Source organism: Lycorma delicatula, chromosome 2 (assembly GCF_047948215.1).
Source record: "Lycorma delicatula isolate Av1 chromosome 2, ASM4794821v1, whole genome shotgun sequence".
NCBI classification, from domain to species: domain Eukaryota; kingdom Metazoa; phylum Arthropoda; class Insecta; order Hemiptera; family Fulgoridae; genus Lycorma; species Lycorma delicatula.
Window position 1 is genome coordinate 209,189,552 of NC_134456.1, and position 144,179 is coordinate 209,333,730.

General features: G+C 30.7%; 1 protein-coding gene across 5 annotated transcripts; it reads right to left on the bottom strand.

Annotated features, from left to right (window-relative positions):
- Positions 1 to 15,527: 15,527 nt before the first annotated feature.
- Atg17 (autophagy-related 17) lies at positions 15,528 to 115,514 on the bottom strand. Of its 5 annotated transcripts, none has more exons than XM_075357102.1 (22): positions 115,387 to 115,514; positions 114,846 to 114,975; positions 90,722 to 90,930; positions 86,676 to 86,837; positions 80,336 to 80,462; positions 79,378 to 79,588; positions 73,587 to 73,757; positions 64,255 to 64,439; positions 57,598 to 57,967; positions 55,485 to 55,652; positions 51,763 to 51,878; positions 49,889 to 49,928; positions 44,444 to 44,659; positions 42,322 to 42,615; positions 36,898 to 37,053; positions 36,427 to 36,578; positions 33,832 to 33,978; positions 32,465 to 32,534; positions 27,463 to 27,512; positions 25,451 to 25,584; positions 19,775 to 19,842; positions 15,528 to 15,994 (listed from the first exon to the last, which is right to left on the bottom strand). In XM_075357102.1, exons 2-22 carry the CDS (start codon positions 114,911 to 114,913, stop codon positions 15,863 to 15,865), a joined length of 3,246 nt encoding a protein of 1,081 aa, XP_075213217.1. In that variant the 5' UTR covers positions 114,914 to 114,975; positions 115,387 to 115,514; the 3' UTR covers positions 15,528 to 15,862. The 5 variants fall into 5 exon arrangements, with proteins under 5 accessions (XP_075213217.1, XP_075213216.1, XP_075213214.1 ...); XM_075357101.1 differs by having other exon boundaries at positions 36,439 to 36,578; positions 49,832 to 49,928; XM_075357099.1 differs by having other exon boundaries at positions 49,832 to 49,928.
- Positions 115,515 to 144,179: the final 28,665 nt, after the last annotated feature.

The window sequence follows — 144,179 nt, forward strand, 5'->3', positions numbered from 1 at the left end:
GTTTAATTTTGTCCCTCTATGTAACTGTTTCTTGTTCTAGTCAGTATGAATAACATCAGTGAAAAACATTACTATTCACGGTTTAATAACATCAGTCTTTTGATATATAGCTCACCAAACATAAATGATCAACCATATTTTACTCCAACAACATGCATTACTCTTGTCATTTATAGTATTGTTGCTTTAACTTGGAAACTCACACAACGTTTATAAAATGTTAATGGAAAAAGGAAGAATCATATTTTACCTCATCCATTTGGTCAAAAAAGCTTGGGAAATATTTATTGAGCAGATTTAAAATGGACATTTACTAGATTTTTATCCATTAAGTATTTTACAAAATTTTTGTGATAGCTCATTTCATATGGAGCTATTTTATGAAAAGTTGCCATTTAGGCACCTGGTAAAGATACTAAAAAAAAACTTAAATATGTATTTTCACAATGCATACATAGTTTCATAATTTCAGTTAATAACTGGAAAAATAAACAGGTTATGAAAAAAAGAATAATTTGCCTTTACTGCTAGAAATCTAGACATCTATTAGATAAGAATAGAGTTGCTTAATATCCTGACCCCTAAAGAGACAATACATTGTGATGATTCCAGTTGCCACACCACCCTTCTATTCGTAGCCCTGATGGGCTTTAGCACCTTATTGATCCTCAGATACTGATTATATATTAGCTAGGCCTGAGTCAGGACCCCACCAATCGTTATAATATCATAGTGCTGTTGTACTGTAGTATTGTATTTAATACTTATTGTTGTTATTGATTAACTTTATATAATGAGATTATTGTTATATTGTATTAGTTATATTACTGGTGTTTGATTATCAGGTTTAATTAGGTAATCTGCAGAATGCCTATTAGAAAAAGACAGCGGTGCATTACGCCCTCAGGGTCGGATACGGAAGGGTCAACACAGCACCCGTACTCACATCAAGATGTTATAGACCTTAATATACTCTAGAATACTCTATGGCGACTAGTACAGGAGAGTACAAATGTTAAGCGAGAGATCCGAGAAACAGCTAGCCAACTCATGGCTAAGGTGGCAGCGGTTACCTTTTTGGTTGAGGATCTGGCTCCACCCATTATGGTGGACAAGGAAATGCAGACGGATAAACCAGTTAGGGCTATAGTGACAAATACGGAAATGAAACAGAAATTAGAGCAAGGTGTGGATCGGGATAGTATCTCCGAGCTAATCTCGCAGAAATGGCCAGAGGAATTTTTTCAACATGTCGAGACCAAGATGGGTACTCCCGAATTGGATAAAGGCAGTGAGGTTATAATGGTCCTGGATTTTAACGGTAATAAGAAGGGTCCATTTGCTAGAAAAGTCTGCGATTTTCCCCCGAGAGTGTGCAGAATGCTCAACGAGGGATCGGTAGTACCGGGTAGTGTACTTCATGATGCACCGATGGCGGAGGTGGTATTGGGGGCTTCTGCTGCCGAACAAGTGTCGGTAGGTACTTATGTGTTATTCATAGACACAAAATTAGAAGAATCAGCTGTTAACAGCCATCTAGTAGAAGGAATTACAAGGATTGAGAGCGTAGCACAGTCTACCCTGCCTGTAGGTGTTGTTCTTGACAGAACTTCAAACAAGCTTAGGCGTATACTAGAATACAATTCAAGGAGGGACGGTGTCAACTGAGTCCTCTACCAATTGATGGAAGAAAAGACACCTAGAAGCAGGTCCAAGTCAACAGAACCTATAAAAACAGTAGTTATTAAGAAGGAAGGGCTAAGTTATGCCCAACTCCTGCGCGAAGTAAAGGCAGGAACTGGAGAGACAGCATCTGGTGTGGTTATTGCAGCTAGGAAAGGCAGAGGCGAGGCACTTGAACTTCGCCTTCGAGATGGTGCTGGGAATGCCAAGGCTGTTGTTGACAAGGTGCAGCAGAATGTAGAAGGTGCACAGATCACTACTGGAGGTAGATCAGCTAGGCCTGTAGTAGTTCATATCAGAGGAATGGATTAGGAAACTAAGGAGGCAGACATACTGAGGGCGGTTCGAGAGGCACTTCCGGATGAGGAGAGACACAATATTCGTATCTCCTCTGTTAGACCGGCCTATGGACGGACACAAAACGCTACTGTCATACTGCCAAAGAAAGCTGCGGACACCCTGGTAGCTAAGGACAGGATTAATATAGGATGGCTATCTTGTAAGGTCGTCCTTAGGGAAGATGTCCCTCATTGTTTTAGGTGTTGGGAACCGGGGCACCTTGCTGGAAGTTGCAGGGGACCTGATAGGAGGAACTCCTGTTATAATTGCGGGATGGCTGGGCATTTTAGTCGTAACTGCCGTGAGGCATCCAAATGCGTCAAATGTGGGCAGGATGGGCATAGATTCGGGAGTCCTACTTGTAGGCAAGGTAAGGAACGTCATAGAGAATGAAGATTCAATATATAAATGCAAACAGGAGTGGACTTGTTCATGATCTCCTGTGGGAGTCTTCTTCCGCAGGGGGCATGGATTATGTTCTCATCACGGAGCCTAACAGATCTAGGGTTACAGCTGAACATTGGTGGACCGATCTCAGGGGAGACGTTGCTATTAGAGATCTATCTGGGAGATTTGCCCATACAGACCTGAAGAGAGGTGAGGGGTATGTCCGTATTAAAGTCGGAGGACGGCTCCTATATTGCTGCTATATCTCCCCCAACTGTATCTGGGAGGATTATATAGAGTTTCTAGACGGACTGGGTGAAGATGTCAGGCGGTCCAATTGCCCAGTGATAATTTTTGGTAACTTTAACGCTAAGATTGCGGAGGTTGGTGGTGAAGTAACCGATCGCCGAGGCGTAGCTTTGGCTGAAATGACGGCCTCATTACGACTTATTAGTCTAAACGACGGGACACCAACTTTCTGGCGGGGTGACAGGGGATCTGTTATAGATCATGTATATGTTTCCGACTCATCGATGATGCCGACTGAATTTGAGGTCTTGGGCGATGAACTTTGTAGTGATCATCGAGGAATAAGGGTGGCGCTGGAAGGATTTAGACCCTTGGAGAGACCGGTGCAACTGAGAGTTAACCAGAATAGTATGAGGCAGTTTAAAAAAGGTTATTCTGCAGGTTCAACCAGCTATGTCCTAGGAATGCGGAGGGCCTAGCGTTAGCTATTAATAGAATGTGTCAGGACACGTTGAGAGTGGATAGACAACCTAAGAGGCCTGTATACTGGTGGACTACAGAGATAGGCAATAAAAGGGCTGAAGTACTGAGGTTGAATCGCCAATTACAGCGGCGGCGTGCCAGAGGTAGAGATGGGATGGAAGAGCTCAGTGATAGACTCAAAGTAGCAAAGTCTGATTTGAAAAAGGCTATCAAACGGGAGAAGAAGGAAGCCTGGAATAGATTGACGGAGTTGCAGGATGATCCTTGGGGTCAAGCCTTTAAGATTGTTAACAAGCGGTTAGGCAGGTGACTCCCGGTCATTCCATCAGATAGAATTTCCGGTATTGTAGATCATTTGTTTCCAAGTCAGCCAAATTTCGAGTGGCAGATAGAACCAGTACTGGATGTCAGGGCTATTACTTTGACTGAGCTCCGGGGAGCCATTGCACGTTTAAACGTGAAGAAGAGCCCGGGTCCGGATGAGGTTCCGGGCGAGATTGTACGGCTTGTGGTCCAGACATTTCCGTGGACTGTCTTGGAATGCTTCAATGAATGGAATGCTTCATTTACGAGGGGTGTTTTTCCAAGATGCTGGAAGGTGGCTAAGTAGGTCTTATTACCGAAACCTGGTAAGAATATTGAAGATCCTGGGTCATACAGACCATTATGTTTGTTGAATACGATGGCCAAAATTTATGAACGCGTAATTGAGCGTAGACTAGAGGAGCAGATCAACAGTCTAGGAGGTCTTTCACCCCAGCAGTACGGGTTTAGGAAGGGCAAATCGGCAATACATGCAGCTCTCAGGGTGATTAATTTTGCAGATAGTGCAGCAATGGGGACGCGGCGGACTAGGAAGATTCCAGTTTGGTTTGTCCGTGGCTCCTGAAAAGTCTGCAGTTCTGGTTTTTTTGGGTAGGAGACCTCTTCGTCAAGTTAAGCTCGAATATGGTCTTTCTCCAATTCCTCTTGTGGATAGAATTAAATACTTGGGTGTATGGATGGATAAGAACCGGAGTTTTGGTCCACATATAGAGGAAGCTTGTAATAAGGCTGAGAAGGTACTATCGGCAGTTTCTCGGCTGATGTACAACACGTTGGGTCCTAAGGAGCGAAAGAGGAAGGCAATTGCAGCAACGGTAGCTTCGGTGCTATTGTATGGTGCACCGGTGTGGAAAAGAGGATTGGATATCCAAAGGTACAACAGGAAGATGGCATCGTTACATAGGAGACTGCTCCTGCGTGTATCATGCGCATATAGGACAGTCTCCTATGATGCTGTGTGTGTCATTGCCGGCTCACCGCCTATCGATCTGTTGGCGAAAGAGAGGGTTTTGAGATTTAAGGGGACACCTAAAATAGAGGCGAGGGTGAAAATAATGAACGACTGGCAGGAAAGGTGGGCAGCGTCTTTAAAAGGCGGTTGGACGAGGAGACTTATCCCAGATATAGGATGCTGGGTGGGACGGCGCCATGGCGAGATTAGTTACAGTCTCACTCAGTTCTTATCAGGACATGGTGATTTCGGTGAGTACTTACATCGGTTTAAGCTCCGAAGATCTGCTGTTTGCACGGATTGCCAAGAGACTGATGGTGTTGAACACACTGTGTTTAGATGCCATAAGTGGGATGATATAAGAGACAGGTATACAGCAACAACACCAGAGACTGTAATCAATAGCATGTTGACGAATGAAGATATGTGAATGGAAGTAGCAAATATGGTTGGTGAGATTTTGAAGGAAAAATTTGAACAGGGAACCCCTTAAAAAAAGGGGGTTACGAATTATGGCGGCGTCTAGGGACAGGGAGGCAGCTCCCATGACTAGGATGCCTGGGCATGCTCACCCACAAGAATGGGCATGTCTATGTATTTACGATGATGTTAAGGGAGACCCTCAAGGTATGAGCGGGAGGGCGTGCTGTGAAAGCCATATGGAATATATGTCCGGAACATCAGGATAGGGCCGGGAAGGGCAGCTCCTACATTGAGGGGTATCTGGGCTTTCCCGAATGGGAGGTTCGGTTATCTCAGAGATATGTAGGAGACCCCGATGGGTGAGTTCCACAGTGGACGAAGACAGGATGGGTGGGAGTAATCATCCGCCATTACATGCGGGGCCGACTAACGAGATGCCTAACGGCGATTCCTGGTTGCCCCTGTATGTTAAAAGATGGAAAAAAAAAAAAAAGGAGTCAGGACCCCACCGATGTAAATATCTCTGTAGACATTTCCATCAGTGAGCTTAGTTAGCTAACCTTTAACAAATAAACTTTTAATAAACTTCTTCAGACATATTCGCTCTTCTGCCCTACTTCATAGTCCTAGCAACTGTCAGACTGAACTTGCAGAAGCACGATCCCACACCTCAATCTAGCTGAAGAATACTAATCACAATCAAAGAAGCTTTAACAAAGCTAAACTGTAATAATCAACTATTAATTAATTTGAACCAATATAATTTTGTATTTTAAGGTCCACAGGACCTTAGAAAATTGTGGATCACAACAGTGATAATTTTGATCTGCAAAATTACACAAGGTGCAGTCATTCCAAGGAGATCCCACTGACTTTAACTAAACTTCTAAACTGGTCTGCTCTCAGAAGCAAGAGGAATAAACATCAAAACTAATCAGGGCTCAATGACAAAACACCTATCTTGGCAAAGTCAACACTCAAGCAGGTCCCTGCCTACTCACTCTACTATTTTAAGTATTTGAACTCCTTCAGCAGGGTCAGAAACCTTAGGAAGCCATTAACTATGCAACATTGTCTACAAGTTTTCTATCAAATCCAGAAAAGAACTTACCCTCTCAAGTTCTCTAACAATCCTACATTTCTTTATACTTGGGGCAAATATAAAGAACATGGTCTGCAGTGTCATCAACTCTACCGTCCAGGCACAGCCCGAACCAACCAAACCAAACCTAGAGAACTTGTCCCTAAATACATAACGTTCCATATTAAAAATCTTTAACATCCTGGAAAATGCCATCCGTGCAATGACCATCACAAGATTCATTTCATTTAACCTACCAAGAACCTCAATTTCCTTCATGCGTCTGCATGAACTTTCTTAACATTAAAGGACAATTGACACTCAGTAGCAAGGATATCAAATGGTTTCACACCGGTGATAACAAATATTGCCTCTCGCAAGAAAGTCCTGCAAACACCATTGACCAACAATAGAAGATACTGGGCTTACAAAAAAATATTCCTATAATCTTTATGCTGCATATGATGAGCCCAGACAAGATCACCGTACAATTAATATTGTACGGTGCTCTTGTCTGGGCTATCTCCAGACAAGAGCTGGGTTGTTTTTACAGCCTAACAAACAACTTCATAAAGAACACACATGGTTGTAAAATTCAACCCCTGACTGGGATGGATATCTCTACAGACAACAAAGAAAGCAACACATGCCTTCTTGGCAACATATTGATTGCGCTTCTTGAATCAAAGAGTCTCATCAAGGATAACATCCAGCCTGTCATCGACACACAAGATTGTCACATATTCCCTACAGTCTTAATGGAAATTCTTTTTTCTTTAACAACTATTTTTCAAAGCCACTGTTAATTCAAATGATGTAACAACATATGAAATGCTTCTTAAAATATAAAAATTTTCATTAAAAAATGTTTATAAAATATTAAGAATCAAAGTAGCAACATTTTTAATTCCTTGTATGAAGTAAAGAAAGTACTGTGATCCCAAAAAATTTGGTTTTCAGATCTCAATGTAAATATCTATTTTAACTAGTTTCAGCATGACATCTGTGCACAGGTTGCACAGATTATGACATCTTGCATAACCCAATAATGATTAACCACACAATGTTGAAACTTTTAGAACTTAGGACTGTTGTAACATCTAGTTGTGGAGCTCCCCTTTTAATTGCAATAGACTGACACAAAAAGTGTCCAAAAAAAGCCAAAAATCAAAAAAAATTTTATTTTGACTTTAATAAACCCCCATTGAGAGCTTTTAACAATATTATAGGTTGTACTTATGTACATTGGTTCCAGAGTTATAGCCAATAAAATTTTAATTAATGAAATATTTGGATCTTACAAGGGGAAGGCACATTTGTTTGAATCGAACTTCATCTACTTTTTCTTTTTTAACTTTTTTTTTTAATTTAAATATATTGATTTATTAATAATTATTATTAACCTCCAATTGTAAAAAAAAGTAAAAAAAAGTTTACGATAAATAATATTTCAATAATAAAAAAAATTATGAAAAAATATCATAAGTTATTAATGAAATAAAATTTTATGTACTTCTAGTTTTTAAAAAAAAATGTGTGTATGTAATTTATCAGGCTTACGAGGAAGTCATATGGTGTCCACATCATTTTTACATTGCATTGCCTACAATGTAAAAACTCTTATCAAAAAAAAAAAGTTAAATAAACATACTTAAACTATTTGTTCAAGAATTAAATGACAGTGAGATTATGTTCTAATACATTTAAAACAATTTACTACTCTTGAGTTTCATCAATTTATTATATTTTTACTATCACCAAAACAGGGAAAAATGATTAAGTTTTATTAATTTTGTGTAATTCCTTTAAATTGTCTTCCAAGAAATTCTAATTCACAGCAGCATACAGAAAAAAGTATAAAACTTAATTTGATGAGAGAATATATATGACTACTAGAAGGCTTGGTGTAGTCTAACTGGACTACTCAGGTGAAGCGAAATTTGTATTTGAGTGTCCTCTAGGCTTCTCATAATAAAAATAAATACCCAACTCTCTTATACTTGAAGGTAATTCACTGAAAGGCAACAAAAATTTATGGAGCATAGAAATAATAAAGCAACAGGTTTTGATGAATATGACAGGCCATATCATGACAAAGTATTGATAGAGATCAGTCTGAGGTCTCACACAGTGAGACCACAGTTCTATCACCATAACGCAGTTCTAGTAGTAACCATGAGTAGTGGTGAGTGATCCTACAAGATCCTATAAGATCACTCACCGCTGCGCATGGTTAATAACCTACATCAAAACTTCTTTGTTAACTTTCATTCTAAAATATAAAAAACAAAAAATAAATAAAAATATTTATTTCAAATCATACTTTATTTCACAGTTTATAAATGAAGACAGACAAAATAATAAACCAAAAATAACTACACTTAACTACTAACTTTTATTAATTATGAATAATGAATAATTAGAGTACAATCTCAGTTATCTGCTTTCATTAAAACTAGTCTACGTTTTAAAAATTACTTAATTACATTTTTTCCTAGAAACATTAAAAAGTGACTCCGATCCACAATTTCTTAAAAGTAGCAAACACTAACCATAATCTCAATAGTGGTAACTGCATGTTACCAACATTAGAACAATAGGTTTTTTCAATTCATGTTCGGGGATGAAGGAAAATCCTTCGAAAAAATTCCTTTACTAATGCAAAATAAAAAACAAATTTAATGGAAAAGTCAACAGCTAATTTATATATATACCAAAGCAATCAATTTTAATACAAAAATTAGAACCTTCAACTAAAAAGGAATGTCATATTTGTTTGATTGTTTGAATCTTAAGAAATTATTTTCTACAAAACAATAGACTAATTTACTGGTAGAAAACTGGACAATAATGATAATGTAGAAGATGAAACAATCAATAACAAAAAGTGAGGCATTTGAATGAACTAACATAACATAACTGTAACATTTGGCATTAAAAAAACTACACAAGAAAACTGTAACTAGAAATTAAATACACCCTGGGGTTATTTTTTTTTTTTTTTTTGTAAACTATAGTCATTTTCTAACTACTATAAATTGTTTAGGAAAAATTTAGGCACAAATTAATATAAATACACTAATTTACACTTCTTCTGCAAATGTAATAATTTAGGAGAAATGAAAAATACCACTTTTACATATATCAAATATTCCAAAATTACTTTAATTTTCCATCATTAAAAACAAAAAATATTATTATAAAATTAAAAATATTTTCAAATATTCACATGTATCTAATCACCTTATTTACTGCCTAAAAATTAATGAGTTTAAGTTAAATTTAATATAAATGAATACTGAAAATTCACACTTAACAAAACAGCAACATTTTCGTGAAAAGGAGGAAATCAAAAATTCTGAATTTTACGTTATGCTTTAACACGAAAAACAAATTTACACGGATAATTCATGAAATTACTAATTTGTAGTAAAGTTCATATATTATATGCCACTTGGCTAATAGATCAACCAAGCTAATAAGTTATTCATAATACTTAAAAATAAACTATTGTTACTACTTTATTTTTAAAAAATGTGCTAAACATTCACTAATTACTAAGCACTCAAAAAAAGAGCTATTTATTAATTAAAGAAATTAGGATATATAAACACATACCACCACATATAATAAAACAGATTTGTATGAATAATTATGCCATATTTAAAAATGCATATTAATTGCTGTTTTGTTTTCACATCGGCTAAATAGATTGTGATTCATGTAGTTTCATGACCAGTCACTGGGCAGTGTTTCCTGTATTCCTATCAGCCGAATAAAATATATAAGCAGGAGTTTCTATCTGTGTAGTAAATTACAACTGGAATATTTTTAATAATTATTTATGTTTATTTTTCAAATCAACTTGCATTTTCATAATTATTTCTCAACGCTAAACTATTTTAAGTTAAACACAATAATATTTTTCTAATATAAATACTGAAATATTCATTACAATTACATTACTCCTAAATATATGCGCTATCTATAAGTGAAATGTTTTTTAATTAACCAGCTCATTAACTTTAGTTTTATTGGATACATGTAAAGTAGTAAAATGATGTAACTGTATAAATTAACAACAATCCAATTTTTCATTAATCCAAAAGTGTTTTATAACTAAATATTTGAATACATCAGACTGCAAGAAATACAGGGAGTTCCGCTTTTTCTAAACAGCAACCTTAGTCATCAGTCAGATTCCTTGTGTAATCCCTGTAGAGAAAAGGCCACACATACCATAGCATAGCAAAGCAGCCACTTCACCGACATGATCCTCAACACCACAAAAACAGAAACTAGTGTTGCATCTGAACAGTTCTACAGAACTCCATCCAGGGAATGATAATTCAAAGACAAGAAGAAAACAAATGGAAGAGATGATCAATTAACAGAGAGAAATTGATTATGAATCCTCCAATACTATCAAGATAATTTAACTATCTCGCCTAAGTCAGACCACTGAAACTGTACTACATAAAGTGCATTATCCATATACTGTATTAATTTGTAATCAATAATTTAATTAAAAGTAATACAATTAAATTTTGACAGAGTTTTATTATACTTCTTCCTCATGAATAGCATCATTGAATTTATTTACTCTAAAATCTCGGTTAAAAAAGTATTCAGTATAATAAGTGATAAACGCTACAATATGTAATATAATTTTTGCTTAAATTTGAATATGAACAATATAATAACAAAGCATACAATAAATGTTCGCAACACTGAACCGAAATATTCAAGTTATAATACAGTAAAACCCCCATACAGTTGTAATGTCTGTTATGCAACATAGCTTTTATGAATAACATATAATTATCAATAATTTTTTAATTTCTGTACAAAATAGTTACTACTAAAGCTTCAAACCCCTTACCATACGATATAACATATAAGCAAGGCATACAAAGCATCCAAAATGATTACAAAATCTTGTATAGTGAACATAAATTTTAATTTTTCATCTTAAAAAATTATTTTTTATCAGCATTATCAATCTAAAACAATTATATTTAGTGCATGATCACAGTGATAAGATGAAGTAATGGTGTTCAAGCATATAACTACTTTTTTTAATAATTGTATTTAAATTCATGAAAAAGTTTGCAATAAAAATTAATTAAGAGCTTATTGAAGAGACTGAAAGAGTCATTGTATTAAATTACTGTAAAAGTATTTTTTTGGAAGCCTGATACCCTGATATTTGATGTCTTTTGACAAAATCAACTTTAAAAACTGCAACCTTTCACAGATTGTGACCTTCACTGGTTTTCCATTACTAGTTTAATGATGAAACAATACAAAGTGCTGAAATTCCACACTCAGATCGTTATAATAATGTACAAGTTATCAATGTGTACTATCTATATTATTAATATCAAAATTATATATATTTTAAGTACTCGTTTTTTTCTGATTTAATGTGTATTTATATTTTGACTTAACAAAACTACAAAATAAATATTTAAAAATTTATTTATTCCCTATATATTAATGATTCTATTTTTACAGCTAACAATTTTTTATACATTTCATTTTTCACAGATTTTCCACAGATTCTAAAAATTGCTTTGGCAGTTCATCATTGTTAGAATTCCTGATACTTAACAATGTTGCATAACATTAAATTTATATAACATTAACATTTATATAACATAACATTTACAATATTGCATAACACTGAATTATCCCTGTGGCTCAGCATTATTGCATACCTTTTTTCTTTACACTTTGACATGTTATTTTACTGTAAATCAAGAGGAATTTTACTGTATATTTTTTATACTTAAAATATAAAAAAACAGGCTATAACAATATATCACTCTTTCTCACTAATAACTGCATAATTACACATGATAATCAAAATAAAAATACAATTGATTATTGCATTGTACAACTTTTAATTAACCATTCGCAGAAATTTCACACAAAACAACACAACGTAAGCGAATTACTGGCAAATTCAGTCATTTTAACAGATAATTAATGTTAGAAAAAGGATACATAAAACTTATAAAAAGCTATAAACTTTATAATAATCAACAAGAAATAAAAACGTAATTGAAATCTATATAAAAAATAATAATAATGATAGACTTCAACAAAATAAAACACAGATATAATTATAGTACAAAAGCAAAAGAAAAACAACTTTTACAAGAAATGAACATACAGCTAATTAATAAATGTAATTTTGATTCTTTCTTTTTAAACAAATGAATACTTAAATACTAAATCTTAACATACACTGAAAATACATTCATTACATATTTAAAACCTCAAAAAAAATTTAAGAAAAAGAATAAATTATTCGTACTTATTTTTCTTGATTACGAAAGCAGTAGAGAAGTGTATGTACAGCATTTAAATTCATTAGGATCTGAAAAATTCATAAGTTTCACAGGTAACTGTTTACTTTTTGGTACCATCAATATGGAACTTATTTTATAAAAAACATCTAGATAAAAAAGGGCTACCATAGCAAGCAAACCGATTATAAATTAACCAAATAAGAATCAGATCTGTTAATAATAATAAGAGTAACACTGCTCAATACCATAAATCAATGATGTTCAATATAGGACAGACATGTTTATTTATAACAAATAAAATTAAAGATTAATTACCTAATAAAATTGTGACTTTTATAAATGTTTTTTACATCCTGAAACTACTACTGAAAATTGAACCAGACCTATAAACAAGCAGATCTGTTTTATTCCTGATATCATAAAATAATGCTTATCAATGACGGCCTGTAAAATTATTTTTATAAAGTTTGGCTGATCCCTGTTATTGCAAGCAGAAGTAATTGTTTTCACCTGAAAATGAACTCTTCTTTATTTTAAAAACTGCCATAATATTAATAAAAATCTGTCAGTGTGACTTCATTCTTCGGAATATCTTAACTACTATAATCTGCATATTTTGAGTGGAAATAGCAAAGAATATTTATAAATAAGTCAAATTACTGACTGCTGATTAATTAAAATAATTTTAAAAACTTACTTTTTTTAATTTTGTTACAGAACAATTTTTTTTGACAGAGTTAATTTTTTTTACCTATAAGACTATAATTAAGACACAATTTGCCATTGATAATTTTATCATGAACCATATGGACTCATGATTTAATTTATAAATTTTAAAATTTACATAAGAGAGTAATAATAAATAAATTTTAATGAAGTATTTTCATATTTTGAACGGTCAAATAAAAAGCCAATTACAGTTCAGCAGAAGGGAAACGACACTTATCACCTTGCCGACTGACAATTAACACAATTTTTCATTTGGTTATTTATAGTTACATTTAACTACTTTGAGCTTGTTTCCCTGAGACAACATTAATGAAACTTTACACCAATATAGAACAAACTGAACCACTGGATAATATACTGGTTTGAAAAAAAATTGAGTAAGCTTATGAAAATGTAAACCAAACAATAATTGAAAATAATGGCTCCCCTATATATCACTGTATACTATGATAATTTTCTTCTAATCATTAGTAAATGTAAATCATTTCTAAGAGGATTATCCTTTATTTTCAACTTTGTAGGATTCTCACTGAGGAACGTAGAAACAATACTTATACTCTCTGCATAGTCAAAATCTTAAAAAATGATTATTCTCCTAACTGAATACAATGCATTCAGAAAAAATTTAATAACTGTGGGTTTTGTTTTTAGAAGATCTAAAAGATAAAAATTAAATCAACACCCAACGAAAACAGCAACCATTTAGTCAATATACAAGATGCTCCAAAACTGAAGGAATGTAAATCTATTAGTATCCTTTATTTCAGTACCGGTTCTGATTTGGTTAAGATAATATCTTGCTACAGGCATAAAGCTGAGGTAGAACTAAGAGTGTACAAAAAGAGCCTTTCAGGCTGCGGTGCATAGGGCTAAAGCTTCTCTTTAAATATTATTAAATTTAATCCCTGACTTCCTCTGTCAGAGAATGAAAAAGCTAAATAATTATGTAAAAATTACAGATGAACTTCCATCTTATGAACTTTTGCATCGTAAATTCTTTTATTTAACAATTTTTTTTTGAGAATTCTGAAATTATACTGTAATTTCAAAACAAACTGTACCTAAAATTAAATCTCCACTTAGAATATTAAATTCTGTTTATTCAATAAATATATAAATTCATTTTTTAACTTTAAAAATAGAAGTGAAAAAGGAGTGCATAAAATATCTTCGATAAGAAATAATGATTATTTGACGTACTTTTATGTAAATTGTGTGTTTTTAAACTTTTACTGATATACTTATCCAGTCAAGTATTTATGCAAATGGAAAGAGTAAACATTTAAAAGTAAGTGAATTAACAATCATTTTGAGACAGATTAATTATGAAATATAACATAGTTGCAAGAGATGAAGTTAAAAAAGTGCCTGTTGCTTGATAAAGTAATAACACCAGGTAAATATGCTAATAATGGAAAAAAATCAGGAAGTAATTTTTAAAAAAAATGAAAGATGTAGATATTAAAAATAATTAGGGCTAAGAGAAGATGAGTTAACAATCTTTTGGCCTAACTTTATGAGCGATAGATGAATTACTATAAAAATCTGATGTGATATAAAGCGGTTTTGTCATTCAATATGAAGCATATTTTTTAAAATTCTCATTAACTTGAAAAATTTAGAATTGTTTTATAAAAATAAAACTATGCTCAACAAAAAATACTGAAAAACAAGCATTGGATTTTTTTTAATGCAAATTAATCTTTTAAATTACAATTATGTTCTTATTTAATTAAAATAAAAAATTCAATTTTTTATTTTAATTATAAAATAAAGAAAAATATTACATTTCATGTAATATTTGTTTATGCTTTGAGTAAATAAAATTTAAATTCAAAATGAGAACACACACAGGTATATAGCGGGTCCAATAGTCCTCCATTAGACAGAAGCTCAACTGTAGTACGATAAATAATACTTTTTCAGTAAGTATTTAAATATTAATGAACATTAATTAGCAATTCATTAGTACAAATAATAACAATATTAAGTATTTATTGGAAAGCATAATATTTAATTAATTTCGAGTTCAACCTGTCGGACAAATAAACAAGAAATACATTACCATACCTGCCAAATTTTTATAACTACAATTCAGATTTATTATGAGTAGAATAAATAAGTGAAAAATCAAAAAAGTATTTTTAAGACCAAATTTCTAAGTTTAATAATAATTTTAAAAAAAAGTAAATGTTGATAGACATTACCTTTTTGGAACTTATAATTATAAACTTGGTACTGGTGAACAGCATATTACAGATGAAAAATAATATTCCACCTTAGACCAACCAGGAAGGACTGGCTTGTGGGGGCAATAGCCCCTACCAAATGTTTTATAAATACAATTTTTCACATAACTAATAACAAATGTTTTCTTTTAAATATTGGTACAATTATTATATAGAATCCTGAGTAAAAATAAGTAAAATTATTATAAAACTGATACCAGAACAATAAAGATTAACCCGACATATCCGGCAAAAACTGGTAAAATGGACAAGTACACATCATGCACTAATGATATTAACAAGAAGAGTAAAAGTTAAATAAGAACAGCTGGTAAATTTTTATGCATATTTTTCTAACATTTGTATACAATTCACCAAAGGATTCATGCATCACTTAAATTACTCTATTTCAAACCACTTATTTTCTCATATCACTGATTATTAATAAAAATTTGCACGATACATCATTTCAAAGTAATTAATCTCTATCATACATATCTATGTGGTAGAAATAAAATAATTATAAAAATTAAAACTTATTCATAAATGTAACTTAACTGACTCTGTAATAATGATAAGAATAGCATCAATATCAATAAATCGACAAATTGATATTTACAACATTAATATAATTCAATAAAATGTTTATAATATATCACAGTTTAATTTAATTACTACCAACTGATGAAGTAGATTGCGACTGAGACTGAGAATGCTGACTTCTGGATAAAGAATGCAATGGTTTCACTTTCACTCTATAGAACTTTGTACCCTTTGGAACATGATACCGATTCTCTGGCTAAATTAAAAAAAAAAAAAAAACAAAATTCACCTACACATACATAATTTACAAAACAATAACAATAACAAAATTTATAAATAAATAATTTCAATGAATGAGACTACAGTTCTATAAAATTTGATTACACATTATTAATAGATCAGATATAAAAAAAGGCCAATTTGGAGAAACAGATCTAAATGAAAATAGTTGACATGGACATAAAAGAAAAAAGTAACTTAAAATAAAATTTTTAATAAAAAATTAATAACATTTTTAATTAATTATAAAAGTAAATATATTCTACTGCTATGATGCAATTTGTTAAAATATTCTTTAACATTTCAAAGTTACAACATTTACAAGGACTACCCATTCTGAGCAATTTCCTTACTATATGACATATCAATAATATCTTAGGAGGTAATAGTTGGAAAAAAAGGACAAAATGATAAAAGATTTCAACAAAAAACTAATTTATATTTAGAAAATGATTAATGAACATCAGTATACCATAGTACATGTTACATTCTACATCAATAATATTTGCCTAACTCCGTGGTGAGGTGGTAGTATCTCCGAGACGTCCCGGGTTCAAATCCCAGTCAGGCATATCATTTTTCATAAGCTACAAAATTCTGTTTCCATAAAATTCAAGCTTGTGTGGCAATAACATTAAGCAAACAACAAAAAAAAAGTTGGCATAGTTTTAAAAAACTCTATCCAGTAAGTTTGTCAGAAGGGTGCATTTCCAGTTCTAGTTAACCTTGAAAAAGTACCCAAAAACCAGTTTTTGACTGTAACTCCAGTTCTTGTGAACCAATTCACTTGAAAATTAATAGGGTTCTATGTCTACTAAGTTTTCATCTTCCTACCAAGTCTCATCAAAATCGGTTAAAAATTGTGCCAAGCATAACAAAAATAGCTGAAGTTTACCCAAAACCTGTTTTTTGGCTCTTAACAAGTGTTCCAGTGAACCTTAGTTCCAGTGAACCAATTTCCTTGAAAATAAAAAAAAATTGTTTGAAATGTTTAAATAGGGCTCTAATCCTGATAGGTTTACATCGCCCCATAAAGTTTTAAAACTGGTTAAGGTTTGCTCTGGTAGAGCGGATGAAAAACTCTTGTAAATATATATACGCGTACATTCACATATGTAGTATATAAACATTGCAAAATCGTGTTCAGGAGACTCCAAAACGTAAAGAAATTTCAGTACCTCTTCTCCTGCTAACCCCTTATAAAATGTGAGCAGATAAGTATCAATTTCTACAAATTCTTTAGAAATCCCCTAAAAAAAATTTTTATTGCATTATTATTTAAGTATTTAAGTTTCTAGATTAGAATACCAAATCTTAAAAAAAAAATACTTCTAAAGGCATATAATTAAACAATTAATTCTATACATGTCATTTTTTTAAATATTACCAATGACAGTATAAATAAAATTAATTTCTATGCATGCTTTATATAAAACATAGGCTTTGCATAAAACAGTTGATAAGCATCAAACCAGTCTTATCTCTTAAAATAGTTTATTAAGATAAAAGGAAATGTAAAAAATTGCACTTGCTAGAATATTCATTCTAGCGAGTGCAATTTTTTGGCAAATACCAATTTTGGCCCTAAACTTCAGTTCCTGCAAACTGATCACTTGAAAATCAATAGAGTGCTATTCCCAACAGGTTTACATCACTTCACAAAGTTTTGTCAAAATCAGTTAAGATTTGCATCTAACAGAGCAGATTAAAAAAATCTTATACATATGTATATAAATATGACAGGGCACAATACCAATCTCCAAATTCTCTGAAAATCCACTAAAAATAAGTAGTCTAAGAATAAAAAAAAATTGTTTGAAACGTGTATGAAGGGCATTTTTACTAAGGTTAAAACTGTTCATTTATGTAGAAATGGGAACAGACATAAAGAACATATTCTTCAAAAAAATGTTTCAATCAAATTTTTAACTCTCTAATAAAAACAGTATAATAATAATCTTCTTTAGCAGTTCTATATATCAACTCCTAGCTCAAGGTAACCTCCATCCATCAGGCGCAGTCAATATGTATCTCTACCTTTCCCTCTGCAGAAACCACTGCTCTTTCAAAATGATCACTTCTTCCTCAAATAACACAACCAGAATTTCTGTTTGTTCTCTTGTTTAACCACTAGTTTTCTTCAGTTCCCATTATTTCTACAGTGTTTATTTTCAAACTAGTTAACACCAGATGCTCAAACCACGTTAGCTTTTGTGTTAGCCACTCCTTCTGGTAAACTAAACATACCCAAATAATTTCCAACCTCGTTATTTCTTGCTCTATTTCTTTTTACTTTCATGATTGCACTTCTCAAACAATTTACTTAAAATAATATTGAACTAAAGAAATTATTTCCCATTCTGAGCTGAAGCAGTGTATATAACAGTTTCATATTACAGATTTGTTAATTTACAGGATCAGTTTCAATCTTTCTTAAACCTATCACATTGCCAAGCATCTGAAATATATGAGCCGCTACCCACAACTGCTGCCTCTGTCAGCAATAATGACAACTAAAAATCCAACCCCTGTAGTGTAAAAAATGAAGTAGTGATCTAAGGCTGAATATCACCTGTGTTTTGGTGGACTTGACAAGCTAGTATATATATATTTGGCTCGGTGACGAAGAAAATGGCACTTCAATCTTTACATTTTAACAAGCCTGGCATTGGATGTTGTTACTCTTGAAAATGGCTACCCAATTTTCAAAAATGATTTCTAAATTGTGTCAATATCTACAACCATTACAGTTTTGGCATTAAACTACTTACATAAGAGATTAGGAAACAAACAAACGTCATAAAAACTGAGATTTATAACTAAAATAGGAGGCTGTATTCCTACTTTCTATTTTGTCTGGTAATGAGGTACAGTTTTATCTCCACATCTATTATAAAATATTATCTCATACTTTACCGTTAAATCTTATCAAATTATCAGATCTATAGATTAAACTAACATCATACTATAGATTAAATTAATATCACTCATTTCAAACAAGTTACAAAATATTTCTCTGTCTTTATCAGTGTGACACTCTAAAGATAAGTTCTGTTTGAGCGGTTGATCCATGCAAAGGCTACAGGCAGTAGATTCTATGATATGCTACTTTCAACAATAGTTTGATTTATGCAACCTTCATATACTACAGAATTTTCGACTTAAAAGAGGCCCTTTCACTCAGTAGTTTACACTAAATGGATATTTTTGTTAAACTGCATATATTGGTGTGAGATGGGCAAAATAACATGGAAGTTGATGGTACGACTGGAGCTGCAGGAGGACTACTGTTTATTGGTTGCACACTTGAGTAACTTCAGTTGTACAGAAAGTTGAAAGAACTTCTGGCTGGAAAAACTATTCATGATTATGATGATGATGATAAGAGCAGCAAAAAAGCAAGTGTGTTTGTATGATGTAAGACACTTGTTTCACGGTTTACCATGTGTATTGACATCCAGTCATTTCTTTTTAAGTATCCCTCATATTACTAGTAATTATATATTATGGTATCATGGAATAAAATTAATAAGGCTCCATCTTAATTTTAAGTTTTTTACTACAAACAATGCTTCTTTAATGTACCAAGGATTAAAAAGTAAATTAAATTAACATAAGGATACAAAAACATAAAGAATAAACAGATTAACCATCCTAGAATAACTCATTTCTTTAGAAGATCCTTTTTAGTATTTTAATAAATACGAATATTAACACAGAATATGATCATTTAAAAATTACAGGTAAGTAGACATACCTTCTTTGCATGGCAATATTCCTTTTCTAATACCTCACCGATGCAATATGTTCTTCTAAGAGAACCATCTAAAAAAAAACATTTATGTGCAATTAATTGTTTTTTAAAGAACTAAAGTCGAATATCAAAATAAACTATAAATTATAAATGTAATACTCACCCCGAAGACCTTATTAAACTAGTTTTCACAAAAACCTTCATAATGGTCAGAAAATGAAATATACTAGTTTTCTTAAAAGAAACAAATTTACATCAGATTATAGAGATAAAAAGAAGAAAATGAAGAAGACGAAGAAGATGGAAATTTTTTTGCATTAATAATGTAGTACATTATAATTGAAAATCGAGATTGAAGATAATCTAAGACCTAAAAGACATTTCTCATTTGGTGAATTCTGTTCAATTCATTTGTTTATGATTATTGATAGAATTGATATTTACTACATAAATATAACTTTAAATATAAAATAGTTGTTATGGATAATACTACTTATAATTAAATAATAAATAAATAATATAAATGGTAAAAAAAAATAATATAAAGTAAATAATAATAAAACAAGTTAATTACAGGTTATTTACTTTATTTTAGAGTGTAGTATAGACAGTACTGCTTTTTCTTCAATAACAAAACCTCTCTCTTTTACTTTATTCTTTATACTACTCTCTTTGTTTAACATTAAATTTTTTTAATAGAAAGAAATAATAACTGGTCCCCAATTAAATCTCATTACGTGTTTTTATGTTCACATTAAATATTTTCTACTGTATTTTTATACTGAAGCAAAATAAAATTAAATGAAAACAAAGTTCATACCACTGTGGATTTATAAAAAACATGGGATGTTTATCATTTTTTTGTGAATTTAACAAACTGAGCATAAAACAGTGAATAAAATTAAAATAAATATAAAAAGTAGAATTGTAATTATTAAGGAAAGTTTAGCCAATGCCAAAAATTACTGTATTGTATTAACAACCACACACACTTTTCTAGGGTTTCTAAGGACACTAGGCAGCACTAAACACTAAATGATAGATGACTGCTGACAAGAAGACATTACTTCCATACATTTTAATGTAGTTCTTAAAATTTGTTGCTTTTTTTTAGTTTAATGTGTATATATATATATATATATATATATATATATATAATTAATATTTACAAAGTAATATGTACAAAGTGCCCCAGTGGGCAGACACGATGATCAAGCACTAACAGTTTCTGGCTGCAAATGACCAGAAATCAAATTAAAAAATCTGATGAAAGATCATTAAATATGATTTTCACCAAACAGCAAAGAACATGATGCAAAACTGCATAATCGGAAATATATTTCATATAATTGCATAATAAACAGATGAAATGTCAAAAGACAGAAATAAAGAAGAGAACCTCAAATCACACTAGTCAATGAATGGGTTTTGCTAAAAAAAAATTAGTAAAATTTAAAAAAGTAAATAAATGAACGATACGAGTAATATGCTGAATATTCTTAGTGTAATTTTAATAAATTTATACCATCGATTTATACATATACCACTCCCCATAGACTGTAGGGATCAATCAGGGGCAAAATTTCTTAAATTCCATATGAATTGCACGATTTGAAATGAATAAGTTAAATAAAACCAGAGTATACACAGAGATTAAAAAGTGTAATTTTCTAATTTTTAACATCTATTACAAACATTAAAACAGATAATGAATATTTTTAGATGTACAATGACAAAAACATATAAAAATGATTAATTATTTTTTATGAATTTAAACATAAATCAGACAAACAAAAAAAAACAAATTATTTTATATGGTTATAAATTTATAAACAAACACATTTTTTAAATCATAAACTATAAGTGAAATAATATTACTTTATTAGATAATTTGTGATATATGTATGATTCACATGGCAATCAGTATAGGCCAGTAAAAATTCAAAATTGGCTTAAGTACTGAAAAAGAATGAGAACTATTACTTGTCAAAGTTTAAATGCACAGTAGTTCTACCCGGGGTGTCTAAAGAAGTGTTGGCACTACAACAGTAAAAACAGTAAACTACAATAGACAATAATCCTACTGTATAATATACAGTAGGAGATAGCATACCACACAACTGAAGATAGCAAGAAGTTAATTGCTTTGTAGCAATTGTATTTTTAATTTTATTTTCTTTGTTTCTTCATTTTATGATCTTTCATTTCCATGTATTATAAGAAGTATTTTTCAATACTAATTCTTCATTTTTGCATTCTATTAACAGTAGTAGTCACCACAAACAGTTTAAAACATCCACCCTAGAAAATTCAAGTTACCAAATAGGGATGGCTATGAAAATCAAAACAAATTTTTGTCAGGTGATTCTACAATTCACTATCTGATGGATTGTTTATTTGTAAATAAATAAACCACTCATAAATGGTGGAACATTCGTCAGACCACTTCACAATTCCAGAGCTATTTCATGATCCATGATCTCTTCCTGTGGAATTATTGAGCCTTGTGTTTTTTGAAGAGCGTAGAGAAAGGGCTGTCGCTATCACTAGAGCATCTTACTTTTGCTTGTTGGATATTACAATTCCTGAACTATCTTGTCAACATTATCATTTTTTTAACAAGAAACCGCATGAATGTCCAAGACTACTTTGCAGAATTTCTTTTTGTAATCATGTTAGCTTCTGAAACGGAAATACATTGGAAGCAGCTAAGCCATAATACCTTTCTACATATATTTTCTTTACATAGAGGTATTTGTAAACTCGAACATTCAGGATATGAGATGTTAAATTCAACTAGAATTAATCTAATTCCTGTTGGGATCCTGTAGAGTGATGTGTGAAATATGCAACAGACAACACACATATAGCAAACTGTCATGTTAATGATATTATTTTTATGAAATTGTATGTTGCAAACATAATGCAGATGCTTTAATGTATAAACATTTGTTTATATTCTGAAAAATTAAATTAATCCATTAATATAATGTTCTAATATAGTCATTAGTAATATTACTAATATTCTGCTAATTTTTATTTATACACTAAGGTGAAGCGCTTGTTGCTTCCACTATGTTCTCAACTTTATTCACAGTTGTTAGTTGACATTTTGTTTTCAGCTACCAAAACAAATGGATATATGTCAGATTTTATATGTTTTTGTTTAATATCTGTTCATGAGTTTTGTAAGCAACATTAGACATCTTTTGGGTCATTTAACCCGGTTTAATGCTATTTTTATCTCTGTTTATATTAATTTTTTATCTCATTATATATACTATAAGGGCTGTTCTTTTTTCAACCTTCAATCTTGCACCTAAGTAAACCTTGCTTCAACCTTGCATCTAAGTAAAGAAATAGGCAGGAGCAAGGTCTGCACATCATGCAACTGCACCGATCCCCACCATAACCTCTACAATTGCCAGCTCCATTGCATCAGTAAGAGCTGAGCTACGGGCAATTGAACATGGCCGCTACAATCAATGCTCCCGCTAAGTGTGAGTTGCAAAGTACGATACATTTTCTGTAAGCAGAAGGATGTATGCTGCTGAAATCCACTGAAAAATGGGCCTAGTACATGAACCTAGTATATGGTGAAAACTTTATGAGTGATGGTATTGTATGGGAATGGTGTAGGAAATTTAAAGAAGGGGAACGGACGTCCATGACGAAGATAGGCAAAGATGCAAGTCTGTTGCTACTTTACACCTGGTTGAGCATGCTGATTTTATCCATGAAAAATGGAGGTTTATGGTAAATGAACTTTCTGCAGAAATCTCAGAAATTTTAAGGTCTTCTCTGTATACAATTATGACTAACAAAGTCAAAAATTTGTAAATATTTTTAAAAATATAAATACATTTTCTACTTGCATTCATTCTTGAATCAAAATATTCAAGCAAAAATATTCATTCTTGAATCATTTCAAGTCAAGTGAAACTAGGATTTATAAATCCCGCAGTGAGAATTGATACTACACCTGTAGTCAACGGTAGAGGCAATAAAAGTTAAGGAAATAATCTAGACATTTCAGTTATTAACTCATTCCTATTATAAACACTGCAGTACTATGGCTGACGTCCAAGCTGAAGGCATTCCACTCAAAATTTAGAAGATGTATGCTCAGTATGTTTAAAAGCATACAAAAGAAAAATGAACTGTGTAAATTAAAAAGTATATCACTGGTATATCACCAAGTACTTTTAAAGAGTTTCTTATTTACAATTTAAATAACCTACAAAAGATCTGTGCCAATATGATATACTAAAAAATAAATAACATTTTTATAGCTGGAATAAATAATATAAATTATAAAAGGTATTGTTGAAATGGAGATTCATTTGCAAAAGCTAGGGTTTAGCTCTAAATCCAATGAACAAAGATAAAATTCAAAATGATAAAAACTTGTATGTTTTTACATTGATTCAAAAATACACTAGTTTCTTAAGTTGCATTGTTCTTGCTTTGTTTTAAAAAAAAACATGAGCATTTAAAATTCTGGGTTTCAAAATTTTAATACTACTAATATACATGTTGGATAAAACACAAGGCTCACAAATATCCTAAAGATTAGATTCCTAAGTCATATTTCATATGATACAAAATGCAGCAAATCACAGTTCAATAGTTATGTACTCCAGTTACTGCACTGACCAAATTAGAAATATAAAGATAAACCTGCTTATGTTACAGAGATCAGAGACAAAACAATAACTGCTAAACCATAATCATAGATTCTTTCTTTCAGGCCAGAGTTATTTGTCTGATGACAATAACATGGTGATTACAGAAACTAAAATGTTAAAATACATTTTTGAACCTGAAGAGCAGTTTAAAATTTTGGGAATGACAAAGAATAATAAGCCATTGAACTAATAGCTTACTTCAAATTGATTTTTTTTTTTTACTGACCAAATCTGTGATTATTAACATGAAAATTGATACAGATTAGCACCGATGAACAAACTGTTATAATACTGTAGAATGCAAAGTTAAAAATGCATAATTATAAAAGGCAACCTGACGAAATTCATTTTCAGTACAGTTCACAGTTTTCATTTTCAGTACAGTACAGTTCAGTGCTGTTTTCTATAACTATAAATAGATTTTCATTAAATCATAACCAGTTCAGTTTTTAAATAAACCCAAACAAAGATTATAATATGAAGTCAGGCCTGAGATACAGAAAAAGAACATATTAGATTAATTGAAGTTTATTTCTCCACTGTTCCTCAGTATTATTGTTCAATTAAAGTCATTCTGAATATTCTAACGCCCAGGCAAATGCAAGCAGAATAACATTTCGTCAACCAATAACAAAGTGATGAATAGTAAATAAACAATGATGATGATAGTCAATAAATTCATTTTATTTTAATAATAATTTAAGTTATAGTGATATAAAAAAAAAAAATAAATAACATGTCAGGACAGAAAATGTAAGCCACAATTTTCTTATAAGTTTAATAATTTTATGTTTTGATTTTCTTTGTGTAAGATTATAAGTAAGATTCTATAACACTTTTTCTTATATACAAATTTTGTTTAGATTAGTTGATATGCACCTAGGCTGATAATGTAAATAATTATATACTTTCTGTGAATAATTCTTAATTAATAATCAGACTACAAAACTTAGAAGTAACTGTTCTCTATTAATTTAAATATTTTTATTACCAGCTGAAGGACGTAATTGTAATGTATCGATACAATCTGAATGAAGAAAATACAATGTCGTAGAATCTTGTAAAATAGTATAATTTCCCAATGACTCATCCCAAACAACTAAAACTGCATCACCAATATTGCATCTAAAACAAAAACATAATTCGATAAAAAAATCTATTTTTAACAAATCAACAGATTAAAAGATATAATTTTAATTTTAATTTTAATTTTTAAAAGCATAATTTTATAACTTGCTTACAATTAAACTATCAACCAATGTTCAACGGTATTATTTTCTAAATTAACCTTTCAAATGTAATATTGTTACAACCGTACCCCTACCGTGCAGCTACAACCATGTTTATTTCCCCATTTCATCATGGTTCCCATTAAACATATTCGGTTGCGATTCATGTAAAACTTTTTTAATAAAAACTTTTAAATAACATTATAACTTTTTAAATAAAATTTCTGAAAAGGTCTGTAAAGATTATGCTGTTTTTTTTTTATTTTTAGAAGCCAATTTTGTCTAATATTTAAATTAGCAAGATTTTATGTCATTGTAACATTTTATAAAATTATATAAATTACTTATACAAAGAGCAATACATCAAAATAAATGTGCTTGAATGCCGCTTTGGTATATTCAGTCACAAACCGAGTTACAGTATACATGTATTAAAAAACAACATACTATATAAATATTATCTATATAAATTCTATTTTATTTTAATTGTTTTATTAATTTTAGAACCCGCAAATCCACCAACCCATTTTTAAGCAACTTTCCGTTGATCAAATTGAATATTACTCATGAGGTTTTTTTTTAAGACGTATTAAATTTTTAATTTCCTTTTTCTTATGACAAAACATTCAAACAGGTTGTTATTGCCACAATAAAGGAAAAGAAAAAGATTACATAAAAGGACACATCCAAACTAAATTTCAGTTTGCCAGTTAAATAGCAAAAGACGGATATAAAACAAAGGAATAGTAGAGGAGAAATGTTTATACACATTTGAAGTACAGTAAAGATGAGAGAATTTATCATTTTTTTACAGAATATGTACAAAGATGTCACATCTCTAAAATCATTATACAATACCACTTAAAACTTATCAGAACATCTTTGTGCACAGCTAGTAATTGGGCAAAGTTATTCCAGATCTATAATAGTTTCTAATAAACACATAAAAACCGCCTGTTTAAAAGAGGAGTACACCTTTTAAATCATAGAACATTATTATTAATGATGATAATAACCATCCTTTCTCTGCAGTCAATAAAACAGCAGAAAAATAAACATTATGAATTCTAAAATAACCCTTTTAACAACCTAACAAACGCTATTTTTAAGACGACCCCACAGATGAAATAAAATAGCAATATATATATATAGGAAACAATTCTCATACAAAAACTTAAGATTTCTTGAATAAAAACTCTAATAAGAAGCAATCATGGTTTTATGAAAAAATAATTTAGATTTTGCACATACAACGGGTCACTGATGTTTTCTCATACCAACAAGGTATGGTTAAAATTATACTATTAACGAGAAATCATTAAATTAGGAAAAAGCATTGAAATCCTTAATAAAGTTCAATAGTAATTTTGTAAACAGATTAATCTTAAAAAAATAAAACATTACTTTTTAAGGAGCAAATGCTAAATTAGAAAGTTCTATTCTGTTAGATTTTTAAAGTTTAAATTACAGAAACTCAGCTTAAAAGTGTGAATCTAAAAATTTAAGTAAGTATGCCAAATCAAAAAATGTCACTATCAATATGCAAATTTGTAATAAATATTAAGTAATGTAATACAAAAATAATCACTACAATCATGACAAAATAGGAAACAAAAAACAGGACTTTTAATTTAAAATAACAAAACTAATTTAACTTGAGATACGCATAAAAAGTCAGAAAACAGTAAAAATTCCAGTTTCTGGACTCATACTAAAAGTGATCAAGACAATAATGAAATAAAAGGGAAATAAATAACCAGTACAAAAAACTTACGATCCTATGCTTAATTTTCCTTGAAGAATCAACGTTGTTGTACTTCTTGTCTGAAACAAAAATGGTTTTATACAATTCATAAAGATTATTAGAACTTTGATAAGAATTTACGTCACAATTTGTATGATCAAAATAACTTCTATTTTTACTATGAATCTGAAACTCGATTTCATAAATAATGCTCTGGAAAGCACATTTCCCTAACTATAACATTGGGAACTAAAATTATCAATAATAAGTAAAAATCATCAATGAAAATCAATAAATACATGAGAAAAGACAAAGAAACATAAGTACAATGAAATAAAATTAAAATAACTGCTACCACTCAAATAATGTAAAAACTTCAAACAATTAAAAGAATGAAACATTTTTTAAGTTCAGCTTAAATTTCTTACATCACAATTATGGCAAAAGATACCAAAATAATTAATAATCACAATATTTATCTATTTCCCTATTTACTATCCTAAGTAAATATAGGCTCACATCATTGATAACGAAAACAGTACTTTTTTTTGTTTTTTTTTTTATGAAAAGAATGAGTAAATATTTTATAGCGTATGAAAATTACCAAAGCTTGATATGGAAATGAAATCATTGCAACGATCTAGAATTTGCAAATCAGATTATTGAAGTCTTAATTCTTTAGTACTGTGTAAAAAAAACCGAAGACCATAGATTATTAAAAACTAAACTAAAAAAAATCAGGTAAACAAAAATTTTCATACATAAAGATTAAGATAGTGTAAAATTACAGGAACAAATGCAAATAAAATGTGCTTTTCACAATATATATATATACTGATGAAAATAAGATGGTTACCACCCTCCACACTTTTCCACTTATTTAGAAAAAAAATTTTTTTCTAATAGAAAGCATTTTTTTAAAGCTTTAAAAATTCAGTGATTCACTGATTCAATTCAATGATAAAATTATGTTAACACAGTTGATTTATTTTTTTTTTTTTTAGAAATTTAAATAACATTAAATATATTCCCCTAAACAAATATTTTAATTGCAAAAATGTTTGAATTTGTACATTTTAACAAAAAAAAATACAACACAGTTACCAATGACCTAAAATCTAATTTTTATTCTGTGTATTTACTCCAGGAGTAGGAAAAGACCACCTTACACACATACACATACACACACTCACTCACACACTAAAAAGAGATAAAGAAATGTCACAATTACACACAGTATGATGATTATGTCCCCTGACAAATAATAATAGATCAAATCACTGCTATTAGGGATCAACAATACTGAGAGATTTTTTTGTAGGTCAAATGCAAGTTTGAACCTGTTCAGGTAACTAAGTCAAAGTAGAACTGTTATAGTGAGATTCATTTTTGGTTCCTGTTTATCTAAATGAGCTGAAGAGGTCATTTAAGAGGTAATTTGGTATAAAATTACAGAAACTAGATACCAAAACATTTGAAATATTTAAAATTGTATATGGTGAAGAAAGTTTATTAACAACTATGTTTGAATAGTACACACAATTCACAGAAGAGCGAGTCAGTGAAGCGTTATGAATGGATATTCATCAGACTTCCCTAACACAAAAATCAACATACCAATTTAAAACTTTTAGACCAAAGATCAAACTCTTGAGTTTGTTTTTAATTAATATAACTAATAATTTGAATTAAGAGCGGTTGTGAGAAGGGAAGGGGATTGATAAAGAGGGGGGAAGGGGAGGGAGATGGATGATGAAAGTGTAAGATCTTCATGTAAGATCAAAAAACCAAATGTGAAGGTGTAATTTAGAATCTAAAGAAACCAAAATCTCAGAAAATGAGGCTGCAAAAATCATTCGTTAAACAAAGTTGATCGCATTATTTATGTCAAAGGTATCATTCACTATGTTTTGTGCCATAAAATCAGATAATAAATTTTATAAAGAAAAGATGATATATTAGACTATTTGAATTCATCACATTAGGCCTGAGTTTGTAGAAAATGAGTTCACATTTCTTCTGTTCGATAGAGCAGCATATTTTCTTTGACCAATGTTTCCTAGTTTTTGGCACAACAAGGGATACCCGTATCCCCATGTTATCCTATCCATAATACTCACCATAAATAGAAACAGATGATTTTTTTTTATTTTCTAACAAAAAAAAAAAAAAATAGCAATAAAAGATTCACAGATACTTTTCAAACAATAATACTGTGATAAGCAACTTGAAGAAAATTCCAAAGGAAACTTTTTCTCGGGCAATTTAAACATAATTCATCCACTCATAATTCACTTGATCAATTTAAAAAATAAGCTGAAACAGAAAATTAATAGATGTCCCTTTCACCAAGAAAACTCAAATTTTGAAAGTGACAATTTTTTATGAAAAGAGACATTATGAATAATGAATTTTTAATCCAGAAACAAAGTAACAGAAGTACGCAAGTCGGTTATCAAACTAAAATAAATATGAAGAGGACTTTCTATACAGGATTTAGGTATGATAGTAAACTACCCCAAGAAAGGGTAAAGAAATAGTAAACTACCACAAATGTGTAAGTAAACTATCCTCTTACTCTACCTTATCCTTAATTTCTTCTTCCTGCCATGATATTATAAAAATAAAAAAAAATGTTCTCTTGTCAAAAGCAAAATACTCTAATGTACACACAGCAGTAGTGTAATCATGACTAGCTCTGGCCAAATCAATTTTTGTTACTTTTGAGTAAACAAAGCTATATAGAGATATATCTAAGAGATTTTTTTTACATTATTTAATGTGATAACCATACAATGAAATTTTTTTACATAGTTTCATGTAATCAAAAACACCAATAAATTCAAAATTCCAGGATTGATTCCTAGCAAGGATCTGGATTTTCAGACAGAATATTTCACTTATTGTGTAGTTAATTATTCTAATATTTCTATTTAATTTTTCTTTCATTGTTGCATTAATAGATTTTTTAATATTTTACTTTTTTATAATTTTAGAATGTCTGAAAACAAAAACAGGATGAATAAAAACTGAATTCCTTCACTCATCATCAAACAAAAAAAAATTGAGCAGACTAAATTTTACTGTTTTCTTCACAACTACTACTCTGAAAAAACCAATTTTATAATCGTCTATATAACCAACCTGCACTAAATTCACTAGAGACTGTTTTGGTGTATATTTAACCGATTCTATTTAGAGCAAATTCAATCAAGCAAAATTTTTTTTTTCAAAGTAAAGCCAATAAATCAGTTCTCTTTGTTAAATTAGTATAACTAGAATAATTTCAAATGAAATGAAAAATCATTTTATTTTTTAATATATAAATCTATCAATTAAATCATTTAAAATTTTAAAAATAAAACAAATGACAACAATCAGTTTACAGTGGAAGAATACACAGATGATAGTGTTGTGAAAGAATACACAGATGAATACATAGATGAAAGAAAGCTAAAAATTTCATTCACGTTTGTCCTCAAACCTTGCATCCTTAATTTAACATACTTTCTGACATTGCCTATTGATGAAATTTTGTACAGTTACTAAGGTCGGGTGACAATAAATTATTCCACCATTACGTTTACAAACATCCCGTATGGAAGTAAATTAAGAGAGGAAATTATGAGTGCGGGTGTAAAGAATCTTTTGAAATCCAAATTAAGCTACTAATTAAACTCATGCAATGTATGATAATAATTTTATTAAAGTATGACTAAAAAGTATAAAGCAAGCTTTTAAAAATTATTGTAATATTGTTAATTTTGTATACTTCAATTTTACATTTCATCAGAAATAGAAAATGTATCTAACATCTTAATAATAAACAAATATTGAAAACTTAAGGGATTTACTTTTGCCACTCATTCATATTAATTTTCCATTTTTAAAAAGAAAATTTTCTTCCTTAAACTGAAAAGTCCCCCAGATGGCCAAAAATGAGTGACAAAGCAGTCGAGTGTATATGCCAAAGTTGCCTTTCTGTTTCTGTTTAGCCCCTGGAACCACTGCAAGGTATTACTTCAGAGGATGAATGAGGATGATGTGTATGAATATGTAAATGAAGTGTAGTTTTGTACAGTGTCAGGTCAACCATTCCACATAAGATGTGTGGTTAATTGAAACCCAACCACCAAATAACACTGGTATTCACAATCTAGTACTCAAATCCATATAAAAGTAAGTACTTTTAGGATTTGACCCTTAGAATTCTCAACTTCAAAATTAACTGATTTGCAATGATGAGTTAACCACTACACCAGCCTGGTCGGCTGGTCTAAATTACATACGCCAAAGTTGACATGCTACAACTGCTACAACTCCTGAAGTTGACCAAACCGAACAAGAAAATAATGTCGTTGTAATGTTTCAACAAGATGGTGTACCTCTACACTTTAGTCTAGGTGCTTGACAAGCTCTCAATGAAAGATTCCCTAGTAGTTAGATTGCTAATCCCCTAGACTTTTTTCTATGGAGATTTGTTAAAATTCTGTCTACAGTGATAAAATCAGGGATGTATAAAATTAAAGACAACAGATCACTGCTGCTATCACCACAGTTACACCTGCGATGATTCAGTGGACCTGAACAGAAATAGATTATCAGCTGGATGTTTGCAGTGACCAACAGAGCTCATATTGAAACATTTTAAGGTACGTAACATTTTTCTTTGAAAGGCGAATTTTAAAAAAAATACTTGTTTCTGATACGGTTATTTTAAATTACTGCAACCTTTTTCAATGACTCTGTAAAGTAAAAAGCTTTTAAAAGTACCTTCCATAAATAGCAATGTAGTATATACACTTAATGTAGCAATATATTACACACAACAAAATAAAGATTCACAAATGCACACATGCATGTATGTAGGACACTGGGTATGTAGCACATATTTTACATGAAAACACAGGTATATGTATTGTAAAACAAAATTAATAAAATGCATGAACACACTTGGAGCTGTAATAATCACTTCCCCATATTTAAACATTTGATGTCATGTATTAGATCCAAAAACTAATAATATTCATACCAATTTTTCCTTAAGGTGAGACCGCCTTACAGAATCTGGACTGGTTGCTGCATCTCTGTTGCCAGAATCCCTGAAATAAATACCCCAAAAAATTAGTTAATTACAGGTAAGTAAAAATATTATAATTATATAAAAATACTTCCCTTTTACTTGATTTAATAAAAATGTATTTTAATGAATATTAAAATTTAATTAAGGCATTTGTGCCTTAATAGTTTTCAAGTGGTATATTTTAAGGCGGTAGACCAAGATAAACTAAGACCCATGCTTTTTATTTATATTTTTCCTCAGCTAAATTGAAGTTAAATCGATGACTTAATTCACCACAAAAAATGAGTATCATTAAAATTGTAAATAAAACAAGTAGCAAAACACTTCTTTTTTTTAATTTTATGATACTACCAATGCTCATCTTATTTATACCATGTTTCTGGTACTACAATATCAGGACACAATTTTATCAAACAAATAAATCAGGAAATATAAAAGATGATATACTCCCTTTATTCCTTCCTTTTATTACATCATTCAGAAAAAAATACAATCATAAAAAAAGTTATATTATTACAATCCACAGATGAAGAAAAGATACTGTTTAAACATTCTGTTCATTAGCAGAATCCCTCAGCTGTCTCAGAATGATACATGACACCATTTCAAGTTTAAAGGTGGGTATGATATTTTTTACAATAGATGTTCAGATTTTTTTTAATCTGAATGCTATAACAAAAGTAATTTAATCATTGGCTTTCAATTACTCACAGGACTGAAAGAATTCTAAAACTTAACTGATGTTATCTTCCCTTAAAAGGCATAAGAGTTTGAAACAATTAAATTTCCATTAACAAATTTAGAATGTAAAGGAAAACCAATGCATCGTAAGAAAGAAATCTTACATTTGTCTCTACATATAATTAGTAAATAAATTATGTGATAAAATAAACAAACCTTTTTGTATATGGTTCACATTTGATTAAAATGTGTTAACTTTCAAAAACTCTAAAATAAATATTTGAAAATGTTATCAAAATTTCTAATTATTAAAATTTTTGTAAACCTTTTGATTTGATAAGCACCAGTTCTTTATCTTTGATTCTATAATTTACACAACACCCAAAAATTAGTAACTACATCTAACTAATAGGCAGAAGGTTTTTCTGAATAAATTTATGAATTACAACCCATGTAAGTTGTTTAACAGAAAAAATACCAGATAAATACTAAATTTGTTTGATAAAGATTATTAAAACAGGCAGCATTACAACTTTTCCTTAGGGTAGTAACAGGGTAACAGAGCAAAATTTAAAAAATTTAAACATCTCATGAGCATAAAAGACAGTTGATTAAATAAAAGAATAGACGCTTACGCGTTGACCAGAGCAACAGATGTGCTCATATCCTGACGAGCACGAGGTGTTTGTTTCCTGGCTTCAATAAGTTCCTTTTCTAATTGAACTTTTGCAATTTCTAGAGCTTCAACTCTTTCATACAGAGAGCAGCTTTCACTTCCACTTCTTAAAAAAAAAAAAAAACAAATCTTTATCAAAATGCGACATAATCTATTACGATAATATTCTACATCATAAAATGTAAAGATTTTATTATCTGACCACCAATTAACAAAGATTCTTATTTTAAATGATACTCACACAGCACTTGCTGACCTGTTTTATCTACTATCTTTAAAAAACAAAAAGGTTTGTCAGCGAATAAAACTTATCTTTACAAAATTATTTCTTTGTTTTATGTTTATTCTTATTTATGAACAATATTATCTAATTAATAAATTTGAGGCAATCTGTTTCAACAGTTAAAAACAAGAAGTACATTTTTTTTAAAGGATTGTAAAAAAAGAGTAATGGCAAAATACTCAGCATAAAATTAACCTTAAAAAGAAATAACTTGTTAAAATTAGGTAGGTAGTAGGTAGGTAGGCTCTATTGAATGAAAAATTGTTTTTTATATGTTTATTATTTTGTTTTCCATGATTCCAGCTGCCAGGCAAAATATTATAAAATTTCACGAAGAAGTTTAAAAAATAATAGTCAACATGCTTTTTGTTTGTTTTTTCTTACATACACATACAGAATCACACTGACATTGTCAGATTTTTTTTTAACTGAATATATCTAAATGCAAATATATTTTTAAGCATTACTTTGTTAACACATACATATACAATGTGTTTCAAGATTGATCAAACTGATTTTCTTCAAATTTGGCTCAAACATTTTTATGTATGGGGCATTGATCATTACTTTTTATTTCAAAATTAAATGGGGCATTGATCATTAGTTTTTATTTCAAAATTAAATTATTAGTATTATTTTTTTCAAAATTCATTAAGGAGTGGGGCACTGCAAAAAACCAACTTTGATTTTCTTCAGCATTATAGAGAAAATTTTATTAAAGCAAATTTGTAATGAACAATACATGCATAAATAATTTAAAAACGTTTTCTCTAAAAATCAAACCCCACCTCTTAAAATTAAAATATATATCTTTTTTTCTCTCTTAAAAAATTAAAATTTTTTCAAACATTTTTTGAAAGATTATACTTTATATATACAGTTATCAAGAAATATTTACTAATTTTTTTAAATTATAAACACCAAACCAAAAATGGAGAAAAGTTCTTTGAAAATTTTATTTTTCTTATTTTAGCCTTTATTGAAGGTGGTGTTAGATTTAGAGAAAACTACTAAAGCAAATTTGTCAAGCTTAACCTATATTTGGATATTTTTATAAAAAGATTCTTAAAATGTATTCCTCATCTCTAGAAAATATACATAGCTTTTTTTGCTCTAATTCTTTTAGCTTTTATAATTAATAGCTGGGAAAGTCATACGATACTTTGCCATCTCTTTTTTAAACTGCTAGTTTAGGATTAGAAGATATTGTATGGTGAAGTTGATTGTAAAAGAATCTATATGACATTATACTTCAGTAAATAATTTATTTTTCTATAATTGTGATTTTCTTTTTTCTAACATATCAGACAAATTTTGTTTTTCTTGTATGAGCATTTGAAATTTTCATCAAGAACTGTATTTTTTAATATGTCGTCAACTGCCATAAAATTTTAGCAAGAAGAGGGAAAGATGGTGGGAAAACCGATGGATCCAATACATCTAAGCAGGCCAAAAGCAGTGCAGCACATGTACATATTTTTTTTTTTTTGGTCTTGATGAACTTAATTGGACCCTAAAATGTATAGATTTACAAAAAAAAAACAATACCCCATTATTTACAAGATCACTTTATAGAATGTTCAAAAAGGCAGTAAAAGAAATATTTTTAGTAGGTCAATCTAGGTTTGCAGCCACTGACTACAGAAATACACTTCAGTTATGGTGTTCAAGATATCTCAAATACTATCTGTGAACTGGCATTGCCATCCTTAAATTATTCAATGCCTGTTCAAACCACTGGTTTACATAAATATATAAAAATAAATGAGCAAGTTAACAGTATTTTTTAAGACGAAAAACCATTATAGTTTAAATAAAGGAGCATTATAAAAGCTAAAATTCCAAAATTTTGATAGTTCTAAGAGATTGTGTAACAATCAATTTTAACTGGATTATAGAAGACTCACATAAATTACAGCAGGAAAATATAATAGTCTGAGAAAGAAACATAGAAACATCATATAATTTACATCAGCACAATCAAGATTTTTACATAGAGCTAGTAGAATTAATGTATCTTTTACAAAATCTAAGAATTTAAATCAAACTGCAATAAATTTACACAATATTTTTTAATCAAATTATCTGAAACTTTTTAGTGACATCAAACAGTTCATAGTTAAGAAAAATATGTTATTTTAGACCACATAAGAAAACCTTTTATTTATTTTTAAAAAAATTAAATAATCCAAAATAAAAAATACTACTTGCCCATCACAGCAACGAGCAACATTAGTAACTATCATTAATAAACAAAACAAGAAAAATTACTTATTAACAAACCCTGTGTTATCCGTAAGACGATTAATTGTATCCTTGTATTTCTGACAATCAGCCTCTAAAGTTAACACCTGTAATCTCATATTTTCAATTTGACGCTCCTTTTCACCAACAACTCTTCTCATTGCTTCATTTATTGATATCTATAAATGCAATAAAGAAATAGAATAGAAAAATCAGCCAAGTTGAGCCAATTATTCAATATAACATTAGAAAAAATAAATAAGATGAAAAAATATTTAGATTCAAGTAAATAATGAAAAATTATATTAAACGTATTTACTAAAAGATTAATAGTAACAGAAAAAAAAAGTAATTTAAAAATCTCAAAACCCAAAATGAATTGATTTCATCTTTTACATTCAAAATAACAAATGGTAAGTTTTTTAAACACTGATAAAATTTAATGATAAAGTTAGGCAATACCTTAAAATTTGAAAAATAACACTTCACAATAATTACCTGTTTATCTGCTTCAAATTTTAGTCGGGTCTGATGTAATATTTTTTCCCAATATTCTCTTTCCTTATTAACAGCTCTTTCCTTTTCTAGCTGCAATGTTTCTTTTAATTGTGTAATTATAGCTTCATGATTACCAAGTTCAATTAAATCTGATCTCTGGAAAAAAAAATCACTTTTACAGAAAGTTTGTTATTCTCATAATTAACAGTAGGTGCATCATATGAAACTGTCAGCATTGCAAAACTCAAGTAACTTAATAGTGATATTTCTACATGAATAAACTACTAAATGATGCAAAAAGAAAGAGAAATACAGTAGGGTTAATCCATTTCAAGTGACCCAAGGGTGGTTGTTGCTTGACCAATTCAAAAAAAATTGAAACTTACCCACTTGTTTCCTAAATGTCTCAGGCCCTTAAAACTATTTTTTTAAGCAATTTACCTGTGGTGGCCATTTTTGTTATGGTCCGCATACCTATTTTTGTGCTTATAAGGATTTATGGAAAAAATCATAACTAAAAAACTACTGATCCTGGAAGGATAAAACAAAAAGCAATTTGTTGATATTTTCTCAAGTTAAAAGACTGTTCCAGTGGTTTATTTACCTACCTCTCTTCATGAGATAAAATTCATATGAGAAAATTACCAAGAAAGTTAAACATGAAAAACTGTAAAATTTCATTTTTGTTAATTTTTTCCTAGAGACAGGGATATGTTAGTAGGTATATGTTAGTAGTTTTACCATAAATAATATTAATGGTGATATACTTACCCCCTAAATATTTATGAATTTTTGAAAACTAACTTTTTTTTATAATTCAAATTTTGACTTCAAATAATTCTGATGGGGTTGATGGTAAAAATCTCAAATTTGCACAACTCACAGTGTTTTTTTAAATATTTATGGCAAACAAAGTATCTTGTGTATTACACTAATAAAAAAGTTATAGCCATGATTTTTATTATGAAAAACCTGTTAAAAGCAATACCATTTTGACTCGCTAAATAAGTGTTCCAAGAGAGTTCCTTGTCTTCTTGGCACTTCACTTTTATACTTATTACTATAGTTGAAATAGACTTGTTTGAACCATTCAACTGTTAATGCTGTAACAGGCACTTGAAGTCACTTCCAGTAGTCAGGAAAATTGATGTTGCAACATGATCATTTATGCTTGTTGGATCATTTAGCTTTGCAGTAACAGACTGGTCAGTCTGACATTAGTCAGTGACCTGTTCACATCTTTACAGAGTCTCAAATTTCATCCTGTGTTTGGAAGTGTTTGTTAAATAAATACGTTTTACTTACTACTGTATTTGCAAATTTTAAAATCAGTTAAATTTTAACTTATTTTCAAGTAATTTCACATAAAACAATAGAAGAACAATGTTCCATAGGAATTTATCTGAATGAAGAGTGTTAAAAACCAGTGTATGGTACAGGCCAAAAGAACTCATTAAAATTTGTGAATTTAGTGATGAAAACCAGAACTTATTTTTTTACGTGTTAATTCAGATGTCACAAGTGTTTGTAAATATCATGAAAAAAATTTTTGTCAAAATTCAGGAATCTCTATGGACAGTTCTACTGTGACTCTTTGAAAACTAATAAAAAACAGTTAAGAAAAACTTAAGACAAATAACATTACAGCAAGCTCTTCAAGAAAACATCACATTTTTCCATATTTAAATTCAGTTCTGGAATGTCTCTTGGTGTTAACTGTTTCAAAAGTATTTTTCTCAGCAGAACAAAGAACTACATGAATTCGAAGACCAGGAGCAATACATTGCCCCACATCGCAATATTGAACAACTGGATGCTGCTTGTAGCATTTGGGTGTATCACCTCCATCAAAATTGAAAAAATTTACCATGGATCAAAAGCAATTAGCATTAAAATTTAAAATAAATAAGGTATTTGAAAAATTAAAAAAAAATCTTGAATTGTGTTATGACTCAAAAGTTTCTGAAAATGAAAATCCACTCAATCTTCTTCACATGAATATGATAATCTTATTTTAAAACCAAAAGAAAAATATGTTATTGCTTCTGAAGAAGATAAGATTAAAATTATCATTTACTTCCCTAAACTTCGACCAGATCTAAAATAATATCAGAGTTTAATGTTCTGACCATTTCGTTAGAATTACTAGAGAATTAATGAGCAAGGCATTCTACCGGAGTTAGGTAAAAGACAAAAAACAGGAATTAGTAACAAACAATTAAAAAAGTTGTGTTATTTTATGAAGATGACATAATAGCAGGCTGTGTCCTGGTAAAAAGGATTGTGTTAGCAGGTGTGTTGATGGTGTCAAAGTGCACAAGCAAAAGTGCCTTGTTCTGATAAACTTAAATGAACTGTATGTCTCCTTTAAAAGTGAAAACCCTGAGGAAAAGATTGGAAGATCAAAGTTCTACAAGCTCCATCCAAAATGGTTCATCCTGACTGGTTCATCCAGGACTCATACAGTTTGTCTGCCACCACTACCAGAACACCAAACTCATGATTGATGGTCCCAAACTTAATGTCCTTAACGTAATGTTTTTGTCCTTACTTGGACAAAAAGTCCAAGCAAGCAGGCAGTGTTCGACATGCTCAACTTTTCCGAAGAGTATTACGTGTTACAGATACAATAATGTACAAACAGTGGGTAACAGCTGATATGGCAGAGATGATTACTGTTCCTCAGACCAAAGATGAGTTTTTCAAATCATTAGTGGAAAAATTGGAAAAGCTGAAAACTCACCATTTCGTATCAAAATCTCAAGCTCAGTTTTTCAAGAAGAAAAATCAGAATAAGTGAAAAAGAATGTTTGGTGGTATTGGCAAACTTTGCAGAAAACATTTCATTTCTTGTTCAAGATGAGATACAAAGCTTCCATTGGATCAACACAGCGAAGCCACAGTTCACCCTTTTGTGTTTTATTTCAAGGAAAATTATGTATTACAATAGAAAAGTCTCTACATTTTAAGTGATCACTTGAAGTGCAATACAACAACATCCTATTGCTTTCAAAAACTTTTAACAGACCATATCAAGGAAGTACATCAGAACATTAAAAAACTCATTTATTTTACCGATGGTACTTCAAGTCAGTATAAAAATAAAGAAAATTTTGATAATTTGTACAGTTCGAAAAAGACTTCGACCTTAAAGCCGAACATCACCTCTTTGGATCATCCCATGGGAAAAACACCTGTGATGGTGTGGGAGGAACAACAAAACAAGAGGTTGCAAAGGCAAGTCTGCAAAGGCCATTAAACAGTTGGATACCAAACGTTGATGAAATGTACTAATTTTGTAATCACAAGCTGAAAAACATAAAATATTTTTTGATTAAATCAGATAAGATAGCTAAGATTTCAGAAACTCTAAAAACCATTTTTACTGCTGTGAAAGAGTTGTAGGTACTAGAAGCTACTAAAAGTATATTCCTGTATCAGAAGATATTGTAAGATTTTACTTTACTTCAGACTCCAAGGACTATGAAGACCATCCTGTGTCAAGTATTGTACCACTTTCACTTAAGAAAAAGAACTCTACTGCTTGTATGTACGATGATCAGTGGTGGATAGAAGTGGTAGATATTAGCCTCGAAAATGACGATGTGCAGGTTCATCTTTTCCACCCAGCTGAACCACATACATCATTTCAAAAGTCTCAACAAGATAAGGTGTGGATACCAATCTGCAAAGTCTTGAGAAAGTTGACATCACTTGAACTAACTACAGTGATAGTTCATTCTTGTACAACTTCAAGAGAATTATCAGAAGAGATATCACAGCTGTTGGTTACCCACACTAAATAATAAACTTTCATTATTACAAAAACAGGCTATTTCATTGAAGAATAATTAAAATTTTGCTAATTTATTTTTTCTTTGATAGTGTTTATAAAAAATAAACCAATATAAAAATTAAAATGAATTCTTGAAAAAAGGTGTAGGATTCTCGTTGAAATCTCAGTTTGGGTTAAGTTTTACAAGTGTTTATGAATCAAAATTGTATCAGGTTACTAGTATTGTATGGTAAGTGTTAGTAATAAAATCAAATTTCTTGTACCAAAGAAACATGTATTTGCTTTTTATTGGGCTATTTTGTCAATTTTTTTCAGAATTAATTTTTCTATGTTTTGATAATAAATTTTACAGATTTATTATTCATTTAAAAACGTTTTTGTATTGCAAACTTGTGTTTTTAGATAACAAATTTTTCTGTTTTACATTGGCTATTAGAAAACTACTGATGATATGGTTTTGGAATACAGATTTGGGTTCCTAGAATTTCAGTAAGGTTTTATTTCACTCTTTGGTCAGGAATCAGGGCAAAATCTTTCACTAGTCATAACCCACTTACAGAACATTTCCACACCCAGGTTTATGTAAACCTTTTTCATTATTTTTGCTAGTAGAATCACTGCTAACACTAAATCAGATCACAAACACTACACTTTAGTAATGCTCACTGCTAACATTATATGAATCATTCTGTATCTGGGAATACAAGGTCTAAACAAAAAATCCAGCTTCTTATACTTTTCCATTAACACCATAACAGTTTGATTTACTTAACATTATTAACAAAGTAAAATGCTCTGAAAGACAGTGTAGGAGAAAGGAAGAGAAATAAATTATACAAGGTGCAAAGATGACAAGAACCCTAAATAGGAAATGAACCACAGGAGATATTCAATAAATAATTAAAAAAATAGAGGATATTAAAAGAGAAATCATATAAAAATGAATTTTAAGAAAATAAAAGAAATGAGGATAGGAAGCAATAAGTCAATGGTTATTATCACAAAAGAAGGAAGAATTGAATTAGTAAAACAAAAAGCTACTTAGGTAACATAAAAACAAAACGATTATAAATTTGGTTAATTTGTAGAAAGATGAAGTTAGATAAGCTACTTGTGGAGTGTTATGTTTGGAGTGTACTTCTATATAGATAAGGGAGGCAGGACACTAAGAACAAAGAATAAACAAAGGTAGAAGGCATTTGAAATGTAGATAAGGAAATATTGAAAAACAATTGGTCTGTCTTATTGACAGACTAATTATAAGATGATGAGTACTAAGTAATGAGTAAAACAAGTAAAAAATAAATTTCTCATTTCAGAAACCGCTTTAAATTTCACATAACTTGTGCCGGCCTCCGTGGCATGAGTGGTAGTGTCACGACCTTTCATCCAGAGGTCCTGGGTTTGAATCCTGGTCAGGCGTGGCATTTTTCATACACTACAAAAATCGCATTTCACATTCCTATATACAAGCTTCCAGTTTCTATAGAGAATTTCATCAAGCAAAAAAAAAAAATATATATATATATAAGGCATTATGTTGTATAAAATGAGCTTTACACATTCTTCTTTATACTTGCTAAACTATAACACAAAAAAAACTTTTAAAAAATACATTAAATACATACTTCAATTTTTTCTAAACTAGTATCTGAAGGACTACGCTCCATTGAAGTACAAGCCATAAGACGGAAACGAGATCTGACTGCCTCCATTTCCTTCTTATGCGCATGAGTTAGCTGTTCAGTTACTTCCTTAACAATTCGATCTTGTTCCTCCTGAGCAAACCGTAAAGACTGTTCAATATCATGACGACCTTGTCTTTCCTTTTCTTCTTCTTCTAAGCTTTTTTTAAGTCTCGTTTCCAAATCCATGGTCACACTATGCAATCTACATAATTCTTCTCCTTTTTTGCCTATGTTCTGAAATGTATGTAATCAAAAAAAAAAAAAACATAAAATTCTATTTTGCACATAATACAACCTAAATGTTCAGGAAAAAAAAGTCTTTACTGAATTTATATGAAAAAGTGTCAACTCCCTCCTACTTGCAGACCACTATTTATTTTGCACAAAACTGTTGGTAAATTACTATTATTCTAGCCTCAAAATGTAATTTTACATAAAGATAATATATAGTAATTACATGTTATGTAATTTTACAATTCTAAAACTTGCGGTTTATTTTTTTTTTTTAGAATAATTAGTTTTAACAGTAAAAATATAATTGAAACCAACATTAAATATAAAAATAAAATCTATTGTAATTTATAATTCTTCTTAAATCATAATTATAAACTTCAATTTTAATCAATGCTTTATTGAACCTAATGTTAGGAGCTTAAATATCCTGTTGTAAACAAATTTCTGTACCACACATAAAGAACTTCACAAAATGTGCTCCTTTTTGGTAATAACTGCAGCTTAAACATAAAACTGCAATCAGAATATATATGTCCTACATCAATGAGTCGAAGTACTGTGAATAAACTTAACTTACTCATTCTGTATATATGTTTATAGTACAGAGAAATTACATGAATGTATATAATTGGAAAAGATCCTAAAAACTAAATAGAAATACAAAATGCAATGGCAGCAAAATTATTCAAGGATCTGGCAGGCAGCAATATCACACAACAAATTAAAAATTGATACACAATAGGTCCAATCTTTTTTATAACTTTCTTCTGCCTTGCAAGTAGACTTCTTTATAATTTTCAGCACTCCCTAAAATGTATCGTGCATGCTCAAAATTATGCCTGTTTAATTCCAAGTATACTTAAAAATATTTCATATTTTTTAATGATTTTAATAATATGAAATACTGATTTTTAATAATATTAAAAAAATGAAATATTTTTTAGTTTTATTTTGTTTTTTATTAAAAATTTTGATAGCATTATTCTCATTCACTATATATACTGATGCATTATACTACAATACTAAAATACTATAGTGACAGCTACATTTACACAATCATTTTTATTCTTTAAAACCAGATACTTTGAAAAGTCCAGTTAATTAATATAACATGTGAATCCTACTACATAACAAACTATAGGGAAGTAACTTTACAATTGAGTGTTTCTGTTGATACTGCTAAATCAAAACAAACTGTTTGTTGAAAAAAAAAACTATTTGAACTAACTGTCGGAAAAAAGTATAAAGCTGTTAATGTTCATGACTCATTTTTCAATTACATTGCTAAACTGGTTTTTATAGCATTTACAAACAACAGTTTCATTTAATACTTTTCTGAATGCATTGGCTACAGGCTGCAGGATATTTCAGTTCACGCCAACTAATACATCATTTTATCACAAGATTTGACAGGTTTACGACTCTCTTTAATCTGTACTTTAATAATACAACATTTTCAAGAAAAAGATCTATTTAGTGTTTGAAACCGTTCGAAACCTTAGCAGTTAGCTTACAGTGTATTTAATATTGATAAACAACAGTGTGCTGGGCAAATTTCTATTCTCAGCAAACAGCAACAGTTTAATCAAACTGTTTAGTCTTGGAAAATGGTAAACAGTTCAGTCAAACTGTTAAGTCTCAGCAAATAACAATTTAGTCAAACTGTATGATATTTTCAAACACATCGCTAATAAACTCTCTAAACAAACAAGAGGTGCAGCTGTCCTGATTCTAGTAAGCTGCACAAGAAACCTGGAGGCTACCAAATATTACATGTATCGATCACACATGTATCTTAAACTTTACCAAAACATAGTTAAATACTTACCGCATTAAGCACTTGAATTTTTTCATTTCTTTCTTCTAAACATCTATTGTAACATGTCATGAGATCATTTAAAATTGCACATAGTTGACTTCTTTCTAATGTAAGCCATTCTTTAAGAGAATTAATATCTAATTTTAAAGCTGCAATGGTAGTACCTATCGGTCCTCCTAACCTTTGTATGCATTCTCTCAATGCCGCAACTTCCTCTTCTGGTCTCTGAAACAAACGAAAAATAACATAGCTAAAGTATAAAATAAAACAATCATTGATTAAAACATTATATTTTAATTCTTGAAATACGAGTCCAACCACAATGTTTCAGTTGTTCCACTTGCATTTAACATGTATAAATGTGAATAAATTAGTTTACCTTAGCGGCCAAATGCCTTGCATTTCACTGCTTTATGGTATTTTAGTCGATCTACAAGGCCTACAGTCTTTAGGCTTTCTTATTAACTATTTCAAATTATCTGTCTAACTAAAAAGAATATAATATAGAAGATTTTTGCAGATACTAATTCTGCAAATATGTAGTGTTATACATAACAGCGTAATGCTTACCGTAATCATAGTTTCATGTCTTTTTATTTAAGCTTCAAGTTACGCATCTTTTTTTATAATACATCATAATTTCTAAAAGTATACTTAGTGTTTTGTTACTTTTTTATACACAAAAATATAGTAGCAGTTGGTTTTTTATGCTACAACGTCTTCGATCACAATTAACAATATGATCAACCTGTTAAATAGATGCTCATTCATTAATATTTTGAATATAAACTCAACTATAATTCTGTTCATAAAATGAAAACCACATTTCACTTATACTAATAAAAAATAAAATTCTAAACACTGTGCTATATACAGTGAAGGAAAGTGTAAGGTGGAAGGAAAGAACTATTTTACTATAAAATAAGCCCATGCCAATCTGGTTTACATCCTGATTTGAAAAAAATCATACATTTAAAAAATATATATATATCATTGTGTAAATAATATAAGTCTTCTATAAACAATGTAAATAAACTAAAAAAATAATTGGCTAACATATCATGTTTGTAAAGCACTAAATTATTTGATATATGTTTTTAAGTAAATAAAATTACAAGTATATAATGAGCAATAAAACAGCAGTGTTAATAATGTATACATATATACTACATCAGTACTACCTTAGTACTTACAGCTATATAACTGCATTCATTACCTATTAAAGATATGTTCTATCAAAATAATTTATTGATTGGAATTGGGGTAATCAATAACTTAAAAAAATGAATAAAATGTAACTGGAACTTTCATTTATTACTTTAAAAACCATTAACTAAATTGAATTCAAAGACAATGAAACAAATGATTATAATTAAAATAATGAATAAATATCTAGATACCTTTTAGGCAATTTTAATTTCTCCCTGCATTACACTTGCATTATACTGATTAATTGTTTGCTGGTGCTACTTTTGTTTGCTTTTTCTGATTTTACAAAATAAAATTATAAAAGTTGACTAAATTTAAAGTAAATAACTATTTTACTTTACTTTTTTAATGTGCCTTTACATGATACTTAAAGCACTTTATAAAAATAATAAGTGATTTCGATAAGTAAATTTAGGGAATGTTTAATTTTTCATTCCCTAGCATATCAAACTGTACCGTGGAACACATTCATTAATTTTATGTCATTACAACTTTCAGAGAAACATATGGCAGTTTTTTTATGACACAGAAAAAGAATCCCTTGGTAACTTGCGTAAACAAAATTAAGAGACAAAATTAAACAAATATCTAAATCTTAAAGCAAAATAAATGACAACATAAAGTTTTTTTCTGAGTAGTGTGCTGAGTAAAAGTGAAATAACAAATAAAACTAAATTAAAGAATGAATCTTGAATCTATTAACTTATTTTAACATGTGCAGAATACAAATATTCCAATGCAGTTCAATTTATAATGGCAACTGAAACGGCAAGGCACACACTACTGATATTATACATTATGATTCCATTCACAACAATGATGCCCGTGCAGTGGAGAAGCAAAATCGATGAGGTTATTTTGTATCATCCTTAATACTTCATTCCTTACTCGGTTATTTTTTATGTAATTAGGAAAATTTATGTAATGGCAAGATATGATCTAATATTCTTCTGAAAGAGAGAAAAATTAAAGATACTAAAAGCTTCTACAATGTAAACCACTAAATCTTATAGAATTGGTGAATTTCTCATTCTTTCGCTGCAAATCTGATGGAAGAATTTCACTGAATTTCAAAATTCAAATTATATGTTTGGACAAAAGGAAGTAACCCAACTTTAAAACTATCCCATTGTCAATTTTACAGTTCAAGAGGATTAAAAATATAGCTTCATATGTATGAAGATCAAGTATTTGATGTGCAAGATAAATTCTTTGCAACTTTGATCAATAACTTAACAAATGTGACCATAGCATACTATTACTTGTTACAGTGAATTGAAAATTCCAAGTTAGAATATTTGAACATATTCTACTTTAAATCCAGTAACAGTGGTAATTGAATTTTCAATATGATTGATCATTTTGGAAATTAAACTTCACTGTAAAACAATATTTCAATACATACAAATGAAGCCAAACAGAATGGCAGGTCAGATCAAATGAAGCTGTTATTTGCCAATCCTTTTTCATCAAAATGACTTGTGTTCATCATGAAACACTGCACTGCTAGCAAAAGGATGTTTTTATAAAATCTCTACCTGTCAATTAACAACTTTTTCAACTTTGAGATGATTATGTAGTATAAGACGTTACAACTTCACAAAACTCCAATATGTGTTCCAAGAAAATGTTTTCCACATTTTTCAAGCTTCACAATGAAAAGCACTTTTTTAACTACCATAAGTTTTATCCTTCTCCATGACAAGACAAAATTCGTTACTACAACCTTTAAAAGAGCCGATTTTTTTTTTTGAAAACATAATAAATCCAATAATGTTTACCACTGAGAAATGAAAGTAATAATAATAAATAATAATAATGTTCTAAATTGAAAACAGAATGAGAGTGATTTAAAAAAGCCTTTCCTATGACAAAACCTAATTATAGGGAAAAGCTACAAATAAGTTCCATTAAAATTTAGTTGTAACTGGATTCATTATTGTGAAAAAATGAGAAAGATGACTGGAAATTTTGATTTCATTAGAAATCAAATAACTACCAAACTCTATTAATTTTTCTTTAGTCATTATGTCACACAATAGATGAATGCAATGACTGGATTCCTGATGATTAACAAGAACTTGGAAATGTGTGATGTTTCTTTGTTAAATAAGGAAAATCTAATCAAGGCGATATTGAATTAAGTTTTACACTATTATATAAAAGAGAAACCTACTTTAATAACTACTGCAATGAGATGTTTATAGCCGTTTAAAAATATAAGCATACTAGCTGACCTGGCAATGCTTCACTACTGCTAGATTTGAGTACATATAGATAAATGAATATAATTGAAAATTTGATAAGACATTAAAAAACTGAACGTTATGGAACTTCACAAAATTTAACCTTTCACTTTTACCCTATTTCCCAATTTTATTTGTTTCGTAAATATCTTGACACTAGCACCACCTAGTGGGTATAGTTTTTACAAAAATTTTTCTTTTCAAGTAACTAATATATATTCTGACCATGAGCCAGATCGGACCATAATGCAGTTTTCCCAAACATCTCAACCCCAGCACCACCCAGCGGGTCCATTTTTTGCAGAGGTATTTTTTTCCATGTAACACATATTCTGAATATGAGCCAAATCAAATTATAAAAACAATTTTACAAAATATCTCAACCCTAACAACACCACCTAGCAGGTCCATTTTCTGCAAAAATATTTATTTTCAAGTAACTAATATATATTTTGAATATGATCCAAATCAGACATAAATACAATTTTTCAAAATATCTCAACCCTAGCACAATAAAATATGAACCTAGTAGGTTCATTTTTTCCAAAAATATTTCTTTTCACGTAACTAATATATATTCTGAATATGAGCCAAATTGTACCGTATATACCCATCTTTTGAAATATCTCCAGTGCCACCTAGCGGATTCAAACTATTTCAGAAACCTTTGTGAGCGTGCCTACAACTCACCAAAATTTCATTGCAATCAGATGAATGGCATAGGAACGCATACAGGACAAACAAACAAATATTCATTTTATCATTTTATCATATATATGAAAAAATGATATTATTATTTATCATTAACATTATATATATATATATAATAAAGTGGGTATTTATCATTAACGATCATCAAAATAAGTTAGTAGTTGAAAACAAAATTTCTGCCAGGTAAAATAGTCCTTAATATTAAAAAACAAGAAAGAGAAAGGTTATCTATTCATTCCATTTGTAAAGGTACTTTCTCAGTTTTAATGGATTTTTTAAACAGATTTTTTTTAATATAATGAATTTTTCATTCACACGACCAGGCTGCATTAACTGTGTGAAAACGTTTATACTGTTTCCCACAAAAAGGACTTAAACACGTTTTATTATTATATTATCTATCCTGGAACTTGATACACAACTCATTTGAGATACAAGCAGCACCAGTACAGTCGTTTTATCTGAAAGTAATGATGTTTATAATTCAGTCAGATCTTGAAGGTGACAGTTGCAGATCTGAAAATCATCTGCATTTTAACGCATATTTTTATGCATTTGTATATTCAGTTCAGTAAAAGAGACACAGGAAACCACTTTGCTCCTCATTTAAAATGCTTGTTATTCCTGAGAATGGCTTTTATATTTTTAGTGTCTTCTCATATCTTGTTTTACATCGCATACAACCTGATAAATACATAGACCTCTAACAGTACGGATCGGTTATGGCACCTAATACATAAACATAATTAACTGAAATGTGGTTTTTATTAACAGGACATACTCTTAATATCTATGACATAAGATACATAGTACATATTTTAGCAAAATATTTCCAACTGTTATCTGAAGAACAAAGGTTTGGGAACCACTGGCTTAGATAATTAAAATCTACATTCATTAATAATACAGTTAATGAACTATCACTCATAAAATATGAGAAAATTGACAAAAAATACAATTAAAAATCTACACTTTTTATAATTTTTATAATGCAATAAGATTCAAAGGATCATCATGCATAAAACAATTTTCTTAATTAAAAGATCTACAAAACATAAACTAAAAACGATATTCATGTACTAAAAAAAATAGACTACCAACTACAAGAAAAAAATCTAGAAATTTATTTGCAACAACTTATTTATTAAAAAAAAAAGGAAAAAGGGCTTTAGGGCTTCAGGGCAGGGCTGTTTTAACATCTTTTATTCACCAGTGGGAGTTAACATCTTACTTGATGGGGGGGCCTGTCTTGCTTATCAAAAGCCAGCTCAGTTGGACTCTGGCCTACCTTCTCAAATTCCTCTGTATCTGTCTCGGATTCAAATCCTCTGCAACAATAAAAAAAAAAAAATGTATGCAGTAGTTATGCTATTTTTATTAACATTGATACATATATTCAAAATTGTCTCAAAAGAAATTTTTTTAAAATAAAATATTAATCGAACAGTATTTTATATTAATAGAGAAATAAAAAATAATAATTAATGTATAGCATGTGCGTTTTAATTAAGTATATTAGTTAAACTCTTCAGTGCAGTAGCATTTACACAGATTAATGCACTCCAACATAGAATAATCTAGGGGTAAAGAACCTTCATAAATTTCTCTTTATACATAGTCAAATAATAACATACTAATAGATAATTAATAATCTCTTAAAATACTCCTTATTTTTACAAATTATTTATTATATTTCTATAGATCTCTGCTTTTAAAAATAGCCATAGTTTTTATGCAGAATCTCGCACGTATATTATAAAGAATATTTATTTATGTTTTACTTCAACACATTCATTTTAATATTCAATTTATTATTAAGAAAATATATTTCAGTATTAAAAATACATAACGACCAAAATTGTGTGGATGAATGATTGAACGTATAAATGTGAGGTTGACTGCAATGTAATATTATTCCATAGAAAACTATCACAATAAAGTTTCATAAATTACCAAAAGTTATTTTTATATAAGAGTCATTATCTCATTTGTTTTAAAAACAAATATATCAGGACTAATTTTTTTTAAATACAGCTAGCAACTGTCAAAAATACATAGTAGATTCTTCAAGGAATCTGTTATCAATAAACATCAGCAATTCAGTAATTGATATCAATAGAATGCTTATTACTTATTTACATCACATATACAATCACACACAGAAAGGTGATGATGTCTTTAGTAAGAAATTTATGTTTCAAAAACATTTTTTGTCACATATTTTATTAAATGAATTATTCTTAAGTATGTTTCTTCAGCATTATCTTCTAGTCTATTATTCACTGTTAATGGGGCTAAACTCAAACAAATATCATGGAAATAGGCATTTTGAAGATTAGCAGCCCTAACCTCTCGTGACTGAAAATAAAGTAGCTGCCGTAATATCAAATTTGTTAATCGTATTGGATTTACTATACATTAAATTAAAAAATATCATACATAAAATATCTACTTAAATTAAACAAATTCTGCAAATGTAATTAGGAAGCACAAAAAAAATTAAAAACCATTTACATGAGAATTATAATTAAACAGCTGATACTATGTTCTCATCATTGACCATCTCATGAGTTCCATAATGAAAAAATTAATTTTTAGTCGATCAGCGTAAACGTTTTTAAGGATATATACATAATCTTGCTAACTAGCTAATTAGCTGATATAGAAGGCTAAATGAACCTAAGTACACGATGCAGCTTACACAAAATTTGAATCTGTTTGAATCATAATCAACAATTCTGTAATGTAACAAAATGGTTGATGTCTTCAGTTGGTGGGTAACAGCAGCTGGAGAGTAAGCTCTTACCTATTTTGATGGCATTTAGTAGTTTTTAACCAAATTAGTTAATTTCTTGCAAGTTAGTTTGACTGTTATATGATGCATTAACAGACAATGTCATAAGAACCATGAACAGTGAAGGCTGAACATGAAAATAATTCAATCTAGGACCATAATATGATGAAAAATGTTATGTTATGTTTCTCATTCTGATGAAAGATGTTATAACAATTTTTCAACTTAACGCTAGCTGCAATATATGTAAATGACTACACTGAATGAATGAAACCTATCGGATAAACAGTATTATTGATGCCTAATCGATAAACAAAATTTCTTAAGTACAATAATAATAATAATAATTAGCTAGAATAAAACAATACCTGTCACTAGTGGGCTGTGTATTATAACTTGGCCCAGCAGAGGTTTGACTATCAGCTGGCTGTAAAAGTGCTGGATCTAAATTACTTCCAAGCCCAACTGCAGTTACTACTTCCACCTGCACAAATATCAAAAAAGAAATTTTAAATCAAAATCATTAACTTCTGATAAATAAATATAATTTAATGAAGGTAAACATAAGAATACAATCAGTGATAAAATGAACAACCACATAATTTGGTAATTTTTTTCAATAACTGGAGCTATAACTTAATCTGCTTCAAGAATTTGGGCTACACAAGGATAATTGCAAAAATAACTAAAGATCAATATTATTTTGTTTTTCAAATTCATTAACAACAAATAAGATTTTCATTTTTTTCATTTTCATACAAAATCTATGGAAATCACAAATAAAAAAATTTGCATAAAAATTACTTCCACTTTTCTTTTTGTATATTCATTTAAAATAAATTATACGAGGGATATCTCTAAAGTAAAGACTGCTGGGAAATTTCTCTCCTTCAGGTTGGTAAACTTGTGTCATTCATAGCCACTCTAATAATGTATACACTGCATTGTTGTCTGTAAGTTATTGGATTGTAATATCTTTGATTACGTGTAATTACATTATAAAATGAATAGAAAAATCGATGTTGCAGCTGACTGTGAAATATGTGGAGTCATATTATTTAAACCATCAAAAACATTAAGCCGGCTGAAATTCATAGAGGCAGCTGGTTGCTGTGTACAGTGATAATGTAGTGAATGAAAGAAACATCTGAAAATGGTGTGAACGGTTTAGAAATAACAGAATTAATGAGCATGATGAACATTCATGGAGTCCCTCGACAATCACAAAGGACTTATTGAAATACATCTATGATGAAATCAGAAAAGATCATCACTCAAAGATTTCGAACCTGGCCCTTCTTTTTCCTGATGTTTTAAGACCTGTTATTGATCACATTGTTCATAACCATTAGGGCTTCAGAAAGTTTGTGTTTGTTGGGTGCCACACATCTAACAGAATGTCACAAAAAAATCCAAATGGGATCTGCTTTGGAATTTTTGATGCACTACACAGAAAAAGGTGATGAGTTCCTTAATTCAATTGTTACCGGCGATTAAACATGGATTTCATGTTACACACCAGAGAGAAAATAGCAGTCAAGTGAATGGCGTCATCCTCAATCACCAACCAAACCAAAAAAGGTCAAGCCACAGCCATTTGGACACAAACTGATGGCCAGTCTTTTGGGATCAGTTTGACATACTGCTGAATGATTTCAGGAAAGACTATAAATGCAGAAGCCTACTGAAAAACTCTACAAAAGTTACAGCAAACTATACAAAACCGACAATATGGGCAACTGACAGACGGCTTCAACCTGCTGCATGATAAGATAATGCATGTCCACATGTTGCGGGTCCACAAGTGATTTACTGAGAACATTTGGATGGGAAATCTACTATCACCCACCATACAGTCTGAACTTACCTCCTTCTGATTACCATTTGTTTGGGAAATTGAACGAATTTTTGAGTGGTAAGCAATTCACAGGTTATTATGAACTTAAAAATGCTGTTAATCAGTGTAAATGGACTGGCGGCAGAATAATAAGACACTGGTATATTGAAACTGGTGTTTTGCTACAATAAATATCTTAATTCATGTGGCGATTATATAGAGAAGTATAGGATTATGTAGAGAAGTAATAGTTTAAGAGAAACAAAAAATATTTATAAAGTTTTCAGAATAAATGTTTTTACAGTGAAACGGTCTTTACTTTAGAGATAACCTCTCTTCCATCCTTGAAATCTCACATGAACATTATTTTATGTAGAATTATTGCTCACACTGTAGTGTTGTTTTCATTATACTTAAAGTATCATATTAAATAAAAAAAACCGTAATAAACTCAATACCAATGTTTTACATGAAGGTCAGCATGGAAATAATACTAAAAGACTTCTTTTATTGAAAACGTGTTTAATTTTCTTCTTTTCAGAAGATTTCAGGCGTGACTGAAGATGTTGTAACATAAAAGATCGTAAAAATAATGGCTAAAAAAAAAATGCAAAAAAACAATGCGTTTAATCTCTTCTGTCTACAACTGATGTAAGAAATAAGTAAAATTTAAATAAATAAATTTTCAGTATACAATTTCAGTTTTTATACCAAAACTCTTGACAAACATCGAATATTATCTCTCACTTAAAAATGTAAAAACAAAATACAGTATAGATATATTTACACTATCAAAACACTATTTTTTTTATGTATTTGCACTTATACAAAACAAAAAAACCAGTAAGATAAATAAAATAACCAAACTAGACAAATCAAACAAATCTGTATCAAAATTTCAGAGTTCCCAATTACAAACAATGCCATAAAATGAGATGATTTTGAAATAGTAGAATCTTTCCAGTATTTCTGTCAATTTTTCCCAGGATTGAAACCTCGTGAACTCAATAATCTGTTCCTTCCAACCTAGTACTGAACACTCACCAAACAGTATTCTTTATTAATCTACAACTTCCTGAATTATACAGAAACTCAAACCACCAACTGCCGAAAACAAATTTTTCTTTCTACATTAAGACTATATGTATTACAAAGAATTGTAACCTGTGAATTTTACGGTTTAAAAGAAGATCTTTCTATCTAATAAATATAAAATGATAAGAGCTGATCGATCAAAATTAACCTAAAGCATGAGAATAAATTTAGTAACTGAACTTTACATCAATTTTCATCTAATTTTATTTTCAATATTTGGTCTTTGTACAAAAAAAAGTTACAATAATGCAAGAAATCCAGTTAAAGTAAGTTTTATTGGAACAGTGTATACGCATTGAAAGTACTATTTAATTTGGCCCTATGCTTGTTGTAAGAAATACGTATTGTCTTAAATTTATTGCATTATTTGTTTCTAATGAACTAAAAAAAAAGAAGGTTAATATTTTTATTAGGACTAGGAAAGAATTATCTTAGTGTTTTATTAGCACTTGAAGGAGATAAGAGATCTGATAAGAAGGTGCTCTGAATTTTAGATATTGTTACAGATAAATACTAAAGGTTCCTCCTATACTCCTGGTTTCATCAAGTGACAGCAGCATTTGCACACCAAATGTAGAAACACTCTACCCATGGAAAGAATTTTTAGGTTACGACTGGTAATAAATGCATGGACTCGTAGCTGGATTGAAGTTTAGGAAGAATGTGTTTAAGAAATATCCTTCATACCTTACACAACATGTGATCATACGTTGTCATGAAAAATCTGTGAACTCACAGATTTGGACCAACAATGGTAAAGGGTTTCACTTAATCTAGAAAATTTTCAGTCATGACTTCAAACAAAAATTATAAAATGTAGTTTCTAAATGCTGTTACATTTATAGTAAATAAATTCATTAGATATCCAATACTTATTTTTCTTACAGCTGTCATCAGTAACATTTTGAGAAATGTATGAGAATGAATGTATTTAATAACCTGGCAGTGGCTTTTAACTTCTATTCAAGTTGATTGTACTCAACCTATGTTTAACCAACAGCGAGAAAATAGGTTTTTTAATGAGTCTGCTAAAATACAATGATTTGAAAGAGAAGTAAAGCATATGTAATGACATTAAAAATAAAGATTATATGTAATATTTCATAAAACCTTTTAATAATTCCTTAAAATAATTATTGCGGTAGAAATAATACTCACAAGTCTATCTTCTATAGATGCTGCAGTATCCTTGGGTTCAGTCTTAAGAGTAGCAGTGATCGACTTAGCTAGGAAGAACTGGGTGATCTGACTCAAATCAGGTACAGATAATGACAGAGCCAAATCTGGCAGTTCAGACCGTAGTCTATCAATATCTTCCAATGAAAGCTGTAATTCAAAAAGTAACTGAGCTACAGTAAACAAATTATCATTATCCAATGAAAGATTATAATATTCATCAACACTTTTATTTATCTTTTTAATAGGAATTAAAATATATTTTTGTCATATAATGATCAAATACATAGAATAAAATTACTACATTCAAATAAATAACTTTTTATTTAACGGTAGGTAGATGTCGATGACAAACAAAAAATGCTGAATTCAAATAAGACATTTAATGCTAGAATTTTTAGTACATGTCAACTAGCTATTAATTGAATGGGAGAAGCAGTAACCTTTACATAAAATAAAACTTTTTAATAATATAAACATAGCATTTACTTCCACTTCAATTATTTTTAATACATGAAAATGTTAGTAATGCACAATTCGTACACACTGTTTAAATTGAAAATTTTATTATCTAAAAATTTGAAATTTTGCATACTTGCCTCAATCGACAGGTAAGATTCACAAACAGTGAAAATAATAAAATATTTTTCTGTTTCCATACAGAAAATGCAGCATGAGAATTTCAACCGTACTTCACCAGCCGCAAACAAATTTATAATCAAAAAAGATGTCTAAAAATTACCTGTTTCTTGCATATTACTTAATAGTAAATAAAATTGTGATAATTTTATGAATAAAATGACATTTTGCTAATCCTTTATAATCCATATTCCTTCAACAAATTCTGCGTTTATAATTGTCAATTTAAAGAAACTATTTTTAATAAAACAGTTTTCAATTTTAATTGTAATTTATGTAAATTAATACTGCAATAATAATATTACTTGCATAACAATAACAAATAAATAACCAACATAAATAAAAAAATATGCCTACATATATATAAAATAATCATTAATAAGTACTAAAGACATCAAAAGTACTATAGCTGATACCAACATTAATATGCATAAACTGAAAGTACAAGATAAAAACATAAAACGAATGAAATTGCAAATAATATAATGAAAAAGATCAGAAACATGAAACACATTACAACTGGTAGAAAAAATCAAAAAATAAACCAAGAATCACAAACTAGAGAAGAAGTCTGTGCAACGCCTAACTAGCCAGTTTGGTCTCTAAGTTGGTAGTGCCCACATGGCATTGTGCAAGTGTTTAAAGATGCACCCATACAGAATTCATGTTGTTCACAAATTATTATCTGCAGACACTGGAAAACGCGTAGATTTCTGTCAGTGGTTCATGTCATCTATAATGCCAGTTGGGGAAGAACTCAATGATTGGTTTTGATCTATGAGGCACGGTTCCACAATAAAAGATACATGAATGCACAGAATTCATGCATTTGGTGTACAGAAAATCCACATCAGCTGCACAAGTCTCCTCTGCATGGACAAAAAGTGAGTGTTTGGTATGCAATGTCACATAGGCGAATCTTCATTACATTCTTTCTTGGCACACTGAATAGTGAGCATTAGATACAGATGGTGTAACAATTTGTAAACACTATACCTGTAAACAGCTAGAGTATATGTGGTTTCAGCAGAACACTGTTATGGCTCATACAGATAATAATATTATGACTTTCTTGTATCAGTGTTTTCATGGACAAGTGATTTCAAAGGGGTTGTGACCCCCTTGGTCTCCTGATTTACCCCCTCCTGTCTCTTTCTTGTAGGGATATCTTAAGGATGCTGCTTACAAAACTTATCCACACACCATTCCTGAATACAGAATGAAGTTGAATGATGTGACACTGAAATTCCTCAACAAATGTTATGTATTTAAGAACATGCAACATCATATTCAATTATGTGAATTGCATAATGCAGGCCATTTTCAGCAATTACTGTAACATATTCATTTTCCCATAAGATTGTGTCACTTTTTGAACACCCAATATATTAATTCATATTTTACAAAGTAATCCAAATATTAACTGATCAAACTTGAAAAAACATAAAATTCTTACCTTAGGTAACTTAGAATCAAATAATGCAGGAGCCTGAGTAGCAAATGGAGGTGGTGTGTCTTCAAGGCCTGGAAATAGATCCTTTAAGAAGGAACTGCCTTCAAACTGTTCCTGAAAGGTTTTTCTTCGAGCAACTTCTTCTGAATGTATCACTCCTAACTGACAAGCTAAATCACCAGCCCAAAGTAAAAATGCCTGAGAGAAAGTACGCCTGCGCACAACCTCAGCAACTGCTGATAAATAAACACGGGGTGCAATATGCAGCTGTTGAATAAGCTGAAAATGTTCTCGCAACCTCTTTATATTTTCTTGATGCATTAATAATTTTGCATCCATTTCACATATTCTATTTTCCACATACATAACCCATCTGAAAAAATATACATAGATAATTCAGGTAAATTAACTTTTAATGAATTAAGACCATAAAGTTTAAGCTTAGTGAATGTTGATCACAAAAAAAATACAAAAAATATACATAGATAATTCAGGTAAATTAACTTTTAATGAATTAAGACCATAAAGTTTAAGCTTAGTGAATGTTGATCACAAAAAAAATACAAAAAATAAACATAGATAATTCAGGTAAATTAACTTTTAATGAATTAAGACCATAAAGTTTAAGCTTAGTGAATGTTGATCACGATACAACTTTTCAAAACAAAGGCAATTTAGATTTTAAGAAGTAAATGTAGCCAGTCCCAGAGTCCCATAGACAGATTTACTTAATAGAGCTCAATAAAAACATGGACCCCTGTCACTTGCAAAATAGTTGCACAATACCTCAAAAATGAAACTAAAGCAGCTGAATTCCAAGATAATCTTTCCAGGGAAGGGATGAAAAATAATAAAATAGAAGAGAAGAAGAAGGAACCAACCATTACACAGACAGAAGGTCTGTGATCAAAGAATAATCAAAGTAAACTGTTTTGAAAAGTTTGATATGCTAACTTCAAAATTTGAAATCATACAATTTCACATTTTTAAGAGAAAGAACTTAAAGTGCAAAGTATCCGATACTCAAAAACAATAAAAAATATATGATAAAAAAAAATGATTCAAGTATAAAGCAAATTTACTGAATGACTAGGATAGATACCACAAAAAAAAGCACTTGTATATAAATGCTTTTTTTGAAATAAAAACAAAACAGAAAAACATGAATAAGTTTTATTACTTACGCATAAAACCTACATTTAATTACTACTTTTCTACATAGCTATCTTCAACTTTTAACGCATTTTTCACAGCATTTCTCTAGCTTCTTAAATCCAGCCCATCGGGCTGGTCTTGTGGTTAACTCGTCATTGCAAATCAGCTGATTTCAAAGTTGAGAGTTCTAAGGTTCAAATCCTAGTAAAAGCAGTTACTTTTATATGGATTTGAATACTAGATCACAGATATGTGTTCTTTGGTGATTGGGTTTCAATTAACCACACATCTCAGGAATGGTTGACCTGAGACTGTACAAGACTACACTTCATTACGTTCAAATTATTTTATCAAAGATTAGATTACTCCTCATACTGCACAATCAGCAGGATTACTAATTTTAGTACTCATTGTAAATGGATAAATATAAATAACAACAAAAGAGTTAAATTATTATTGCTATCAGCTAACAATTGATTTTTTTTTTGTTTTTTTTTCTGTTTAACCTCCGGGTCCACTGTTAGGCATGCTTCAGAGGATGATATGAATGATTTGTAGCGTGTGTGTGAAATGCCATGCCTGACCAGGATTCAAACCCAGGACCTCCGAATGAAAGGACGAGGCATTACCACTCACGCCACAGAGGCTGGCAGCTAACTATTGATTGAACTAATTGAACTACACAAGCACCATCTGTTTACATGCATACATACACGGAAAATTCAAAACAGACCTCACTCTAAAGCACACCTTGTATTGTCATAATTAATAGCACACTTAACTGTTAATAATGTGTAATACAGTTGGGAAATATGAAAAAAGGGTTAAATAGTAATAAAATTTTTACTTTTTAAAAAACAGAAATAGTTTAAATTAAATTAACAGAAATGAAGTACAAACAGAATTTAAAATTGAGAAAAGAACTGATGTTTATACCAAGCCAAAATAACAGAATATATATTATAAAATAAACCAAAAACTGTCTTGCTTATTGTGTGATTTTAATTTTTTTTTAAATTCAAAAAAATTAATTTTACGTACTGAGTATAAAATGCCACAATATCTTCTTATTTAAGAAGATATTCCTTGCTTTTGTGATAGCACAGTTGGGTAGCAAGCTAATTTAACCTGTATAATTTTAAGATGATGTCAAACATATTTTATTGTCAAATGTGCAAAGTCCTATTATTTTTGTTCCAAACATTTAAATAATTTAACTTTTCTTCCACAATCACATAATTTGATAAAAAATAACTATATAATGGTTTATATAACTATGCTTCACTTGCTATCCTTAGGCAGCTCAGATTATCTCCACAGACAAGAAGTTTTGTTTCAAGTAATGTGTGAATTCAATCTGTATTTACCTTAAAAATGAAAAGAAAATATAAGAATTTTCTAGTGCTCTCCACTTCTGAAATATCTCGGTTTAAAATTTTTAAATCAAATTTGTTAATATAAATTACAACTATATGCAGTTACAAATTACTTATGTATTTTTTAATTTACGAGCTCATTATTAATTTTTGATAACTTTTAAAGCAAAAATGGTATAGTTAACCAACAATATGAAGTGAGTTGAACATGAAGTGATGGATGAAGCAAAATAGCTAACTTGGAATGAACTAGATAATTGAGTGAACTGGAGTTATGATAAATGATAAACTAGATAAATGGAATGAAAGGAGTTACATTCACCAGAGTGAAATTCTAAAGGTCAATCACTCATTCATAGAATTAGTAATATACAATCAGCAATTTGGCTGTAATAATCTGCAGGTATGCAGATTACTCAGAATATGTGAAAGCAACTCAAAGAGCGACATAACGTAGAATATGGAACTAACAGAGGCTTACTGAACTCAAAACTCATGGATTTATGCCATGAAAAACATCAACATCAAAAACTTTTAAAAAATCATGTATTTCTCCAAATAGTGTCTGATAAAGGTAAGTAAAACATAAAATACTAAATCATAAAGTACAAAACCATTGAATGTATAAATAAATTAAACTATAGAAATTATAAAAGACAATTATTCAGGTACAGAAATTATTAAAGAAAATTTCTTGACAGATAACAAAAAGAGCTAACTCTTTTGTTTGTAAAATTAACAGAACTTTTAAGTATTCCACATTATCATAGTGACTCCAATATACTCAGCGATTAACAAAAGCTGATGAATCACAAGAACCAGTAAATATCTGAATTTTTAAAGGTAAATTATACCCAACAAGGATGACCACAACAGACACTCAAAGCAAACGGCTACCAATAAACCAGACATGAAGTGATCACTGAAGCTATCAATATTAGTCACAAGAAACCAAAATACAACAGAAAAATAATGAACAAAAGATACAATTATCTTTTGTTTTATTTAAAATATATATACAATGAAACTTGCCTTAACAGACACTTCCCAATAATGGACTTCTCTTAACATCAGACACTTTTAGATTCCCTGGCAGTTTTATAGTGGCATTAATGGATAAAATACTTCTCAATAATGGACCTTCCAAATAATGGACAGAGACAATGAATTTGCCAATAAAAACTTTTCAAACGGTTCTGAAAAATGGACAGCAGGAATGAAAATTGTAATTTTTCTTGTTTTATTTTATAATTAGTGTGACTATTTGTTTATCTGTTGTGAATCGCATCACTTCCTGCCTAGACATTGATGTTACTATTTCAATCAATCATCATCCAGCATGATTCATCATCAGTTATGTGTATATATTGTTCATGAATAAACCTGTCAATGTACAACACTCCCGCCTTCTCATTGACAATGGTGCCAACATAACAATTACTACAAAATCATCAGATTTATATGCCGAACCCTGTATTTATATATATATATATATAAATTATACTAGCAGACCCAACAGACTTTGTCCTGTTCAAATGTTGCAAATACAAAAATTTTTTAATTTTTCAAATAAACTGTAATAAATTGTTTGGACCATTTTGATGAAAAAATATGTAAAAAAAAATTATTTTTAAAATACCTGATGCCACTACACGTACAGTTATCACAACTTTACCTACGAGATCTTTCAGCATTCTATCGACAGCTTCAAGTGAATGCTTGTGAGCCATAGTGCATTCATCCCAGATAATAATTTTGCATTTTCTCAAAACTTCAGCCATGCCTGAATGCTTCTTTATGTTACATGTTGCTGTGTCTGAATTTGTGTGAATGTTCAACGGCAACTTGAGTGCTGAATGCGCAGTCTGCCCACCATCAAGCAAGGTTGCTGCAATGCCTGATGAAGCAATTGCCAATGCAAAAACGTTTCCAAAGTTGCCACACTATTTCTCGCTCCTCCATCTGCTCGATGCGGTTGTATTGGTAACATGTGTTAATTTGTTGCTCCTCATTACCCATGAAGTAATTAGCAAAAATTTTGGATCGGCATCAGGCATTGAGAACAAAGAACCAATTTATTGGTTCTGAATCACACTTGGCCCTGAATTTTAAATGTTGATTCAAAATTACGACCATGCTCATTCTGAATGATTTTTGTCATCTGGAAGCAAGAATTGAATTTACAAATTTTACACAAAAACAATTTCAATTGAGATGTGGCTCCAGCTAATAGTGTTTTCAATGGTTCTGGCGGCAACTCCAAATGGTAGAAGTGAAACTTTTCCTGATGCGCAGCAAAGACTGGGTGATTCACCTTTGTATTTAAATGCATGACAGTGTTGGCGTTCTTTCAGATTGCCAATGACAATTATTGCATGTGACGAATAGTCTATTTCCGACTCATATTTGAATGCAAGGCGGTGAAAGTGATGCACATGTCAATGCGCGACATTCTTGCATGCGCTGTCAACCATGTGCTCTGTGTGCGTCAGTGACTTGTTGACATGCCTCCTCTCTTTGTCTCAATGCATTAGCTCGAAGACATTCATTGTGATGCTCTCAACTTTCATTTGCACATGTGTTTGCAACCTGGTCTCTTAAATTTGCATTGTCTGTCAACTGATCTTCTGCCGTTCTATTTAAGTGATGGTTATGGACTATTTGTGCATGCCGTGTACATCGTAAAATTAATAGTTAGGGTAATTAATAAATTTTCATCCACGTTGCTGCTAATTTTCACTTAGATCATTCTAAAAAAGTAGCTCCTACATTTTTTTTTATTTATTAATTTTTAAGTTTCATAAGCATGTGATAGCTCAATTAATCAATTAATAAAAAATTAAAGCACTATTAAAAAAAGCAATGTAGTTAAAATTTTAATAGAAATTTTTCTCATTTTTCTCTATTTTCTCATTCTTTATTTTAACATTTATTTTACCAAATTTAAGATAATTGTAAATTAAAAGCAATTTTTAAAACTTTTTTATAAAATTAATCTGCTACAAAAATTATAACTTCATGATTTAAATATACTTTAAACTATAATTATTATAAGTAACATATTTTAATTTTATAAATGATATAATTTATTTTACAAGCTTACATTTTTATTTTCAAAGAGCCTTTCAATACTTCATAAGTTGTATAGAATCAAATGAAAACTGACAATTTAAATTTGTAGGTTAAGTTGATTTTTATTGAATGTATGTGTGTACATCATTAAAATTTATGAAAAATCATGTAAAATACTCCACTTAAATACTGCACCTTACAAATTTGCACAATGTATATTTTTTAATAACACTTTAAAACGTTATTTCAATAAATAATATATAATACTCTCAATAAGCGCACAATTCTAAACGCGATCGCAGCACTGCCTACCGGATCCAATTGTGAACCTTAACCATCCCAAGATCAACAACAACACATAAATAAATAAATTAATTAAAAAAACATTATCTATCGGATCAAATTGTGAATCTAAACCATTCTTAAATCAACTTAATCACACACACAAAATTTCATCAAAATCAGTCCAGCCGTTTAGGAGAAGTTCAGTCACATACACACGGACAGAAGAAACATATATATATATATATAAAGACACTTTACTAGATCAATCAAAAAACAGATTTACTCGTATCATCAGCTACATTATATATTGATCTTAAATTGCATTACAAACTTGTAAAATATAATAACAAATCATGCATTTATTTATTTTATTTAAAATTGAAAGCTTTAATCCTTTTTTTTTATTTTAAACTTTTATTCAGTTACATAAAAAATTAAAACAAAATTTAAAAATACAGAAAATTAACATTAAAAAGTAAATTGTGAAACTTTTTACATATGCAGCAATATGACGTCAAGGCATAAAAATCTAATTAAAATGAAAAATCTAATAAAAATTAAAAATTCAAATTATTCATTAAAATGAATATAATATGCGCTCCTGCATATAAAATAGAATAAGGTAAGACATCCTACTTTATTTATTCTGTGCTTTGGTTGATCTAAAAAAATAAATATATTTGTATGTAGTACAGAGGAGTATGATTCTTAAAAGAATTAATTTTAAAAAATATATATATATATATATATATATATATATTACAAAACTTACTTTAGCCTATGATATAAATTTACAGATAATTCTTCTTTAGCTAAAACACATCTCCTTCGAATATCTCTAAGTTGTTGATGATTCTTGAGCATAACTTGTAACTGACGTCGATGACTAGCACAAAGATCTGGTAGAATACTCGCATCACCAAGATTACTGGCTCTAGTCTGATTTTGAAGGAATGCCTGAAAACAATGCATACATTAAAAGACATATTCAGAATAAAAAAAAGACAAACATTAATAAATAAGTTACACCAGTTCCTATTTGAATATCACTTATTATTTATAAATCAACAAGCTCTTGACATTAACTATTGACAAAAAACATACAGCTGAATACTTTTTAACAGGTTTATTTTTATTTTTTTTTTTTTATAAACCTAACAGACAAAATCTTGTCTACGCAAACATAACCTTTTATATAAAATCCTTCAATTTAAAGAAAAAATACAGAGGCAGTTTACTCTTTTGTTTAAAACAAATAAATATCCATGAATTTAATACATTTGCATAAATATATAAATAAGTATAAAATATAAATATTGTTCAATGAATTCCACATTCTTTCAACAGTTGTAGTTAGGAGTGCTTGATTACAGCCAACCACAGTCCATTGGGCCGGCCTCTGTGGCACGAACAGTAGCATCTCAGCCTTTCATCCGGAGATCCTGGTTTCAAATCCCAGTCATGCATGGCATTTTCACACACTACAAAAAACATTCATCTCATCCTCTGAAGCAATACCTAATGATGGTCCCAGAGATTAAACAAAAAAAAACCACGATCCATTGAATGAGAATGAGCAGTTTGGTTGGACACACTACATGCCTCTGTTATCACCACATAATTATTTTCCTTTTGCAATAATCAGAGATCTTTATTTAAAAGTTTATTCAATAATTACATGAGTTAAGTTAATTTTGTATTCGCTATTTCTGCCTTTTTATTAATACGTACTAAACCATATTCAAATATAAATGCATATAATTCATAATTACAAATTCATCATGAATGTAAATTCAAAAAATATTTTTAATTTACATTACAAACCTGGCAAAAATAAAATGAGAGAAGATGAAGATTTGATACTTTCTTATGTTGGGTAAAGTATGGACTATATTAATGAGAAAACACAAAATCTTGTTTAATAACAAAATGGTGAGATTAAAATACTTTACCATTACATCCAACACAGTTGAAACAAAATATATTCTAACAAACATTTATAGAACAGATTTTTGAAAGACCAGATTTAGTAAATTTTCTCAGAGCTTATATTCCTAAAAACACCATGAATATAGAAAACCATAAAAAGATAGACAAAAAGATACACAAATGATAGCTGAAATGTAGAGCACAGTTGATTGTAACTCGCAAATGAAAAGAAATAATCAAATTGAACAAATACGGCATAATAGTGCAACTTATGCGCAACAAAAACTTACATTATTTTCCCACATAGTCCATCATTTACAGTTACACATTTCTCCGAAAGGTGAATCAGTTTTCTCATTCTGTCGATGAAGAATGCTGGCAGCCTTCCAATGATCCATGTCATCACATGCATTCTTCAGTTTATAATCTGTGATGAAATGAATACGCTTAACAATCCCTCTTAAATTGTAGAAAGAAGTATAGTCAAATGGCATAGAATGTGGTGAATCCAGAGGTATGGAATATGTCCAAATTTCAACTTCACAACAGTCTCAATGGTTCCACTTGGTGTATGCGACTGAGCATTATTGTGCTACAGAATTGTCAGCTCCATGGATCATTGAAAACAATACACACATCTCCTAAGGTGTTTTAATATCTCCACACATCACCAAAATTTTCAATTGACCTGGCTTCTCATGCATAAGTTTGGAATCCTAGAACACTCAAAGTGAGGCCCATTCTCAATATTTGCTTTACTAGCTTCTAATGAACAAATTTTTATTGTCCACCAATTCACAGTACTTTGATCAACAGTTTCATCACCACCGGTGGATGTTAGTCAACAACAGATGTCATTAGCATTAACACTTTTCTGCTGTTAAAAATTCAATCGCTGCACTTTGTTTTAGTCACGTTACATAGAAAGTGTATGCAACTCCATAGCAATGGCGAATGACAAAAAAAGGGCTACAATATATATAATAATAATACAATACAATAATACTACAATATATTCTTCCTTAAATTTTTAGTTTTATTAATACTATCGCTTATAAATATATACAATTAAACTCTGTTATAATGAATTCAAGTGTATTATTTTGTTAAATCTACTTTTTGTTGCAACTGTAACAAGCAATAAAGTGCCCAAAGAATAGATGAAAATATATAGAAAATTCAACTATAAAGTACTTTGGGTAAGAAAAAACATATCGAAAATTAATATTATAAGCATACAGGCCATTAAAAGAGTTACGTAAAACTGATAAAAATGCTGAAATATGAACAAGTAGAGGAAATGACGTGGTCGCAGACAAAGAAATGTATATTTCTAGGAACTTGACAACATTAAAAATTAGAGATAACAACAAACAGCTAAAGTGGTTAAATAGAAATTGCTTTTATGAAACATTGCGACCACAGCAGATAAAAATAATGACAAAAATAATTTATAAGTAATTAATAATAAAAAATAGTTTGTTGAAACCAATTTCTGCCGAAATTACATTCAATTAATGAATTTAGATAACTTACATAGAAGTAGAAAAACCTCTCCTAAATGATCATTCATAGTTTGGTAAAATAGTGGTTGTTTTGGGAGGTGGTCATTTTGAGAAGGAATCTTAAAACATATACCCTGGTACTGTTAGTAGGCCTACAGTAGAAATGGAGAATGTTTTTATACTGTAAAAGTTTACGGATTATTTAAGAAAGCTAGTTTCTATGGAACGTTCCTAATGTAGTTGAATGTACTGTTCAACAAAATGCAGTAAGAAAATAATGTTTAATACAGTATATCCAACACTCAATTAAAAAATTTACATTTAATATGTTTAAAATAATGTTTACTGATTAAAAACAAGAAAATTAATTTTTTTTAAATAATTGCTTTCTTTCTCCGCTAGTATTTTTTGATTATGAGATTTTTGATTTGATTTTCGGCCTTCTGAAATAAATCCATTGGTACATTTATGTTTTATTGAGACACCATTTTTTTTTTTTTTTTTAAACAACACAACATGTAAATTTTCACCTAATGAAGACGTCAAAGTGCTGTACTCTTCTGTTTCTTCTTCATCATTTTCATCTGGGTTTTCGAGCTCAACAATTTCAATTACTGATGCAAACAAATTTTCCTCTGTTATCAGTTTCAAAACAACCTCCTACAAGGCCACCACCCATTTTGGGAAAGGCTCTCCCAATCAATGTAGTGGTGAAAGTTTGGGCGGCCATGTAATATTGCAAAGAGGCAGGGAGGCCAAGGTATTTGGGATGCAGTTTTGAGCCAGGTCTGTAACGGAGAGGAACGGTGATCTCATGCACACGTTCTAAATTTCGAACAGTTGCCCATCTCCCACCTGCAGAAGAGGCTTTACAGCCTTGCAATGGAAGCATGGCAGCAAGAATGGCATCCCACAACTAAGGGAAGATCCTTGTATAAGTTTATATAGGATTTGGGGGGATGTATGCTTCACCTTCATTTTTAAGGGCAACAGAAGCCCAAGTTAATGTTAATTTGAACCAATATTTGTTTCGGTTCCGCCTGGCAGCTGATAAGCTGTACATCTGCAGGGAGGTCCAGTCAAACGAACACATGATTTTCGACTGCCCAGCTCTTGGGGGCCAGAACTCAGGCCACCTGGAACTTAGAGGTCATGAGGATAATTGGCCACTCACAAACGGCGAGTCAATGTGGCAAGAGTCGCATTGTCGGACCATGTGGGAGTTCCTTGATGCGGTTGCTTTGTTCAACTGACATCAGTAGTTTACCTACGGGAAAATACTCCTACCATGCTGCTGTAGGAATCTAACCGAGAGATATAGCTGGCTACTAACCAGATTAATGCTCCAAGTGCTTTAATGGTGGACAGGTACTTGCTGGCATTCAGCGGCCTAGGCGTAGCAGCAAATTGCTGGTTTTGACGAGATAAATTAATTACTGATAGTCATATATGTTTTAGTAGTTGATGTGGTGCACCTACCCATTTTAGTGATGTATGACAAGTGGGCAGTGGGACACGCAAGCGAGTGGTGTATGGTACCACGCTTACTCCATTCACGCTTTTAGGTTAGCTTTAGGAGCTAGTCAGAGCACTTGTAGCTAAACTGTTTCACAGCTCAGTAGCCGTTTATGGCGCAAATATTTGGTCTTATGCTTTAGGGCACCTGAATGGGGCGGTGGCAGGAGAAATGCCAAGCAAACCAACCAATTCCCAGTTATCATGTTCCAAGGTTATCGGAATGTCTATATCACCAGTAACAACATCAATTCCTGCATCCTTTCCAAGTTGCAGTACTTGCTCCGTTTCTTCAGTACACTCATCCGTTAATGTTTCAATTGTGGTAGTTAAAGCACTTAGTGACTGTTGATGCTCTTGCCAAATCCCATGATGACCTTTTTCCAGTTTACTGCATCAGATACAGTAATATGTTTAGTTAAGTATTTTACATTTTCAGATTCGTCCATTCTTGCAACGATGGCTGAGAGAATATAGCTACAATAAAAGAGCTGGAATGATTGAAAAATTCCTTGATCTGAAGGTTGTAACTTGCTCGAAGTGTTAGAAGGAAAAACACAAGTTTTGCATGTGATAATTCAGTTAGGTATGACATGTTGCATTATCTAACAGCATATAATGGTTCTTCTGTCTTATTTTCATTTTATCATTCAATTTATTTACCCAATCTAGGAAAACTGGGTCATCATCCATTATTTTTTCTTTGCATACCAGTGCAAAACTACTGTTAAAATGTCTTGTCTTTGAAAAACACCTTGGTCTAAGGGCCTTGTTAATTACAAATGGTCTTTCTTTTTCGCCAACAGCATTCATTCACGCATTCAAACATTACAGTTATACGTCCTTTACTTAGCCCACCGATGCACTTTGAACCTTTAACTTCTAACGTTTTATCAGGTGCGGCACTGAAAAACTGACCGGTTTTGTCCAGATTAAAAACATGTAAACCATAATCATTGATTATGTCTGGTATTCTTAACACAATAACATCAGTTTCACTGACACAGGCACTTTCTCCACTTATCACATAAAAAACAATACTGATTGTTTTGAGTATAAAACTTATGAAGCCAACCATCACTAGCTTTAAATTGCTCAACGCTTTATCTTGTTACCATGCCCATGATCAGTAATCCTCCACTGCGTGCTTCATTAAATCATGCAAAAGTAAGCTCATTAATTTATTCAAATTCTCGTGAACACTCCAATTTTGAGTATTTATTTCCGTTCTTAAACCAAATTTGTTGAATCTCAGTTTTTCCACATTTGTATTAACTGTTTACTGCCAAAACACCATTGGGAAAGACCTTTTTGACTGTCCTTTATCGCATTAATTCACACCTCCAATATTAAAACAGACTGTTTAAAACCCTTTTGTGAAATTTTAAAATGGTTAAGTGTATGTAAGTACAAAAACTCTACACGATAACACAGCACAGCACCAGAATTTTACAGTTGAACGAACACATACGGTTAAGATTTTACACTTATATACTTTTACAACTTATAAGCTGTATAGTAACACAAACAATAAAATTAACAGTAACAAATTTATTACAGTATTATTTCATAGGCAGGAAATAGATTTGTAAAGAAGTTTTATTAAAGAGAATTGAAGGAATATATGCATCATTTTATATATAAGATTCATCACTTTATCGTACTAGGCGACAGTCTGCCGGCTTAATTTTTTTTTTTTTTTTTTTGTCTTCAGTCACTTGACTGGTTTGATGCAGCTCTCCAAGATTCCCTATCTAGTGCTAGTCGTTTCATTTCAGTATACCCTCTACATCCTACATCCCCAACAATTTGTTTTACATATTCCAAACGTGGCCTGCCTACACAATTTTTCCCTTCTACCTGTCCTTCCAAAATTAAAGCGACTATTCCAGGATGCCTTAGTATGTGGCCTATAAGTCTGTCTCTTCTTTTAACTATATTTTTCCAAATGCTTCTTTCTTCATCTATTTGCCGCAATACCTCCTCATTTGTCACTTTATCCACCCATCTGATTTTTAACATTCTCCTATAGCACCACATTTCAAAAGCTTCTAACCTTTTCTTCTCAGATACTCCGATTGTCCAAGTTTCACTTCCATATAAAGCGACACTCCAAACATACACTTTCAAAAATCTTTTCCTGACATTTAAATTAATTTTTGATGTAAACAACTTATATTTCTTACTGAAGGCTCGTTTAGCTTGTGCTATTCGGCATTTTATATCGCTCCTGCTTCGTCCATCTTTAGTAATTCTACTTCCCAAATAACAAAATTCTTCTACCTCCATAATCTTTTCTCCTCCTATTTTCACATTCAGTGGTCCATCTTTGTTATTTCTACTACATTTCATTACTTTTGTTTTGTTCTTGTTTATTTTCATGCCATAGTTCTTGCGTAGGACTTCATCTATGCCGTTCATTGTTTCTTCTAAATCCTTTTTATTCTCGGCTAGAATTACTATATCATCAGCAAATCGTAGCATCTTTATCTTTTCACCTTGTACTGTTACTCCGAATCTAAATTGTTCTTTAACATCATTAACTGCTAGTTCCATGTAAAGATTAAAAAGTAACGGAGATAGAGAACATCCTTGTCGGACTCCCTTTCTTATTATGGCTTCTTTCTTATGTTCTTCAATTGCTACTGTTGCTGTTTGGTTCCTGTACATGTTAGCAATTGTTCTTCTATCTCTGTATTTGAACCCTAATTTTTTTAAAATGCTGAACATTTTATTCCAGTCTACGTTATCGAATGCCTTTTCTAGGTCTATAAACGCCAAGTATGTTGGTTTGTTTTTCTTTAATCTTCCTTCTACTATTAATCTGAGGCCTAAAATTGCTTCCCGTGTCCCTATACTTTTCCTGAAACCAAATTGGTCTTCTCCTAACACTTCCTCCACTCTCCTCTCAATTCTTCTGTATAGAATTCTAGTTAAGATTTTTGATGCATGACTAGTTAAACTAATTGTTCTGTATTCTTCACATTTATCTGCCCCTGATTTCTTTGGTATCATTACTATAACACTTTTTTTGAAGTCTGACGGAAATTCCCCTTTTTCATAAATATTACACACCAGTTTGTATAATCTATCAATCGCCTCCTCCCCTGCACTGCGCAGTAATTCTACAGGTATTCCGTCTATTCCAGGAGCCTTTCTGCCATTTAAATCTTTTAATGCTCTCTTAAATTCAGATCTCAGTATTGTTTCTCCCATTTCATCCTCCTCAACTTCCTCTTCTTCCTCTATAAAACCATTTTCTAATTCATTTCCTCCGTATAACTCTTCAATATATTCCACCCATCTATCGACTTTACCTTTCGTATTATATATAGGTGTACCATCTTTGTTTAACACATTATTAGATTTTAATTTATGTACCCCAAAATTTTCTTTAACTTTCCTGTATGCTCCGTCTATTTTACCAATGTTCATTTCTCTTTCCACTTCTGAACACTTTTCTTTAATCCACTCTTCTTTCGCCAGTTTGCACTTCCTGTTTATAGCATTTCTTAATTGCCGATAGTTCCTTTTACTTTCTTCATCACTAGCATTCTTATATTTTCTACGTTCATCCATCAGCTGCAATATATCGTCTGAAACCCAAGGTTTTCTACCAGTTCTCTTTATTCCGCCTAAGTTCGCTTCTGCTGATTTAAGAATTTCCTTTTTAACATTCTCCCATTCTTCTTCTACATTTTCTATCTTATCTTTTTTACTCAGACCTCTAGCGATGTCCTCCTCAAAAATCTTCTTTACCTCCTCTTCCTCAAGCTTCTCTAAATTCCACCGATTCATCTGACACCTTTTCTTCAGGTTTTTAAACCCCAATCTACATTTCATTATCACCAAATTATGGTCGCTATCAATGTCTGCTCCAGGGTAAGTTTTGCAGTCAACGAGTTGATTTCTAAATCTTTGCTTAACCATGATATAATCTATCTGATACCTTGCAGTATCGCCTGGCTTTTTCCAAGTGTATATTCTTCTATTATGATTTTTAAATTGGGTGTTGGCAATTACTAAATTATACTTCGTGCAAAACTCTATAAGTCGGTCCCCTCTTTCATTCCTTTTGCCCAGCCCGTATTCACCCACTATATTTCCTTCCTTGCCTTTTCCAATGCTTGCATTCCAATCTCCAACTATTATTAAATTTTCATCTCCTTTTACGTGTTTAATTGCTTCATCAATCTCTTCGTATACACATTCTACCTCATCATCATCATGGGCGCTTGTAGGCATATAGACGTTAACAATCGTTGTCGGTTTAGGTTTTGAATTTATCCTTATTACAATGACTCTATCGCTACGCGTCTTGAAATACTCCACTCTCCTCCCTATTTTCTTGTTCATCACGAAACCTACTCCTGCCTGCCCATTATTTGACGCTGAGTTAATTACTCTAAAGTCACCCGACCAAAAGTCGCCTTCCTCTTCCCACCGAACCTCACTAATTCCTACTATATCAACGTTTACCCTATCCATTTCCCTTTTTAAATTCTCTAGCCTACCAACCTTTTTTAAGCTTCTAACATTCCACGCTCCGACTCGGCTTAATTAGATAAACTGTACATGTTTTTATGATAACTGCTTCTGTACAGTATGCATGTACATAATTCATTATACAATGGATATTAAAATTCCAAGAAAGTGGTCATATTATATAGAATCTAACCTAAATTATGTGGTTGCGATCAGATTGGAAAGTGGACATTTTTGGGAAGATAAAATATTATTACACATGTATACAAAATTCCATTATTCCTACTTTTTTTGGTCGTTTAGGGGGGCTGGTCATGTTTGAGAGATGGTTAGTTGGAGAGGTTTCACTGTATTTTAGCAACAGTAACCTAAGCTGTATAGCATTTTTAAAAACACAATAATAGAGTTAATAAATAAATTATTGTCTCAAAAGTTCTACATCTGAATTTTATAGATTTTCTATTCAATTACATAATTAGTAGATTGTCTAACAATAGTCTACTCACAACTGGTCTGTAAATACAGTACTGCATATGTAAACATAGATACATATTACAATAATTTGAAAAACTACATTTTACTTCTCTTTTACTAAAACATAATATAATCATTTTATGTTGTTATCATTTTCATTACTTATAATAATCTGTATGTTTTTTTTTTAACTCACCTGAGCAAGATCACCTTGTTCTTGCACAATTTTTCTTGTTTCACACATCAGCTGTTCCAAACCATATAAACGATCTTCTAAACCTTTAATTTCTCGCAGGTCACTAGTATTAGCTGCATCCAGACAATTGTTTAATTCTATCTTTAATGATTCCAAAATCTTCTCATCAAACTGTAAACGAACAAAAATTTTATTTCAAATTCAATCAATAAATTAAGCAAAAAGAAAGTTTGAGATAAAAAATTATAAAACTATTAATAAAAATCAAATACTACATCTAACCCAAATTTGTTACAGAAACATGGTAAAAATTAGTTTCAAAATATGATAAATAAACTCTAATAATAATAATTTCAATTTAATAATTAAGTACTCTTTTTTAATATTATAATCATAAAACAAATTCAGTATCTGTGCAAATTGACAGAAGTTATGTTTACAAACAACAGACGTGTGGTGGCAGCATAGGTAGTTTAGTAGGAGAGAAGTAAAGACAAAGGCCAATTAAATCACAAGGCAGTTTCTTTCATTTATCTTAATGAGATACATGGAGCCATACTGCTCCATTTATCCAAATGTTAGGCAATATAGCCTGGTAAAATTTACCACAAAATAAATACTTGCTAGGATATAGTATTATAAGTAATAATAAATTTTACTTTACTTAAAAACTACCTTTAATCTTAATTCTAATTTAAAATACCTGCTTAGTTTAGGCATTTCAACTCAAGAACTGCAGGTCATGCCGCACGTATGCACAGTTGTATAAGCACATACCAGTCCCTAAAATGATTCCCGTACTGTAAGATTTCCTATTAAAGAAGATTATTAAAGAAGATTTCTTCTTTTATCAAAAATTTGATTTTACCTGTCAAAACCTTTTCCTATAAAGTTTTTCAGGTGTTCAAAATAAACTTATTAGATTTTCCAGAGTTCAAATGGAAACATGAAACAAATAATGGTCAGAGTACTGAGCACAAAAAAGTTGTCGGAACAGAAATCAATGGTCGGCGACTCTTGGTTTCTCAGTCTTGTACTTTCATTTTCGTTAGTACAATGATTTCATTTTTGTATTTACAGTTTGCATAAACACCATCAAATTTGCCTCCTTAATTTGGATCCCAAGAATTTCACATACCTTCCATAGAGCAGGTGATCCAAGAGTAAACATCTGGAGCAGAAACTGGGACAAATACTTCTGTACTCAATAAAGGAACGTTTTACTTACATTAATGTTAAAATCAGCTCCCAAATTAGCCAAGTAATTTTCAATCACCAGTATGAGATTTTTATTATTACAAATTCTTTTTTAATGGCTAATTTGTTCAAATATCTATTTTCCTTTTAACTTAACTAATAATTTATAACAGCATATATATTATTGTAAATGTCATAATTCTGTTTCTAGTTTCTATTTTTTTTCTAAGCTCTTCATAATTAAATTATACGAGGATGACAATGATTTGTAGTTTTCTATGGCCCAAATGATAACGTCAAATATTTTTCTAACAAAAATTATGAAGAAACAGCAGAAAATAATCTTTTAAGTAAGGGATTAATAATAATATCAAATTTTCACCATTTAAAGGATACTGACAATTAGAATTAAGAAATAATAAAGAAATTTTTATAGCTAAGGAATCGATTAATTAATGAAGTTAAGGAATGAAAAAACTTATGAAGACTATTATAATTGATCCAAATAAAACAAATACAAGATGCGGTTCAAAAGTAAGGGCCGACAAGTTATAAATAAAGATTGGCAATAGTGATTAGTTCATGTATCCACAATAGTAGCTTTAAGCGGTCTGTTGGGCATGTAACCACCACACTGCCATCAGTTCACTGTCAACTGTTTATCAAAATTGGAAGTATTATTTTACACAATATCAACTGAAAACATAGAGTTTGAGTTATAGACAGTTTTTAAGCTAACTTTACACTTTTGATTGGAATTAGCTAAAAACAACACTTCTTGATTTTTTGTTAATAGGCGTTGTTTTTATTTGTATTTTATACACTAGCAGAAATACTCATTTTCTAGAGTAAAATAAAAATTATTTACTTTCCTATGATATTTACAACTGTACTGTAGATTCATTATCCTTTTTTCATAATATTTTTTTTTTATTCCTCTGGCAATAATTGTTTAATAATCACAATGGACTTCTTCTAGTTTATGATTCTAAATAATTATTTTGAAAATGTTTTTGAATACCATCCCATTACATACTTTATTTAAGTAACCATTTAGTATAGCTACTTCTTTCTAGTTCTCTTTCATACAAACTACTGCTTTGTAAGATAGACTTTTTTTTCTTAATGCCAAATGTAAGAAATTTAAAAAATCACATGAATATCATTAAATTTAATGATCTTGAATTAATAATGATCTCAGATGTGATCGCCTTCTTTGCAACTTTTATGACATGAAATTGAAAAACTGAATTTTTAAACTTCTTATTACTACTATATAGTTTAATTGCTTTAAGATTTTAGTTATTGTAATTAACTGCTAGACTTATTTTATCCACCAATCAGCATGTTTAAAAATATAATTGAATGATAACACAAGTCTGAAATTTTGGGTTGTGGAATGTTTTTAACTTTTAATAATTGATTCCTATGTATTTTTTAGCACTGAATCTGAAAATTTTTTTTGCATAATGTTAGGATTTTTGCACCAAAAATTTGTGATTTGCAAATCACAAATTTCAGAATTTGTAAAAATTGAAAAATTGCGAAATGTGATACTATAAAATAGACAGAAAACTTTTTTTTTTTCAATGAATTAATATAATATATTCACTTTTTTGGCTTAAACTATGCATTCTTATAGCTAAACAGTTTCGTGGTCTAAAGAGAACGATGAGAAAGGGGGATTGGTTTGAAGATGAAATGGTGGGAGAGGCTGGCCAACAGGTTGCGACAAAACTTAACAAGATGTAACATATCTATTAGAAGCTATCCACACTGTTTATGCACTGTGCAACTATTATCAGTACTGTTTCAACCATCAGCATGAGCAAATCAAAATTTTTTTCTGGCCTCCATGATCAAATGCATTTTTGTTGGTGGAAAGTATATTTTCAGCCCATAAAAGCAAACTTTCTATTTTCAAAATGGCTTTAAGAGGCTGTAAACATTCTGCAGATTCTTTTTATTACATTTGTGGCGAGAGTTTGGTGGAAAGGCAAAAAAGAAATATAACAAGTTTCATTCAAAAAGTGTACTAAAACTGAAAATAGGAGATCAAGACAAAACTTGGGCACCCCACTACGTTTGCTGCTTATACATTGAAGGACAGACGGTGATCAAAAGGTGAACAAGAAGAGTTCAGATTTGGAGTTCCAATGGTGTGGCGAAAGCCATGAAATCACACCAATGATTGTTACTTTTGTTCAACTGGTTCACAGTTTCTATTTGAACAATAAAAAATAATTATTGATCCAAATAAACTATCCGCTTTACAGTAGATTCCTCATGGTGAAGACATATCAGTGCCAATTCCAACAAAAAATTTACCAGAAACAGACTTCCACACATGATTTAAATGATGACAACATCAAGGAGCATGAACCCAGAGATAGCTGTACACTAGAGCTTTATTCACAGTCTGAACTAAACAATTCGGTTCAATACTTACATCTGACCAAAGAAAATTCAAAATTGCTTGGTTCTAGGCTTAAAGAGAAGAACCTGCTAGCGGCTGGAACCTCATTTACCTGGTTCAAGTACAAAGAAAAGGATCTTCTTCTGTATTTTTCAGAAGAAGGAGAATTAGTCTTCTCAACTGATATATGTGAACTTTTGACTCTGTTTTGACTGTTTATAGATTCGTCCAAAAGAAGCCTCAAAGTTATCCTTTTTCACAATGGGAATATATATCTGTCAATACCCATCAGACATTATGTCCATTTAAAAGAGGGTACGATAATTTGAAATTCATTCTCAATAAAATTAAATACAATAAATAATTAAAAGTGCATTACATGCAGCAATCTCAAAATAATATTGATGCTCCTAGGACAGCAAGGAGGTCATAGAAAATTTCCTTGTTTTTTGTGCGAATGGGATAACAGAGACAGAAAAAATCATTGGAAATAAGGAAAGAATGACCAAAAAAAGCTTCACTAGAATCTGGAACCAAAAATGTTTGAAAAGGCTCTCGTAAATCCAAATAAGGTTCTCCATTCCACCTCTGCACATCAAGTTAGGGTTGATGAAGCAATCTGTCAAAGCCTTACCCAAAGAAAGTAAATGTTTTAATACAGCTGTGACAAATTTCCAGTCTTATCAACCGCCAAACTAAAAGAGGGTGTGTCTTTAATGGTCCTGACATTAAAAAATTCTCAAAGATGGTAATTTTGAGAAGCAAATGGAAGTTGTAAAAAAAAAAGCCTGCGGAGCCTTTAAAGACGCAGTAACCAAGTTTCTGGGCAATAAGAAGGATCCAAACTTCAAATCAATTGTTGAGAACATGCTGCAGAAGTACAAAAATTTAGGCTGTTCCATGAGCTTTAAGGTTCACTTCTTAAATTCACGTGTGGACTATTTTCCTGAAAATCTGGGTGCCATTAGTGAAGAGTTGGGTGAGAGAATTCATCAGGACATGAAAGAAATGGAAAGGAGGTATCAAGGAAAACTGACTACTATGATAACAGTAGACTAATGCTGGATGATACACAGAGATGAACCCTTTAGAGAACTACAAGGAAAAACACGAAGCAGAGTATAAGCCATCCAAAGAAACTTGGAACGCGTAAAATAAAATTGTAAGTATTTTACATACTTCATCATAATGGGTTGGTGAAGAGGACAGTAGTTTCCAAAGGCGGTCATGCCTTTGAGGTACGGTCATATACCTCATAAAAATTAATTAAATAAATAAAAATAAATTAATTTAAAAGTGCACCATAATAAAAAGTAGGCTTCTTTTGTGGCAAATTTCATTAGAAATTAAGGGGTCAGTGACCACCCTTGCCCTCCTTTTCAGATCATAGCTATAAGAATATATATGGTTAACTAAATTATTCCAATACTTTTTCATTCTCTTGACTGAACAAATATTTGTTCTGAATTTTTTTAAATATTTTTAAGTTTCATTAATGACAATTTTTATGAAAAAAAGTAAAAAGATAAAATTTAATGTGTAAATGTACACAGATGAAGAATTATTGAAAAATATCACTGAAGATGGGCTTAGGCCCGAAAACATTTAAAGTCAAGGTATTCTCTAATTCTGTACTTTGTGGAGACCGAAAAAATACTATATCATGTATTATATATATTTATTTAACATACAGAGGAAAAAGAAAAAAGAAATGGACTATATAAAACTTAACCTAAATTAATTAATAATACATAAAAATTATAAAAACATATATTATTTTTATAATTTATTAAAAATTTTAAATCTAATTTATTATACCACATTTTCGCAATTTTTCAACTTTTTGCAAATTTTGAAATTTGCAATTTGAAAAAATCCTGATGTGATGTAAAAAATTGAAGGTTATTTTCGGATTCGGCGCTAAAATATATATATAAGAATAAAAAACTAAAAGGCTTGTGTAATATAAAAGATTTACTTAATACACTATGATCTGTGATCACTTCTCCTTACTGTTCTACTGCATCATGTAATCAGAAATCAATTGGATTAGAATAAATTCCCCTATAATTTAGTAAGGTATGAGATTTGTTATTACCATGGAAGTTCAATAGATAATTATGTTTCTTTTATATGATAATAAAACAACATTATAATTAAAATTAAAATGAAAAATACCTTTCCGAGGCCTTTTATGCAGTGATCAGAAATTTTTTCCAAACTACTGCTACGGTCTTTAAGTGCAATCCATTCCAAAAGTGTTTCAGGACATTTTTTTTGACTGGATTCACTGGTCGCTTCATTGTTTTCTTCTGCTTCAGGCTGATCATGTTCCAGAAGTACAGGCAATATTGGAACCTTGGAAAGTGTATCCAAATCAACTGTAAAACTAGAGTTAAAAAAATAAATAAATATAAACAAATGGAGTGTTGCACGAAAATTGAATTATAATAAGTAAAATGCATATTTCAGTATAAAAATAGTACTAAAAGTAAAATTTCAAATTTTACTACCTCACAAGTGGCTAAAAACCCAACTAAAGTTCAGCACATGGTCTTATTAATATATTACCACAAACAATTAAAATTAACTATAATGCATAACTAGAATAAATAAAATACACACATACTGAATCAAACTATTACACAATGTATTAGGAAAAATATGAAGGGGATTAATATGGTACAAGGAAGTAAAGAGAGAATTTAAGTTTGAAGTTTGTACCAAGAACATACAGAGATGGTTGGTTATTCAACAGAATTGTGAAGAGTAGAAAAAACATCTGTGACTATGAAATAGTAAAAGTCAGAATTACTCTTATTTCAACAGAAATGATAACTGTTAACTTATTCTACTTTGAATATAAAGACAGAAGTTTAAATTATGTAATAAAAAGTGTTATGGACAGATTTTTATTACACAATAGATAAAAATTACTAGCAATAAAGAAAATGTAAGCCTTAGTAGAAAGCAATAGAAAAAGCTGATAAATGCTCCTTCTAGGGCCATACTTTGTGGCTGATACAACTAAAGTACAGATATTAGAATACAATATTTATAATATATTTTAAATTATACTATATTTATTAGAGATATTTATCAAAACATGCTTTAATAGAATATTTAAACTACAGACCTATCTAATAACTGTAAGCAAACTTCTCTTGAATCTAAATATTGTTTATAGCTCTGTTCAAATATTTCCCCTCTAGCTCTGAAAGCGGCTGTTATATCATCTAAATTGGCAATCACAGCAGACCATCCTGTAAAATAAAAATATAATTATACATATATCAGAGAAAGAGAAAGGCAAAGACTTCTTGGGGTAAAGCCTTGATTGAAGGAAAACTCTGACTACAGATATATTTAGAAATCTTTTAAGCTTATTTTATTTACTTTTTTTCATTTCACATTTTCAGTTTGTGAAAAATGTTTTCAAAGTACGACAAATGATATTGGTTTGCTTGGCATTTCTCCCGCTACCATCCCAATCGGTCGCCCTAAAGCATAAGACCAAATGTCTGTGCCACAAATGGCTAGCTACCCTAAAAGCATGGGTGGAATAAGTGTGGTATCACACACCAATCGCTTGCGTGTCCCACCGCCCACTTGTCATATATCACTAAAATGGGTAGGTGCACTTCAACAACTACTAAAACATATATGACTATCAATAATTAATTTATCTCATCAAAGACAGCAATTCACTGCCACCCCTAGGCCGCTGAATGCCAGCAAGCACCTGTCCACCACTAAAGCGCTTGGAGCCTTAATCTGGCTGGTAGTCAGCCATATCTCTCGGTTAGCTTCTTACAGCAGCAAGGTAGGAGTCTTTTCTCTTAGGTAAACTACTGATGTTGATTGAACAAAGCAACCGCATCAAGGAACTCCCACACAGTCCGACAATGCGGCTCTTACAATGACTCGCCGCTTAAGAGTGGCCAATTTTCTCCATGACCTCCAAGTTCCAGGGTGGCCTGACTTCTGGCCCCCCAAGAGCTGGGCAGTCGAACATCATGTGTTTGTTTGACTGGACCTCCCTGCAGACGCACAGCTAATCAGCTGCCAAGTGGAACCGAAACAAATATTGATTTAAATTTATATGGTTGGAGAGCACTCGGGCTCACGTTGTCCTTAAAAACAAACGAGAGACATACCTTCCCGCCCCCCAGATCCTCTATAAATCTACACAGGGCCCTTCCCTTAGTTGTTGCATGACATTCTTGCTGTAAAGCCTCCGTCATGGGTGGGAGATGGGCAACTATTCAAAATTTAGAACTGGTGCATTGAGATCACCATTCTGCTCTGGGCCAGGCCCGGCTCAAAACCGCATCCTAAATACCTCAGCCCCCCTGCCACTTGGCAATTTCCACATGGCTGCCCGAACTTTCACCACTTAATCCGATTGGGGGAGCCTTTCCCAATATAGTGGTAGTCTCTCATAGGAGTTTTAAAAACACCAGTGCATACATTAAGGCACTGCACTGGACACTCCTTAAATTTTGAATAAGTGCTCGATTTTTTTTCCAATGTATGTACCCAAACGGACATCGTGTAGAAATCATACTTTTGAAGACACCTCGATACACCATGTACAAATGACGGCCTGACAGTTTGTAATCCTTTCGAACAATCCTCTTAAACTTGTGTATCACAGAGATGGTGTCTGCCTATACTCTGCTGATTACCTTTTAGATAATACTTCAGAGGATGAGTGAGGATGATATGTATGAATATAAATGAAGTGTGGTCTTATACAGTCTCATTCGACCATTCCTGAGATGTGTGGTGTCTCAGCAGACACTTTGCTAATGTGGATGCTAAACAGCAACTTCACATCAAACAAAACACCTAGGTACTTATGAACTCAAACTCGGCTGATTACACAGCCTTTATACTTAATACATGGATTACAACTGTATGATAATTTGTCTGCACCCTTGAGAAGCATAAACTTCATCTTGGGCACAGAAATGCTTAATATTTGAATGTCCATCCAGCCCTCTGTGGTTGACAAAGCTGCCTGTGCTTGTTCTTCTAGCTGAGGTCGTGAGTTACCACAAACTAACAGGAGACAGTGATCGGCGAAAGCCGTTCCACAAGCAGCCTTTCAAGCTGCTGACCCACAAGGCTGATGGGTCAATAACTGCTGACCTCACTCAGATCCTTTCCTGATTTTAAGAGCACCCTTACCAAAGCCACCTTCCAACAAGTCGGAAAGCAACCCCCAGATTAGGTACATCGAGAACAGTCTGCCAAGCAGCTCTCTTATGACAGGCAGCAGATAATACAAAATATCAAGGTCAAGTTGGTCAATCCCCGGTGCCTTTCTCAGTGCCATTTGAAAAACCACTCGGCCTATATCTACGGGTTCCACAGTCCGTACACCAGGGAATGGTGTCTCACCCACCCTAACACCAACTTCTGCTTCACCCTGAAACAATCTGGAGCATCTGGGAACAGAGTACCAGGTAGCCTGGTAAGTTACCACAGATGTTAACGTGAGGTCACAACCACCAAACCCGCATTGAACACTGGACAGCACGTGCAATGGCTTTTGCCAGTAACATACTTAACAAGCTGCCAGGGATTGCGCTGCAACTCACGCATGGCTTGCTTGACAGCATATGGGCATGCCGGTAGATCCGTAGACACTCAGCGCACACATCATCAATGATAATCTCTGTTAGGGGAAATGATATATAGCAAACACCAAACAATATAATGTAGATGTTATGCTGTATAATTTTGGTAGTTTCTGATTAAACAAAGGCCATCCTAACACAGCACACTGTGACTGTTAGGTTGAGGTTAGGTTACTAAGTTAGGATGAGGTTTGGACACCGGTGTTCTTTGGTGGTTGGGTTTCAATTAACCACACATCTCAGGAATGGTCGAATGAGACTGTATAAGACCACACTTCATTTATATTCATACATATCATCCTCACTCATCCTCTGAAGTATTATCTAAAAGGTAATCAGCAGGGTATAAGCAGGAAAAAGAAGGTAATCGGCCAGGTTGATCTAGTGGTGAATGTGTCTTCGCAAATCAGCTCATTTCAAAGATGAGAGTTCCAACGTTCAAATCCTAGTAAAGATAATTATTTTTACACAGATTTGAATACAAGATCATGGGTACCAGTGTTCTTTGGGGGTTGGGTTTCAATTAACAATAGATCTCAGAAATGATCAACCTGAGACTGTACAAGACTATACTTTACTTACTCATAAATATCATCCTCATTCATCCTCTGAAATAATACCTGATGGTGATCCCAGATGCTAAACAGGAAAAAAAAATGTTGAAGTTAGGTTAGGTTGAGGTTCATTGGCTATTGAAGAAAATGCTTTTCTTAATAGATTGGGGCTTATCGCAATCAAGGTCAAGTTAGTTGGGCCAAGGTCAGTGCTCTGCGCAGCAACAATGGATTATCATGATCGCTATTTATCATTGTCGCTGCATTTTTTGCGTTGTTCCTACCTTTTGTTTGTAGTGTAGACTTACTAGTGAAATGAGTGACTGTGTGTTGATTTGGGATTTGCTCAAAACTGAGGAAGAAGCTGTTTGTTTCCTTTAGTCTAAAGAGTGTTTGCTAACATCGACACAATGTGTTAATGGACATGAAATGCGTCTGTATTTTAGCCACCAAAATCCATTTTGGCCATGCAATACAAGCCTATACCGTAAAAATGTAGGCCTTCGAGTGAACACTTGGTTTTCACATAGCAGACTTCCATTTACGACAATTGTGCGATTTTTGTACTGTTGGTGTAAAGAACTTACTCCCATATCGTGGTGCGAGAAGCAGTTAGATATGTCACTAAATACCATTGTTGATTAGAATAATTACTACATGCGAGAGGTGTGTACTTTCTCAGTGAAGCATAAAAATGAAGGTAAAACAGGAGGTGTTAACCGCATTGTGAGAGTGATGAAACTTTGCTTGCCAAATGCAAAAACAATACTGGACGAGAATTACTGCAACAATGGGTTTTTGGTGGGTTATGTCGGGAATTGGAAGGCTGCTTTCTTGTGAATGTGCGGAATAGGAGTGTGAAAACTCTAGCGATAAAGCAAATTAAACTACATATTGATCCTAGCTCAACCATTATATCAGATTGTTGAAAGGGTACAGCTCTGATGAACTTGAAAAGGCCAGATTCACTAATTATACTTTCACAAATACAATTTTCTGGATCCTGAAACTGGGGCTAATTCTTAGCAAATTGAATGAATGTGGGGTCGGCAAAATGGCAGAACACAAAACATAGGAGCACAGCTCGCCACTATTTAGATTCATATCTGGCTAAACGCATGTGGCGATTGGCAGCCAGTGGCAATGTATTCAACGATCTCCTCGGCAACATCGTTAACTTTTGGGACTCTTTTCAAGCAAAAAGTAGTTCATAAAATTTCAAACATTTTGTATGATATAAATAAAGGCCTATACTGTGTGTACATGTTTGAGTTTTTTTTTAAAACATCATTCTTCCCTCTGAAAACAGGTGGCCTCCATTTAATCAGATAGTACTTATAATTTTAAAGTTTGCTACTTCACATCAGAAAAACTGTACATGATTTTCAATAATAATTCTATTTTCTTTAATATTAATTCATTTTTCTCCTGAAAATGAAATGGAATAGAATTATTAGTAAGAGCACTGCAATTTATCTTTTTTTAAATACTATCAGTACAAAAATTCTTCTTACACCTAACTAACCAATAAAACATTAAAAAATGATGAATCCCAACGACACATAAAACAGCTGGTGGTCTTCCATAAATCTTTATTTACAATTATTTATTTCCATAAAGTAAACCAACACAGTTAATTAAAACAAACTAATTTTGATGTTATACCGGAATATTAAAAAAGATAATCACTTTCCCATATCTAAAATACAAAAAGACCCAGGGTAAAAACTAAAAAGTTGATCTTAAAGTTTCATCTGTGAACACTATATTGCTAACTTCACAGTGGTCAATCTCACAGAACACAATGTCAGTCTAAAAATTTCCCTTTCCAATAAATATCAATTTAAAATTCTAAATCTAAAAAACATAAATGACAAAACCATCATCACACTCAAGAAATAGAATGAAAAAATAAACTATTTCAATAATTATAAAAGGACAAATGTGATGCAATATTTTAATCAATAAAATCATTTACGTTTTCTGCACACACATGTGTAAATAACTTCTTTGTTAACAAATAGACTAGCAAATTACAACCAGTAATTTTAAAATTACAGCCAGTTACAATTAGAAAAATTAATTTTTCAGCAGACTGCTTTATTTTTTCCTATTTTTTGTATTTAGTACTTAAACAGAGATCTCTGCTTCAATGGAATGTTTGCGAGGGTTTTTAGATTTAAAACTTAACTGAAATGTAAAAAATATTCAGGTGTTTACAATTTCAGTCACTGGTATAAAATGATTTACCTCTGCTGTTATAACAATCTGCAGCAGATAATGGTACTATTATTTTGGTACCACAATTTTAATATATATATTTTTTAAATCTAAACAAAAACATTAACTTAAAACGTATTATTTTTTCTAATCTAATACGCTCAATTTTACTTGTTCATTAATTATATTTTCATCCCTTTTTAATTATGCGTACTTTTTTTACAGTAATAGATTTAAAATGCTATGTTTTTTAAACATAATGTTATCAGCGTAATTAGATTTCTGTTTATTACACTTACATGCTTGTATGTGCTCCCAAAAGAATTTTTTTTACAGACTTCGAAGAAAAGTACAATACTACTTTTGGTCACACAGTGGGATTGGAGGGTGAAGCTGAATTTTCCTTACAATTTGAGTTATCAGGAGTACAAAAACACCACTCACCCACACACACACACATCCACACATGTGCACACATACACACACACATCCACACATGTGCACACATACACACACACACACACACACACAGAGAGAGAGAGATAGATAGAGATAGAGAGGGGGCGGAGATTCTTAGAATTCTTCCTCAGTTACTCTCAATTTAAGGATGGCAATAAACAAACTCAATTTGAGTTATTTGAGATCGCATGGTGGGATTGGGGAATGAAAATAATTTTCTTTACATTGGTTTGGATTTTCTTTACACAGTTGGTTTTTCTGTTTGGAATTGTAATTTTACACTTTAAAAACCAGCCAAATACAAAACCACAATTTTTTTTTTTCAAATTAACAAAGATAATAAAAATAGTAAAGAAATCCTTGACTTAGCAAGTAATAAAAACTAGAACTGAATTGTTAATGACAAGTCTTGTAATAATAATTTTACTACTTACGATGATCATCTTTTATTTTCTTTTTAAATAGCAAAAACCCTATTAAGCAATATAACAAAACACATACTATATATAATTCATAAATATTTTACATAAAACAAATCAAATTTTATATAATAAAAGAACATTAATATAATATTTTTTTATATAATTATTTAAAATACCTTGTTGCTGTAAATGTTGATCATGTACAAGTTTCTCGCATATCCTAGTTTGTTCTCGAGCAAGTTCACAGAATTGTTGAGCTAGCTGAGCTCTTACACCAACCGTGCTAATTGTTGCTGGCATTGTCAGTGTTGCATCAACCTGGTCTTTGAGATCAGCATCTGCATTAACAAAAGCAAATAAATTCATTAATGAAAAAATAAACTGTTGTAATTACAAAACATAAATTGTAATTGTAAAAGCATAAATAAATATTACTATATTACTATATAATAATGTATAATACTGCATCATATATATAATATAATGCTATACATAATACTATATATATATATATATATATATATATATATATAATATTATATAATAATGGTAAAAGCATAAAATAAATACTACTTTAAACAAAAAATTTATATTTAACTCAATATATGAGACCTTGTAAAAATGACTTCATAACAGCTGCACCCTCCTCTATTGACTCCCAACTCATCATTACCTTGATGTCAACTGCTAGGCTTTTTCATTTTTAGAAAGGCAAATATTTAGCATAAGGTAGAAAATTGTGTTGGGTTTGGATTATGTCCATTCATTTAGTATATCATAATCATTTCATAATGTATAATGTTTGGGTGTCTTCCTTTTTGACATATGTTTAGAATATCAAGATAGTTGTTAATGTTGGTGGATTTATAATTACAAATTATGAGATCACTGAAAAATTTTAACTACATTTCCATGAAGGAATTTAAATAAATGTCACTCTATTTTTGTTTAAAGCTACATTTAGTTTGACCAATGTAATATATGTTGTGGTCAGAGTAGTTTTCAGTTTATATATTCCAAGAGCATAGGGTTTAATTCTGAGAATAATGGTTTCTTTTTTTATAAACGCTACAGGTATGTTTTTTTAATTTTTTTTAAAAATAAATTTCCATAGAATATACAAATTGGACTGTTCTGCATTCTGACTTCACATTGTTCTACATTGATCAAAAAGGATGCAGCTTCAAAATACACAAACGCACAAAATGTTCTCTTTGTCATCAACCCGTAGATTGGTTTATGCTTCCAAAGCCTTCTTTCCTGTGGCTTCCTCTCAAACTGACGATAGAGATTTTGCAGTTCATAACATAATGATTTGCCTGATAAATTCCAGCCTTCTTTTCCTCAGTGGTTCCTATCCTCAATCGCACCCTCAATAATGATCGTCAGGATCCCCTCATGTCTCAGCAGATTTTCCGAATAATATAGCTCTTCATCTTGTAAGATTCTTCCATTCAGATCTTATTTTCATTTATTCATTTGAGTACCTCCTTGTTAGTTACTTTGTATATCTTATTTTTAACGATCGCCTGAAGCACCATACTTCAAACACTTCTACGTTCTTTTTTCAGGAGTTCCAACTGTCCAACCTTCACTCCCGTACAGTGCTATGCACTATGGTTTTGAGTAACCACTTCCATACTTCCATACTGATGGTACTAGAACACAGTAAGATCGTTCACTTTTTTTTATTAAATGCTATTTTTGCCAGATTTTTTTCATGTTTTTATGTCTCTTTTGCTTCTGCCATCTGGTGTTATCATGCTGCCTAAGTTTTTAAATTCTGTGACTTGTTCTAAGGTTTCATTCTCCAGGTGCACTTACACACTAGTGTCCTCCAGTCCACAAGCCATAACTTTTATTTTTGCTTTATTAATTCTCAGGTTGTACTTTGTGAAAATCTCATCAGTATACGTAATAGCCTTGATCATATCTTCTTTGTTATTTGTGATGATGGCTATATCATCTGCAAATGTTATATCTATTTTTGTCCCTTGGATCTTAATTCCCACATTAATTTCTTCTCTTACTTTATCTATTGTTTCTTGAATGCGAGTGTTAAAGAAGGCCGATGAAAAGTTGCAACCTTGTTTCACTCCCTTCCATACTGAGGCTTCCTCCTCATTCTCACCCATGCTAATGACTGCTGTTCTTATGCAAATTCCTAATGATTATTCTATCCTTTCAATCATTTCTGGTTTCTTCAGTGTACCAACATTTTGTTCTGATTGACTATCAAATGAAGTCCATGAACGTAATAAACACGTTTTTATTTTTTCTCAGGCATTTCAGTTTGAACAGTAATAGAGCTAGAGGTTTAAAGGAATCCATCCCAGTATAACAAGAATGTTATATTAAATGAATGGATGTAATTCAAATCAAACACTCTTTTTAACATTTTAGATACATATTTGCTTAACTTAACATCAATCAACAGCATTTACTTAACAGTAACATCAATCAAGATAAGAATAGCAGCACAATTTACTGAATATGGCTGCCAGAGTGACAAAGTGTGATGAAGTAAGTTTTAAGAACTATGTGCTTAATCTGATTTGAACTTTCATTAAAAAGTTACAGTTTACATATTTGATAATAAACTAATAATTGTTTATCAAAACTATTTATAATTTTTTGTCGATACTTAAATAACAATTAACATGGACTTCATACAGTAAATATATGTTAGTATTCACAATCATCCATAATGCTTGACATAAGACAGTCACTACTAAAAAAGTAAAAAACTGCACATCCAATCTGAACAGCAACAAGCCATGCTAAGAAAGCTACTAACTAAGGTGAGGAATGAAGTAGTTTCCTGTTTCCTTCCTAATCAACCCAAATATTCTGTTTCACATCAACATGCCAAGACCACTGAAATATGAGTAATATTTGGTCCAACAAATGACAACTATCCACAACAACAGGATCTGGCTGTATACATGACAATGAACATCATCATTCTAAGAGAAAAATAGTTTGAGTAATTTCTGAAGCTCTAAAATTTATCTTCATATTACAGAAGTCAAATTTAGTTATAAATTATGAGCATTACTTTTATATGATTAAAATCAATAATGTTATGTACAATAAAGTTTATCTATCCTAGCTATTTTATCTTTAAGATAAGAAAAATATTTTTAAAAAATCAATATCACAGCAATAAATAAGCAAAATCTTATCTGAAGTTTCAATAGGTTTCTGAATGACAAACAAAAATTGTTTGAATAGTTTTTACTTGGTTTTGCCAGCAAAATTCACCCAAAAAATGTAAAATCACTTAGGATTCAATATCCTCATTAAGATTTAAGAACTCGGATTTATTTAAACAACTGCTTTTGATTTATTCACAGACTGCTATCTACATCCACTTTTACTCTTAAAATATAAAGTTAATCTACAACATACATTAACATTCTCAAATAAAGTAAACAAACTTTATACCATTCAGGTGATTTTTATCTATTGTTTAGCGGCTGTAAGTTGCATAAAAGTGATTCAAATACACCAGACAAGCATTGCAAATTTTAACAATCCTCACAGTTTTCAGTAGCAACAATTTCTCTTATGATAAAACCTTTTATAGATTTCATGAAAAAGAGGAGGTCTGGCTTTACTTGATAATCAGCCTGGCCATTAGTTTGATTTTTTTTCAATCTACAGATATGAAACAAAGTCACACAAGCAGAGTACTATTCCAGTGAGCCCCAATAAACTACCAGGTACACCACCACACATGCAGCAAAGTTAGATGCTGACACCAATTTTCATTACATATATGCAGAGAAATCGAAATGAGTGACAAGAAAAGGAGGAGAGAGAAAGGAAATGATGATCATAGGGACTCAAATTAGGTTAACTTTGAGGTAGTTTACCATTTAACTCAGGCCCTGGATTAAAACAATTATTATTCTCTCTCCAGGAAATGAAAAAAAATCTAAATTAAATATTCATCACTCAATTTAACAGTACTTATACTTTCAAAGATTATAATTACACTTGAGAATAAACTCAGAAGTGTACATATACATGGACAAAGGTATATTAAGGCGTAAAACAACATTACAGGGCAGTAAACAGAACCTGCTGCAATAACAAATAACAAAAGAATGGAATCAGAATAACACAACTCAAAAAAAATAATAAGTAGATAATTTTGTTGTTTTAAAAAATTATCAAATCCTTATAAACATAGGTCGCGTAAAATAGAATATCTTACCCGAGCCATAGTCTATACTGGGCGAAGGAGGTGTCGTGCTTTCTATAGAGCTTTTACTGAACAAAAATATTGGGTTTGTATCAGTACCAGCTGAATATGAACAAACCCTGGCAGTTGGATCAAGGCATTCTCCACCCGATACAAGCAAAACTTGCTTATCGACAGGAATATGACAAACGTAATGTATGCTCTCTTTCAATTGTACCACACTGCAACAAAAGATTTTTTTTTAGTCAATATAAAACATAATCCACAGCGTACACCATAACAATGAGTTATAAGCAAAACAGCAAACCTGATTCTTTAAAACTTTCTTAAATAAACAAGCCAACAGAAAAAACTTTCAATCAATGTAATTCTTGACAATACACTTCCTAATCCCAAACTGTATTTTAAAATATGATTAACTGTATAATCAATTTCAAACTATTTCCACAGATACAAACAAGCAAAAATGAAGGATACTACTAACCGCATCACTTTTGAAGAATCGCTTCATCTTCAGCAGTATCATATTACTAGCTGCAATAAAATAAAATAACATTTTCAATTAGCAAATACAAGCCTTGTGATATGAAGTAGAACATCCTTGTTTGAAAATGATCAGAGTAGGATTCTCTATACAATATTCATATTTTCTCATACTCATGGTTTACCAAATACCTATAATTTACATAATATTAAATTTATATAAATGTGAATGTGCAACTGTGAATGTATGGAATATATTTATAATAGCATAGTTATGTATAAACTTTGTTTTTCAGTTCATATAATTAAACAGTAAGCAAATAATTGTTCAAAATGACTGAATAAGTTATGTATATGTTTTCAATCTTGCTTTATTTTGGGCAGTTGTACCAATCTGGGATACAACTAACAGATTATATTGTTGGCTGGTAAATATTATTTCAGAGTAAAGATCTCCTTTCATTTCATATACTCCAATTTGTTTATTTATCAGTAACAATTATTTGACTATAAAATGGTACGATGATATTAATAATTATAGCTCAGAACCAGCTGCTAATTGAATTTAAATAATCACACTATTTAACCCAAGCCAAATTCCATCAGCAATTAATCGAACAGAGTAGAAAATCAAGGATTTGGAGGAAAATTAAGGATGAGGGGAAAAAATAAATATAAAATATTTAAAAAAGAAAAACAATATTTTGAAATTATTAACAAAGTACAATAATATCAACTAAATAACAAATAGTTAAAGAAAATAATGTAATAATTTTGGAAGAAGATGGCTGGCAATGAAAAATCAATGAAACACAACAGACTAAAACTTATCAAAATAGTTCAAATAGAAAAATTTATACAGCATTTATCAAAACAAATTACAGGTATGGAACAAATGATTTCATGTGTGTGTGTGTGTGTGTGTGTGTGTGTATGTACTTATATAAGACAAAGCTTAGCTTGCACTTTATGTTTTTGCACTTTTATGAAAACAAAATTATGTTTTTGCATAGTTTCGTTTCAATTGAAAAATATTTTTGCACTTTTTTAACAAAAAATAAAAGTTGGATATTTTATGTAAGGCAGCAAAATAACTCAAACCTAAATAATTAAAGATCTTGCACCAAATTTATGCAAAACAAAAATTAGGATTGTCAACTGTAAAACATGAGCTGACATCGATGTTTAATCAACACTTATTTTGAAATGACACTTACCACTAATGTATTTCTAAGCTCATAATCACTGATTATGTTATAATATGCATAACTAATGAATGATGATAATCAGATTCTGTCTTATTACACTTCTGACAGATCACATATTATTGGATACATTACCACAAAACTAGTGAGCAGCAAAATAAAGAAACTATTCCAAATAAATGTGCAGGATAGTGCATATGTTTATATAATTTTGGTTCATCAAATGAAACATACTTATTTATGTTTCAGAACCCCCTGCTGGTATTATATAATAATTAGCTTAAAAATAAAAAAAATAAAAAATAAAATATTTTTACGTATTATTTATTTCTCTACTTGACTTCTTGATTATTTGACTTCTCAACCTGTTTTTTTTCTTTTTAACAAAGATCCAAAAAACAAGGTTCTAAATCTGCCCCACGTATAATAATTTGCCATTACTCACTTTAACCTTTAACTGGTAAGTTGACGTCAAAATGACAGCACGCACCTGGTCGCTACGTGATTACCTTCATCCTTGATCACATAATGAAATGCGCTTTGCAGTAGTTGGTTCTTTTTTAGTTATAGTTAAATTGCCATGCACTGAGAGTTTTTATAGTGTATGTTTTTTCTCAATAGTGTCCGGCATCAAACAGAAGTGTGCTCATCATTTATGTTAGTACAATTTCCTTTCGTAAAATGATCAAATAATGCAGATTTTTGCTTAAATATAAATTTCTTTGCATCCAGTTGTTTCAATTTTATTAGCAAACGTATTAATTTTTTCCAGCGTAAAAATGAATGTGAATCATGAGAATTTTGAAGAAGCAATTCTTTGTGAACAGGTTGGATGGGAAAGCAAGGATTCGGATATTGATGAACCAATTACAGGTTAAAATAGGGAACAAGGTGCAAATGGTAAGCAAGAAAGCAAATGAAAACTATAGATGGAAATCAAGAGGTGGTTGCTGCAGAAATGAGGAACAGGCTGTTGATCAGAATGACTGTATTGTAAGCAAACATGATACAGTTTCTGCGGTCCATGTTTCAGGAGGTGGTGGAAATGAAGGAATTGATAAACATGGGGAAGTAGATGAAAACGTTTATCTGAGTAAATCCAATTTTAGATGGTCTAAAGTAGAACAAAAAAAAATGTCAGAGTTGTGGCACATAATATATTAAAATTGATAATAGGCATAATATTCGAAATGAAAGTGAAATTGGAGTATAGAGTAAACTATTTTACAATGATATTTTACATATTATTTTGGAATGGATAAACAAAAAACTGCTTTCTTTGAGAACAAGATACAAAAATCCAAATATTATTGAACTGAATGATGATATTGTTGAATTGAAAGCACTTATTCTACTGTTCCAAGATTTGACAATTCTGAATCAAGTGCTCAGAGGAAAACCACTGACAAAGCAACTTTGTTTACATAAGTATTTGAAGTTTTTATCGCTAACTGTCAGCGCATTTCCTCGATCGATTCAAATGCTTGTGTATATGAAATATTAGTCCCGTTCTGTGGCAGATGCGCATTCAAATTGTTTATGCCAAAAAAACCAAACAAATACAGACTAAAATTAATGTGCATTACAGACAAGCAAACTAGTTATTTATATAACGCATACATTTACAGTGACTTCTGATGGAATTGGATTGTCAGAAGAAGAAAACAAATTTTCTAAACCGACACAGTCTGTAATATGACTTACAAACCCCCTTTATGACTTAAATAGAAACATAACTGGGGACAATTGGCTTTCATCAATTTCGACTTGGTTGAAAAGGTGGTAGGTAAAGGGCAACATATGTTGCTAACTTAAATAAAAGAAAACGACAAATTACAGCTGAATTTCTCCGACAAAAAAACGAAAAATTGGAGAAGGTTTATACGGTTTTACTAAACAAACGACCTTAATTTCTTACGTATCAAATCGTAACAGAGCAGTAACACTTACTAGTTCTATGTATCATAATAAAAGTGACGACCATAAAAATAATAAACCTGAGATTAAATCCTACTATAATGCCACAAAAATGGGGTTGATGGTTTAGACAAGATGTGTAGTAATTACTCTTGTATCTGGCGTACAAAGAGGTAGCTGATAGTTTTGTTCTACACATTAATTGATGTTTGTGTAGTGAATTCCTATATCGCTTACCAATCGCAAGACATACAATAAATAGTCTTGTAACAGACGCTTTGACTATCTGAAAATGACAGGAATGAAGTTAGTATCCGCCCATGAAACGCGAAGATTTTATAATAAAAGAATTTCTCGAGATATACGAATTTCATTAAAAATAATTTTTAAATTGCAAGAAGAACCTGAGTATCTCCAACAACTTCCGGAAGACTGCAAGACCGAAAGATGCACAGTATCTGCCCGACAATAAAGAAGAAACGGACATCATACTTGTGCTATGAATGTAATGTACTCTGCATGTTTAGACTGTCTGAAAATGATTTGCACGAACTGCTATGAAGACTAAACTTAAATCTTATTGTTATTTATTATTATTATCATCGTGTTATATTCACTCGTATTTTTATACAATATTAAAATATAACTGTTTGATTTCAAATCTTAGTAAAATGAAAAAAAAAAAAAAACAAAAGAAAACCAACAATTCGAAATTATGATTTCCAGATTCTTTCTCTTTTTATTTTTTTTTAATATTGGTTTTCCTTGTTTGACCGGCAGGCATGTGAGTCTTTTTGTCCGCAATTCCTATGAAATTACAAACAATCAAGTAACAATGGAAAAGGCTGTAAATCAAAATGATTTATATCCTTCTCAGAATATAAATAAAGGTACTAACCCTTAGAATAGAAATCTATTGAAGTAGGATCTCATCTAACGGATTAATTATTTCGAACTAAGAATTATTCTTTCAGATTATATTGCACTTTAATAAATGCTGTACAAATTGTACTCCAGGCTTTATTTTAGTTGTATTGTAAATTCTTTTACTTAAGGTTTGACACTAAACTTGTATATAACCTTTTACTTCCTTGCTTTAGATACAAAGTTATTATACATTTACATAAATTCATAAAGCCTTTGTTATTGCGTATCTTTGTTGATGGTCAACAATTATTCACTATCCTTTGTTTGGAACAGTACATATATCGGTCGAATTCCAGTTTCTGAGTCGTGTGAAAGTTGCTCCAAACATTTTTTGTAATCTAACATTAAGAGGTTTAAGTCAAACCCCTCAACCGCTCAAGTTCTTTTTTTTCAAGTTCTTTTTTAAAAGTGTTTTACTGAATTAAAAAGTGATTTAAAATATTGAAGGTATTTTAAAAACCTTTATTCGCTCAACAATAACTAAAATTATAAATTTACTGAAAAATTATATAAAAAGTAACAAAAAATTAAGGGTTGTCAAAATGACGTCACGTCACCGTATGTGTCGGTGAAACCTCATTTCACCTACTGAAGGTTAATAAAAACTAAAAGTACTTAAAATAGGATAAACTTTTTAAAAAATAAATAGATAAGATATAGATAAATAAATAAAAATAAATAATTAATAGGTTGTAGATGCAGTATTTAATTTAAAGTTTGATAGCTAAAGAAGAATCTATACGTTATTTCTCAAACTTTAGCACGACCTTTAGTTTCATATATCGATTTATTTCTTTTAATTTGATTTAATTTCTTAAATTTCGTCAAATACTATGAAAATTCAAGTGAATTTTAAGCCTCAACTGCTGAATTAGACGATGTTCAATCGATAATCCTCCGTCAGTACAAAGGCAAATTATTACATTTTAAAAATTAATAACCGAGGAAAACGTGGGAATAGATTCTAGAACCAAATTTATTGCATATGCCATCGCTTATCTTTTAAGCAAGGATACGAGTTATAATTTATAATTCTTTAAAACTAAATTAAATATATTTTTTTAAATTCTACAAGATATAGCTCAAAATTATAAATCAATTACAGTCGCCATTCGATCGTGAAACTAGGAAAGAAAATAAAACTCATGACGGGAGCAAACGGTTACACCTCCTTGCCAAAACAAACAAAAGGTTTGGATTTTATCTTTCAAACGGATCGTAAAGCACTGAAAAGGTCGTGTATATTTTAGAAACGTAAACATTTTTAAATTCACACAAAACAACGTGTACACCAGTACGGAAAAAACGTAGCCGAAGCAGTGGCCGAAAACAAGATCAAAATTCAAATTTACATTAATTGACAGAAAAATTATTATAGCCGTGCAGTGAGGATGCACGTACAACCTTACTTGAGAAATATTATAACAAAGGTTATTATCGTATTATAAATACTGATAACTGTTATAAAACGAAATAATTCATTATTACTCTGCATAGTACCATTCAAAAATGTGGTAGAGCCTACTTGTAAAAAACAGAGCTCTTGGATATGCTGATTTTATAGACAAAAAATAAAATCAGCATATCCAAGAGCTCTGTTTTATAGACAAAAAATACGAATACATTTTTTAATTATACGTAAAATAAATAAAACACAAATACATTTTAAATAAAACAACTTGTAATAATAGTAGATACGCAATAACTTTCTATGTATCCTTTTAATTCATTTGATGCAGAAACAAAAGATACAAAGGATAATAATTACAGTTTATTGGAGTTATTTCAAAACGTAATCATGCAGACACTTTTGTAAATATAATATAGATTTCTATTAAATTAAGAAACAATGTTTTTACAACAAGCATTTCAAAAGAAATAAACTAACAATATCAAGATCGAAAGAAGTTGTAGCGCGCGCGCAAAACTCGTATTCTGAACGAAGAAAATTTTATTTCTCTACGTTAAAGTATCTTGAAAAATATCATTAAACGAGACATAAACAACAACGACCTTCGTACACGCGCAGCGTAATATAAAAATAAACAGCCTTTAATTTACAGTACGTACAACAACGATGCTACTTAAATAAACGCTTAACGCCTTACAGTTCTTAAGCGTTAATTTAAATAAACCTAACAATAACCTAAACTCATACACAAATGTGTAATATTTTTATTTTCACAAATTAACAATCTTTAAAAAAACTACCAACGCTTGCTTGTAGGATTCATTACAACTTTCATATTAAGAGCTATTTTTTTTTCTAATAATATTTTTAAAAAAACTTTAATAGAAAAACCATCTCGTAAATCACTGATTTTTGCCTCGGGTATACTGGTCTGATATTTTCAGATTTGTGAGGGTTTAGAGTGCAAAAGAGAGAAACTGGTTTTTACCTGAAAATACTAGTTTTATTTTTACATTTATAAATCAAATAATTCTTGAACAAAGATGTCTATTGTCAGTAACATTTGGTGCCGTTTTTCAAGACGATTATGGTACTCGTAAATAAGCAATCAGATTTCGCAACCGAAGGAAACTTACAAGGAGTAAACTCTATAGACGAACACGTATAAAATGTAAAAAGCAGACGATTTAAGTAGGATTTATCATACCTTTAAAAGAACGACAAATATCAGAAAAGTTATAAAGTTCATCAAATAAAGTGAAGTAACCGATGACAAAAAAGCTGGCAAAGTACCAGTACCTGAATTTCCCGACTATAATAGTAAAAATGAAGACTAAGAAACAAACAAAAAAATATATATATTATATGAAAAATTTTTCTAAATGTATTCATATATAGGTTAAGCTTAGCAAATTTCCTACGTAGTTTTCTCTAAATTTAAAATACCCTTCAATAAAGGCTAAAATAACAAAAAGAAGTTTTCCAAAAACTTTTCTGCATTTTTATTTTATTTTTACATTTATAAATCACGAAAAAACAAAACTATACGTAAATAACAGCTAAATAACGAACACAAACATAATAATAATACCATCTACCATGGCAAAAATAAACAATAGGTAGAAACGGTTACAGACATATAATAGGAGATAATTATAACGAATCGCTTTTAGCAAATATAATGAAGGCAGGTCACAAATATGTAGGCCATAGACAAGCTTTGTCTGTAACACGAGGTTTGCAGTTAATAGACTGCGTCGTAAATTACGACAGAAAAAAATTAATGATAATAATAAACAGCAAAAAAATACTCCAGATTTATACTCGTAGTAGTTAACGTAAGTTACGTAACATAAATACACGTTACCGAATTTTAACTATAATAATTCACGACTGAATAAAACTCTGGTAGAACGTGTAAATAAACTTCTAACAACTATTAATATTTAATTATTTATTCATTTATTCGACGATCTATATTTAACGCCGATTCACATTTCCTTTCGTTTTCTATTAAAAGTAAAAGCATGGAATCGAATCGCTTTATAGCGTTTTAAATCGATCGAACGCAAAATATTTCATTCGCAGAGTACGGCGATCTCGTTATACCTATAACCACAAATTTAAAATACAGAAATGTAATGTACAAATAACGCGCGTAAATATGTGCGATTTTTGAAAGAAACGAACAAAATCTGGATAAAAATAATGGGATATGAATCTTTTTTTTTCTTATAACTGAAAGAGACAAAAATAGAAAAACGAAACATAAACAATAACCACATTAAAACACGAAATTTTTTAAATTAAAAACATTGACCACGTCAAAAAATTATTCATAAATAAATAAAACTTGTACTTTGAACTGTATAATCTATAATGCTTCACACCTCCTTAAAATCCTCCTTCGACTATAATCTGTAATATATATATATATATATATATATATATATATATATATATATAAATAAAATATGGTTATCAGCCCCAAAGCAGGTGCCTGGCATCTATTATCTTCTTTAATTTTCAGCCAGACTTTTAAGTTTCTGGATAGGTTTCATATCCTTTTTAGACGATCTTTTTACACACTTATAGTTCGCTCTCTTCTTTGGACCTTTTATTGATCTTGGTAGCGCTGCTTTATTCGACACTACTTTCATGATACTTCAAACGATTGGTTTTCCTGCGACTGTTCCGATTATGATTATACCTTCGTTTACCCTCCCGTTACTTCAACCTCGTCAGTCAGCTAATTTTCTCCAACTTATACTTTCTTTCTTTTCCTGTTTAGCCTCCGGTAACTACCGTTTAGATAATTCTCCAGAGGATGAATGAGGATGATATGTATGAGTGTAAATGAAGTGTAAGTCTTGTACATTCTCAGTTCGACCGTTCCTGAGATGTGTGGTTAATTGAAACCCAACCACCAAAGAAAACCGGTATCCACGATCTAGTACTCAAATCCGTGTAAAAATAACTGGCTTTACTAGGACTTGAACGCTGTAACTCTCGACTTTCCAAATCAGCTGATTTGGGAAGACGCGTTAACCACTAGACCAACCCGGTGGGTATTTCCAACTTATACGGCGGGCTCAAAAAGACCCTTTCCAAATAAACACGAATTCGTTTGTCATCGACTTAATACGAACAACTCTTACTTTAAATTAAATCTGTATGCGCTCATCCGTCGTACGCACACAGATTTATCAACGTTAAGCGTATTTACACATTATCTTCGCGTTGAAACATCAAAATTATAAAAAGAAATCTTCAAAGGCAGTTATCAGGTTACCGTTATTCTAGTCCCAACCAGGATATTTTTTCTTCGATTATGCCCCAAAAGAAGACGTCACGATATCGTTAAGTCTGAACTTCTAGGCGACCGCTGAACATTTCAGAGCGCCTTGCGAAAAGCGGGGGATTTTCTTTACGCCGAAAATAGATATTTTGAGATCTATTTCTCGAGTAAACGGCACGCTTGTCGGGAAAGTACACAGGTTTCCGCGATCGAACATCGGATGAGACCTTAGAGGAGCATTACAAGCTTCCTTAAAGCCGTATCCCGTTCGAAAAGTTTATAGGCACGAGTAGACTTGAAGGGTTTTAACTTGTCTTCTTTCATTATTTTCTGAAAGGTGCAAGGGGAATATTTAGGTCTAAAAACGATTAGCTTAAGAGTTCGTACACACGATTCCTCGATATCAGACCTATTCGATCGATTACAAGGACGTTAGGCTCGTTTCAAGTAGAGGACGGCCGGAACCCACCGGGTTGATCTAGTGGTTAACGCGTCTTCCCAAATCAGCTGATTTGGAAAGTCGAGAGTTACAGCGTTCAAGTCCTAGTAAAGCCAGTTATTTTTACACGGATTTGAATACTAGATCGTGGATACCGGTGTTCTTTGGTGGTTGGGTTTCAATTAACCACACATCTCAGGAATGGTCGAACTGAGAATGTACAAGACTACACTTCATTTACACTCATACGTATCATCCTCATTCATCCTCTGAAGAATTATCTAAACGGTAGTTACCGGAGGCTAAACAAGAAAAAAAAAAAAAAGAGGCGGCCGGAAGAAAAGACTTTTTCCCGCGTTTTCTGAGCGTTACAATCGAAAGAGCTTCCTTATCAAAACACTGAACGAATCAGACTCTTATGTTTTCGTATTCTCCGTTTGTGTGTTTGTACGGTCGTGCACCCGAACACCGGCAACAAATCTTGCTTCAATCGAATACTTGCTCGTGTCTGCCGATTTATCTTAACGCTCAACAAATCATTGAACGTATGAAAGTAACACAAACTTCTAACAAACCTGGCACTTTGTCAGGCAAATGAATGCAAATTAAACCTTTACGATCACCTGATTTAGATATTACCGACCTGTATGTTATATCATTGAAAGGGTCTTTGTGGCCACTCTGTACATCATTGTAGTAAATAAATATTTTTCCAACAAGGGAACTTTTTTCAATTGTGTCGTCAAATTACACACCACACGTAAATACTACAAACTATAATAAACGAATTTAATTAAACTCAACTTCCACTTCTCGTGTAATTAATTATGTTTGGAACAAGATAAAAAAAAGAGGCTGATTAGAGTAGAACGAACGATTTTTCAATCGGTTCTAAAATATTTTATGAACCTTCAACACGTACGAGGGCTATTCAGAAAGTAAGGAACGTTTCCAACTGACGCCGCCAGGCGCACGCCAATCGCGTATATATTGGGTGTGCTCGTGCAAGGCACCTCAAGAAGAAGAGGGAGAAGAAGAAGATGAAGAAGAAGGAAGACCCACCACTCGTCTCAACATCACGGACTGGAGTCCGGAACAGAGCCCAGCAGAGATGCGTCCTGAAGGGCAGCCATACCAGAAGCGGATGAAGAGCTTCTACACAACCTCCCCTTTTCAAAACTTACAGTAAGATAAAATAACCCAGCAATTGCGACTCCTCCGGAAAAGGGGACGCATTGCTCCCTCCTTACAGGTAGTGCCCCGTTGTGGCGTATTCCTGCTAGCCTATTAAGAGTTAGCACCGAAAGGACTTCAGTGGACGGTCTGAAGGGGAATTACGTCGGGAGGACAGGCTTTATAAGCCTAGCCTTCCGCGGTCGGCCCATGAAATGGGTTCGATAACGCTGGTTCAACAACGGATTGGAATGCAATTAAATCCGTCTTAAATTCACTAAAATAATAATACACAAAACTTGTAAAAATTAGATCAGAGATATAAAATTACCCTTTTAAAAACCAAGCCCGATTAGAATCATCCAGCAGCAAAGGACTCTGTCCAGGTTCTGCGATAAAGTAGGGAGTAATAAACTCCCGCCAACTTTGCATTCCATAGGCACCTCAGTCAGCGTCCAGCCGTGACAACGGGAACATCTCCGCACTGCCCGTTTTTTTATATACAAATTTGAAATGTGTGCTGCAATCGAAAATCCCGCCAGTTGTGAGGTGAGGTGAGGTCTGCGATTCGTTTTTTGTTGGCAAAAAACTTAAAACCGATAGAAATTCATCGGGAACTGTGTGAAGTGTACGGGAACAACGTAATGAGTGAAAGTTCTGTCAGGAAGTGGTGCATTCAGTTTAAAAATGGCCGAACAAACGTTCACGATAAAGAGAAGAGTGGACGACCGAGTATTGTGACTGACGATCTGATCTCCAAAGTTGACGAAAAGATTCGTGAAAACCCCCGTTTCACAATAACTGAGCTTTCTTTATGTTTCCCACAAGTTTCACGGACTTTATTGTTTGAAATTGTTTCACAGAAGCTTGGCTACCACAAATTTTGTGCAAGATGGGTGCCAAAAAAGCGTCACTGAGTGGTTGAGATCACAGGCGGCAGAATTCTGACACACGAATTTCAAAGCTTCTCCACCGCTATGATAAGTGCCTGAATTTGTATGGTGATTATGTTGAAAAGTAGTATTTTAGTCCCTCTTTCACATGTATATAATAAGTTTTTCTTGTACTTGATTTTTTTTAAAACTTCTTAAATTCCTAATTTTCTGAATAGCCCTCGTATATTAAAATAAAAAGAGAGGAATCAAAAGTGTTAAAAATTTCTCGATTTGATTTCCTTAAAAGATTTGAAACAATTTATTAAAAATTTAACAGGCTTTCTCTAAAATAGCACAGTAACAAGGTGAGAAGGTATGGAAGTTTAGGAAAAAATTAAACCAAAGTCAATTGTAAAAATTAAGCTGAACGACTGATTTTTCTATGAATAATCGATTACTGACTGCTAAATTATTACTGACCATTTAATTATTGACTGCTAAACAATATCTTCTGGCATAAGAGAATTCATCAAATTACATTTAAAGCTACTTCACAAGTTTATCCACAAAGTTTGTTAAACTTAAAAGGGATAATGCATAAAAGCATATAAATTATTAAAGATGGCTAAATAGGTATGTTGGAGGAAGACTACCAAAATTAAAACAAAACAAAAAAAACACACAAAACAGTAGAACGTCAATGTAATAGTAAAGAGAAAAGATACTTGGAAAAAATATATGAAAACAAGAGGAATAGAAGATAGGAATAAACATAATAAAGCTTGAAATACACAAATAAGCAGGTCTAACTCTAACAAATAGAGAAATAATTTAAAATTTGCTGAATGAGAAAGAGAGAAAATGAATTAAGGTTACGAACAAGCAATAAGATTTGCTGGGAAGAAATGATGGGGACTGGTAAAAAGTATAAGAAATAAAATAAATTATCTTTGAGCAGATGCAAAAGAAATTGCATCAGAGTGAGGAAGGGGCATTTTTAATACAATTTTGAAGGCCGTAGTACAAATAGTAGGGAAAGGTAGGCAGGAAGAAGACAAGAGTTGCATTCATACATCAGAAATAGGATGTGCAACTGGGAAAGTGAAAAATAGATAACTGTCACCACATAAAGATAATTACATAAAAAGATAAAACATGGATTACTGCAATGATACACGGAAAATCAAGCAAATCTCCAGAACAGGGAAAAAGATATAATTATTCCAACGGGTAAGAAAGAAGGATACACAGTAAATTATACTGTTTATAACTCATTGTCCTTAAAGATTTACACCGAGATCATTTAAATTAGTAAGAGGCTAAGAGATATTTGGCTCCAAGATGCTGTTCGACACAAGAAACAATAGCTTTGGGAAAATGGCGATTGAAAAATTCATCACAATGCTACAGCATCTTGTGCATCATAAATTATCCCAAGATTCTTTGCAAACCACAAGATCCAACATCTTCAGCAGGCTCCTTATTCACCAGACACAGCTCCTAACAATTTTTGGCACTTTCTGAAGCCTAAAATTCCACTTAAAGATAAGTCATTTGAAAACAGAGAAGATATCAAAATAAATATGACAAGAAAACATACAGTGCACACTAAAAATTGGCTTTCAAAAATGTTTCCAACAATTAAAACATCACTGGAAAAAATTTGTTACACAGAAGAGGCATACTTTAAAGGGATGGAACTAAATATTTTAAGTATTTTTTTTTTTTACGAGTGAAAGTCAGATACTTAATGTTCACCCGTTGTGTGTGTGTGAGAGTGCGAGAACACGTATATGTACTAGCATCCCAATCACGACTTGGCCCGTGCTATATGATTACTAATGTTTTCTACCACGGTCAGGGGATGTTTGCTCACTTCACTCACACTTAGCCTGGACCTCCTTGTTTTCATTAAATGTGTTCCTTGTGTTCATGCTTGTGAGGGAAATAATAATGATAAATAAAAATTACAGCCTGTTCAATTTACAAAAACTATCAGTGTACTGCAATTTCTTCAGAGCAACAGTTTGGTCAGTATAGGACCCACTAATTGATTTTTTAAATTTCCCATCGTGGCTACGAGACTGATTCAATAGCAGTAGCATAAAACAGCAAAAACGTAAAAGACATGCTTTTTACTCAACATTAAATTTCAAAATGCCCAAAAATGTTTTTAGATATATATCTATGAGTATTTGCAAACCCAAATCAAGTGAATATTTCATTTGGTATAGTTGGAAGTGGGGAAATCTTGCAGGCATTGTTAGAATATTTTACCTTTCTAAACCCCTTCCAAGGATGAATTACAAAAAATTTAGAAGTTGTTTTTTAGATATTCAAATGAAGATTACACCAAAAATCAGGTTGATATCTTCATTTTTTACAAAGAAATTAAAAAAAAAACAGTAAAATTTAATGTTACTCCATTGAACCCTTTAAACTTGAAATTTCAAACAATCTCAAAATTGTTTTTAGATATTCACATGAAGATTACACAGACCAAAAATCAATTTTGTACCTTTATTTAAGAGAAATTTAAAAAATAGTAAATTTCATTGTTACTCCATTTTAATACTTTAAATTGAAATTTCAAAGAATCCATATATACTGTTTAGCAAACACGAGAATAGAGTTGCAGTATGAGGCATGCGGAGGGAGATAGCAGTCCCCTTCGTCTATCTGCCTCTCTCACACACACAAGTATGTAACATTATCTTTCACAAGCATGAAAGCGTCTTTCACAACGCAGTAGCTCGCCGTTACTGCGTTCTTTAGAGCTCTATTCTCGTTGTGGGTGAACAGTAGTGTACACTTATAATATAAGAACGTATATATAAATTTTCATCATCTATCTTCAGTAGTTTTTGCTGGGCATTGATTATGAATCAGTCACAGAAGTGAAATGCCATCATATGAATGATATTTATAATTTTATCACAAAATTTTTCATTTATTGTTCTGGTTATATTCTGTAAAAGTTTCAAAAGGAAATGGAAAATTTTACTACTGACACATCCCTCATTTTATAACCAAAGCATCAGGCTTACAGTAAATAATAATAAATGAAAGATGTTACTGCTAAAGAGAAGTTTTATCATGTCCAGAAATAATTGGAATCAATAACAAACATAAAAGCAACATGGAACAAGTGCAACTGATAAAACAAGGAGTCAATATTACGTCAAGCAATAGTAATATCAATATTCAGTAAAATTTTATATTTAATCAATAGAAAACATTTAAAAATACAACAGCTACACTTTTACCTAATATAGATACAGATACATATTACAATCAGTCTTTCAAATGTGATAAGACTTTTAAACGTTAAATATGAAAAGAATAATAGATCTTAAGCTTATGTGAAAAACCCTTACCTTAAATAAAAAACTTTTATATGACTAAAATTTTATTAGATAATTTCTTTCCCATTAACAGATAAAAGAAAATCTGATGTGGACACCACATTACTTCCTTGTACGCCTATTAACTTACATATATACAATTTTTTTAAATGAAAAGTAAATAAAATGTTATTTCTTTAATAACTTAAATTTTTTCATTTTTTTTTATTCAATTATTATTCATCATAAAACATTTTTTACAATCAGAGGTTAATAATTATTAATAAATCAATAAATTTAAATTTAAAAAAAAGTTAGAAAAAAAATTGAGATGAAGTCTGATTCGAACCGATGTGCCTTCCCCTTCTAAGAACCAAATATTTCATTAAATATAATTTCATTTCACAATAACTATGGAACCAATGAAAATAAGTACCACTTATGTTGAAAAGCTCTCAATGAGGGCTTATTACTGCAGTTAAGAAAACGTCCAAAATCCTATTCTTTTGTATTTTGGGTTTTTTTGGACACTTTTGGTTCAGTCGATTATAATCAAAAAGGGAAGTGCACAACTAGATGTTACATCAGTTCTAAAATGTATCTGTATCTTATGTAAACATGAGATACAGAATAATCCATGCGAGTACATACAAGTGTGATGATTCTAAATCTACAATATTGTAAGAAAACAGATTCAATCTGACAACCTATAAATTCTTAAATAACTTATCACTCATCATGCACAAGATATCTTTCAAAGTAAGATTTATCTAGTACAAAAAAAGTTCTTTCTACATAAACTAAATAAACTTGTGAAAATCTTACTCTATAATTAAAAATGCATGAAATTATTAAAAAAGTGACAAGTATTTTATATAATTACAAAATAAGAGTGAATTTCAACAAAATCAAGTGATTACTGTTATTAATAAATATACAATGAGAAAATAACTGTATAATTTTTGCATTTTATAATGACTGTTAATAATAAAAATTTAATTAATAAGAAAGTACTTTTACAACAAATTAACAGAGGATAATCTACACAAATTTTCAAGCAAGTAGAAATTAATTTCATAGTTTACAGTCTTACACAACATACACATATAATGTATGATTAAACTCAAGTATATAAAACAAATTTTAAAGAAAATATCACCATGGACTAACATAATTATCACTAAATTTTTTAATTAATCAACAGATAATTAACCGCCAATATACTAAAATAAATGGATAAATACTAATTAAATAATAATAATAACAAACCAAACAATAATGTTATTCTAAGATTAAAATAACAGAAATATAATATATTAATCACATCTTTGTTTTAATTCCTATTAATCAACCAATCTCTAAATTTTATTTGAAAACAGAAAAAAACAGGAGAAACGGCAAGAATTAAAAATGATTTCTAAAGACAGATTCAATAACTCATTGAGTTATCAAATAAACTGTTGTTGCATGTTAAATATTTGCTCTTCCATGAAAAAACCCTGTAATTTACCATACTTTAGTGAAGACTTCTTCAATTTTTCTTTAGATAATTGCAAATTAAGATATAATTTAGATAATTGCATCAACATTTTTTTTCCAAAAGAAACAAATACACAAATGAACAAAATAGTATCTTATAAGAAATAGTTTTCAACAGGAAGATATCTCTCATCACTAACAAAAACCCACAACAAAAAATTCAAATTAACTATTTTTTTCTTCTACAAACAGGTAATTCCATAGCATAATTATCTATTAAAAGCAATAGATAAAGCAATTAAAATATATTAATATCGGTTACACAAGCTAACATCCACCTGGTGGATCATGACACAAAAGGTGGAGAATATCTCCGCCGCCTTCTGTTAGCAGTATCAAATATTTCAGGATCTTTAAAGTTTACAAACACACATTAAAATGGTTCATATAACCCTTAATCATATGCTTTTACAAGTTTCTCAAGTAAATAAAAATGGTAACATCAGAAGTTCATCCCATTAGTAATTTATTTTGATATTCCTAAATAATATCAAAATGTAACATAACTAACCATGTTGTAACTAACATGACAGTCATATCTTTAATATTATTAATTACAACAATCAATATATGAGAATACAAATCTGATTAAACAAACATAATAGGTGTTACATAAATTTTACATAGACTTTTGTTTAAAGTGTAGCATACTTTAAGATATATATATATATAACCACTTTTTTAATGTTCCATCAAATTTCAAATTTTAGAAGTTGGCACAAAGTTAAAAACAAATACGTTCTGCTTATTAATCCTTAATATAATTCTGGTTTTAAAAAGAAAAGATTTAAAAAAGAATTAAATAACCTATTCTGTTTAATTTGTACTATATAATTATTTTATTATTACAAAAAGTAAATTTTATTTAAAATATGGATAAGCTTATAATAAATCCCACCATTTGAAAAATGTCATTCATTAGAAATGCAAATGTGAGAAAACTGCATTTTTAAAAAAATAAGAAAATGTATAAAGAGAAGCAAGGAGACTAATATTGAATAAAAGCTCTTCACCATCTTTAAATTTTTACATGAAAATATTGTGAATATTAGAATGACATCAAACTGTATAAATGACTTGCAATTATCCAATACTAAGCAATTATGGCAATTAAAAACGAATAACTTCAAATTTTCTATAATTAATGTATAATTTTTTATTTAAAATATCATCCATTTAGTTTATATAGAAAAAACTAATAATGGAACTTCCAGAAGAACGTGTACAAAATAAAAAAATAATTATAAACAACCCTTATAATGAAAAGTAAGGATTGGAGATAAAAAAATTTGTGCTGTTCAAATTGTAAACAACTTTTCTTTAAGTCTGTTAAAAATTAAAAAAATAATATTTTATTATTTTCACATTTACCGAACACCCCAATATGGTGAAAAATTATAAGGTAAAAAAAAATAATGAAATACAAACACAAAATGCTCTTAAATATATGGAAGAGTCACAGCCTATATAACTAAAATTCAGTAAGTAATTATCTGAAGTTGCAAAAATCAAGTGGAAATAAATTAAGAACTATTTTTCTCATTGTTTGAGAATGATATATTTATCATACTGATACATATAAGAAAGAACTAAAAATTCCAAATTTTACATTAAAAATAGCTAGACAATTGTGCATTAATAAGAGATTGAGTATCCATGCAAACTTTTATGCTCAAGCACATAGAATCCAGTTGATAAAATTATCACTTCAGCTCAAGATTACTATGAACTCTCTTTATAGAATTTTACAAATAAAGCATTAAACATTGTTAGTTTTAACAAAAATTCTGTGAAACAAAATATTTAGCATAACGTAAACAATAGCTAAAAATGTTATACTACCATTTATTCCTGTTGAAACATTAAAACAGAAACATGATAGTTTAGGCCAAATCTGTTGTTCTGATGTAATGACTTGCTTCTATTAATAAAACATCTATTAAACATTCTATTAAAATAAAAACAACAAAAAACTGTAAAATCCAGAATGCAAGAATCAGTTTTTTCTGCACTGCCACACTGAATAATATTCCAAGCAGTAAGCAAATCAAAGTTAGGCACCCCACAATCTTATACTTGGAAAATATTTTTTGGACACATCTGTTGTCAATAACAATTTTGCCAAGGAAGTTTATTTATTCATTTTAAATGAACAACATATAAGAAACAGTATGGCCATTAATAGTGTAAAAAAATGAAATTTTTCATGTTGTCTAGTGATGCTCAAACAGAGCCAATGGTAAACTGTTATGTGATGATACAATATTATACAAAATGCAGTACTGAGGCACAAATACAATTGATAAAGAGAAACTACACGTGTATTTTAGATAACTAATTTAGTTAAATTATTTTAAATCTTTGATCAATCAACCAAAAATCTGACTTCTAAGCCTACATGGGATGTAAGATGTGCAGATACATTTCTAACAGTCTCTCCCATGCAACAGTCAACCTTTCCTTTACGAGTTGTAGCTAAGGCTTGCTATACAGCACATCCCCTGTTATCACAAACAAGGCACTGACATCCCGATGATCATAAGTGTAAATGGCCTCCTCTACCAAGTGTCAACAGCCTCTTAGAAGGCATATGAGTGGATAGAGGCAAAGGGCACTCCCTTGCCCATGGGGTAAGAAATCACTTCTTATGATTCACCTAAATAATGACTCCTTAGTGAATCCGGCTCATCCAACAGGATGAGCCTGATTAGATCAATGGCAGAGATGATTAGAAGGTAAATTAATTATACAACATTTTGAATAAGATAGTGAAAGGAATTACAGTAAGGCAACCTTATCATCATGGGAGACTGCAATGCTACAATTGGCAAAGGAAGAGAGAGAGAGAGCAGCTGCAGGACTGTTTGGCCTAGGAGAGAGGAATGATCAAGGAGACTCCCTGACCATGAGTTCTGCATATACAACCATCTGACAGTTGGAAATACATGGTTTCAACAACATTCTCACAGAATATACACACTTGGCAGGCACAAGAGGATAGAGATAGGTAACAGCAAACTGGAGATTGATAAAGAACAAACTAATTATTGCTGCAGAAGAAAGTGTTGGGAAAAGAGAAAATAAAACTAAAAATGAATGTATCACAGAGGAGATACTAAGGGAAACAGGAGTGAAGTACACAGACAGGAGGATTATTGGGAGTCTCTACATAGAAGAAAGGGCTATTGTACAATGCGGAGACCACGCAATATTATACAATGTAATAGACCAACATTAGACAGTGCTGCTCACTGTCACCTGTACTCTGTCTGTCTGTTTGTGTATGTGTGTATGCACATGCACACAGTGTGTATATGCACATGCACATGCACACAGTGTGTATATGCACATGCACACAGTGTGTATATGCACATGCACATAGTGTGTATATGCACATGCACATGCACACAGTGTGTATATGCACATGCACACAGTGTGCAGTGTGCACACACATATGCACACTCCCCTATCTTTGTGAGGGAGGGGATTGATATAGGGATACATAAAAAAAATCCAATATTTTAGTAATATGTATCTAGCATCAAAAAAATATGTAAAATTTACATTTGAAATTTCAAAATGGTAACTTTCTTAATATGGTAATTTTTTCCACAACAGTGCAAGAACTGTTACTTTAAGTAACAAGTGTAAATACTAGTGTAAAAAATAGTAGTTCTTGAACTACCAGTGTTAATAAATTATTTATTTACTAACATTTTAAGGCATTTTATTATAAAGAAAATGACTTTTTTTTAAATTGGACTTCAAACAAATTATAATAGAAAATGTTAAGTGTAAGTTTATGCTCCAATTACAAAATAATTTAATCTCCTCCATTATACAACAATATTCAACATCGCTCAAGTAGTTGAAAATGCTAAGTACTAAGTGGAAGAGTGTTATCTCTTCCACTTATTCAAACATACTAGTTAATTATACATATTAGTCAAAAACATTTCAAGCAGCAATTTCTTTGCAATTTATAAAAATTAAAATTACAGTTGATCTTTGTGTTTTTCACAGAGTAACAACACATTACACAGTGTGTATTATTTCTTAAAAATCTGATATTGCTACTTTTCTATAAAATATGACAAATCTGTACACAAACCATAAAAAGGTTGACATGCATTAATGTACAGAAAAGCAAATGGATTTGATGCAGAAGTGGTCTACTTTTGATGAAGCATATCCAGTCTGTAGAAGACCCAGTAAAATTCAAAATCTACGAGCAATTATGTAAGACTGGTTCATTTGAATTATTGACAAATTATAACAGTGGACTGAGATCTATCTCCAAACCTGAATAACAGGGGCAAAACTGAAGAGGATCCAGTATTGCCTACACTGTAGAAGAATCATTTGTCATGTAGCCTATGTATTTTTCTGGAACACTTTTACTACTTTTATTGAATAGTAAGTTGGCAACTGTGGTGGTGCAGTGGCCTAGCCTCCCACCATCAAATTTTAATTAATTACATTCAATATGAGACCATTTGAAGAGCACAATGTATACCACACGAATAAAAGCTCTGGATGCATTGAGATAATTAATTTCATCAACAAATTATATTACCATCATAGAGTTAGTGCATGGAATACTTGAACATGTTCAACTCCATGGACAGTAGAACTCAATGCTGCATTGAACATCTACTTTGACTATTCCACACCATTAAGGTAAGGTATTAATCTGTTTAAATGAAAAATTAGGCCTCCATGGCACAAGTGGTAGCTTCTCAGCTTTTCACTCAGAAGTCCTGGGTTCAAATCCTGATCAGATACAACTTTTTCATATGCTACAAATTTCCACTCAAGACTAAATGATCACAGCAGTCAATACCCACACATCTCATAAAAAAAAAAAAAACTATATGACTAATATTTTTATTTTATGATAATTAATAACCATGTTTTTCAAAATAATTAAATTTATATTAATTCAGAATTTTAGTCAAACATCACCTAAAAATCAACTTTTTTCTTGGTACTGACCAAAATTATCACATAACAAAGTTAATAAAAAATTATTTTGTTTTCAGTCAGATTTGCAAAAAGGTGTCATTTTTTCAACATAATGCTTAAAATTGCAGCTAGCAACAACTACTTCTTAACAGTAGTAATTCTTTATCTAACACAATGTTAAAAATTAAGGTGGCCACCTATTTTAAATCAACTAACACAAAATTTTCATATTTATTTTCTGAACAAAATCAAAATTATACCAAATCTCATTACAAAGAGCTCATCAATTCAAGAGATTAAATTTTTATTCTAAAAAACACAAAATGACAAACAGATGAAAAGGTAATTTCAGATCTAGTTTATAAAGAGTTTCCAGTAGTGATTTCAGGAACACAATTAAAATCTTGGATGACTTTTCCTATTCAGAGATTTGCGTGATTGCGCGCACACCTGTGTGTACACAATAACACAATAGAATTTAGACTAAAATTTACTAAAACAAAATGTTTGCTAGTAACAGTAAATACCTACACAGGGAGTTGGTCATGTACAGCTAACAATTACTCCAAGAAACAAAAATATTATTCTCACAAAAAACTTTATAAGACTAAATAGATGTAGAATAAAATTTTGATGACAGGTACTGTAGAAATTCCATATAATTTGTTAAAACATTTGGTTCTTTTTTGTTTTTTCCCCACACTGGGTTTTTTATGTTACATATTATGTATTAGTAAGATGGAGGTGTAGCAAAAACAATAAATATAATTTATATTTATAAATATAACCTAACCAAACTTAACCTATGCTCGCTAACCTTGACTAGCAAGCGAAGCGAGCATTAAGTTAAGTTTGGTTAGATTATATTTACAAGCATAACTGCTTATAATTACAATATAAAATCTAACCAAACTTAACCTAGGCTTGCTAACCTTGACTACCAACCAAAGGTTAGCGAGCAAAATGAACGTAGGATAAGTTTGGTTAAACTTATTTAGTTAAAACATTAGCAATTACTAATGTGTAATACTCAACATTAAAAAAAAACATACAAAATGTTTTATGGTTTATTATTAACAGAGATAAAATTCCACCTTAAAAATCAGAAGAATACAAGGAAGGGGGTTTTCAAAAGGGCCCAAAATGTTCCACACCAAAATATCTACCTTCCCAATAAAATAAAAGACTTCCCTTAAAATAATGTCTAAGAATTCTCTTAAAGGTAATATTTTGTAAAAATATATTAGTTTTTTTTAATTTCACAAAAATAAAATTATGAAAAACAGATTTCAATATACAATTAGCTTTAAAAAAAGAATATTACAAAGATCAGCCGCCACAAGGGCATGTATAATTCTTTCACCTTTCTGTAAACAAAGAAATGTTTTCTTTGTTAAGTTCACATCCTTTTTACTTCCTTGTACGAAGTATTGTGATCACGAAAAATTACAGTTTTCAATTGAAATATCCATTTTGAACATCCCTGAATCCATTTTAACTAGTTTCAGCATGGCATCTGTATGTACATATTTCACATAACACAAAAACAATTAACCATACGATGTTGAAATGTTGGATTTAGGACTGTAACACCTAGTTGTGCACCTCCCCTTCTGATTGTAATTGACTGCACCAAAAGTGTCCAAAAAAGCCCAAAGTCCAAAAATATTTGGGTTTTGCACTTTTTCTTAACTGCAGTAATAAGCACTCATTGAGAGCTTTTCAGTAATATATTATAAGTGGTACTTGCTTTCATTGGTTCCAGAGTTATAGCCAAATAAAATTTGTATTAATGAAATATTTGGATCTTACAAGGAAAGGCACATCGGTTCAAATCAAACTTAATCTCCTTTTATTTATTTTTTTTTTTTTATTTAATTTAAAGAAACTGATTTATAATAATTAATTATTAATCTCCGATTGTAAAAAAATCTTTTTCAATAATAACAATAAAAAAAAAATATGAATAAGTATCTTGTTATTAAAGAAATAAAATTTTATGTACTTCATTTTAAAAAAAATGTTTACATTTACATTTAATTTAATCAGTTTTTTTACTTCAATTACAATTTTGTTTATCTGCTCACAAAAGCAAAATATATCAATAGCTATGGCTGCATTATTGGCAATTTTGGAAATAACATTAAACATTTAAAATACCTTATGCTATGCCCAGCAGAGTACTTATAACTAACCAGCTAACAGTGAGCAATTTCACTTAAAATTTACTTTACAAGATCAGTCTTTTTTAGATCATTTACATTTTATCATTGTTCATATCAATAAATGGTTTTACTAATTTGAACACCATACAAAAGAATTAAATTATAATTATCATTCATTTGTACTGCTAATGATTTTATTATTCATTATACAAAGATGTACAAATATTGCATCATTATTCAAGAAAAAAATTCAGAGTTGTGTTGATTAATTATGTTATTAATTTAAAAACAGTAAACTACAATAAAAAATTCTTAGTATAAAATTCTAAATCAAAAACAAAATAAATCTAACAATAATTGCAAAATACTAGCACAAAAAGAACGGAATTCATTACCTTTCTAATGCCAAATTGATGTCAAATGTCATCATAGAGCCTGTATCTACATGGAACACATACAACATGGTCCTGGCTCAAATAGGCTTATCTTGCACGTCAGTCAGTCCATTCTCGTTCTTTGTTTAACCTATAAGCAAAAGTTAAAAATAATTTATATCGAAATTTTTAAAACGTGAAAAAGAACCTAAAAATCAAACTAAAATTGAAGATGCAATGTCACAAACCTTCCACCTGAAAATAATGCTTCGGTAGTTTCAAAATAATTATGATACTAACAAGTACCAACCACAAACAAATAGGATTAACAAAATTCTGTCATACAACGTTATTTACGTATTACTCCAAAAACATGATCAAGTACACAAGGTCAACGTTTTATCCCTGACAGAGCACAGCTGACTGCCAAAACAATGAAAGACAAAGAAAGCCTTACATCAACAGCAAACTTATAGAACGAATAAGAGATTCACTAGTAATAAACATGGCAATGCAATTACACTGTAATATTATCGAAAAATAAACATAATTAACAACTCACTTATTCTTAAATAAAATCCACAACAGTCGCAAACAACATTCACGCGAATTCACACTCCACCATTATCACGCACTGTTTCACTTCTCTGTACAGCTGTTTACTAAATTCAATCCCTGCGTCAAAGAAAAATACTGTTAGCGCAATATCACGAAATGCTCCGAAGATTGACGGAAATTTTGAAGTGCGTAATCAGTAACACCAACCTTTTAAATCAGTTTTATATTAATTTTAAAATTATCATAAAAGCGCACAAATAGTGTTACAACTAACTGACTGATATATTGAAATGTATTGACTTTTTAAAAAAATATCACGATTTAAACATTTTTAGAGTCTTTTTTATTAATTTAACCCATAGATTGATACTTATTTTACCTATATTCATCATTCGTTCTAAATTGTATAAATTAATTATTTTTTTAATGTACTAACTGAAAAATGTTATCAGCTGACTGACTTATCAGGTTGCGTGTTCGATTCCCGTCAATGCTACATTTTACATAGCATGTTATTTATGTCGCTCGTTAACCTAACAGTTTAATGATTTAATATTATTATAATTATAATCGCAAAGAATTTTAAATTATTTCTTCCTCATTAAGAAGAAATAAACATTTTCATTACAGTAATTTTTTCCACTGGTTTCAAATCTGCAAACCAAAATTGAATGGAGAGTATGATTTTTTACTAATATGTTTAAAGAAATCAAACCTAATTTATTTTATAGCTTATCTTACCTAATATCTGTTTTTCCTTTTGCCTTTTTTCTGTTTTTTGTATTCAGCCTCTGGATTTCCCCTTTCAGTCAACAGTAGTAATTGGCAAACATATTTAAAATCTATTTTCCTTGGTTGCATATTACCACCATTAATACCAAACCTGTGAAAGCATTCACCACACTCATCATCATATTGATAAGATTAAGTGGTGAAAAAAGCCCTAGTGGCAAAACAAATGGGTATATTACATCCCAGTTTGACATAGTTTTCAAGAAGTTTACTCACAAATTGTACATAGTTCTCAGCTTTCTTTTTTCCCAGACATGATTTAATAACGTTTTGAAATGACACCCATACTTTTTCAGATTCATTCAGAGTGCTAATTCTTTATCAACTTTTTATCTCTGATCTAATAAATATCCAGTCAATTGATCATCTCTGTTTCTTCTCCTTTCCACAGTTCTTCTTCCTATCTTTTACATGAATGGCCCATGAGATTTTTACTAAATTTATTGAAAAATGTTAATATTATTATAACTTTTATAAAGCGTTTTAGATAAGTGGTTTAGATTATAAGTACAATAATAGAATGAGGTAGTATAACTATGAATTAACAATGAAAACAAAAAATTTATAGCTTAATAGATAAAAATATTTGATATCATCTGATGACTATTTTTACCTGGATCTGGTAAAATTCAAGTGACTAATATTGTAATAACTTTAAAAACTGGAAAAATCATGATAAGCTTTGTGTACAGCTCAAAAATCTATATTTTCATATTAATGCTATTAAAATATTAATGCTGTATATAAAAAATCTACTATTTTAAGAAGTCTACTACTAATATTCAAAGAAGCGACCCATTTTATTTCTCTTGCCTAGCCTAAGTTTCATAATTCACTGAAATATGAGATATTCCAATGAAAGCAATAGGCTCTTCTTTTTTTCCTTTTATCTCGTTCCTATTTTTTTCTGTACAGTAATAATAACCATAACTATTATATGTTATAAGATAAATATTTACAATTATTGATTCATTTGATACATTACAAAAAAATTAATTTGTATCTATTCACAGAAAAATTTTTCTAAAATCCAATTGTACACATAGGTCTGACAAGATATGTGTTCACTGTACCTAAGTATGATTTCCTCGCTCTTTTCCAACATTTAGAACTAAACAATCTATATCATTCTTGTTCCTTATAACATAATTCTGGTCTATATTATAATAACAGTCAGAAAACTACCTACATATTTTTCTCTTATTTTCAATAGATTTTTCATAACTGATCTGATCAAGCAACATTATTTTCCAATCTACATATAAAACTTAAAACTCATTGTGGAAATTCCAAATGTAATGAAACATTAACACTTATAATTTGTGTGAGCTAACATTTCTATTTATTTGTTACAGAATTCCGACTTTAAAATCAATTTAAATTCAAATCAATCTCCATTTACTTATGCTCTGGGAACTGAGTCCTCTCCTCCTGGAGCCCATACAGTGGAGCCCTCCACTGGTGTAATCCTAGATCCATTGTAGCTGACAAAACCCTCTGAAAAACACATTACAACATGAGAGCTAAATGTCCCATTGTCAGTTTGGATAATAAGTTTATCAAAATTTTTTATTACATAATAACATAGAACATTTAGCGAATCTAAGAAGGGAAACAATAAATCATTATAAAAAAAATAAGTTACTATTCATTTATATTTTAAGTTTCAATTATTGTTTTCATGAACATCATATTAAAGCTTCCAATATTAGTTTTACATTTTCAGATTTGATGTGAATATCATTTTAAAAACAAAAATGAGTTAACAGTTTAACTATTCTATAATAATTTAAGTTTCAGGATCGATTTCAGTTTTTTTATATCATGAAATCATGTGAAACTATGATAAAACTAAACATTTACATACCAAAAAATTTTAATAATTATATCAAAAATATTATTTATATTTACAACATAAGAAATATGTGAAAAATATTTCTTCTCACAACTAAATTGTATTAGAGAAATATGAAAATACATAAAAAACCATAAATACATAAAATAAAAGATAAATAGTAACTCAGTTTTACGTACAATAATAACAACCAATGAATTAATTAAAAATATTAGTATAAGTTCACAATGCTATAAATTCTTTTAGGCTTTTTCATCATCATCTGGAGTTCTGCCTGGCAGCTGGCAGGTCCCTTATTATGCAGCTGTCTCCATCCATTTCTGTCCCAAGCCTTCTCATTTGCCCCCTTGTAGTTTCCAACCTTCATCTCATCTATTAATTTCATCTTTCTTCTTTCTCCTTCTACTGACCTTTCTGATGCAATTGTCAAGAAAATTCCTCTCTAACCACATGTTTTAACCAATTTCCTTTTTTTGTATACTTCCTGTATAAGTACTCTTTCTTCTGTAATATTCATTACTTCATTCCTCACTTTATTCATCCATTTTACTTTCTCCAGCCTTCTTTATATCCACATGTTTAAGGTATTAGACGGTCTCCCTATTTTTCATGTCCTTGCTTCTCTTCCATACAATATAAGTCACTCTATACGCAGCTTTTGGCTAACCTCTTCCTTTACTCTAAGTACAGACTTCTACTGTATAGTAATTCCCTCTTCTTACTGAAGGCTTCCTTTGCCATTGGTATCCTTCCTTTTATTTCTATATAACTTTAAACATTGTTTATTTTGTAAGCTCAGTCATCAGTTACAAAAATGCTATAAAGTTTTAAATTTATACAATGATGAACAAAGAGACTTTTTAGAACATAATTGTTCTCATATGTTTTTATAGAGGTCATAATAACAATCAATGTTACTCAAAAGAACTTATGTGATTTAAATCAACAAAGACACAACACACTCGTTCATACTGATAAGATTAATGATTCTATATTAAGTAATGATAAATTTAGTAATAATGACTATTGTTCACAATTAAACAAAATGTAATTTTGTCTACTGCTGTATGTAATGTAGATGATTTTGGTCATTCTCATTTGTGTAGGGTCTTGTTAGATTCAGGCAGTCAATTAAACTTTGCACATATAAGTTTGCTCGAAAACTGGGTCAACTCATTAAAGATTTGCCTATTTCAAGCATAAATAGTCCATTAGTCAAATCTGATTATAGTGTAGTACTTACACTGCATTCATGATACAAAAACTTTTTATTCAAGATGCATTGTGCTGCTTTGCCAGACATAACTACCATTACATATATTTGAAACTTCTCATCTTAATCTATCTCAAAAACTATTCTTTGCAGATCCTAAATTTATTTTATGAAATAATATTGATATTTTAATAAGAGCCCAATTTTATTTAGATCTTATTTTATCTCGTAAACTTATTTGAGATTCAAGATATCCTATTATACAAGTGACTAAGCTAGGATGTATTCTTAGCAGTTGTCTTCCTACTAAATTTAAACATAAGAATACTGTTACATCCATTTTTACAAGTTACAATAACTCAATTTAGTCAACTATACTTGAAAATTTTTGGAAAATTCATGAAACTCATTCTGATGTTTCAGTTAATGAAACTTCTACATGTGAAACACACTTCCAACTTAATACCACTAGAAACAATTAAGGCAGATTTATCATCCCATTACCACATAAATCTGATAAACTCCAGCAATGTAATTCTTTCATTAATGCTAAAAATAGGTTCTTATATCTGGAACGAAGATTAAGCAACAATTCTAATCTTAAAAGGGAATATTCCGCCTTTATGCGAGAATACTTAAGATTAAGGTCATATGTCATTACTTAATTCTGATGATTTGTTAACTAATGAATCATATATATCACAAGTCTTAACTACTAAAATGTAAATTGTCTTCAACGCCTCAGCTAAAACCTTTAATTGTTTATCTCTTAATGATACACTATTAGTTGGGCCTGTTGTTCAACAGGATTTATTCTCAATAATACTTTTCTTTTCTTTTTCTTGTTTAGCCTCCAGTAACTACCGTTTAGGTAATTCTTCAGAGGATGAATGAGGATGATATGTATGAGTGTAAATGAAGTGTAGTCTTGTACATTCTCAGTTCGACCATTCCTGAGATGTGTGGTTAATTGAAACCCAACCACCGAAGAACACCGGTATCCACCATCTAGTATTCAAATCCATGTAAAAATAACTGGGTTTACTAGGACTTGAACGCTGTAACTCTTGACTTCCAAATCAGCTGATTTGGGAAGACGCGTTAACCACTAGACCAACCCGGTGGGTTTCTCAATAATACTTAGATTTAGAATTCATAACTGTCATTACATCTGACATAGTGAAAATCTATTGTCAAGACTAGTTAAACCTTATGACACTAATTTACAATGCATTTTGTGGTGTGAATCTCCAGATCAACAGCTACAACATTTTGCACTTACAACTATTTGGTTTGCTTGGCATTTCTCTTGCCACCACACCATTTGGTCACTCTAAAGAATAAAAGCAAATGTGTGTTCCACAAACGGCAACTGAGCCTCAAACAGTTCAGTGACCAGTATCCTAACATAGCTCCTAGAGCTTACCTAAAAGTGTGAGTGGACTAAGCATGGTGTCATACACCACCAGCTTATGTGTCCCAATTGCTCACTTGTCACATATTTGCTAAAATTGGTAGGCACACCCCATCAACTACTAGAAATATATATGACATCCATAATAAAATTTATTTCATCTAGGCAGCAATTGGCTGCTATGCCTAGGTACCATGCCATACCCAGGTACTTGTTGGCTGAATGCCAACAAGTACCTGTCCGCTATTTTATAGCACTTGGAGCCATAATAATTGGCTGGTGGTCAGCCATACCCAGGTTAGCTTCCTACAGCAATGTGGTCAGGAAAAAATTATTGACATAATAAATAATGGTGAAGGAACATGTACCGAGATTGCAAAGGTCACAATTTTAGATGCTTTGTACATGATAGCAAAAACTTGGAGTATGGTTTTGGAAGAATTTATTTTAAATTGTTTTTTAAGAAACTGGAAAAAGTGAAATTATTAATTTTCTCTCATGATTCTTGAGAAAAAGTCTTTGAAATAGCTAAAAATGATTTTGTGCCGTTAAAATGTGATTCAACTACAATATTTTAAACTTAAATACAAAACAGTAAATTTATTAAAATTTTAGCAAATACAGCCTAACAATATCTAAATATGAAATTAAATTTCCTTTCATCAGTGACGAGTATAAAATTAATGTGTGTAACTGCCCAATTTTAATAAAAAGTAACATAAAATACTGACATAATTTTAGAAAAAATTCAAAATGGAACCTTCATGTACAATATATCAGCAACATTTTAAAATTCATAAGCTGTAAATTTTACAATGCATTGTATATTCTAGAGTTTAATAACCTAATAGTTTTATACTTTGGTGTAGGTCAATGACTTTTACGATACAATCTGTATGGGATTACAATCTAGAATATATAATGCATTGTAAAATTTATAGCCTATGAATTTAAGAATGATGCTTGTACATTTTATATAAAGCCTCCATTATATATATTGTAAAATAATCAGTGATGATTCTTCTACAATTATGTCAAGATATTTTATGTTACTACTTTTTTCTAAAAGTGGGCAGCGACACATTAATTTTACAATCATCACTGGTGTGGAATTTTAACATCATATTTTAATAGTGGTGTATTTGCAGAAAAAGTAATAAGTTATAAGTATATAAGTTATAAGTATAGTTAATTTAGGTTTAAAGTACTCTAACTCACCAAATTTTAATGACACAGAAACCACTTTGTAATCTGTATAATAATTAATTATAATTGTAATTTGTATAATTTTAATTACTGAATTTTGTTATTTAATAATAACAGTTGCCACCAGAGATGGTCATTTCAGGGAAATGTTTGATGATTGGTTATTTTATTGGATTTTTTTATTGTAAAAATTATCACTTTTTTCAGGTACAAAACAATGTCTGTCTGCCAGTTATACCTTGGACGTTTAAAACAAGCTCTGAGTATACTTTGTGAAACAATTAAGATACAGCACTTCAAGAAAATGTATTATTGAATATTTGTACATTATTTGAGCTTGAAAGCTCTCATAGTAATGATAATAAATTGGCATTATTACGACTTGTTAATACGCATAAGGGATATGCTATTTGCATATCTTGTCTAAAGTAACAAATGTAAAATATTATTATTTTTTTTAAGTACTAGTCTTTAATTGTATCCAACATATATATGTAAATCTGTATTTACAGATGTGATATCAGTGTTAACAGCTCTGTCAGAAATTAGTAGTTTATAAATTTTAGAATTAATCCAAAAGCTTTTGCACATGAAAATCTGAACATTTGATCTTCCTGTTAATCATCATAATGCATTTTTTTAATCACAAGTATTATTTGAATTTTGGATTTATTGTTCTCTATAATACATACAGAATAAATTATGATAGTTTTTGTGGGATAAATAGTTATCCTGTGGGATTTCACATATTGGTGATCTGTTATTGAATGTTACATAATAAGTAAAAAGTAGAAATTTGTTTTTTTGTAAACTAAATATTATATTTTGAAGATCTGTGATACTTGTTGGAAATTCACTTTTATTACAATTTAATTTCCTAATATGACTATCAAAGCAGTGTAATCAAATTCAATTGTTCTACAATCATTCTGACAGTTAATCACCAGTCATACCAGTCATATCAGGTCTCTGATTCACTCAACATTGTCATCACTTTTTGACGTTAATGGTCTTCCAGAGCGTGAACTGTCCACAGCTGATTCCTGGCCATTTGAAAATCCTTTAAACTTGAGCTTGTGACAGAGCATCATCTCCATACGCTCTTTTCAATTTTTAAAAAGTTTCAGTAGCATTCTCACTGAGTTTAACACAAAACTTGATTGCACAACATTGCTCATAATTAGTATCACTCATTTTTATAACACACAATAAAAACTGGTTTACAAAAAGTTTTACAATAGACTAAAAATATTAATACCTAATATAAATCAGCTGCCCATACAATGGTATGTTTACTAGTAACTTTTACAGTGTTGCCACTTTTGCTGCCAAAAAAAAAACTTGTCCCATTACTTTATTTACAGACCTTGTATAAGCACTTAACCAAACATCTTGCCCTACCTTATTTTACATTTTTTCAGAATTCAAAAATAGAAATACTGTAAATATTGTACATGTAAATAAATAGCTGGTTAATTGCTTTCAATGAAGTTGAAGGAAACAAGGACTTGGCTGGTTCTAACTGATTCACCACTTGTTTAAATCACAAGTAAATTAGCAATTTTTAGCAAAAGTCATAAAAAAAATTAAACAATAGTTAAAAATAGAATTAACAGATTTTTAACTTTCTCCACCTGACTGAGATAGATGTCGGTTATTGCATATCACAGGTATTCACATATGCTTTATTTAGCTTGATAAATGTGTCAACCATTTCGTTGTATTGCAAAAAAATTAAGTGATGTATCACGTTGATCATCAATTCGATAAACATTCTGTTTAGTGTTGTGAAATGTGTGTAGCACTGTAAGGCTGGTTGTAAAATACTCTTGATTTCTCCATGTACTTTATTTTGATGAATTTTCCACAGTTTGGTGACGGTATGATGCTGTAGGATGCAATAGGATACTGTGGCCAAGGAACCAAAGTTTTTTGTAGAGATTGAACGGTGTATGTTGGAGAGATTTAACCAGATTTTTATTGTATAGGGTTCCAAAAATGTATCCACTGTTGGTGCAAAATTCTATTAAAGAAATTGATTATTCTGCTTTGACCCTCATCTAGTGAGGAATCGATACTGGTCAGGCCATCATTTTCATGCCTAATTCACAAGATATTCTTTTCCTCTTTTTTCAGTCCATTGTTTGTTTCTACAAGCTAACAACAGCTACAGCATGATTTACTGTAGACTGATCTGTAACAGAAAATTATAAAATAACTGTTATAAAAGACTATTTCTTTGTTCTAATGTAGTCAAAGAAAAAAATTTGTTACATAGAGAATTAATTATAATACTTATAGGCTAATATTAATATAACTTGAAGACCCGACAAAACAAATGATAACATTAAAACAAGTTGTTGCACGATCAAGAATGCAGTACAGGTAAACATTTTAACCGTTCGACAAGCATAGACACTCTACTGATAGTAGTCGATATTTAAGTATGTTCACAAAAACAGTAAAAAATATACTTTAAAAACGCTTATTATATGAGATTACAAAATAAATAAATTAGTTAATGTCATACAATAATATAGTGCTACAGACGATCTAGTAATGGTAAGTTGTTATTTCACCCGGCAATACGAAAAAAGTATAACTTAAAAATAGCGTAACTGAAAATAATCATAAAATTACTTAGAATCATTTTGTATCGTAATTTGTAAATAAATTAAATATTTTTTTCTTTCGTACGAAAATCCTATTTTAGTTCAGAGTGAAGTGGTGATGTTAACTATTACCTTCATATTTCTTATAAATATTATTGAAACAATTAGTTAGTATTATTTTATAATGAAATTAGTTGTAATATTGTTACTAAACATTAGATATTAGTGTAATGTGAGAATTAATGAGTACGTAATATGTATCCCTATAAATATTGAGGAACGGAAAGTTGTTTTAACTTGAAATCGTTTTTTTTTTACAAGAATGAATTTAATATAATAAAATTCAAAATTCTCAGAAATAATTTGATCCCATTCGTATATTATTAGGTCACACTTTCTTCAATAAAAGCCCCTTCCTGTTAATTTGTTATTCGAACCGTCATAAAGGAAGTAATCTGATTTAAATGTAATTATATATAACAGTAAATTTATTCAAAGTTTTTACTTCCTTGTACGAAGTAAAGGAAGTATTGTGATCGTGAAAAATTTAGGTTTTCAAATTTCAACGGAAATATTCATTTTGACCATCCCTGAATCCATTTTGACTAGTTTCGGCGTCATATGTATGTATCTTACATAACTCAAAAACGATTAGCTGTAGGATTTTGAAATTTTAGATTTAGGACTGTTGTAACATTTAGCTGTGCACCTCCCCTTTTGATTGCAATCGGCTGGCCCAAAATCCAAAACATTTCGATTTTGGGCTTTTTCTTAACTGCAAAAGTCTTCATTGAGAGCTTTTCAACGATATATCATAAGTGGTACGTATTTTCATCGGTTACAGAGTTATAGCCAAATAAAATTTTAATTAATGAAATATTTGGATGTTACAAGGGGAAGGTACATCAATTCGAATCCAGCAATCTCCTTTTTTTCAATTTTAAATATATTGATTTATTAATAATTATTAAACTCTATAAAAAAATGTACAATAAATAATAATTCAAAAAAACAATAAAATAAAAAATATGAAAAAATCAATTATTAGTGAAATAAAATTTTATGTACTTTTAAAAATGGCTATATATAATTTAATACATTATTACATATGTGTATATGTAAAAGATTTGATGAAACATCTGATTATTTAATATTAATTGAGAATTATAATTTAGAATCGTATTATTTTTGGATTTTCTAGTTTAATTTTATTTAATTATTCTGGAATTTCTGTTTAATTTTATCTACGTTAAAGTTAACTTCAGAGTGACGGAAAAATAGACCCTCACAAGAACAACATATACACTGAGGCAAACATGCCTGATCATTAATAAGTTGCAAAAAATTCTTATCTTTTTATTACTCCTCTGATATTGTTAGACAATATTCTCCCTAAATCAAGTTGATCATCATTTCATTTATTTGTTTTTTGTTGCCAATCATTTAATTGCTCTTTGATTTGATATAATTCTTCTGATCTCAATTTGTGTACACATTCTCTTTTTTTTCAAATTTTCTCTCTTTACATTCATCATCCTTTCTTACCTTTTTTATTCTTTCCTTTGTCTTAATGTTTTCTTCCTCTTTATATTTATCACCTTCTTTTAATTTTTTTATTCTTCCTTTGTTCTTAATATTTTCTTCCTCTTCATATTCATCTCTTGTCGTTTTTGTGAGATATATTTCTTCATGTTATCTTCCTTTTTCCTGTATGATTGTTTCTTTTTCATTTTTGATTATTCACCAAATAATCAAAAAATAAAAACTGAAATTTTACACTGTAAGGTTAAAATTAACATTTTCAACCAGTATCTAATGGCAGGCCGTCAAGATCTTGAGAAAAAATCTCCAGTTTGGATTCCAACAAAGAGGAGAATTTCGGCCAGTCCGCACACCCAAATTTTTTACTGGGGACACTTCCTATGCAGGAAGTGCCCCCAGTAAACAGGAACGTGTCCCTCATGGCCATCGCGCAGCTCATCCGCTATTTCAAAAAGTATCAACCGACGTTCGCTAGAACAGTCGTCGACCACAGCCCAATCAAGGACCCTACCAATGGTGATGTCAATATTTGTGCCTGAAAAGGTCCTTTGTCTGTTAACCACACCGACGTAAGTGGCCAATGGTCTGCAACATTAAAGATCTCAAAATTATGCTGCGTGATGAAACTGTCAATTAAGCCACCACCATGATCAGTGATTCCACTGTGCCAGAAAAGCGACTTTGCATTAACATCGGCACCAATAAGGACTGGACCATTACCCGTAAAGGATCCTATCCCATATCGCTAGGTGTTCCTCAGTGGGATCCTGGTATTGGAAATATGAACTAACAACTGTAAGGTTCTGACCGCAAATGGCAAGTCTACTGCAACACGATGTGTGTCAGAAACCTGCCATATAAAGACACTATTAAGCGACTTCCTACAGAATAGCAAACATAAAGGTATGCCTTACACAAAACTTTTTCCAGCTGTGAAAGCCTGGCAGATCACCCCTAATGACATACGGGTGCTGCAGAAGGACAACATCAAGGGTTCCGTCTCTTCACTTCTTCACAACTTCACTTAACTCAACCTGGACTACATAAACACCCTGGGCGTTTAGTTGACCGAACCTAAAAATAAAAACTGAAATTTTACACCGTAAGGTCAAAATTAACAATTTGGAACCAGTATACAGGAGTTCACTAAACGGAATAATTTAATTATTATTAACTTTTATTTATACGACACACCAGAAATCTGAAAAGTTTGTTAATCAGCAACTCACGAAGATACGAATCATACTGATCTAGTAATACGAATAATAAAGGGACTTTTACTCTATCCTAATATTTCATGTAAGTTAGTTGAATTAATAATTGTATAAATATTTGATGTTAACAAAACTAATATTTCAGCAATTGTGTAACTGTCCACTTTATTAAAGAATTGGAATATTTTATCTTATTTTTAAATGAAATAAGCGCAGCAAAAAATGTGTATATGTAATTTAATAGGTGTACAAGGAAGTCATGTGGTGTCCACACCAGATTTTTTAACAGGTATACCAGTTGTGAGTAGTTCTTACTATTCAGAAAGAAAAAAACTGATGGTTACATTTTTTATTCTATGTTAACAGAGTTGTAAGCAAAACATCACCGATTCCATTATCACTACTTTATCTTTAATTCTCTTGTAATATGATTTCTTCATTTTTCACTTTTCTTTATGTACAAATAGACCACCATTCATTTTTCATCAGACCTCAGGAACTCAGGGCTGAAAAACTAGTAATCAAGTGAATAAAAAATTTAATTTAATGTAAATTTGTAATTGTTCAGCACCAGGAATCAATTTCAGGTCCAATTTAAGCAAATTTAAATTATTACACATTATGTAATAAAATGAGCTAGTACATTAGTTCTTGATCTAGAAACATTTTTTTTTTATATATAACCATCAGCACTTATCTATCCACAACTTAAAAGTTTGATACCTTATAAATTATTAAAACTTTAAATTATTATTCACATAAACAAAATATAATCACGTGTGATTTTAATAAGTTGTCTTGCTTTCTTCACTAATGTAGCAGTTTAAGTTCAATGTTTTAAATGTATTAATCCTCAAATAGGAGATAAGATTTATTTAAAGATTACATATATAATCCCCAGAAATGCTAATTACATAAATCATGCCTTAAAATGAGCAACTCAAACCTAACATAGCAGAAATTTATTATTGTTGTCAGTACTTTGCAACTATAATCAAGCTGCTATCAGGGCCTTTAGGCTTTGTCATATGATTCTAATGGAAATTATTGATGAACATATGTTGAAAAGCACATCCATTTTTATAGAAGTTAAGAATTTCTACACACAAATGAACGTACTATCTGTATATAATATATATATATATATATATATATATATACACTCTTAAATATATATAATGATTATCAAAATATACATATATATAATATAATCTATAAAATATATATATATATATGCCAAAATATATATAATCTATATTATATATATTTTGGCAATATAGAATTGCCAAAATTCAGCATTGGCATTCTACATATATTGGCAATTTATAGAATTTTAACAATTCTATAAATTGCCAAGCAATTTTATAGAATTGTTTGGCACAGTTCTATAAAATGTGCCAAACACATTTTCTTATCATGAAATAATGATTATCATTATAGACTGAATGATTGATTCATATGAGGTATTCATATTTCAGTACTTTCCTAATACTTAGTACATATTTCTTGGCAGGCCTGCAGACACTAGCTGCACATATTTTTCGTTCAGTGTATATAATGATTATTAAATTTAAAAAAAATATTTACTGTTATTTTTTATTTATTCAATGATCAGCTATCTATATTTTACCTAACACTTTGTTCAGTTCAAGTAAAAAAAAACCTACACTTTTATTTTTTTCATTCAAAAAACTCATAATGATATATATATTTAGATACATTATTGATATTCTGCCATTCTCTAGTTATTCAGATTTGAATGAAAAGAATACTTTTATTCTATCTGTTACCCTCCAACTGACACTTCAATTTTCCAGGTCAAGTGAAGCCAACTTCATTCCCCAGATTTGATGTCAAATTGAGTTTTTTTAATGCAGGCTCATTCAAGATTGTTTTATATTCTTTTCTTACCTGTCAAAATTCAAAAAATTTAGTATAACCAGTTACAGAAGTAATGCTGAATAAAGTTTGGAAAAAAATGGTTTTTAGATGAGATGTCTGCCATTTTATAAATAATAACATCAACTAGATACATTTCTTTTTTTAATTTGATATATTTTGCTGTAAAATCAGATAAATTATATAATTATCTAAATTATATAATGAAAATTATATAATTATATAAATAACTTGCTTAACATATTTTACATCATTCTATGAAAGGGTAAAAAGAAAGTAATCAAAGTTGAAGTAAAAAAAAGAAAAAATGAAGGATTTGTTTAAATTATATGACCCAACATTGTTTTATATATTTTACACCTCTGATAATAAAACAAAGTAAAAATTATTTTGTACAGGTCTTTAATCGGTATATGCTTAATTTCAGGAATCAGACAATCTAGATGTAAAACCTAAAGTTAAAAATGGCATTAAATGTGAAACATTTGAAAATTATGAAAGCATGAAAAATGAAGTTCATGAAAAACAGAATCCACCTGAAATAAATGATATTGATGTGGAAAAGGAAGAGGGCAATAGTAATAGTGATAATGACTAGGAAGAAGAATTTGAAAGTGAGAAGAAGGAGGATGAAAAGGTAAGTTTATTTTTATTCAACTATCTTTTTAATGTGCCAAACACATTTTCATGAATAATAATTATCATTATAGACTGAATGATTGATTCATATTTCAGTACTTTACTGATATGTAGTACATATTTCTTGGTAGGCGTGAAGACAGCTGCACATATTTTTCATTCAGTGAGTTTATCTGTTGTGTGTTACATTTCTGAATCATCAGCTTCTCAATTAGCAGCAAAATATAACTTTTGCAGCCAGTCCTTAAACTGCAAGCTATTCACATGGAAAGGAAAGCACTAATTTTTTTTTTACTCTTGACTAATAACGATTGTCAACAGTTTGATTAGTATTTTTATTAAAGGTACAACTTTATGTTGTCAGTGACATATGTATTTTGGTACATTTATGCATACTAGTTTTTCTTATTCGTTATGATTTTATACCGGCAAATTATCCAATTAAATATTACTCCATTACATAGTGTGACATTATACTACATCAACCTTTCACACCACCTTCTCTAACAGAAAAATACTAATAAAATCACAGAGGAAATACTCTGTTTGTAAAATGTATACAGCATATTCAGTATTTCCGGTTCATTTATATTTAAATGCCTCTATTTAAAATGACTAATCTAAGAATTATGATGAAATTACAAGTAAATGCAGAATTACTTAGTTTTTATAATCATAATATTAAACATAATCATAATTGTTTTTATAAACATATTGTTTAAAATTTTCATTTAAAAGAATCATTGAAAAACCAATTAAAATGACAACTGTTATTAATGATTAATTTCACACATTGGAAATTAAGAACCTTTTCTCATGTTATTAAACTTGACAAGTAACCTTGTTTTCAGTATTTGCATGTTACAGGAAATCAATCAATCATCAGTGAGATAAGTTACTTAAAATAGGAAAATTTTGTTTAAAAATTATATCTAACTTTACATCAGGAGTTATATTAACAAATACATGTTTTATTATTCATTAAGTTAACTTCATCAATTTACTGGTTTACTAATTATCTATAATTTATTATTATTTTTTATTGTTTTAGGAATCCAGTGATGATATTAATGCATCCAACCAATTATACTTTTGCAGAATTTGTTGGCAGCATTTTCGCTATAAGATTCCTCTAAAACGCCATATGCAAAGAATTCATCAAAAGGAAAAGCCTTCTGTCAACAGTTGTAAACCATGTAAGATAGCTCTTTATACACCTCGAAAGTTTTCAGAGCACTTTAAAAGCTGTCCATTTGGATACCTCCAAAAAAAAATATTTACATCTCAGCAGTGCGGTAAGGTATTTGCTATACAGAAACATTTAAATCAACATGAAGCTGCACACGACAAAACTAAACAATCTTTTGCTTGTAGTCTTTGTGGCAAAGAATTTACAAAACAGAGAATACTAACTCATCATATTTCAATGCATAAAGAACACTGGTAGAGTTGTAAAGTATGCAAAAAGCCATTTAAGAAAGCTAATGATCTTAAAAAACATATGCTTACTCATGATAACAAAATACCATATTTTTGCGCAAAATGTAAAAAAGGGTTTCTTGAAAAAAAATCAATTTAAGAAGCATAAGAAACGGTCCCACAAGGCAAAAAACAACATGTACTGGATGTTTAATTACTGATCAACTAATATGAACATAAGTTTATGAAAACTACTGACAGCATAAAATCAATAATAGAAGCACCTTTTGAATCTTATTGTTAAAAATTATGCACAGACTATAATTTACATAAAAATTTGTTTAAAGTAAGAGAAATATGTTACAGGAATATGTTGTTTAATTAAAAGAATATCTTTTATAATTTTCTTTATTTTAGTAAGATGTAATTATTACTGTGTTTAAAAAACAACTTGATAAATTTGTTTAGAAATATAGAATTTTTTCCATATTGGTCATGTTGACTTTTAAACTTATTTTTACAACCCATATACATTCTATTAATATTTTATTACTGTGCTGTAACTTTTAACAGTTATAGTATCATTCAATTTAACCATGCAAGTAAGAAAAACTGATCCAAAAACATGGCAAACTAATAAGAAAAGCAGTTTCACAGAAAATTAAACAAATTTTTTTTCTTAAATGATTATAACTTTTCATATAAATATTAATAATACTTTACACATTTAACCTAATCAATATGTCATTGATTAATAATAGTCCGTGTTACTGATTTCCAATTTTTTAAAAATAAACAAAGATGAAATTTCTGAAGAATGGTCTTTTCCAACAAATATATTTTATATTTATAGATGTCTAATTAATCTTTGAATGGAATACCTGCAGAATTACTGTGCAGTGTAGGTGAGGAAGAGATAGATACATTATACAAACTGGTGTGTAATATTGACAAAAAAGGAGAAGTTCCATCCGACTTCAAAAAGTGTTATAGTCATGATACCAAAGAACGCAAGAACAGATAAATGTGAATACAGAAAAATTAGCTTAACAAGTCATACCTCAAAAATCTTAACTAGAATTCTGTACAGAAGAATTGAGAGGAGACTGGAAGAAGTATTAGCAGAAGTCCAATTTGGTTTCAGGAAAAGTATAGGGACAAGGGAAGCGATTTTAGGCCCCAGATTAATAGTAAAAGGAAGATTAAAGAAAAACAAACCAACATACATGGCATTTATAGACCTAGAAAAGGCATTCGATAACGTAGACTGGAATAAAATATTCATCATTTTAAAAAATTAGGGTTCAAGTACAGAGATAGATGAACAATTGCTAACATTTACAGGAACCAAACAGCAACAGTAACGGTTGAAGAACATAAGAAAGAAGCTGTAATAAGAAAGGGAGTCCAACATGGATGTTCCCTAACCATGTTACATTTTAATCTTTACATAGAACTAGCAGTTTATGATGTTAAAGAACAATTTAGATTTGGAATAACAGTACAAGGTGAAAAGATAAAGATGCTACGATTTGCTGATGATATAGTAATTCTAGCTGAGAGTAAAAAAGGATTTAGAAGAAACAATGAACGGTATGCAATCGCATGAGAATAAACAAGAACAAAAAGAAAGTAATGAAATGTAGTAGAAATAATGTAGATGAACCACTGAATATTAAAATAGCGAGAGAAAAGATTACGGAGATAGAAGAATTTTGTTATTTGGGAAGTAGAATTACTAAAGATGGACGAAGCAGATGCAGTATATAATATTAAATGCCGAATATCACAAGCGAAACAAGCCTTCATTCAGAAATATAATTTGTTTACATCAAAAATTAATTTAAACATCAGAAAAACATTTTTGAAAGTATATGTTTGGAGCATAGTTTTATATAGAAGTGAAACTTCATATAAAGATCGGAGTACATGAGAAGAAAGCATTAGAAGCTTTTGAAATGTGGTGCTATAGGAGAATGTTAAAATCAGATGGGTGGCTAAAGTGACAAGTGAAGTGGTGTTGCGGAAAATCGATGAAGAAAGAAGCATTTGAAAAACTATGGTTAAAAAAGAGACAGACTTACAGGCTACATATTAAGGCATCCTGGAATAGTCGCTTTAATATTGGAAGGACAGGTAGAAGGAAAAAGTTGTGCAGGCAGGCAATGTTTGGAGTACGTAAATCAAATTGTTAGGGATGTAAGATGTAGGGGGTATATCAAAATGAAACGACTAGCACTAGGTAGGGAATCTTGGAGAGCTGCATTAAACCAGTCAAATAACTGAAGACAAAAAAAAATATTAATCTTTAGATAAAAATAACAGATAATTCTTTATATAGTAACAATGTAAATAGTTTTTAAAAGTGATGAAATTTTTTAATTAAGTTTACATATTACTGTTGGCAGTGTATAGGTTATAATTCTGAATAAATAACATTACCAGAAACACTGACAGGAAAAACAAGAACAACCCTTTTATTATTATATTTTTAAAATATACAACTAATAATCATGAATAATTAGGTAAAATGAACAAAGAAAACGGTTCTAAATGAACATGCAATCCTATTACACAATGCTATGTGTTTCCAAAATTTGCCAAACAAGGCAAGGCAAGTTTATATTATTAATGTTTATATTATCAAAAAAATACTCTATGCAGTAAAACGAAATGGTGAGAGAGTGTGAACTTAAATCAAATTGCACTTTCAACAAATGGACAGGATATTTGATCAGTCAAATATGTGGCAAAAAGGTGAATCTCACCAGAAACTATATAAAGTATAAGATAATCAACACAGCTATTATTAACTGTTTAGTGTGCTGCTGCTATTAGAGTAAAATAATTAGGCGTGTGGTTGGACAAGCACCGGTCCTTTACTAGACATGTTGAGGAGGTGGCGAGAAAGTGCGAAAATGTGGTGCAGGCGCTCAGCAAAATCATGAAGAATAAGGGCAGTCCTCAGGTGGGGAAGTGAAAACTGTTGACCAGTGTGTACTCTTCAGTAGTGTTATATGGAGTTCCTGTATGGATGTCGAGGGACATGAGTGTGAGGCGTTTGGTTATGCAACAACGTAGGTTAAATATATGTATCATCGGTTATAGCTCAGGTGCCACACATAGATTTACAAGCACGTATGAGAGCTTCAATAGTGGCCAGACGATTCAAAAAGGAAGCAACTGACGGTCTCTACATGGTTTGGTGTGACAGATTGCAGGATTCAGACAGAGGAAGGTGAACCTATGGGCTCATCAGTGACATCAGAAACTGGGTGAAGCAAAAGAATGATAACGCCGGCAACGAATTCACCCATTTCCTATCTGGACGTGGATGTTTCCAGGACTATCAGTACAGGATGGGCAGATTCCATACAAGTCGCAGTCATCGATTGCGGCGGGCTGGATACAGCAGAGCAGGTGGTGTTCTTTTGCTCTAGATGACGCGACTTGAGTAGTGCTCTGGGAACAGGGTGTGGAGAGGGTCAACAGTATAATCGAGGTGATGTTCAGAAATAGTAACAAATGGGAATGCGTCTACACTAAGATCGCAACAGTGATAGAAGAGAAGGCCAATGAGGAAAGGCGATAACAGGCTGAGGAGATGAAAATCGATAGTGATATGGAGTTCAGTGATGGTTGATCAAGGGGGAGCCAGCTTCTGGAGGTGAACGGTGGGGACTCCTTGGAGTTGTCGTTCGTCAATCGCCCCCTGGGGACACCTTCCAGTCATCCAGATTCAGATAGTAGAGTGCCTGGGTGATCATGCAGAGGCTGTACATAGCACATGGTTTAGATCCCGCCCCTGCATGATAAGAGGGTAGATTTTTTAGCGAGTGAGAGCCCCGCACTATGGTCTTGAGGGCCTGGCAGGGCTTTTTCCTCCCCCTGCAGAAACAAAATATAAGATCTGTTGCCAGCCTACCAACCGTAGGCTAACGGTTGGCCTACCCACCGTAGTTATTCCGTGTCTTTTCGTCACTGGTGATCAGAACTAGATCTCCAACCAAAAGGTTACGGGCGGGACAATGCCATTTATAGCGTTGCTGAAGATAATCCTTTGACCATCGTTTCCAAATGGATTGTATAAATTTTTGGAGTAGTTGCCAATGACCTAATCGTGTAATTTCAGCCTTTTCATAACTGGGTTCAGGTAAAGATGTGAGAGGACATCCAATGAGAAAATGTCCCGGAGAAAGTGGTACTGGATGTCTTTGGTCTGTGGAAGTAGCAAAAATAGGCAGAGAATTATGACAAGCCTCAATATGTAAACACTATATAAATTCCTCAAAGTTAGGAAAATTTGACACTTTTGATTGCACTTTCCAATAGACCACCTAAATGAGGAGATGAAGGAGGAATAAATGATCAACTAATTCCTTGTGATGTAGAAAAGGTTTGAATATTTGTTTTAAATTTGTCTAACTTTAAAAGTTGATACAAGTTGTACAAAATATTTCTAGCAAAATGAAAGTTAGCATCGTTATCAGAAAATATTTTAGTAGGTATACCTCTATGTGAAATGAGTCTTTTGAAGGCAGAAATAAACTCTAAATGAATAGCTTTAGTGGCTAAACATATAAAAAGCGCTATGTAAGCCTTAATGTTTTAGATCTCTGCCAGCCTTGACGAATTATAATTGAGTTATTATTATAACTGCACAAGAAGAGAATGTTATATTGGTAACTGAACAAGCTGTTGGTATTGAGTTTTTGCATCAAATGTAAAACAAGTTAAACACTTACAAACGATTGACAAAATGATTCTTTTTGAATTTATTATCCAGTATCTCTGTCGCAACAAATGATGTGTTAATTGTACACCAGAGTGTAAGAGTCTTGAGTGCTCAGAGTTGATAATTTCATAATGTACGCACTCTGATGTAATACGATAGGATGTTTAATGTGATATTGTAAGAGAGAACATTGAAGTTTGCCACCTATACGGATGAACTTTTTTTTGGATGACCTAAAATCATCCAAAAATGGATGGATCTAGTGAACTAAGCTTACTTTGTTTATCAATGACCTGATTGGTTTTAAGATTCTTTATCTCATTATTGAAATACATGGACTGTGATTGTCGTATTAAAAAGTAGAGTATGATCTAATTCCTTAGTAGTTAAAGTACTAAAATTACATTCAGACGGTTTTGATTTAATATTGTGAATGAATCTGAAACAGAAACTAAATGTTCATAACAAAGCATGTGAAGATGAAAACCTTTGCGTGTAATGGCATGCAACAGTAGATATACATGAAATTAACATCGTTTTACGCCTTTCTGAACGGAATATTAAAATCCGTTGGCCAATGGGAAGAAGATTGTAATAACCAAGGAGGACCATGCCACCACAGTGACATATCAAGTAACTTTCTTGGTGAGCAATCTCTAGACTATACATCTGCTGGCTTAACAGAGGGTATGATGTAATGCCAATTGGTAATTGAAATATTTTGTTAAATTTCAGAAACTCTGTTACCTATAAATACCTTTCAACTCGAAGAATGTCCATGAATCCAACTAAGTGCTATGGTGCTATCCCGTCAAAGTGTATCTTTAATGCAGTAGATACCATCACAAATAAACGTGAAAGTAGTAAACAACTACAGAGTTCAAGTCTGGATAATGTGATTTGTTTTTAGAGGGCTAGTTTTGATTTAGAATATGGTAAATTAGATGTATAATTACATATATGGTTGGAGTATAAAGTGCGTATATCAAGGTATACCATAGCCCATAAAAGACATCAGAAAATCCATTTAAGTGAATAGAATGAATTTTACTATTATAAAACTTAATGGATCTAATTATGTTAAATGACTCAATAATGTAAATGATTATACAATGAAAGCCATTGTGTTGCACTGATAAACATAATTTTTGTTTCCTAACATGTGATATATGATTTTAATCTGTTTTTTGATGCTGAAAACGAATATGAACTCAGAATTTTCTATCACCCACCATTAATGAAAATTTTTTTTAATTTTAATTAAAAGATTTTTTCATTTTTCAATGTATTTTGCACTTTAAGCTCCAATATTGTATTCCGTTAACTCATTTTTTATTGTTTAACTTTGTTAAGATAATTTTTCAGCTATAAATAAACAATACTAGACAAAGAATTAAATCATATCACAGGCACATATTATGATATCTAATATTGAAGAGTGATCCTTCACGGACAAGACTAATCATGTCTGTGCAGGTAGAAACATGTAGCTGAAAACACAGCTGCATTGTCTGTATTAAGCACTGTTTTTAGAAATGAATTAATTTTGTTCAGTCTTATTGCTATCTTAAGTTTGTAAACAGTGTACTGTCATAATGTCTCAAAATTGTGTAAATGATGTGAATGCCTTTTCTTATGTAGGTGGTGAGTTTACCGTAAAATCAAACAGAAAAAACAGTACACCTTTAATTAAAAAAGCATATCATTTGTACTTTCAGTGTAAAATTGGTAATCAGGAAAAGACGTGGGCTCCTCGTATAGTATTTACTAATGGTTCTGTATATTTAAGAGGATGGCTGAAAGATACACGGAAGGCTTTGCCATTTGGTGTACCTATGGTTTGGCGTGAACTAAAGGATCATGTAACGATTGTTGCTTATATTCAACAAGTGTGTCTGGAATTTGTAAAAAATCTAAACATTCTGTAAAATATCCTTCATCGCAATCTGCCATCAGGCCTGTACCTCACAGTAAAATTATTCCAGTTCCTACGCCACCTGTGAATGTATGTTTCGAAAGCAGCGAAGAAGAATCTGGTAGTACTGAGAAAAAGACAATGATTTTGATTTTAAATTATCTTTTGATAAGCCACATCTCATATCACAAGGTGAATTAAATGACTTGGTCAGGAATTTAAATTTATTAAAAAATCAAGCTAAACTGTTAGGATCAAGACTGCACGGTTAGAATTTACTTTAAAAAAATACAAAATTTTACGCCTTTTAAGGCCGACAAAAAAAAACTTTCTCCATACTTTATTGATAAAAATAATTTGATTTATTGCACAAATATTGATGAGCTTATGTTGCACTTAGGACACGTTCATAAACCTGAGGTAACAAATATCCTTCGATACCAATCGCTTATGGTATCAATTTGAAAGAGACATACGACGTGATGAAAAAAGTTCTTAAAAAAATAAATTATAAATTACATAGCTGGATCATATGTGGTGATTTGAAAGTTATAGCTATTTTATTAGGCATGCAGTTAGGCTATACTAAGTACATGTGTTTTTTTTGCGAATGGGACAGCTGAGCTAGGGATAAACATTGTTACCAAAGAGTGGAAGAAACGAGACAACTTACCTCCAAATGGGAAAAATATTATCCATGAGCTCTTAGTTGAACCCAAAAAAATATTTTTCCTCCTCCCCATATCATGCTGGTACTAATGACAAATTTTGTGAAAGCAATGAAGAAGGATAGTCCTAGATTTTTGTACATCAGGTAGAAATTTTCGAATGTAAGTGAAGGAAAAATTAAAGAAGGAATATTTTTTGGTCCTCGAATAAGAGAGTTGGTCAAAGATGATGTATTTAACCCGATTTTAAATATTGCAGCTTGGGCTTCATTTAAAGACGTTTGCAAAACTTTTCTCGGCAAACAAAAATCCGACAATTACCACGATATTGTTAATCAACTTCTTACTTCATATAGAGCTATGGGATTTAATATATCTTTGAAAATAGATTTCCTCCACTCACATCTGGATTTTTTCCCAGACAACCTCAAAGACGTAAGTGACGAACACTGTAAACGTTTCCACCAAGACATTTCGGTGGTGGACAGCCTCTGTAAAGGGAAATGGAATACTAACATGTTAGCTGATTACTGTTGGACATTAATTCAGGATGTGCCTGAGGCTATTTATAAAAGAAAAGCATCAGCGAAATCATTGCAACACAGATATTGTAATGAAAAATTATAAATTTAAATAATATCTAACAAAGATGGCTTGGAAATATTATGCACTTATGTTTTTAAATGCATATTTATATACAGATAAGAGTTTACCATTATCCATAAAACTTCCTATATATTGTTATTCGAGTGGAGTGGTTTTCAATTTTACATTTTGTATGACATTATTTACTGCTTTAAAAAAATTACTACCCTTCATTTTACCAGTTTGAAAAACATTTGGCATGTCCCCCAAACTACCTTCTAGACATGACAATTGCTAGTGGTGGGGGAAACTGTTGCCGATAATAGTTACTGATAATACTATTTAAATATATCGGTAATGATCAGGTGCGATACAAAACATGATATAGATATGGACATATTATAGCATGTGAAGGATTCACCTATCTTGAAAGCAGAATTATGTCAGATGGGTGAAAAACCTCAAACAATATAATATAAACAAAAAATTAAGAAAACAACTGATGATGACATTCATATGGAGTGTTTTCTTATATGTTTTCAGAATTTGAAAATAACCATTGAAGAAGTGTTACAAAGGATTGACAAGGTGGCCTGATTATGAAACTTATCAAAGAAAAGGCAAGATACGCAGATAGGACATGTACTACGGCATAATAGTTTGTTGCACACCATAATAGAGAGCATAGTTGAAGGAAACAATACACATACATATATTTATTCTGTAAGCAACAACAGGATTACATGTTTTATTCATTAAAAATGAATTGGTACTGAAATTGTCTTATTTTTAGATACCGCTTTCTATCTGCTAAACATAAAGAAATGTGTCACCAACACAGGACTTGCTCGTTATTGAAGGATACGTCCAAGCAACAGGTGTGCCTTTTGTCACACACCATTAAAGGAAGTATCTTTAAATAACAATGAATACTTAATGTTTAAATAAATAACACCAGAATGTAATTCTGGCACCAGTGCATCCCTGGCAATTAGCAGATAGTCTGTACAACTTTGAACTTGTGATTTCAAGTAAGAAGACTAATGGATGAAAAGGAGTAATGTTAGAAAAACAGAATTAATGAAATATCCTCTTAAGGAACAATTTAACAAATAAAAGAGTATGGAAGTTTGGAGATGTAAAAACGAATCAAAAAAGGTAGTATTATTTAATAAAAAGTAATAGTTATACTTACTAAGATTGAACCTTCGTTGATCTTTATGTCTATGTTGAGAGAACTTCTTTGTGTTATTTATGGTGTAACAATAATATTAAGAAATATTATAATAAATAATAAAAAAAACAATGTGAATGTGAGAATGTGTGTATTTTTTTATAAATATATAACAATTTTTTTTTTTTTTTTGTTAAGTATGTAACAATTTCAGTAGTTGGTTCAAGCACGAAATACAAGATGGCGTACCCACAGTTAGCAAACTTTTGAAATATTTGTTTAGATAATATTTTTTAATTTTCTTTGTAAAATGTTAATGTGATGAAAGTAGTAGGCAGCAATTGTTTTTATGTAATTGTTTTTTTTTTTGTTTCATTCAACTGTAAAATTTCTTTTGATAGTAGTTTTTTCTTGTAATTTTTTTTTTATGTTAAGATTTCTTGTAATCTTTTTTTTTTAATGTAAAGATTTCTTTTGACGGTAGTATTTTTTTTTTTTTTTTTTTTGTTTCATTCAACTGTAAAATTTCTTTTGATGGTAGTTTTTTTCTTGTAATTTTTTTTTATGTTAAGATTTCTTTTGACGGTAGTATTTTTTTTTTTTTTTTTTTTTGTTTCATTCAATTGTAAAATTTCTTTTGATGGTAGTTTATTCTTGTAATTTTTTTTTTTATGTTAAGATTTCTTGTAATCTTTTTTTTAATGTAAAGATTTCTTTTGACAGTAGAATTTTTTTTTTTTTGTTTCATTCAGCTGTAAAAAATTTCTTTTGATGGTAGTTTTTTCTTGTAATTTTTTTTTATGTAATGATTTCTTGTAATCTTTTTTTTTAATGTAAAGATTTCTTTTGACAGGAGTATCTATTTATTATTATTTTTTTTTTTGTTACATTCGACTGTAGTGTTTCTTTTTAAATTTTTTATCATTTATGTCAATTTTCTTTGTAACTATTTCAATTGATGACAGTAGTAGGTAGCAATTTTTTTTATGTAACTTTCTTTTTCAATTTTTTGCAATCGCTTATGTCAATTTTCTTTGCAACTATTTCAATATGATGTATGCATGTTGTAGTAGGCAGCAATTTATTTTTGTAAATTTTTTTTTTTTTTTTTATGTAACGATTTCTTTGGCTGTAGTTTTCTCTTTCAAATATTTGTAATTATTTATGTAAATTTTCTTTGTAACGACTTTAATATTATGACAGCAGTAGGAAACAATTTTTTTTTTTTTTTTTTTTTTTTTTATGTAACGATTTCTTTTTCAATTCTTTGCAATCGCTTATGTCAATTTTCTTTGTAACTGTTTCAATATGATGTAGGTTGTAGGCAGCAAATTTTTTTTGTAAGGTAATTTTTTTTTTAAGTTATGTAATGACTTCTTGTGACTGTAGTTTTCTCTTTATCAAATATTTGTAATCATTTACGTAAATTTTCTTTGTTAATATGATAACAGAAGTAGGCAGCAAATTTTTTTTTTATGTGATGATTTCTTTTGAATGTAGTTATTTCTTTATTAATTTTATTCTATCATTTATTTCAATTTTCTTTGTAACTATTTCGGTATTGTATAAGTTGTAGGCAGCACTTTTTTTTTTTTAATTTATTTCAATTTTCTTTGTAACTATTTCAATATTGTTTAAGTTGTAGGAAGCAATTTTTTTTTTTATATATATGACGATTTCTTTTGAATGTAGTTATTTCTTTATTAATTTTATTTTATTATTTATTTCAATTTTCTTTGTAACTATTTCAGTATTGTTTAAGTTGTAGGAAGCAATTTTTTTTTTTTATATAACGATTTCTTTTTTTTAACTATGTAACAATTTACGTAAATTTTTTTTTTAAACATTTCAAGATGATGAAGTAGTTGGTTCAAGGGCGAAATAAAAGATTGTGTACCCACAGCTTCTCAAACTTTCAAGATATTCGTTAAATAGATAATATTTATAACATGAAAAAATAAACTAGACTGGTATAACATTTACTATTTTAAAAAAATTAGTTTGGTGACACTAGCTCTGTGGAGGGTTAGAACCAACCTAAGTTTAGACATTATCAGTGTTATGGTCGGGTAACCCCTGATGCTGAAAAACATCACTTATTGTGATGTTATGATATCTTGATATTGTATTTTTTATGTTTTTACTGTTATTTGGATGATGTGTATCAAAGATGTTCTATTTCCATATTCAATTTGTAACCGTTAAACTGTAATAATTATAATGGACTACAGACAAATAGTTACCTAACAAAATTGAATTCTTCAATTTTAGATCAATCAAATACCAAGAGATATTACAATTAAAATTCTGTATGAAATAAAGATGTTACAATATTTCTGGAGTATGACTTATTTTTTGAGTGATTATCTTTTTTGTATAATTCTTGTTTTTGATATATTATTGATATAGATAATATACATTTGGATAACAGTAAACGGTGATATTTCCTGTTTACTTCAGTATATTACTAGACTGTTGGTATGTGAAACTATCAACGTGTGTAAAAAAGTAGAGAAGTGTATAAAGAATATAGTGGATGATAATTGTTCAGAGTCAAGAAAGTAGATGTAAGTTAAATATGAGAGAAAATTGTCAGCTTTGACCAAAAGGGAATGCATATTGATGAGCAATTATTAGACCTAGTTTGTTACAATTGTTATTCTATAAAAATTCAGACTTGAAGCAATCGGATAAAACAAATAAATGTGAAATTAAGGCATACAGAGCTGTAATCAAAGCAACCGGCGCTGATTTAATACCGACGGGTCAGTTGAAAAGCAGCAAATGCTGCAAATACATTAACTACATCAAAAACTTGATGATACATAACACCTATCACAACATTGTTTTACATACTTTATCTCCTACTACTCCTTAACAAACAACTATTAGCTAAATCACACCAAAACCCTATATATCCTTATGCTGATCAAATGTTCAATTCACCCCTATCCATGCCTTATGTTATCCATAATAAACCCCCCCCCACCCATTAGTACTGACAAAATATTACCTAAGATAATGTTGGGTCAGAACCTGAACCTAGTCCTAGTGATGATAGGACAGGTCAGGAACTAGACAGGACAGGACAGGTAGGGTGTTTATGTCAAACAAATCCCTGATGCAGTTAATGTTTTACAGGATCTACTACTTTTCTCCTTAACCGTCGGCATTAACCGTCCATTAATCTTGACTCCGAACTAGGTTTTTGTGTGTTGTAGCATTTGTTGTAAGAATGCAAGGGTGTTATTTGCCCTTTTTTTTATCCTTACATGTTCTTTGTGAATGGGAAAAATCATTGTATGGTCGGATATTGAGTTTCTCTTCATGGGTAACTGTAGTTTTCTGTAGTCCATCGTAACTATTACATTACGACAAATGTTGATTAAATATTAATATAAAATATAATATGAATATTAAGTAAGAATATTTGTCAGCATCAGGGGTGTGAAACAAAAGATGAATCAGGAAAAAAATATTAGTATAGAGTCTATTGTTTATCAGAAATGAATTTTATATGCATTAACTAACTGTACCCTGCATACTGCTGCTAGTGTCTTCATCTAGTTCGTTTCTAACCTACCGAGGCACTAGTGCTGCGTTAACATAACCTCAAGGGCGCAGGTACTGCATACACAGTGTCGGCCATCTAGGAATTTCTGTTTTCACTGTGGGAAACTCTCTTTTGTCTCAGTGTTTTCAATTAACGAATATTTCAAAGGTTGGCAAAAGAAGATGATGAATCCTCAGTTTTGCCAACCTTTGAAATATTCGTTAATTGAAAACACTGAGACAAAAGAGATCTTCTACTGACTTTCTCATCTTTTCTACTCGTTTCTCATCTACTATTGCCTACTATTGATGAATGAAGCTTTTTTATTGTTGTTTCACAGTGTTGTCAAATATTTCAAATAG

What these genes read in the sequence shown, in the direction of transcription:
- Atg17 (XM_075357099.1), bottom strand. Translation starts at nt 114,913, where the DNA reads ATGTTGTATGTGTTCCATGTAGATACAGGCTCTATGATGACATTTGAC. An exon ending in CATCTATAGAAGATAGACTT is followed by an intron (nt 51,879 to 55,484) that starts GTGAGTATTATT and finishes ATATTTGTGCAG; the next exon opens with GTGGAAGTAGTAACTGCAGT. An exon ending in TCTGTTGCTCTGGTCAACGC is followed by an intron (nt 32,535 to 33,831) that starts GTAAGCGTCTAT and finishes TATTTATTTCAG; the next exon opens with GGATTCTGGCAACAGAGATG.